The 144,179-nt window shown below is 37.4% G+C and overlaps 2 protein-coding genes and 1 pseudogene across 5 annotated transcripts; all 3 read right to left on the reverse strand.

Annotated features, from left to right (window-relative positions):
* Positions 1–16,445: 16,445 nt before the first annotated feature.
* PSPC1 (paraspeckle component 1) lies at positions 16,446–86,321 on the reverse strand. Its single transcript, XM_037037075.1, has 9 exons — positions 85,773–86,321; positions 77,319–77,620; positions 69,155–69,250; positions 64,764–64,960; positions 53,297–53,381; positions 42,134–42,239; positions 22,709–22,766; positions 19,178–19,347; positions 16,446–17,249 (listed from the first exon to the last, which is right to left on the reverse strand). The coding sequence occupies exons 1-9, from the start codon at positions 86,136–86,138 to the stop codon at positions 17,064–17,066; spliced, it is 1,566 nt and encodes a 521-aa protein (XP_036892970.1). The 5' UTR covers positions 86,139–86,321; the 3' UTR covers positions 16,446–17,063.
* Positions 86,322–103,162: 16,841 nt separating this feature from the next.
* On the reverse strand, positions 103,163–129,693 carry ZMYM5 (zinc finger MYM-type containing 5). Of its 4 annotated transcripts, none has more exons than XM_037037101.1 (9): positions 129,568–129,693; positions 128,577–128,645; positions 125,929–127,245; positions 119,297–119,792; positions 118,966–119,059; positions 112,755–113,040; positions 112,056–112,218; positions 110,911–111,123; positions 103,163–104,697 (listed from the first exon to the last, which is right to left on the reverse strand). In XM_037037101.1, exons 3-9 carry the CDS (start codon positions 126,885–126,887, stop codon positions 103,942–103,944), a joined length of 2,967 nt encoding a protein of 988 aa, XP_036892996.1. In that variant the 5' UTR covers positions 126,888–127,245; positions 128,577–128,645; positions 129,568–129,693; the 3' UTR covers positions 103,163–103,941. The 4 variants fall into 4 exon arrangements, with proteins under 4 accessions (XP_036892996.1, XP_036892997.1, XP_036892999.1 ...); XM_037037102.1 differs by having other exon boundaries at positions 129,518–129,569; XM_037037104.1 differs by lacking the exon at positions 129,568–129,693 and adding an exon at positions 129,344–129,503.
* Positions 120,861–123,571, reverse strand: LOC118980426 (voltage-dependent anion-selective channel protein 2-like; annotated as a pseudogene).
* Positions 129,694–144,179: the final 14,486 nt, after the last annotated feature.

Here is a 144,179-nt window from a genome sequence, read left to right on the forward strand (position 1 = left end):
CAAAATCAGTGATACTAGCAATTCATATATGCCAAACAGAAGCCATAAAGTGCTTACTTTTTCAATTTTTTAAAATCTTCACTCAGGGATGTTTATTTTTTAGAGAAAGGGAGAGAAACATCCATGTGAGAAACACTGACTGGCTGCCTCCCATATGCACCCCAACCAGGGACCAAACCCACAATCTTTCAGTTACAGGATGAGCCATACTGGCCAGAGTATACTGTGCCTAATTTCTAAGTTTAACTTTATCACAGGAATACGTGTTTAGGAAAAAACATTGTGTATATAGGGTTCAGAACTATCCACAGTTTCAAGCTTCCACTGAGGAGTAGCTATGTAATCACAGCAATGTTAATAATGCCCATTTCCCACTGCTGGAGAAGTGTAGAATATTCTTAAAAGAAAAATTTCTGAATTTGAGTCTAATGTCCCCTTCTCAATCACAAAATTAAAATTAAGCTATTATTAAATTCAGTGTTAATATTAAATTAAACTCATAAAGCAAATTGTTAATGTTCATCAAGACATTTAAAAACCTTAAACGTAAAAGTTTCTGGCATATTAACATTTACTTACTAAAACAGGCATCACCTAATATAATTTAATATTGAAGCACAAGACTTTAGGTCTCTAATTCCTGGAATTCTCATTGGCAACTTTAGACTTCAAAGATCTCCCAAGTACAATCATATAATTTCTATTCCTAATCTTTACCTGTTAACAATGTTTTTTTATCAGTATCTTGATTTATTTTATTGACTTCATGCATTTAGTTGAGGAATACAAGGAACAAAGTTAAGATCACATTGTCCAGAGTTAGGATAAGCAGCATCTTAAATTTCATCTAATAAATACAATCACACACTAACTCCGTAACACAAGTCCTAAAACATACTACAGAGATATAAAAGCGGGGGTCAGGGGACTATTTAAACACTGGCCCAAAAAGATCTGGTACATACCTAACAGGATGTAAAAAGGACTCCCTCACATAGTTATTTGAAACAACCTCCCAGATACAGTAAGAAAATAAGCAAATGGTCACTGTGCACAGTGTACTTGCATATGTATTAAGAATATAAATCTGCCTGTGAGTCAAACTTCTGAAAGGATACACAATAAACTTAATCACGATGGTTGTCCAAGGACAGAGAAGATGGGTGACTGGCAAAAACACGGGAAATTTGCTACGTACCGATTTTTATCTCCTTGTGTACCAGACCCCTTATTCGAAAACTTCAACTCTATTTAGTTTATGCACTAACAGCATTTGAAGGATAATTAATGTACAATGGTGTGATAGATTCCTAGATCTCAAAGAACATTCTGAATGATGACAAAATAGGGGCTATTTAGGTAACTTTACATTTGAGGAGTAAGAGAGGAACTGTCTTTGGTAACTTTATGTTTGAGGAATAAGAGATGAGAGGTTAGCCCTGGCTGGTGTAGCTCAGTGGATTGAGCACAGGCCTGCGAACCACATGATCGCGGTTTGATTCCCAGTCAGGGAATCGTACATGCCTGGGTTGCAGGCCAGTTCCCAGCAGGGGACTCATGAGAGGCAACCATACATTGATATTTCTCTCCTTCTCTCCTTCCTTTCCCCTCTAAAGATAAATAAATAAAATCTTTAAAAAAGAGATAAGAGGTTTATCTACCTGTGTTTTCCACATTTATTCTTGTTGTCTTTGACTGAGTACGAATCAAATAACCAACCTTCAATAAATGCCATTTCTTTAACATGGCATTTGTTTCCATAGCCAATGAATGTGACCACAGTACTCTACTGAGGCTAAAAGGGTTAGGTGTATTCCAGCATGAGACCCAAGTCCATCACCAGACTCTTCCAACTCCACCTCATCTTGTCTGTAGATGTTTAGGGGCTATCTCTGCCCCCTAACCTGTATTAAGTTTGCACTGGTGAACTATTTGTCTCATACTTTCACTTGTCCATTATTACCCACTTTGTTGATGACAATCAAAATTCTTGAGCCAAGGCCTCTTCCTAAGCACCACTTCCTATGCTCAACCCTCTTTATAGATGTCACAAGGACCTAATGCCTCCCATCTAGACCTTGCTGCTGTAATTATTTCTGGAAGGTGGTAGAACCAAAAGTACCTGCCATTTCATTGAACACCAATCACCCCTGCCTTCTGTCACATATCCCTCCCCATTTTAATAATTAAACAATGTATCTTGATTTATACTGTTCTCCAATCCTGCCACCCTGTATCAAATGTTTCCTTTCTCCACAGTCTGAGTCATTACAAGTGCATTTTCCCACAATCTAGTTAGGGTTTTTTTTCCCCTAGGCAAATGTTCTGAAACACAGATCTGACTACCACCTCTCTCCTGCCAAAAAACTCCTGGTGGCTCCTTACCATGGAATATCTAATACCTTTTTCCAGTTTCATTTCAGAGAACTACCAGCTTCATGTACATGTTATCAGCACCCAGCCTTCATTCATATATGCTCCCCACTCTGATAATGCATGGTACCAAGACAAGCTAGAACTCATGCTGAGGATAATACACAAACTAAGATAATTCTGACCCTAATGTTCTAAATGGCCCTCTAAACCTCCCCACCCTCAGCAAAAACATCCTTGCTCATTCTAGGTAAATGTTTCCCAATTAGTTTATCCTAGACTCCCTTTACCCTTTGTCTTAACTCCCTCTAACACTCAATTTTGGACAAGAAGTTTCATGTGTAAAGTCACTGAGCATACCCATTATTGTTAACAAGCTGTACACTGTGCAGGTGAATTTTTTTCAAATGGGTTATGGGTACTTGACAACCAACTGCATGGTGCTCTAATAAGCCAATCACACAAAATGCATTTGTAATAGCAAGATTCCAAGATTTGTTTTCTAGTCCTGTGTACTTTAACTTTTCCTTTCTTCTGCCTGCTTCAATCCATGCAAATGTAGCGCAAGTCTCAAACTGATTATTAAAAGGTGCTACCCCTATTTGTGCTGTTGTTCGGATTTTCCTTTGGACGTTATTGTAAATAATGTGCTGTATTCTCACCTCTAAGTGTGGTGTTACTCAAGAACAAAAACACCTTGTACTTAACCCACAACAGCTGCCTTACTCCTAAATGAAGCAAATACTTTCTGAATGAAGCTGACATTCCATGTCACCCATACCTACATAGAAATAGTCATTTATAATATATGACCACTTCTGGTGTACACTAACCTACGCTATTTCCAAATAGAATAACAATACAATCCCTTATACTTCATTTCCAGGCCCTTTATATTTTCTTTTTAAAATGTTTTGTTGACCAAATTACAATGTTAATACATATCCAAGTAATACCTGACAGAAACAAAGCATGTACATTAAATTAGCATTTTAATAACTTAAGTTATTTTTACCAATGTGATTGAGCGCTGGCCTGTGAGCCAAAGACTCCCTGTGATTTGATCCACAGGCCTGGGCTGCAGGCCAGGTCCCTAATTCGGGACACACATGAGGCAACCAGACATTGATGTTTTTCTCCCTTTCTCCTTCCCTTCCCCTTTCTCTAAAAATAAATTTAGAAAAAACAATTTTTTTAATTAAAGCAACTCATTGTAGTACTGGCACCCAGGTTACTGTGTGTGCATGCACTTATGTACCATGCTGAAGAAAATAACTATTAAAGAACACATAAAAATATTAGTTAAATGTCAAAATGAATTATCAATGTTCACTTAATGATAATCCAGCTGAGAGCACAGAGTCTAGAAGAACACTGCAGTCCTAAGAGGCTGGTTTTTGATGCTGTTATCTAGGCAATGAGAGCTCACGTTAGAGCACAGAAAGGCTCTTTCCTTTCCCTCCAGAGGAAAAGGAAGTCTGGGATGAGGACAGGGGACTCAATAGAGATGGGATGATAAAGACCATGGAAAATTAAGGAAACAGCAGCAGTATTAAATGCTAGGCAAAAACTTTCTAGAAAACTTACATGAATGAGTTCAACCTGCTAATTGTCTTAAAAACCAATTCTCTTCACACCAATTAAAGATAGAAATTTCACCATGATTTGAGTAAATAAGTACTAAAACATTTACATTTCACACTCTTATATGAGCTATATAGAAATGAACTACATTAAAACTTTGGCTAACTTAATTCCATTTGTCCTCCAAAAGAAGTTAGACAACATAAACACCATTGTTAACATGTTGATTACTAACCAAAATTGTACCATAGTTGAAAAAACTTTAAATCTTGTTTAAATATTGCATTATACACTCACCTCCCAACTTTTCACCAGGTCAACAAGAGAAAAAAAAATTGGCAAAATGGGATAGTTTCTGGGAGGTCCTCAAATATGGTGGCAATGCCATTCTTCCTGACCTGCACATACTGCCTTGCATAACTGAAAAACTGTAAGAACTTTGAAAGTGTCTACTGTATCACTAAAAAATGTTCCTCTGTCTTCTAGAAACATTTCAACTTTAAAGGAAATCCTGAAAAGCAAACAATTTCTACTTCAGAGGTAATTTTTTAAATCTCTACAATCCACCCAATTAAACAGTAATAAATGTAAACTTAAAGACCAAGATAAAAGAATAACAGGTCAGGGCCTGCAATCCACACGATCGCAGTTCGATTCCCAATCAGCGCACATGCTTGGGTTGCAGGCTGGTTCCCTGCAGGCTAATTCGCAGCAGGGGACGCACAAGAGGCAACCATACATTGATATTTCTCTCCTTCTTCCCTTCCCTTCCCCCCTAAATATAGATAGATAGATAGATAGATAGATAGATAAATAAATAAAATCTTTAAAAAAAAAAGAGTAACAGGTCAGGGAACCAGTCACCTTTAAGAAATTCTTAGTGTATTCAAATAATTACCCACTCTCAAATTGAAACAAAAATAACAAAAGAAATGTTTCTTCAAACTATATATCGAAAATTATTTTTCAGTCATTTTGGTGCAATATCCAACACACTGACCGAAGCCGCTGATGGGGTATCTCTGCCCTTCATAACAGCCAAGTTCTACTGAATTATTTCTGTTGGACACCTTAATCACTTTGGCATTTCAATTACTAGGAGAATTAGCATCATTAGATTTTCATTGTCTGTAGACATAGATATGATGGATCCCATAAGTGTGTGCAGATAGCCACATCAACGAGAAGTTGCTGCACTTTCATAGTAAACCCTTACGAACACTTCCTTATGAGTTGCTCTTAACTGCCAACTTGTCCCACTTTTGCTGCTTCTAATTGTCCCTTTAATGTACAAGATGCAAGAGGAAAATAAATATGTAACTTCTAAACCAGCAGCCTTCATGTTACATTCAATTAGAAAAAAAACTTTTCTCCTGGCTGAACAGTTCAGGTGGATAGAGCATCACCCTACTAAATCCAGGGTTGCAAGTTCAATCCCAGCTAGCGGTGCATGTAAGAATCAACTGATGGATGCATGGGTGCAAGGAACAACAGGTATGTTCCTCTCTCCTTCCTCACCCCTAAAAATCAACAAAAAATGTTCCCATAACTTTCTTAGAAAACTATGAGTATGAAATGATGCTCAAAGGCACATTGGCTACGGTGGCTGTTAATTTTTTTTTTAAGAATCCATTAGACTGATGCTCCAATTGTTAATAATCTTCTTCTACCATACCACCAACCTATCCAATTTCCAGCCTCAGAAAGATAGCTAGACTCCCACCCATTGTCCCTAATTACTTGTTTAACATATTCTCTCCCTTTGTCTAAGTACTTTCTTTTTAGACATACTTCTATTTAGTCCTAGGTAGGAAGGAGTACACATTCTCCCAATTCTATTAAAACAGGAGTACTCATTCTTTGCTGGCTGTTGTTCTGACACAAAGATGCTATTGTCTGAGAATTCACTGCTTCCCATTTCTTTAGCCACCTGCCAGAGCCCAAGCTCAAGACAGGGAACCCTGGTTATTGAGATAAAAAAGCTCAGTAACTATTTTTAAAATACTTTATTTATTTTAAAAAAGGGGAAGGGAGGGATAAAGAGAAACACCAGTGTGTGGTTGCCTCTTGCGCACCCCCTACTGGGGATAGGAGACCTGGTCCACGACCCAGGCATGTGCCCTAGGCTAGGAATCAAACCCATAACCCTTTGGTTTGCAGGCTGGTGATCAATTCAGTGAGCCACACCAATCAGGGCTTCAGTAACTATTTACTGAATGAACAAGACATCTGTGATTCTCACACTTCATCTGGTAGTAATAAACTGGAGACTTAAATCTGTGCCATCACTCCATATTTTTCTGCTGGATTTTCCTTCAAACTGATTTTAAAAATACTGTGTGCCAAACACTGAGAACAATAATAGGTGAATAAAATGTAGGCACAACAAACATCACATTCTGAACAAAGTGATAGCAATGACAAGAAGTGATGTGTCCTACTTGGAAAAAGCTCCTCCTTTAGAGAACTACAAAAATACCTGGGGAGACAGAGAAAGTAACATCAAAGTATTTAGGGAGCTGAGGGTGGAGGGTGGGTGAAGCTGGAAAGGTCGAGTGAGAGCAGATCAAATGAAACTGTGCCCTACAATGCAGCTGGAATGGGATTCCAATGGAAAAGGACTACATTTGAAGGACAGGAAATGTGATCTAATTCACGTTTCAAAAGGATGCAGCAGGTATTAAATGGAGAATTGCAAAAGGAAAAGGAGCACCAGTCAGGGTACCACAGTCACCTTCAGGAATACATGGTAGTGCCCTGAAAGGGAACACATCTTCCAGATAGACAGATTGTCTAGTTATTAAAATCCCAACAAGCCACTGTAACTCAAAACCAAAATATGTAAAATCCAATATATTCTATCTTCCTCACTCTCAGGCATCCACTCATTGCACCCCAATCTTGACTTACCTCCTTGTCTTTTAATGGTATCATCATCACTCCACCTTCCAAACCAGAAACTCCCAGATTACTGCATCTCCCTCAATCCCACTGATCCAACCAATGTGTTAAATTCACTCTACCTCTAAGTTATTTCTGTCTGGAATCTGAGATCCATTCAGGTATTATGAAGGGGTGGAGGAGTGGACTGATTTTCTATGTGATCCCTCTGCTTTCTATTTCTGATCCAGTTATTCTTGTATAATACTTAAAATAACTGTCCTGATTCAAAGTCACCTAAAAGGTAAAGCTCAAAATTCTTTTAAGATTACTAGTAATCAGTTTTATCTAAACTTCTTGCCTTCTCCACTCTTACCTTCCTTCCCTTGGACAGCTCCCTTCCCCTAAACTGCTCCAGACCCTGTCTCACTGACATTCTCATTATCCTTTTGACCACATGCTCCCTAACCTCTTCCAGAAAACAAAATATGGTAACTGGCAAGTACATACTCACCTTTAAGATCTGCTCAAAAGTTATCACCTGAGTGAAGTCCTCCCAAAAGAGGTGGGTATTTGCTTCTAGGTTTACAGCGCATTTGCAATTCCATCCATTACTATACCAGCTAGCCTAAGAGTTTGCTTATAGCACTACCAACACCCAATAAACTACAAATCCCAGGAATGCAGGGACCGCATTTTGTTCATTTTTGTAATCTCATTAAGAAACACCATTTGTCCTACAGTTGGTAAGATTCACTCACTGAACAAACACTTAATAAAGACTTTCTAGAAAATGAGAATAAATTATTCAATGATAAATAAGATCCCTACTCTGTCAGAGCTGACATCCTGGAATGAAGTAAACATAAAAATTTCACACGAAGGTTTTAAGACAAATCATGAATAACAAAATTTATTTTATGGAGTATCAAGTAATAATAATAAACACAAAAAGAGTAATAAAGGTGAAATGAATAAAATATAAGCTTAATGTGTACAATTGATTTCCTGAGAACTGGGTGCTCCAATGCCCCTTGTGCGTTCCCACACAAGCACCAATTGATTCCGCCACAGGAAATGGGTCTCACCCTGGCACCTAATGGTGAGTATGCACTTATACTTTCAACTTCAACCTTAGATTATTTATTTAAAAAGAAAATAAATAAATTACATAATTACAGACCATGTAATATAAAGATAAAAATGTGACAAAGTTACTACTGTAAACCAGCACTGCACAAAAGAAAAATGCAAACATAAGAAATTTTAGATTTCTTACAAGCTTTGTTAAAGTGGAAAAAAGCAACAAATGAAATCAGCTTAATAGTATATTTTAATTAACCCAATATATCATTTCAGTATGTATCCATGTAAAAATTATAGGTATTTTACATTCATTTCTTCATACCAAAGTCTGTGCAATTCTGTGTGATTTCATACATCTAATTGGTAAATTTTCTTCAATACTTGTATGTATTTAGAGCTCATTAATTTTAGATGCAAAATTAGATGCACATATTCACATTATTCCAAGTATGCTAATACTTGATAGCTGAATTAAACTTAATCACAGTCGCACTGGTCCTATTCCTAAACCTTGATAGCCACAATGGCTGACACAATGGCCACCACATAGGACAGCAAGTTCCCACAGTACTCTTGCTGCATCCACTTTCTTCATTATCCCACAACCATTTAGCCAGCAGACACCAAATCAAACTGGATGCTCTTCGTCTGTCTCCTAACAAAAACATTTTTCTTTTTTCTTGTTTAAGGTGATTTTTTTATTTATTTTTAGAGAGACAAAAAGGAAGGGGGGGGAGAAACATCAATGTGATAAACACCAATAAGCTGTCTCTCATAAGCGCCCCAACCAGAGACTGAACCTGCAACCCAATTATGTGCCCTGACTGGGAATCAAACTGGCAACTTTTTCGCTTGCAGAACAACGACCAACTGAGGCATACTGGTCAGTAACTGACCAAGGCATTTTCTAGTTCCCATATCTAAAACAGTAGCTGTCATTTTCTCTACCCTGGTGATATGAAGTTATTTCAACTGTTTGTCACTCTCTGTCCCTCTAGGTTAGGAATATATGTACAGGAGCTGAGGGTTGGTCTACTTTGCCCGCAGCCATATCTCAAGAGCCCAAACTGGAAGAACCTGTCAATAAAGCAACTGTAGAAACCCAGTACTGAGTATTCCAAATGTTGCCAAATTACATGAGTGAGCAAAAGTAGGTTTACTGTTGTATGTGAAAGCTCATTCATGTAATATTACTGTATGATGTTGTAACTGTAAACCTACTTTTGTCCACCCCTGTATTTAACATGTATATAATATTTAAATGACCTATAAGAAAATAACTAGGAACTGATTGTGACAGGTCAAGTGCAAAACAACCCCAATTATGAGATCAGCATTTTCAACCAATCTTCAGAACACTTCATTCATACAGAAGTCTAAAGATCACAGAAGCCACTATACCTTAGTTTTCCTTATCTCTAACACTTGTAGCACAAATACTAGGATGTAAATTAAACTTACTCATCCTAAAATAAAAGCTCATTACCATATTTTGCCAGGCATAATACACACTTTTGCCCAAATTTTTGGGAGAAAAATAGGGGTGCGCATTATACATGAGTATAATGATGACATGCCATGGGTATAATAATGAACATAACCCTGTGGATATTATATGCACAACAAAATCTTTACAGGAGCACATTATAGTTGGCAAAATATGGTATATAGTTCAATTATACATGGAAATTAGTACCACCCATGTATAATGTGCACCCTCTTTTTCCCCTCAATAATTTGGGCAAGAAAGTACACATTATACACAGCAATATACAGCAATTTAGAGGTGAAAGAATGTGAATACACCTTTCCTATATTACCCTTCCCACTCCCCAAATTTGGAGCACATCATTTTCAATAAACTTATGGTCTTCCTTTAAATGATATTTTAAAAGATTTAATGGTTCCAGATATATAGATATATGAAACAAAAAAAAGTCTTTTTAGTTTTCCTAGTTATAATATTCAAGCATAAATGTAAACAGTGGCGATAGTTCATGTTTTAATCTAAAACTTTTTTTCTAGTACGATAAAAGTGGAGCTGTGAAAATATGGAAGGGGAAAGCAGGAACCATAGAAAAAACTATAATCTGAATTAGAAAACATTAGTAATGTATAAATTGGGAAACAAACTCACGACAGTTTCCTTTGTCAAAATTTTTATTTTTCTGTATTCATGTACCAAAAATTAAAGTTAAGCACTGACTTCTGTAGAGATGTAACTAACTGTAGTCAAAGGAGTTGAAATAATTTCCTGATTTCAGAAAATTAGTAATCAACTGAACAGAAAAAAACCTGAAATCTATCAGGGCACATATCCACATATATTTTTTTAGTAAACAGTTTTACTCTGATTAGCTGGCATGAGAATTCCTCCATTAAAAAATAGGTTAATTAAGTCTCCTTTAGGCTACAGCCAGGTGGCCCAGTTATTTGGAACATCGTCCCATATACCAAAATATTGTGGGTTTGATTCCCAGTCAAGGCACATACCTAGGATGCAGGTTCAATCCCAGCTTAGGCAAGTTCAGGAGGCAACCAACCTATGTTTCTCACTCATATTGATATTTCCCTTTCCCTTATTCTCCCTAAAATCATCAAGAAAAATAATGTTGGGGGAGGATTAAAAAATAAGAAAAAAAAGGGCAAAGACAAGCTCACACAAATAAAGGTCAGGCTGTAATTTAATCCATTAAAATGGAGTCCGTCTACTCATTTTCGAGGATGGTAAGCAAAGACAATGACAGTTTTCTAGCACCTTCACCCAGCAGGCATAATAAGCATGTTCAAATATACCAATACAAATATAGATTAGTACATCATTTCATTTCTCATACTGGAATGAGTAACGGAAAATTGGTTAAGTAAAAAACACTGTACAAAATTTTCAAAATGTACTTTTCTACCACCTCCTCACTTGAATTAACTAGGCTTGTGAACACAAAATTTTAGTTCAAAAAAGCTTACAAATACATACTATGTATAAGATTTACCACTCAATGGCAGTGACACTGCTTAGTCAAAAATAATGAAGTTTGTAGAGTACTTCTCAGGCGGCGGTAGCTGGAAGAGTCTGGTGAGGTTTGGATTGAGCAGGGATCCTAGACAACACAAAGTGTACCAAGACAGACATTGTGCCACCAACAACCAACCAACCAACCAACCAAGAACACTACTGTGCCTCTTTCGAGGAACACTTTAGAACAAGAGGTTCTCAAAGTAAGGTCCCCAAACCCAACATCAGTATCACCTGGGAACTTATTAGAAAAGCATATATATTATTTACTAGCCTCTTGGGACCCACTAAGTGGGACACTCTGGGGTGCAGCCCAGAAGTCTTGTTTGAATGAGCTCTCCAGGGGATTCTGACTCAGCAAGAACCAACAAACCAGAGATGTCCAAGGCCTTTTACCTTATAGCAGGGATTTTATTCTCCCACTGCTGTTACACCAGCCCTAGTAAAGGGTCCAGTACACATCAGGACACTTTGATATATATTGGTACAGTGAATAAATTGAGTGTCTCCCCCATAAATTCTATATGGCTAAGAAAGTATCACTTTGTAGACAATTACTCCAATTACTATGCTCAGTTTGCTCAACTGTTGGCTCCATAATGATCCTAAAGTTTAAAACATTCTAACCAAGTCCTTGAACATACAAATATTCTAACCAACTCAAACAATTAGGATTATAGACTAAGTAATTATTCAGCAAGTCACTACTATGTCCAAAACTAAAAAGATCAGAAATTACTATGAAGAGAATCATGATATGTGCGATTTACTTTCTTCTGACATTAAAGATTTGTAAACTAAGCAATGTTTAATACATATTGACATTATCTAATGATCTGCAAATACCGGTAAAAAAATTAACTGAAATTATTCTAGCAAACTACTCAATAAGAGGTTTTCTTTTTTTCACGTAACATGAATAATTTAAATAAATTTAATTAAGCATACAGAAAGAAAAATGTAGATAATTCATAGTAATAGTATATTTACACAGCTCTTCTAAAACCCAAAAATATACCTAAAACTTCACATTCACTAAAGGGCACCTACGTGACAATTTGCATAAAAGACAGAACAAGGAAGATTATGTCTTAAAAATCCAGTCAAAGATGTACCATAATAAACCGCTGTGGTTACTCATTTAAGAGTTTGATACTACCTCACATTGAGATGTATAATATATAAAAGAAATGTGAAGTAGAATCTATGATGAAAATTTCCAAGCTAGAAACAACTGTTAGATATTAACATCAATTCAAAGTCTTCAACACTACCAATGGTACCCTTGCTTATACAGACCATTTAAAAAATATAAAGTCCATTTACATTACTATTGATGTGATGCAGGGCCCTTGTGTTTAATGAACACAAAAGACATTTATTATTAATTACAATATTTTGAAAATAAGAAAGATTCAACACACGAAGTCATATTCAAACTAAGTTTACTTTAAGAGATTTTTACTGTATTTTCCCATTACCATTTATTCCCCTTATACCCACTTCCACTTCCACCCAACCCCCTACCACCTAAAAATACTTCTTAATTCTACCTAAACCTAAAATTTTGAGTCTTAATTGAGACAGAAGTACCTCAAATGAAATTTAGGTGACTATAGTCTATAAAAAGAACTAAAATTTTTATTTACATGTATAAGCAGAATAACATCCCTTCTAAAATTCAATGTTTTATCTCAGAGAGAAAAATATGGTAACAAGAATTTTTAAGTAAATAAGTCAACAAAATACACTACTGCAGAAGAAGCAGTTGGTAGAGATAACAGTAATTTGAGCGCAACAAAGCAATACACTTGAAAAGAAATGTTCAAACTGGAAATTATGAACTTAGCTAGCTAGCTAAGTTACTTTAAGGGCTTCAGTATCTTACATCTAGAAAAATACAGGTTTCTCTTACTGAAAAGGAAAGTTAAATATCACAAAACAAAGAAAGTACAGACTACCAGGTAAATAAAAGTATTATTGAGAAAGAAATTTCAATAAAAAAAACCCTTACATATTTATAATCTAAACATGGTTTTAAAGAAAAAGAAAAGTCTTTAAAAAATACTCCTAAAATAACAACACAGCACTCTCAGTGGGCCTTTAAATATTCAGTCTTGTAAGATTCAAACTTCAATCATTAATACCATTATAATGAAAGAAACCAAAATTAAAAAGTATTTTTCTTACATTTAAAAGGCAGTGCTATTGACAGAAAAAAAATAAGAGCTAATACAATATATAATGCATAAATCCTGATTTTAAAGATCAGGTACTGTAAAATAGCGAAACTGTTTTCTATTTCCCCAAAGTGACATTCCATAAATTACTTGACTATATTCAACTGGGAAACCATAAGCCTACTTATTTTACACAACTTGGAAAAGCAATATATAAAGTGAGTATATTGAAATTGTTTTCTAATTTTAAATTAGAATGAAAGATGGTAGAAATTTTGTTCTTGTTAAATACAAAAGTACTCTATTCATTTAATCATGATTTGTTTAACATGAAATAAACCCATACTGGATTATACCACTGGAAACTTAAAGAAGTTTCTCTGCCCTCAACCCACCAAAATTAGCCCTTATCTAAAAATATCTGTCTATGAAGTAAACACAGGAAAACATTTACAACAACATCTAGGAGTTAGGTGTGTGGGTGTTCACCAGTTTATTCTTGAAAATAAGAAGTCTGACTTTCTAAATCATCATCATCCTCTCAAATTTCAAAATTATATTTTAACATATTATAAGCTATTGTAACAAAACTCTTCACACATACACACAAAACATTTAAACACCAAAGAACTCCCCAAGAAATTTCCTGTTATTAAAAAAATTTTCCTTCTATTTCTGACTAGTCCCATTTAACACTAAATTTCAAATCTTTTCAAGATTTAAACAAACACCTCTTGCTGCTGCTATGGCTCAGGGGACTGAGTGCAGGCCTGTAAACCAAAGGGTTGCCGATTCAATTCCCAGTCAGGGAACGTGCCCGGGTTGCAGGCCAGGTTCACGGTACAGGGCACGTGAGAGGCAACCACACATTGATGTTTCTCTCCCCCGTCTCCTCTGTCTAAAAATACATAAAATCTTTAAAGAAAGATAAATAAAGGTTTAATTAAACACACAGTCCACCACATTCTTTCATAAAACATTTCCTTTCAACCACACATACAGGTTTTTTCCCTCATTCAGAATCTAGACTGTAATTATCAACCTAACCCCCACTTTTTAATTTGTGACTGTTAATCATTAATACTGACATATAGCAATTATTGCAGATTTTACACATAAACACCAAGTTACTGAAATATTCAAGTATAATTAAAACATAAAAGTATAATTTCAATTAGTAATTGAGCAAGATACATTTTAGTTACTGTCCTTACTGATAATTTCTACTTCTTTTAAACTGCCATTCCAACTAAAATTATTTCTTCCCTAACATTACAGATACTGTAAGTAGAATTAACAAACAAATATTTAATATCTTCAGCTGAATGGTCAGCACTGATCCAACAGAAAAATCCAAAAACTCAAGGAAGAATAACAAATTAAGCTTTACAAAATACAAGTGAAAAAAATCCTTCAAAGAAAAACTGGATCTATCAAGAAAATGCATTTATTTTTAAAATAAACAAAAAAACAGGGCAATTCTGACATAATACACTGCTAAAATAAAAATAATTGGAAAAAGAAGGTTCCTTTATTTTATGCATGTTAATTACATATTAATAGCATATGAAACCTAAATCCTGTAGACTTTCAACTCAGTGTTTCAAATCACGACACAATAAGAAACATAATATTGCAGTGTTATACTAAAATTGTTTCATTACCTTTTCATGGCAAGAACTATGGTAGCACATATGACACACTTATATAGAAAAGCTAAATTTTTTATTTTTGTATCTATCACTTTTAAGCAAATGACATTCAAATATATTCCTTAGTATACTAATTCACAAGAAAAAAATATCAACTGAACCAGCCACAGAGGTGTTTAGTGCTACATGAACACTAAAAACTGAATAGCTATAAGTTCACAGATGCTCCATTTGACTGTCTCCCAGAAGCTGACTGTTCCCAGGGTAAACTTGGTAAGTACTGGAACAAAGATTTTCTTGATGCAGGGGAAAAGCTGTGTAGAACTCTTTTCCTGGAGCCAGAGCTGAGTCGAACACTAGAATGTTCAGCAGATTAGCACATCTTTGTGCACTGGCTTGCAAATGTTCTTGAATGAATCTTAACAGAATTCCATACATAGCCTTGGCCAAACATAGCTTGGTATTGACATTAAAGGAAAGTTCCTCCCAATTTCAATCCAGCTCTGAAGCAAAACACAAAGCTAAAAATTACTTAAGAATTATGTGAACAAAAATATAGGTGATGGCGAAGGTATATTTAGGTGCAGTAGATAGTACTTAAAAAGTATAGCTAATATTAAAATTCCTTGTACTGTAATGAAAGTCCAAATTAAAACAAACCCCACTCTCTGCTAACTCATACTCATGAAAAATTCAATAAGAAAGTCTTTGACTACTATTTTACAATCTCCATGACTGCCAAAAACAAAAGCCTGTGAATGATGTAAATTTTAGAAAATAATTCCACCCATACTGTGATATCTTAAAAAAAAAAATGAAATAATATGTAAGGAAAATTAAACTGGTACAAAAGAAGTCATCCCAATTACACTTTACACACAACTGGTTTTATGCAAGATTTTAAATTATTAAACAAATTAATTTCTTACCAAAGTATGCCTTTCAGCAAAAATAGAAGCCATGCACAAATAACGGTATTTCCATACTGTTCATTTTAAAATAGCACATTATTCTTCAAAAAAAAATGCTAAAAGCATGATATAGTAACACTGAAACATTCTATGAGCAGTAACTACAGTGTGATCAATGTCTAATGTTAGATTTATAATTTAAAGATTTAATTCCTTTAAATGTAATTTTAAGTTAAACATGGCTAAAAACCAAAATTTTAAATACAACAAGGACTTTGTTTTGGAATAAAATTTATAATGTCATAAAATCAGTTTCTTCCCAGTACTGAAAGTCACATTTCAAATACATAATCAATAGTAGAGGGATATTATATGATTCCAATGACCCTAGCCATTCTCAAGTTAATTCCATTTTTTGAAATCACCTCTTGAACTTATAATCCTTGGAGACAAACACAGCTAGCCTGTCAGACAAGTTTTACTAGAGACTTACCAACTATTGGAAAATATTCACAACACTGCAGAGTCAAGCCATCTTTAATACTTCTAGAAACCAACCTTCTCAAGAAATGTCTAATTTCTTCTAAATCACAGAGCAAATTCTCACTTAACACCCAATCTAACAGTATTGTTTGATTTTTAAAGAAACTTAAAAGTTAAGATTTAGATATTGACACCAAATAAATGGCAGATAAGATTAAAAATAGACACTATTTCATGAGCAAGAGATTTGCCTTCAAACAGTTTGTTTTTTCCAAGATTGAAAGATTTATTTGAAAAAAAATCAGCACAGGACACAGATATCCTTAATATTCCTCTCGGAATATCTGAATATGCAGAATCTATATGAAATTTGACAACAACTCTCATTTCACAGAACATCAATGGTTTACATAGATGTAAACTCCAGGCCCAAGCCTTACGGACATTAGCTTTCACTAAGCTATCTTCAGTGCTACTTGGACAAACTAAAAAGCAGAAAGCCTATTTTCATTTTTAAATGGCTGGGATTAGTTAAAACAACTCAAGTACTACTGTTACAGCAAAGTTTATTAAAACTGTAAGAGAATACCACTAGTAACATTTGTAAATTATTCAAAATTATTTCTTTATTGAAGTTAACTACATAGATTTCACAGTACTATGGCATATTTATTTATCTAAGGTCACAAACACATTTTAACATTCACAATGAGCATAAGCATTCCCATTCTAATCTACAAAGCTCATGAATAAAGAAAAATACAAAAACCTTAGCTTTTACAAAAGAAATACTTTAAATTCTACATACATTAACAATAAAACCATTTCTTCCAAGGTAACAGGTTAAAGTGTAAAGGCATACCACTGAATTTTTTCTCTAGTTATGATTTAGAAATGCTCAATATCTACGACGCTTATTAGGGCCTTCAAAGTTGCCCCCTTGGCTTCCTCTACCAAAACCACCAGGACCACCACTAACAGGACCTACACCACTAATGGGTGCTTGAGGGGTTTCAGAACCTGTTCTACTACCCATTGGTGATCCCATCTGAGATGGTGGTCCTTGCGGAAATCTATCATTGGGCTAGAATACAACACAATAAATATGAAGTCCATTTGGAACACGCCAAATATAAGTGACAAGAAAAATTGGCAAAATCCCAAGTGGTGATGTCATGAAGTTCAGCAGAAAGTCCAGCAGAATCAGGATCATACATAGAAGGAAGAAAGGAGCAATTTAATTAGTTACTGTTTTTTAAAAAAGCATCTGAAGAGTTACATATTGCTACTATGTCCCAATTTCATAAAGAATGAACTAACTTTTTTTTAAAGCAAGTACGCCATCTTAAACCTAATCAATATTATAGCACTATTCTGGTATCTTTTTATAAAAGTTTGCATTAACTGTGGTGTATTAAAAGATACTTTTTAAAAATCAGAGTTAAAACTGGGGAACAGCACTACACTCAGAAAGTAAACAGTCATTACAAAATCTTTTGAGATATTGTGCAGAAAAACTATTATTCAGAAAAGAATAGTTTTTTCAAATTGACAGTTTATTAACATGTATTACTATACTAACAGCATAATTAAACATCTGAATCTTCATACTTGGAAAGATTTCATAGTAATAACCACATATACTAATCTCAAAAACTGAATAGACTCCCTTAGTATAGTAGTAAAATACTATTGTGAAAAAGACCAAAGACAGTACTTAAATAAAGTTCACAATTTCGAAGGTAGGGGTGGAAAAATGGGCCATTTAATAGTACTTCAAAATTACCAATGATTATATTGCTAAACAAAACTTTAACCAAAGTTGTTTAAGTTTTTACTAGCTTCCAGACATTTTACTATAAAATTAAGCCTCCATTAAAGGAAACAGTACACTATATATATATATATAATGCGCCATCTGTCACAATAGATATGACAGCACTGCCCCTTTTATCTCTCTGTACACTCATTCTCTGTACACTCATTAAAATAAAAAGTTAGTATGTCTAATTTTTCCAAATTCATAAAATATAGCATTTAAATTAAGTAAATTTAAAAATGCTAAAATACTGCATCCGTCAATTCTAAGAAACACATTCACTTTTTAACATCTCTGAGACCAGGAAGGAGTTACAGCTAATGGCATGACTGAGTTTTATTTGCAGTGCTTTTTCTTTCTTAGCAACAATGGCGCCTTAAGACTTCTGTAGTAGTTCCAAAACTTAACCCTTTCCAAAACATATAATCAACCAATCTTCCTTTTTTAAAATGGTATTTAGAACAACCATTAACAAAAGCCAAATTAGAAAATGTTTTACCAATACAAAGCTTCACTTAAACAGCCACAGTTTTCAAGGAAATGAATCAGGTATCAGATCTTGCTACTGAAATTCAAATATAAACATTACTACTGAAAAGCATTTTTTATAATATTTAATGCACACAAAGATATCTTCACACTCTGAAACCAAGACATAAAATTGTCAATTTTTACTTAGTAATAAATGTAATTAGTAATTCTACAAATATAAGAATGAAAATTTTAAACTATAATGTAAATTATTTTACAGTTAAAATAAATTCTCTGAAATTATCAAGTGATCATTTCCTTAAGAAATGTTTACTAACCATTGTTTTTCACATATATTGGAGTTTTGTCCCCTACCAAAGATAAGGAGTCCACACAGAAATGGAACACAATCAGAAAACAATTGAATGCTACTAAGAAAGAGGTGGATAAAAATTTAAAGCAGTATAAAAATAACTGTAATTAACATGTGTTTGCTACACACTTAAGTATAAAGCATTATATGGATGGTAATTATAACTCTTGAGATACTTAAAAATTGCCTCTCATATCAACATATAACATCACGAAATTACTTTTTACTCATTTCACATTGAACTTTACTGCCAAAACAAATGATGCCAAGTTATATTAAGTGTGAAGTTACCTTTGGGGCAGAGTAAATATTATTTAATATAATCAAAATAATGTTTATGATACATTACCACTGCTCCATTATCTGGCATCATTGGAGTTCCCATATTTGCTGCTCCTTCTGGTCCCATGGCAGGACCAGGACCCATTGGTGGGCCAGGTATAGTTCCTCTGTTGTTCATATTCATACCCATCATTGGAGGAGGACCTTGGTTACCAGCAGGTGCTGGGCTAAACGCATCTACGCAAAACAATCTATACTTAGAGCTGTCCTATCTTAGTTCAGTAAGCATTAAAAATGTAACAACACTTATGCAATGTATACAAACCACATCAAAATAATTTTCCTTCCGTGAAAATGGGACACTCAATTATCTGCTCTGTTAACAAACTGTTACCTACACTAATATAATTTTCACTCCAAAAACTAAAGTATATAAAACAAATGAGATAACTAATTTGAGGACATTGAAGATTATAAAAGCTTTAGAATTTTTTAAAAATCTGTATTATTTGCTACATCAGCTTTTTAACAAAACACTCCCTTTACAATGGTGATTAAACTCTACCAGTTAACAAAAGATTTTCTTAAAGTTATGAGTAAAAATATTAGCATGTAAATTGCATTGTGTTGTGAGAGGAGAATCCATTCCCTCTAATATATAAAGTTCATTGTAGCTTTTATAGTTATAGAACTTCTCCCATAATTATAGAAGGTACTTTATGTAGAAATATGTAATTTAAACCAAAAAAATTTGAAATGGACTCAACATGAGAAAACTTATTTTTAAAAACAACTGCAACCAAATACAAATAAGTATTAATACACTTGATTTTTAGATTTTTCACCATGCTGAAATTCTGCAAACGGTAACAAGCAGGTATACTTCCAATTTTTTCATCAGAAGACATTATCAATTGCAATAGTGTTTGAGCTATAATATAATACTACACTTATAATGGCCTCAAACATGGCATTTTTAGGTACCTTCCTCAAATTTTTCATTTTTAAACTCTTCGTAAACTTGTTTAGCATTAAAAATTTATAACAAAAATTGACTTCAACTTTGAGTTCCCTTCTAGTATTTCATTATGTAGGTAAATTTTATGAGTCTGAACTCAATTTCTCAAAAACACATTATAACAGGAGTTGAAGTTTTCACTGAAACACACAATTCTACATAGTACCTTACGCAGCTGAACTTCATACATGGGTAAGTCTAGGGAGTAGCTGAGAAGAGGAAAATTCTTACTCCCTGTCAGTATTCAGCAAAACACCACTCTTTCTGAGCCCATTCGCTAGTACCCTGACAACCTCATAGGGAAGAAATTATTTCCTAAGTCCCTAAATGTTCTTGCTAATAAATCCATAACTTTTAACTATTCAAGAACATTTATGTTCCCCTAGTATAACTATAAATATAAATGTTAATAGACTTCCAGAACATCTCTCACAATGGAAATGAGAAAGAGTGAAGACACTACCTAAGAAGAATCAATCTTACCTCAACTTTCCTAAAAACAGATCAAGGACTATGTTTTTCATTTTCTTTAGGTTTTTTTTTTTTAGTAGAACGTAACTGTCAACATCTAACTTGTGAGATTCTATGGGTATAGTAAAATAACAAAAATATTTCCCACTATCAAAACCTGAAATACAGTCTTATTTCTAGGAATTATATCTTCTACCACACAGTTATAATTAAATTTAAAGATCTATTCTAAAGAATGTTAGAATTATCTGTCCCTAAAAAGAAAAAAAAAACAGTTTTATAACCTATGTTTCACTTGGCATGCACATTGGCAATACACCAGAAAATCTAATGATACATTCTATCAATGTAACTTGACAGGATTTGACAATTTACTGAATCACCAGCACCACTCAACTGCTTAAAGATACATAACAGCAGTAAACCACTAGGATAAAGTCTCAGGATGAATAAAGGATAAAGAGAAGAAAATAACATGAATTAGACTTCAGGGAATTAAGTAAATGCTTGAATGTAAATATGGTTCTCTGGTGAACAAAATGCCATGAAACTTTTAATTGTCTTAAATTCCTTACTAAAACTAAGTAATCTAAAGGCATATAGTCTCATATTTCTTCTGGTAAAATTCCTAATCAAGCAGTCAGCCAGAATGTTTTTGGGTCTCCTGCAACATCAGAAATATATGAAGTTTAGTTCTGATGTTAATGGCAATCTAATAATTATAATAGCATTTCAAATGCCTATGATCCATAATGACTTCACACATCTTTAAAACTTCATGGACCATCCCAAAATTTACTTTGAAAAAGACATACTGAACTACTTGTATTTATTATATATATCAATGTGTTTCATAATTTATAATTTTTATAACTTATTTACTCACATGATTATTTCATGTACCCATTACATTAATAACAATGAAGTTGTTTATGACTAAGGGCCATGTTTCCTGTTTATTGTGCATACCCGAGATGCTTAACTACTACTTTGGTAGATAACTGAAAGAAAAGTGACCACATGAATCAATAATTTATTTTAGACCATTTAACTGACAGTGGCAAAGAAACTGTCATAGAAGAGAAAAGGAAGCTGATCATGGAAAATACTCATTCTACACATCAGATGCTTTTAAGATTTTTTATTCCATACACTATGTATCCTAAGTACTATCTGGATTATCTTAATTGGCATGCATGTTAATATGCATATGGAAATGTTAAGGTAGTGTATTCTTTACAATATTTACATTTCAGTTATGTAAAGATTTTAAAGTCCTGACAACTTCAGTGGGACAATGTAAAAGGAATATATAAAATTTAGTTATTTATCTAACTTTTTAAAGTGTATGACATTTCAAATTTAATAAAACAAAAAACTCCCACACTTATTTTTCCCTAGTTTATTTACTTGGTGCTGTTTCCCTGACAATCTGATTATAAACCAATCAATATTACCAGATGTTAATAATATAGGTACTTTCTTAAAAAAAAAAAAAAAAACACCTTTGTATCGATCCTAAAGATATGCATTAACCTAAATGTACAAAGCACATCTCATTTCCTTGACAAGTCATAAATGTCTCCAAACAGCACATTTCTGTGCACAACACTATAGGTTAGGCAAAATGTTAGACACTTAGTAAAATAAATAAAATTAGCTACACAAAGTTACACAAAAAGTCACCTTAAAATAGAAATTTATAAAATATTCCCCAAAACTTTAGAAACACTATAACCCCAAAAGTACTAAATCTCCAAGCTAAAAAAGCCAATTTGAAGGTGTGAAATTTAATTTTTAAGTATTACATGACACAATTACTAAACAAGTTCAATATTTTATCAAAACCTGGTTACAGGTTTCTTTCATTAAATCTATTAAAAGTTAGTACATCTTTTAGCCTTCAGTTAAACACAATGAGAAAGTTCTTCCTAGCTGTATCTTTTTATATACTTGTATTTTTCAATTTAATAAATGCAAGAAATTTTACCATTAAAATGTTGATTCCAAATTGTTTTTGTTACTGACATGTAGATACCACAAACAGCATGTACAGTTCCCCAAAGAATTACAAGTAAGTTATAGAAGCCTTTTGCTTCCAATCCCTACCTCCCATGTTTATTGCTCCACGGGGACCCATATCACCCATTCTCATTTCCTGTTCTCTCTGTAAGTAAACATAGTTGTCACAGTCAACCTATCGATCTTATCACATTTCCCATCTAAAATCAAAAAGAAAAGAGTAAATTCGGACATCACTTTCCATTAAAAAGCTTTAATTTTCCAACACCTTTTACTTAATAAGAACACTAAAAAGAAACTTGAGTTTCCCAGGTTTAATGTACTAGTACAATGTTCAAAGCACCCGGTTTATAATGCTAGATTATAAATGAATCAGATTACATAAAATTAGCCACAGAATTATTTTAAATGTTTTATTCCAATATATCGAAGACAGAGGATTGGATTTTTAAAAAAAAAACACCTAATAACCACAAAGGCCAATGATTTTTTTCCTCCCAGGTCACTGACCTCTTAAAACAGAAATGACTGTTACCACTTTAATATTCAAATGCATTCAAACACAGCACAAACAGCTGTGAAGCACTAAGCTAAAAAGTTACAGATTCTTTTCACTTTTGAAATATTGTAATTCATGCTTGCATTTTTACTCAAGTGCTGAAGCATTATTTACCAAGGACCTATAGGTCTACCATAAACATCTCCACTATGCACAAGAAATCATTAAACATCCCTTCTCTTACACAGTTGACAAGTTCTGAAACAAAATGCTCCTTGAGGTTTTAACTACAACACAAAAAGTCACACAAATGTAAAAAAGATCTTAATTTCAGTACAGAAACTGCTTCCTAAGAAACTCTGAATTCGGTTAACACCAACCATAGAAAATTAACTTAAATGAATTCTCTTGGTGAAATGACTCAACATATAATAGCTGCAATTTGCATTATTATTTCATCATCTTTCCCAATATCAAACAAGTGTGTTAAATGTAGTGATCCTAAAAGACATTCTCAGACAAAAGTAGCAATGCCTGAATTTAAAGAAGGCATGTTTCTATTGTTAAAAGCCATTTTATTAGTTTGTTTAAAATACCAGTTAATAATACAAAATACCAGTGAAAAGCACCTATAAAGCTATAAATAAAGGAAATACAAGTATGTGACACATAAATGGCACTAAGCAACAAATAACTCCTACATAACCTAATGGAGATGCTTCAAAAGGAAACCTTTAAGCACAGAACACGAAAAACACCAACTTGCACAGTACCTTGAAAAAATGCTACATTATTTAGAAAACTTAAAAGCCAAAACTTTTTCAAAGCTATTTTCTAACTTTTCTAAAAATAAATGTCCATAAAACTTTTGATGATTAGCCTTGGTTGGTGTGGCTCAGTGAACTGGGCACGGGCCTGCAAACCAAACAGTTTCCAGGTGGATTCCCAGTAAGGGTATATGCCTGGGTTGTAGGCCAGATCTCCAGTAGGGGACGAGCAAGAGGCAGCCACACATTGCTGCTTCTCTCTCTCTCCCCGCTTCCACTCCCTCTAAAAGTAAATAAAATCTTTAAAAATAAAACTTTTGGTTATTAATGGATACTAATACTGACCAGCAAAAATAGAGTATTTTATAAAATTATTATATAATTTTCCAATTATACGAAAATACTATTGCCCTGGCTGGTGTAGCTCAGTGAATTGAGCACGGGCCTGCGAACCACACAATCGCGGTTCGATTCCCAGTCAGGGCACATGCCTGGGTTGCAAGCCAATTCCCAGCAGGGGACTCACAGGAAGCAACCATACATTATTATTTCTCTCTTTCTCCCTTTCCTTCCCCTCTAAAGATAAACAAATAAAATTTAAAAAAAATAAAATAAAAAAGAGAAAATACTATTATACAATCACACTTAGCACCATTATCAATAAATCAAACAAGCTGACATGTCCAAACATACTGATAGAATGTGGACAGTATCGGTATACCCAAAATCTTCCAGGTATTACTTAAAAAATATATTTAATATATGGATTTTATAATAATGACATCCTGGGGAAAAAACAGGGTTTAAGTTATATTTTTACTTTTGTATTTGCCTTAAGTATGAAAGATTAGAAATGCAATACCTAACAGTTAACAGGAGGTAATTACTATAGTCTCACTGCTTGGAACTTCAATTTTCAAATCTCCCTTATATAACTAACCTAATACCTAACTGAATGCCCGCTTCACTTGTGGCGGACTACCATTTCTACTGTCTTTTTATAACTTTAGCTTTACCTATACCTACGACTTTCTGAACAATGTTTAGCTTTATCATTCATAAGTCTAAGCACTTCTTAAATATTGTTTTTAAATTATTCTATTACTCCATTTTCTTCATTAACAGAATTTTGTGGAAAACATTAACATACTGAACAGATCTATAGTTTTAAGTCAATTATTCAACAGCTGCCACAATATTTTACCTTCCAGATACTGTTATAAACTAGTTCCAGTTCTAAAATATATTTCTTTAAATGAAATAATCAGAATGCCTTACAATTATCCATGCTAATGTAGACTATCACTATATTAAAGTAACAATTTATATGGCATAGTATAGCATGTTTCACTGAATATACATATTCATTTAATTTATTAATGCTGCCATTTCCTTAAAGAACATCATTATTTTACACAACTTTACTCATAATTTTAAAAAGAATAATAATTAGCCCTGGCTGGTGTGGCTCAGTGGATTGTGTGCAGATCTGCAAACCAAAGGGTCACTAGTTCAATTCCCAGTAAGGGCACATGAATGGGTTATGGGCCAGGTTCCAAGTAGGGGATGCACAAGAGGCAACCACACACTGATGTTTCTCTCCCTACCTTTCTCCCTCCTTTCCCCTCTAAAAATAAATAAACAAAATCTTTAAAAAAGAATAATTAGATAACATCATTTTAAAATTATTTTAGAAGGAGCAAAAGAAATTTTCACCTAATTAGTCATGCCTTAAGGTTACTGTTTCTTTCCATAAATCCAATACTATATACTTTTAGTAAAATAAAACACACAGAGCTTTTACTTAAGGGTAGTATTATCAATGGAAATTAACATACCACTTATTACTGTAACTTGATATATCAAATACCAATAAATAGAATTACTTGAAGAATTTCACTATAGCTGAATACAAAAGGCCTTCACTTCTATTACTAATAATTTTAAATCAGAAGTAGCACATAATATGTATATGATAATTTTATAATACAAATTTTAGTAATTAGCAAAAATTAAGACTTGTTTAACATGAAATAACCTATACATAAACAAAATCTCCAAAGACTACAATGCAATAAAACAATAAAAGTTATAATGAAAACTTTTTAACTCAATCAATCCTCATAGCAAGCCTGTAAGTAGATTTATTGTCATTTTATTTTAGGATCATAATATTGAGGCACAGAGCTGTTTAAGAACTTACTCAAGGTCATACATATAGAAAGTGGTTGAGTTGACCTATAAATTCTGCCAAAATAAAACTTTGTGAAATTTTCACATTCGTAAGGTACTTTCATGTTTTAGAAATTCCAACAAAAACAAAAGACAAGATTTTAAAACTTAATCTTACAATATTTATAAGATGTGACTTTCTATTATAAGTTATGCATTGGTCTTCTTGACAGATTGTCACTAAAGAAAGCTTAAATTCACAGTAGCCAACAAAGTAAGCAAAGTGTAACTGAATTTTCAGAAGTACATATCAAAGCACCACTCCAATCAAAGAGCAGTTCTTGGAAGTGTGTATCATGGAGTACGCTTGAGTCCCCAACAACCTTTCATGGAATCTACATATTTAGAATTATTTCATGTCTTATTACCAACAGAACAGTCATATTATAATCTAATGACTTTTCACTCACTTGACATTGGTGGATGGTGCAGAAGCAGTAATGTGGGCAAAAATCCTGGTGCTTTGACACAAATCAAAAGCACTTGCATTCAGAACCATGGCTGCTGCGGCTCAGTGGATTGAGCACCAATCTGCGAACCAAAGGGTCGCCAGTTCAATTCCCAGTCAGGGCACATGCTTGGGTTGCAAGCCAAGTTGTGCCCCTAAGAGGGGGTGCGTGAGAGGCAACCACATATTGATGTTTTTCTCTCTCTTTCTCCTTCCCTTCCCCTCTAATAAATAAATAAATAAATAAAATATTGGGGGGGGGGACCACAGCAAAAGCATTTGCATTCAATTCCTACTAGAAATCACTGTATTCTTCGCATGCAATTATGAATATCTCAAAGAAGATGTAAAAAATATCAATGTTATTAAATCACTATCCTTGGGTTCATCTTTTTAAATACTCTATTCAACAACATAGAATATATACATAAAGTATGTCCGCTGCATTCTGAAGTAGAGTGGTTATTTCAAGAAAAACAGTTCTTGTAACCGTGCTGCAAACAGAAATGAGACACTTTTTCTTGGAATATGAACTTTTCTTGAAATAGCAGAGGACAGGTGAATGGTCCCAGACATTTTCTAATGAGATCAGCAACTGGTATTAAGATGTGGTTTTTAGCCCTGGCTGGCGTAGTTCAGTGGATTGAGCACGCTCCTGCGAACCAGATGATCGAGGTTCAATTCCCAGTCAGGGCACATGCCTGGGTTGCAGGCCAGTTCCCAGCAGGGGACGAACAAGAGGCAACCATACATTGATATTTCTCTCCCTCTATCTTTCCCTTCAAGTCTAAAGGTAAATAAATAAAATCTTTTAAAAAAAGATGTGGTTTTTAATTTTGTATAATAAAATGCATTAAAATTTAAAGTATTTGTGTAACTGGATAAATCAGTATTTTCTAAAGTTAGGTACATCGCATTACAAAATTACGCCAGGGTTCAAGTTCAAAGTAGACCAATAGGTTGTAATGCAAAAGAGTACTTCCAAGAAACCACTGCTTATCAAGTTTTACTGTAGTATCAAACGAGAATATCCACGATTATGGGAAAAGGTTAAAACACATCTCCAGTGTCAGGTTAGATTTCTTTCATGTACTTTAACCAAGAGCATTTTCCAATAAATGGAATGCAGAAGTATGGAGAACCAGCCTTTCTCCATAAAGCCAAACATTAAGCAAATTTACGAAACAGTAAAACATTATCACTCTTCCTACTACATTACAGTTGAACATTAAAGAAATGAGTAAAACAAATAGTGTATAATAAGCCCTGGCTGGTATCTTTCAGTGGGTTGGGCACTGGCTTAGGATCCAATTTCCAGCCAAGGAATCTGTCTAGGTTGCAGGCCATCCCAGGTTGGGGCAAGTGAGAGGCAACCCATCAATATTTCTCTCCCTCTCTTTCTGCATCCCTTTCTCTCAAATAAATAAATAAGTCTTTTATAAAAATTTTAAGTGTAAAAAAAGAAAAAAGCAAAAAAAATTTTAAGTGTAAAATAAGGTCACTCTTCCCAATAAAACCCATTTTCTTTCAAAATTCTTTTAAATTTCTAATATGGCAAAATACTGATATAATCTAAAGAAAAGCTCATTGGAGTCTCATCAGTAATTTTTAAGCCTATAATTTCAAAACTAAAATGTTTGAGTAACATAAAGTAGCAATTTGTAATAATATAAATTAACTAAAGCCGTATACACCAAAAATGCAGAATTTGAAGCTGCTTAGTGTAATGTACAGATTTCTTTTCTTTATTACTTAGGATATCAATCTGTGATTTTAAACAGTGTCTTTATTCTTCTAGGTAACCAAATGTAAAGGTTGTACACAGTACATAAACCAGGCTAAAATAATGTGTAATATGAATGCCAAAGGTTTAGGAAACAATGAAGACATAATTCATATATATCAATTGGGACATTTTGCATTCAGAAACAAAGTATGTTAATCTAACACTGTGATCAATCTAAATTCTTGTTTGAGTTAACTCAGTTAATAACCATCTTCATTACCATTCTTTAATTCATACAGATATCTCATGAATGTCTCTAAAAAGAATCTAAATATTGTCTGGGGATCACCATGAGCTATTTAGGTTCCATGTCTTAATAAAGAAAATGCTAAAAACTTTGATGTAAATATACAGAAAATTTACATCTATTAAAGAAAATATAATTTTAGAAAAATGTATTAATTCTGGCAGGTAACAAGATTCAATTGTTTTATCATCCAAACATTTCCCTAAATAGAAATTACATTTACCACTTGGAAATGTATCTTTTATTTTTTTTATTTTTTTTGGAAATGTATCTTTTATTTTCATTAGAGAATTAAGAAGATAATATGGTTATTAGAGAGCCAAACTGTCAAGGTAGAAATTAAACAGTATTAGTATCCAGAAATAATAGGTAACAAACACAATGAATTTTAAAATAAAGACTGGAATAAAATTCAAGTACATGAAATATTTAAATAGGTATAAAGAAAAAAATCTGAAAATGAAAATAGGCCTCTTTGCCAAAAAAATTACTCATCTAAAAGGTGTTGATAAAGGGTATGCAGAACAATCATAAAAGACACATGGACAATAACAAAGAGAGGGGTGGAAACAGAGGAAGGAGGTAGGGAGGGCTCAGGTGTTGGGGAGTGTAAGGGGAAAAGGCAGAAAACTGTACTTAAAGAATAAAAAAATGTTTTAAAAAAGGGTGTCGAGATATTAAAAAGTATGCAACAAAGCTATCTCTTCCTTTAAAACGTAAATAAGCCCCGGGTGGTGTAGCTCAGTGGATTGAATAAGGGCCTGCGAACCACATGATCGTAGTTCAATTCCCAGTTAGGGCACATGCCTGGGTTGTAGGCCGGTTCCCAGCAGGAGACACACAAGAGGCAACCGTACATTGATATTTCTCTCCCTCTCTCTTTCCCTTCCCCTCTAAAGATAAATAAATAAAATCTTTAAAAAAAGATTTAGTTACACTCATCCTTCCTTTAAAAAAAAAGTAAATAAAATAATTTTAAACTAAAAAGGGAAAGAAGACATGTTCCCATTGATATAACTCAATATCATGCAAACCTTCTAACATAACCAACATAGAATGTTTGGAAAACTTAACATTTTTAATTGAAGCAATAAAAACAATTTCCAAAACTTTTTGCGCGCGCGCGCGTGCACACACACACACACACACACAGAGCTGGACAGGGATAGGGCAACAGACTTTCAATAACATCAGACAATCTTTTAATGTATAAAATCTATAGTTTTTTCCCCTTAATTTGCATGCATGCCAAAATATCTGCACCTGTCAATATTGAGGAAATGGCCCTCAGTTTTATCTTTGTTGAAATAAAACTTTACATCACATATCATCAGGAAATTGTAAATTAAAACAATGACATACCCACAACACCAATTAGAACGGCCAATATCTTGAACACTAACAACAGAAAATGCTGACAACGATGTGGAGCAACAGGAACTCTCATTCATGCTAGTAGAAATTCAAAATGGTATACCGACTTTGTAAGACAGTTTCTTACAAAACTAAACATGCCCTTACAATAAGAATCCAGCAATCACTCTCCTAGGTATATAATAAAAGCTGAAAATTAATGTCTATGTAAAAACCTGCACATGGACGTTGACAGGTACCTTACTTATAATGGCCAAAACTTACAGGCAGCGAATCTGTGGTACATTCAGACAATAAAATATTATTCCACACTAATAATAAATGAGCTATCAAGCCATGAAAACACAGAGGAACCTTAAATGAATATTACTTAGAAGCCAGTATCAGCCCTAACTCATGTGGCTGAGTTAGCTGGGCATCATCCCACAAAGTGAAAGGTCATAAGTTCAATTCCATCAGGGCACATTCCTGGGTTGTGGGTTAAGTCCCTGGTCAGGGCACATACGAGAGGCAACCAATCAATGTTTCTTCCAAGTTTTTCTCCCTCCCTTTCTTTCTCCCTCCCTTTCTATCTCCCTAAAAATAAACAAACTCTTTTTAAAAGAGAAAACAGACACTATCAAACGGCATATATGATTCCAACTACATGACATTCTGGAAAAGACAAAACTGTGGAGACACTACAAGAATCAGTGGCCCTGGCCAGGTAGATCAGTTGGTTGGATTGTTTGGATACACCAAGGCTGTGGTTTCACTACCAATAAGGACACATACAAGAATCAACCAATGAATGGGTAAATAAGTGGAACAGATCAATATTTCTGTCTCTCTCTCAACCTTCCCTCTCTAAAAATCAATAAATATTTTTAAAAAGAAAGGAAATACCTCCTTCCGTCCCTAAAATCAATCAATCAATTAAGAAACAGTGGTTAGAGAGAAACAGGCTGAACACAGAAAATTTTAGGGCAGTGAAACTACTCTGTGTGCCACTAAAACGGGGTATCCAAAGCATTGTACATTCGTATGAACCCAGAGAATGTTGTGAATCCTAATATAAACAATAAACTCTAGGTGATGAGGATTATGTGAATTACAATAAATGTACCACTCTGTGGTGTAAGAATCTGATAGTGGAGTCTGTGTATGTGGGGGAAAGAGGCACATGAAAATTTTCTGTACCTTCTGCTCAATTTTATAACGCATGTAAAAGTATTTTTTAAAAGTCTACCTAAAAAAAAAACCTTTAAAATGTTTTGCACAATTATCTGACTTTGTATCACAAGTGTTACTCAGAAAATAATATTGGTTAAATTTCAGATCAGAAACAGAACAAAGTGGGGGGGGGGACAGGTTTAGCTCACTGTATTCACTAATCTAAAGATATATACCTCAAACTAGATTCACTCAATACTGTTTTTTTTAAGACTTTATTTTTTAGAGAGAGGGGAAGGGAGGAAGATAGGGATACATTAATGTGCAGTTGCCTCTCACATGTCCCCCTTACTGGGGACCTGGCCCACAACCCAGGGATGCAGTCTTGACTGGTGTGGCTCAGCAAGTCAAGCATCGGCCTGCAAACTAAAGGGTTNTAAAGATACATACCTCAAACTAGATTCACTCAATAATGTTTTTTTTAAGACTTTATTTATTTTTTAGAAAGAGGGGAAGGGAGGAAGATAGGGATACATTAATGTGCAGTTGCCTCTCACATGTCCCCCTTACTGGGGACCTGGCCCACAACCCAGGGATGCAGTCTTGACTGGTGTGGCTCAGCAAGTCAAGCATCGGCCTGCAAACTAAAGGGTTGCCAGTTCGATTCCCAGCCTAGGGCACATGCCTGGGTTGTGGTCCAGGTACTCAGTTAGGGAGCACATGAGAGACAACCATACACTGATGTTTCTCTCCTTCTCTAAAAATAGATAAATAAATTCTTTTAAAAAAATTGTAGCTGCAGAGTGCGCTGAGTGGATTGAATGCTAGCTTGCAAAGCAGAGTTGCTGGTTCAATTCCCAGTCCAGGACACATGCCTGGGTTGCAGGCCAGGTCCCCAGTAGTGGAAGTGTGAGAGGCAACCACACCCTGATGTTTCTCTTTCTCTTTCTCCCTCCCTTCCCCCTCTCTAAAAAATAAATAAATAAAATCTTTTTAAAAACTTCTGTAACTGCAAATACTATATAATCTCACTTATAAGAAGAATCTAATGAACAAAAGTAGGAGCCAAAGAGAACCACAGGCATAGAATTGTGGAATAAATTGACATCAGTATAAGAGGAGAGGAGAGTGGGGGACTATTTAAAAGAAAGTGAGGATTAGTCAAGGAGCATATATGAAGGACCAATGGAAAATGGACAGTGGTATGGGGACTGATAATGGAAGTGGAAGGCAGGCTGGGCAGAGATGGGCAAAGGGGGAAAAATGGGGACAACTAACAGCATAAACAATAAAACATTGTTTTAAAAAATGATACTGATTAGGAATTATTTATTCTTCAAATTTAGTTATTTTATCCCAAACTCAAAAGACTTTTAAATAGAAATTATAAATCAGCAACAATGGTATCGATAATAGTATCACAGCTATAATAAGAACACAGCACTTTAAAATATAGTATCAAACCAAAGCTCATATAATACTAGAGACTGGTTTGCACTTTTTTACCAACCCCTTACCAATACATTTTCTCATCAAAGTCAAAACTACTATCATGACTGGCCAGATTAAGGTATGAAAGATGAAGCCAAAGAATAAATATAAACAGCATAAGAAACTATTCCAACTTAGTCCCACAAACAGAAGTAAACAGTGGAAGAAGCAAACAACATATCCCAATGTCTGGAAAATTAAATACATATTTAATAGAGAATATCTTCTTCTGTTTGTGATACTAGATATTAAGCAAACTATCTTAATGAACTTAATGTATTTCAAACTCTGTTCTAGTATATATTTTCCTATATAGATAACTCAAAGCAACAGATTCAATATATATATAGTAATTTTTAAATAATACTGAAGTGGTAATAAAATTCAAAGTTGTTTACAAGAGAAACTATTATAACAAGCATATTAATTTTTTAAAAAGAGGATTTAGAAAAAGCAAATATGCCAAATCAAGAAAATATCTTGTGAGAAACACAATAAACTTACAACCGGAAAGGATTTGAAACATGAAACACAATATAGTGAAGTATTTCGTAAGACAAAGAAAGGGACAAACTTATCCGTATATTTTTAATTATTTGAAATTTGAAGCAGAAACACATACATTTCATCAGCAGAGCATGCTTACAAACTCAAGTCCCTACCCCCTACATCACTAGTAGTTTAATTAATAGCTACATGGAAACTGACATTTACATCTATCCTGTGTGATCTGGTATAAAATTCTGCCATTTCAGGTGAAACTACCAGAGCTTATTGTCCTTGTCCTCAAGTACAGAAGATTAACTAGATATTGATTGGCCTACAAAAGATTTTTAAAACTATAATCACTATGCTCTGGTCCAGGTGGCTCACTTGGTTGGAGGGTCATCCAGTACTCCAAAAGGTTGCAGGTTCGATTCCCAATCAGAGTACATACCTCGGTTGTGGGATCAATCCCACAACCAATATGTTTCTCTCACACTGGTGTGTCATCCATCTGTCTGTCCATTTCTCCCTACCCCCTTTGCTCTCTGAAGTAGACAACCAACCTTTGGGTAAGGATTTAAAAATACATAAATAAAATCATGTTACACTGTAGGACAGGTTCTGTAAAAGGGCTCTAAATATTAAGAAGTCACAGAGCAGAAGTAACAAGTTAAATCAATTTGTTTGCTATTAATTCTTATTATTTAGTAATTAAACAAAATTCTCATTATTCATATACTGGACAATTCAAAACCTTGTTTACTTCAGATGAACACTTCTATTCACCAATGCTGGCTCTCTTCAAACTCCTCAAACAAGATAAATATTAGCTAAAACATCGTACCATTCTGAACCAAGTTAAGATTAGAAAAACTTAGCATTTCAAATGAAAAGACATGAGGTATACCTACAACACTGGAATAATAAACCAATCATATCCTTTAAGAAAAAAATCAGTTGCACAACAGGGCTGAGAACGTTCAACGATAACCCTGATTCTAAGAGAGAATCTCTAAATTCTCTGAACTTTTTAGCTCTCTCTCTTTCATACTCTGCAGAGGTATTTGTACCCAAAATACTCTGAAATCCTCAGACAGGACCCTGGGCTTAATTCACCTCTATCTTCTACAGTAAACAGAAACCTCCAAGTTTTCCTGTAAGTGTAACACTCCAAAAGAATATTCAAGTGGGATCTACATACTGAAAAATTAAACCCTGACTGTGGCTCAGTGGATTGAGCACTGCCCTGTGAACCAATGTATTGCTAGTTTGATTCCCAGTCGGGGCACATGCCCAGGTGCAGACCAGGTCCCCAGGAGAGGGCACATGAAAGACAACCACACACTGATGTTTCTCTCCCTCCCTTTCCCTCTAAATAAATAAGTAAGTAAGTAAGTAAGTAAGTAAAATCTTTTTAAAAGAAAGAAAGAAAACTTAGGTGTGAAAACCAACCACAAAAAATTGTGGGTTACTTAACTCTTTAAAATTCACTCTTCGTTATGGATTCCCTCATGAACTCTACAAAAATAGTTGTGACTCAATACCACATATCTTTTGAAAACTACTGTTGTTAACATGAGATATTGGTATTCAATCAATGCTGAGGTACAGTGGCCCTATAAAGAACACTGAAAACCACATGACTGAAGTCCACTGGTATTTAAAAAATCAGACATCAACCAACCATTTAATCCTCTCAGCTCATATCTATGTGACTACAACACGACATAGATTTCCAACCTGAAAAAATGCAGAGCTCAATTAGTGGACAGCAAAGTCAGAACCATATTAAAAGTGGTACAGGATCACAGCTGGGGTGAGTAGTCAGAGAAGGTAATGTACACACTGAATGTACACACACTGAAGGTAATGTCCATACACTGAATATATGAATCCCAGCTTACTTCAGGAGAGAAACAGATATGAAAATTTTTCTTGATTATGAGCCTCTCTGAAACCCTAGTGGAAGGTAACACAATGAGACAGAATCATCTAATATGACACATAAATAAATAACTCTAACAGAATGTCCTCTGATAGTGTGTATTCAGGGCGTAAGGGACTCAGTAAACATTTCCATCTAGACTCATTCAGGGACTGTTAAATAGAAGTAACTAAACAGAGGGGAAGAAAACCACTATAGTCATAACATACAATTACGAAGATCATTTATCCTAGTTTGCCTGAGACATGGTATGCCTGCTGTAAAAAAATAATTTTATATAATACTCATATTCACTTCTTCCAGTTTGAATGAAACTTTGTTTTCCCTATGTATTAGTGGATTTTATTAAAACTGTTAAATAATCCTTTTGAGAAGTGATCAAAGATTTCAACAGCTGGTTTAAATTGACATATATCTTCAACCTGATTTGTAAAAATCCTATAGGTCACTTCCAAGAGTATATGTAAACACTGTAACCATCTATCTTGCTTTGTTTTCATGACTATAAAAGTTTGTCAAGTTCCAATTTTGCCAAATATTCAATTATTTTAATGAATTTTTTAAACATATTAACAATATAAAAATGGTCACAACTATAGCATTGTATTTCAGACCACTACAATATTAATTATTACCCATTTTGATTTTCACCATCATGTTCAAACCATTGGAACTGGGCTGCCACTATACCAGTAATACACAATAACCTGCTTAGAGTAGGTCACATCTAAATCTAACAAACTCTACATCAAAAATTCTTCAGTGATTTACAGAGAATGATGAACAGGCTTATTAAAATCCTTATGAAACATTCCTCTGTTCAAATGTTTCAGGTGTTTAGACTTCAAAAGAATCTTCTACTGAAATACAATCATATCTCTTGTTAAAGCTAAGTAATTCATAGAAAAAAAGGAATGACAGACATGCAGAAACCACAAAATGGCAACTTCTCAAAATTCACACACCATTTCAGGAAATATATTTTGCACCTACTCATTAATAATCAGGATCAGCTATATCTGCCAGCATCTACTGAGATCATCTTATTGGTGAAAGTGTCTGTTTTGAGTTTTGTACATGGCACATCAGTGCAAGTTAGGTTAGCATTAAATCAAGGGTAAATGATAAGAGACATGATAACCTACTACTCAAGAGGAAAAAAAGAGACTGACATAAAGAAGTAGCTGACTAAACAGCAGGCTAAATTTGGCAATACTGATCAAGAGGAGGTAACATCTGATCAAGAACAATGTTTTATGTCTCTACTGACTAAAACAAAAGATTTAAAAAGTCCAATTATCAGCTGTGGGCAGAGATGCTTTATCAATCTTCCCGTAACTTTGCTCTTATCCATAACCATGACTATCAATGAAACTTCTGGCACTAATTTGGATTCTTCAGGAACCTTGGGTCTAGGACATGAGTTGCTCTGCTCAATAAACCTTCTAAAAACACTGGAAAAGAACATATAAATTAATAAATTTGCATTTTAATGCACAAACTCCTTACGAGTTTGGTTAACATGAGCCATTTTATATAGATTCCCCCCAACTCCCAGATTAGCCTTAGATCAGGGGTCTGCAAACTTTTCTGATTTAGGACCAGACAGTAAATATTTAATGTTTTGAAAGTCACAAAGTCTTGATATCATTTCACACTGTGTGTCACAACTAGTCAACTATGTCATTTTGAGGTAAAGCAGCCATAAGTAAAATATCGACATGGCTATACTCCAATAGAACTATTCTGAAAACAGTGTTCAGATTTGACCTGGCCTACCCTAGTCTGTGGACCCCTGGTCTAGGTGAAATATTTAAAAAACTAAAAATTAACACATCATTTGAGACAATACTCTACCCCCATATATAGGCTGAAAGCCCAATTAAGTTTTCACACCAAACTCATACAGAGAACTATTCATACAGAATGTGGTGCTATTTACACTGTTAACTGTATGAATCCCACCCCCCGAGTAGAATGACTCTTGAGCCCATAAAAAATTCACCTACTCCTATTCTCATTTCTATACATGGCTGGTGGTGTTCCATCTTTGCTAATGAAAATAAGTAAGCTGAACTTCTGAATATGCAAGTCCCATGGCTCCAACCCAGATCCACGGTATCAAATTATTTGCTGAATTTGATGTTGGGCATTTTCTTAAGCTCCATGTGATGCAAGGGTTGTCAGCTACTGGATTTAGCCAAAAAAGCAATCAATAAAACAATGCATCAGAATCTACTGAAACCACAACACAAATCAATTTGTATGTTGGAGACCTAAGAACCCATATCTTTAAAAAGCTCCCCAACTGTTTATGCATTGTTTGAAAAACACTACCAGGGACGAGACAATAAACCCTTAGCCTCTTGGTCCCATCTCCTTAATGCCCTGGAGCTTTAATGGGACAGACACTGACAGAAACAAACATAACTGGGTAGATTACAGCCTTAGTATATAATACACATATCTTTGGGGGTTTATTATGCATATGTGTTGAAATAAACAAGGCTATTCCCACCTATTCAAATAGGAATAAAAACTCTGCAATATCAATTCAGGTATGTATTTGAAAGAAATATGAAGGTCTACTCTTTTCTTCACTGAAAACCAAACTAACATTTATCACACCAGAAAAAGACACTTCTAACAAATAGCACACAATCTAAACACAGCCCCAATTTTACTAAACAAAGTATTTTATAACTAATATAGCTAGAATGACATTTAGGTATTTTTATGACATTACCATTTTCCCAAGAAAAGTTTCCTGTAGAAATGGCATTGTGTTAAAAAATCTAATTAAAGTCTCCCCGTTCCCTAGCCCGGTAGCTCAGTCTGTTGGAGCGTTATCCAGATGCACCCAGGTTGTGGGTTCAATCCCCAGTCAGGGCACATACAAGATTGAACAAATGAATGCATAGATAAGTGTAACAATAAACTGATGTTTTTCTCTTTCCCCCTCCCAAAAAAGCAACTAAAAATAAAAATCTCCCCTTTACTCCAACCCACACTGCATCTACAAATAAATAAAGGCTGGGGCACTGTAGTACTTCAATGTTTAGACCACTCTGATCAACAGTAAGTGGAGCAAACTAACATGAACACACAATCGTAAGACAATCTCGTAAATTCTTACTGTTATCAGAATAAACACCCAATAAGCTTAATAAAATTTATAAAATAGAATAACCTCTTGTGACATGTCCAAAAGCTATAAAACTATGGTAAGTAGAAAATTTCAACCTAGTAAATACTACCTAGAAAATGGTTCAAATACACTTTACACTCTAGTAAATATAAACCTCAATGTAATGAAGGCACAGAATAAAAATAAACTATTTTTGACTACCATTGCTATGTTAGTCAAAAATACATTATGCTACAGGAATGAAAAATAACATGTAATTAATTTACATGTTATTTAAATAGCTAATAATTAATTTAAATAGCTAATAATAACTAATTTAAATTATTAATTTATAATTACTAGTGCCATTGTCAAAAAACTTGATAGTCTTTAAGGAGAAATAAAGTCCTTTAGGTACTTTATACCTAAAGTAAAAATGACAACTTCTAAGTGAGGAAGAGATGACATATACTTGAAACTTTTAAAAAATATATTCACATGTATGTCATAATATTATGATAAAGTTCCAGGCTAACAAAGAAAGCATGACCACACATGATGTGTGCTTTCCCTTTTGTCACATTTTTTAAAGAGTACTATTCAAATACACAAAATATGAAAATCAGTATTTATTTTATACTTCAAAGCACATACTATTAGTTGTACTGGAACATTTCTAACAGAAATATTAGAAAGAAATGAGAGGTGACTTATAAAAACAAACCAAGTAAATCTACTTTACTCTCATTATGTGGGGAGCTGAACACTTACCATTTGATTCCTCCCTTTAAATTGAACAGAGGAAAAGAGAAAGCATATAAGAGGGCCTAATTTCAAAGCTTTTAAGATAAAAATAAACATAAAAAATTTTTAATAATCTTTTCCAAAGCCAGTTTTCAAAGTAAATATAAAATAACTAAAACTGTCTCAATGTTGTCTCCATTAACATAAAAATATTCAAGTCCTATAAAGAAGTTTTCTTAATGTTTGTTTACTAATTCATTACTGTAAATTAACAAGCATCATGAAGCTAGAAACCACATAAAATTGACAGGAAAATGATGAAAAACTTATAACCACTCATAATTTCTAATCTCAAAAAGATCTAAAAACAGAACAAGAACTATTCTGCACCCCCCCAAGATTTAATTTCATTGTTACACACTATTTTAAAGATGGTTCTGCTTCAACACAGTAACTTTGTAGCCTTACATGAGTATTAATTTATTTTTAAAAAGTCACCAACACTCCAGCCCAGGCTTCAGCAAACTTTTTCTGTAAAGGTCCAAATAATAAGTATTTTAGGTTTTATGGGTCACAAATATCTCTAATATTTCTTTTTTTCCATCACCCATTAACCCTTTAAAAATATAATACCATTCTTATTTCTGTAGCAGGGTGGATCAATAATCTATTTTTAAAATGCCAATAAATCCAACATGAGTATTTAAATATCAAATTTATTTAATTGCAAAATTCATTCAGTATTTGTAAACGTTTGCCCACCATTAAAATGCACTTTAAACAAACATACAAGTATTTTTAAATTAAAACAATATGCAGTATTTCAATTTTAAATTCCAGCAACATTTCTAAATCAGTTTTTAATAGAAAAGTAAAAAAATTAAAACGATCTGTTCAGTAATTATACTCATATTAAATGCCATTGAGCATATTAAAACACTGGTATATGTTCTTAAAAACTGAAATGACTTCAAAGGACAGTCTGCAAACAAATTTGTGATAAGTCAACTTAATCAAGTTGAACAGTAAGGTACATTTTAATCATTTCCTTCTAGACCCCTAAAACACTTATGTATATGACATTATCGCAAACAGCTACACATATGCTCCAAGAATGTAAAGTTTGTGACAGAAAAGTGTTAAGAAAGTTAATTCTACCCATTGTACTAAAAGCAAAGCATTTTAGTAAAAGGTATGTTCACATACACATACATAAAGACTCAGATTGCCTAATCCTTAATAGAACAAAATTAAGTTTCTGTAAGAAATAGAACACATGTAGTATATATCTTGACTATATTTGAAAAGAAAAACACTAGCAACTAGTTTTCAAAATACGAGCCTGAAAATTTTAATTCTTTTGTAGCAACAGAAAATTTCCTCACATTAATAAATCTAACAGATTTATATTCATGTAACAGCCAAAAACCTAAAACCATGGTTTCAAATATGTCATTGAGCAAGTCCTATGCACTCAAGGAGAAAAATTCAAAATGTTAGAAATTAATGAAAAAAACTTTAACAATGGTTTAAAAACCTACTTAATTAATTTGGCGATGAATTTAAAAATCACCAAATGAAATTCTTCATATGACTTATAAGTAAAAATTTCTCTAACTGAATTAAATGCTACAATTTTCATTCAATGGATATTTACTTGATAGGAAGATAATTTCTTGTTGCTATGCACGTAACAACTTCTTTTATTGTGAAGAATAGTGTGGGAAATGGAGAAACCAAAGAACCTATATGTATGACCATGGACATAAACTAAAGTGGAGAAATGCTAGTGGGAGGAGGGGTTGCAGGGCGGAAGGGAATAAAGGGGAGAGAAAAATGGAACAACTATAATAACACAATCAATAAAATATACTTCTTAAAAAAACTTATTTTACTGTGTACGTATTCTTTCAAATAAGAAAGTTTATGTTCTAGGGAAAGAGGAACTAAAACAAAAGGACACCAATGACCTGAATACTTCTAGCATCACAAACATTGTAGATGTTTATGGTTTTTAAACATCTACAGAAAAGAATACTAGTAAATATTTTTTAGAATGAGTTAAGAACTGGCATTCACCTAAGGTAAACAATGACTATGTTGGTTATCATTAAGAACTTGCAAATTTTAACATTTGAAGAATTCTTGTTTGCCTTAACAAAAACTCAAGTCAGATCGAGTCTTTGGAACTAACTTTAGTTTACAAGAAATTCAGGAATGGAGAAACTTAACCGCAAGAATACAATCAACGAATTTCAAAATGTAAGATACTGTGTGCAATGAGACTTTGTTTATTTAAAAAAAGAAAAAGAAAAAATTAAAAAGAAGAGGAAAACCTATGGACTAAAAAGATTGGATCAAACAATTTGAAGAAAACAACTGTTTAAAAAAAAAGCCCCAGTGTATGGCTCAGTGGATTGAGTACCACCTGTGAGCAGAAAGGTCACTGGTTCAACTCCCAGTCAGGACACATGGCCAGAGTGCCCAACAGGTCCCCTGTTGTGAGCGTGGGAGAGGCAAGCAATCAATGTTTCTCTTCCTCTTTATCTCCCTCCCTACCCCTCTCTCTAAAAATAAACTAATTCTTTATAAAATATAAAAATAAAAAAAACATTTAAGACATGAGAAAGTTTGTGCTTTAATTGAAATTAAAGAATTGATAGTTTTAAGATATAAAGATATTTTTAAAATAAAATCCTTATCATTTAGGAATATATATTAAAATACTGATGAATAAAATCATATGAAGGGATTTCATACAAAATAGTTCAGAAAAGTAGGTACACTAAAAGATTAAAAAGATCACCCATGTGTTGATAACTGTTATGGTTGGGTGATAAACACATAATACTAATCTACTTTTATAATGTCTAAAATCTTCCAAAATAAAGAATTTTTAATCTCAGTAAATGGTGAAAATCAGTCAAATGGAGATGAATTTATAAAGATTTCTAATTTAGTACCATATATTTTTCAAAAATAAAATAAAAATGAAGAAAAATTTAACATCCATTTCATAAAACATGAGAATTACCTTCAGAAACTAATTCTAATTTACTACCTGAAAGAGGTTTTTATAAATTAGTTTAACATAAAAAACAAATTCAGAAAGATTAGAAAATACACTAATATATAAAGTAATATCTAAAGAATTCTAAACATACAATGTCAACCTAACAGAAAATAATTTTCGTTAAACTGGTATTTTACTTACATTTTCCATATAATTTGGCTTAAAGCCTTCTTGCTGTCGCCTCAGTTCCTCCTGTTCTCTGTGTCGTATCATTTCTTCTTCACGACGACGATGCTCTTCTTCATGTCTAAAAGGTATTTAAATAAAATTTTAGCACGATAGCTTAGTAAGCCATAATCAGGCATTTTATTTTAGGTTAAATAAAGTAATTTATGTAAGTCGCATTATGTTAAATCTGTCGATAATGACTGGCTTAGTAGATTTCCCTTCCTGTTTTGCTCTAAAACTTTAATAAATCAAATAAATGAAAAAACTAAAGTAGCTTAACTAGGATAAATCCAAAAAAGTATCAACATACAACCAGGGTACTTAAATGCTTAAGAGTAATAAAATTCAGAGTCCAAAGCTCAAACGTATACTCTTGCTATTTAAAGAGGAAAGCCTGGGATCCATCACTGGTATAGCAGAGTACAAAGACACTCAGAATCTATCCCTATGTAAGCCAGTGCAAAAAACTGTAATGCCTAAACAAAAATTCTATTATGTGTAGAAAGAGGTCTTAACAAAGCCTCTTACCCCCATTTCAACAACCAAATGAAACAAGGGTCAGCCTATACCCTATTTGTGTACAGTTTTAGCAGAACTATAAAATATTACATTTTATACACTAAATGTAAAATTTAGTTTTTACAGAACAAGTGTTTACTTATTGCTGTGACCACCTGTGGTGTAGAGCAGTATTGATTAAGTTGAGATAAACCATATGACCTGCAAAGCCTAAAATAGTATTTACTATCTAGCCTTTCCCCAAAAATGTTTGTCCACCTCTGTCCTAAAGGTATATTCATGCATTAAGGAAAAAAAAACTGTATTTGCAGGATTACTATTAAATCAGTAGTTATTATACAATTAAGAAGGAAAATCTACAAAATAATATTGAAGTAATTGACGTAATATTGGTATTAAAATCAAATTCACATATACATGCCCTCCACCCTAAAGAAAAAAAGCAATTTAAATAGTAAAGACTACATAATGCTGATACCCGTTAGTAGGTCTCATTTTCCAGGTTACTCTTATACGCACTGTTCTACACTAAGCATTAATATTCAAAATTCAAGAAACTTTGTTGTTCTTTGTTGTACAATAGTCCCCCACAATACAAGTCGCTGAACTAAAAGACATGGTGATATCTCCCACAGACAGCACAACAAAAAGGCTGTTAGGACTTCATGTCAGACCACATGCAAGTAACAAAACAATGTTCCTAAGAAATTCCAAGCAAAATCTGGACTATTTTGAGAAGTCTAAGTTCTCAACATAAAACTCTACTCATGTAAACTGGTTAACCCACTTCTTTGACATTAACACACATAAATTTTACTGTTAAGAAAATACTTTCAGACAAATACCGTATGATTTCACAACAAAATAAAACAAACATTCATAAATATAGAGAACAACAGACTGAGCAAAGGGGATTTCGGGGGCTAGATAAAGAAGATGAAGGGATTAAAAAGTACAAATTGGTACTTACATAAGAGTCACAGGGATAAAAAGTACAGCACAGTTACTATAATAACTATGTTTGGTGCCAGGTGGGTAAAATATCAGGGACCACTGTGTGACGTGTATGACTGTCTAACCACTGTATTACAACTGAAACTAATATAAAATAGTGTTGAATCTAAACTATCATTGAAAAATAAAATTTTTTAAAAAGAAAATAGTTTCAGCCCTGGTCAGGTATCTCAGCTGATTAGAGCATTGGCCCCACAGGCCAAGGTTGAGAGTTCGATCCCTGCAAAGCACATGCAAGAATCAACCAATGAATGCATAAATAAGTGGAACAACAAATTGATATTTCTGTATTTTTCTCCTTTCCTTACTTCTCACACTCTAAAATTAATAAACAAAATGTTTTAAAATAGTTTTATATTCATACACTGCTAACAATACACAGAACAGGTAAAAATTCCCTTATTCAAAACATGTTAAGGCCACATGTGTTTTCAAATTGAGTGCTTATTTAAAAACAAGCCAATATACTATTATTATATCTCCAGTGAGCTCTCAGACAAAACCCAATAATCAACCACATTAATTATTTCTGCAGTAAAATGAATATTCACATTGGGTGAACACAGCTGAGGAAGAAAAAGGGGCCACACACTAAACCAGTCAAGCTCAGGGGAGCCCTACTACTTGTCAGCCTTACAAACTCTGAGATCTAAATTAACCACAAAGGATGATATGAAAAAAATTTATTAAGTAAAAGCAGTTCACAGCAGGTAGTCATGTCCTAGGCCAGTATTTTCCCTAACAAAGGTCAACTTTTACCTTAACTGAGCTGGTCTGTTGTCTTTTTGCATCTACAATACCATACCTGTGTAATGTCAAATTCCCTCCCTCTCACACCCTTCAAAGCACAGGTAAGACACCAGTGGGAGACCACAAATCCCGTTATTGTTAACTGTTAACTATCCTATATACCCACCTGAGCAACACTGTGTGTCTATCATTTTATCTTTTATCTAATCACAGAGGTTTTTCCACTTTGTTGTCTCTTGCCTCCTTATCCATCTCCAAAGGACTCTATGAAACCCCATTATAACTTCTCCTTTGATTCTGATGTACACAATAAGGTGCTAAACTGCAATTCTCTGGGGATTTTCTCAGTTGGTTGAGATTTTGTTTTCCGGCAATTGTCATCAGCTTGGCTCAAATAAAGTTGTAAAATTCTTACAACTTGGGACTTTTCTTACACTGGCATACATAGTAAAGGTTTGACATGACCACAACGTAAGGGCAGGTCAGGTCTCTTTATCAAATAGACTCATATCTGATCATACCACATAATTTTGCACATGAGAAGGCTTTTGGTTTTTAAAGCTTTTTGTTCTTCAGAATTGCAACAATGACCTTGCTGAGGGCCAACTTATAATACACAAGATAATTTTAAATATGCAAGTCTATTTCAACTAAACAGAAATATCTGCACACATATGCAAGGGTGTCTATGCACAAATATACACTGTGGAAAAGGTTGAAGACACAATTAAGTATACATGGTATACAATTATGCTCTACAATAATTGTATACAATGGTATACAATTAGGAACACAATAAAACTGTTACAAAGAGGTAATTTGCATACACAGACATAAAACAATGTGGTACTGCTGTCAGAAAAAAAGGCAAGTACAAGAACAGTACTCCTATAGCTGCTTTTAAAAATTATTTGTATGACCCTAGCTGGTGTAGTTCAGTATATTCAATGTAGGCTGTGAACCAAATGGTTGCTGGTTCGATTCCCAGGCAGGGCACATGGCTGGGTTGTGGGCTGGGTGCCCAGCAGGGGACACGCAAGAGGCAGCCACACATTGATGATTCTCTCCCTCTCTTCCTCCTTCCCTTTCCTTTCTCTAAAAATAAATATATAAAAATATTTTAAACAAAATCATTTGTATGTCTCTGTCCCAAGGTGGTTCTGTTGTGTGGAACATCATTCCAAAAACCAAAGGGTCACACGTTTGATTCCCTGTCAGAGCACATGCCTAGGTTGAGGATTTGGTCCATGGTCGTCGGGGCATGTGTCAGAGGCAGCGCATCCAAGTATCTCTCGCACATTGTTGTTTCTCTCCCTCTCTTTCTCCCTCCCTTCCCCTCTCTCTAAAATGAAAAAGCATATCCTCTGCTGAGGATAAAACTTAAAAATTAAAAATAAATACAATTTGTATGAACACAGAAGTATGAAAATTTTATGCCACACTGGAAATATCTAGAAAATGGAAACACTGCCCTTTTTATTTTTACACACAAATGTAGCATGTAAATTTTGTAACACGTAACATTCTGAAACAAAAAACACATAAAATATTTTTTTAGTCCTCATCCAAGGATACGTTTACTGATTTTTAGACAGAGGAAAGGAGAGAGAGGAGGAGGAGGAGAAAGGAAGCAGAAAGAGAGAAAAACAATTATTGATTTCCTCTTTTGTGCACCCCAACCAAAGATCAAACCCACAATGTAGGTGATGTGCCCTAACCAGGATTTCTAATTGCAATCTTTTGGTGTAGCGCTGATGCTCCAACCAACTGACCAACCTGACCAGGCCAGATAAAGTATTTTATTTTTTCTAAATATATTTTATTGATTATGCCATTATAGTTGTCCCATTTCCCCTGCTTCATTCCCTTTGACCCTGCACATCCCCTCCCCCACCATTCCCCCCCTTTAGTTTATGTCCACATGTCTCAAGTTCTTTAGATTCTGTATTTCCTATACTATTCTTGCCCTCCCCCATCTATTTTCTACCTACTGTCTACACTACTTATTCTCTGTTACTTCTACCCCCTTCTCCTCCTCCCACTCCCCTGTTGCTAACCCTCCATGTGTTCTTCATTTCTATGGTTCCACTCCTCATCTAGCTGTCCTCTTGGTTTGCTTTTTTTAGGTGTGGTTGTTAATAACTGTGTGTTTGCTGTCCTTTCACTGTTCATATTTTTCACCTTCTTTTTCTTATATAAGTCCCTTTAGCATTTCATATAATAAGGGCTTGGTGATGATGAACTCCTTGAACTTGACCTTCTCTGAGAAGCACTTTATCTGCCCTACCATTCTAAATGAAAGCTTTGCTAGATAGAGCAATCTTGGCTGTAGGTCTTTGGATTTCATGACTTGGAATATTTCTTTCCAGCCCCTTCTTGCCTGTAAGGTCTCTTTTGAGAAATCCGCTGACAGTCTGATGGGTACTCCTGTGTAGGTGACTTTCCCTTATCTCTTGCTGCTTCTAGGATTCTCTCCTTCATTTTAATCTTGGCTAATGTAATTATGATGTGCCTTGGTGTGTTCCTTCTTGGGTTCATCTGCTTTAGGACTCTCTGACCTTCCTGGATTTCCTGGAAGTCTATTTCCTTTACCAGACTGGGGAAGTTCTCCTTTATTATTTGTTCAAATAAGTGTTCCACTTGTCACTCTTCCTCTTCCCCTTCTGGTACCACTATTATTTGGATGTTGGAGCGTTTAAAGATGTCCTGGAGGTTTCTAAGCCTCTCCTCATTTTTTGTTTCTTCATTCTTTTCTGTCTGGTCATTTTTTTTCCTCCTTCTGGTCCACTCGATTGATTTGAGTCCCAGTTTCCTTTCTATCACTATTGGTTTCCTGTGCATTTTCCTTCATTTCAATAATTTTAGCCTTCATTTGTTCCTCTAATTTGGGACTAAAATCAACCAGTTCTGTGAGAATCCTGATCACCAGTGTTTTGAACCGTGCCTCCGAGAGGTTGGCTATTTCTTGGTCGCTTAGAGTTATTGGCTCTGGGGCTTTGAGTTGTTCTTGAGCCATAATGTTTTGGCCTGTTACATATGAGGGGCAGAGCCCTAGGTGTTCACCAGGGTAGGGCAACTCAGTTGCTGGGTTGTGACGCTGTATGTGGGGGCGGGGTCAAAGAGGGACAATGGCAGTCCCCTCTGCTCCTTCCCACCTCTGGGGCCTGTGTGGTCCATAACACTGCTTGCTCCTTCCCCTGGTTTATCTGTGCACAAATGTGTGACCATGGTCAGCCAGATGCCTTGCACCCTCACCAGGATCTCCCATTGCTACCTCTCGCCTGGGATCCACCAACAGCTGGCTGCCGGCCTTGGTCAGTTAGGCAGATCTTTCTAGCCCGACCCACTCTGCCACTAGCTCTGCCCCTCTTACTGGTCTGACTAACGGTTCATTGTTGTCGGACTTCTGTACAGTTCAATTTTCTGTGTTTTGGTTGCATTTTTTTTTACTAAAACTTTCTTGCCTTCAAACTTGGTTGTGTGAGGAGTCACAGTGTTTCCACCTACACCTCCATCTTGGCCGGCAGTCCATTAGAAGTCAAGATTATCCTGATACCAAAAATCAGACAATGATACTAGCAGATTCTAATGCAGGTGCCTTCTTCACACAAAGGATTCCACTTCCAGATAAAGTATTTTAAACAAAATTTACAATGTACTTCTCCCACTACTAGAGCAACTTTTTCTAATAACATAAGAACAGATTTATAAATCAGGAGAAAAATATAATAAAAAGGCAAATTCACTTTAAACATTTTCTGTTTTTCCTTCCTTTCTTTTCTCCATAAATTCCAGTTTCTCTTTTACTTTGAACTAAGCTGTATTATACAACACTGACAAGTCAATAATCTAAATTCAAGGATTGTACACAGGAACATTCCCTTATTGTACATGTTTCCTTTGCATATTGTCTTTTCCCCCTTTTTTCTTTTTTAAGATTTTATTTATCTTTACAGAGAGGGGAAGGTCTGCTCCTCCTCTTTCTAGAGAATAAGAGAGAGTAGAGAAAGAAATGTATCAATGTGTGGTTGCCTCTTGTGTTCCTTGCACCGGGGAACCTGCTCTGAAACCCAGACATGTGCCCTGACCGGGAATTGAACCAGTGACCCTCTGCTTCACAGTCAGTTGCTCAATCCACTGAGCCACAGCAGCCAGAGCTGCTTTGCATTTTTTCTAATCCACTAATGCTTTAATGGTCATCTATGGCCATATATGGAAATAATAAGACACTGTGATAAATATTAACATCCTTCCTGTTATACATAATTGATTGAAACTGATAAAAAAAACTAAATTTCAAGATTTAACTTGTAGCCAACTAATTGTTTTCAGGTCTTATACATTTTTGTAGGACTCTGAAAAATGAGAGGCTCTAGGCACTAAGCTGCAATATGACTAGTGAGAAAAGTCCTGGTGCTCTTTGTTCCTGTTCAACACTAAGCCCTGGACACCTTTCACAGGATATTTATGTCAAATCACATAAATGAGAAAGAATAGTGGATGATTAGGTAGGTGGGTAGGAGGGCAGAGAAAGAATGAAGGAATACATGAACAAACAACAGATGAACAACTAAGTGAACTAACACACATCTTACTTCTTTGTACTAGCCTTTCTTCTTCACTACAACAGCCTCTGAAGAATGAAGTGACCCATGAAAACTAAATTAATTTCTAGCACTGTAAAGAAAAGTACACATATATACTGCAAATAAATCATATAATTTCTCTCAAAATATACTTTCTTAAAGTAGATTTTTCAATCTCCAACTAATTTAAAACAAAAAGACACAGTTCCAACTATCTGGCTTATTAACAATTCACAATTCTTATGTGGTAGCAGCCCAGTCAGATAAATCTCTGGCATTTTACTACTAGAGTTTTATTGACTTACAAGTATTATTATGAAATTATGAAATTTCATAAAATTCATAATTTCATATGAAATTAAATTCCCAGACACAGCCATTTTTCCCTTCCCTTGACACATGCTGCAAAAACTACTGATTTTAAGATAAGTTGTTCACATAATTAAAATTCTCACAGGAATTTCAAAAGTAACTCCCACCACCAGGCACAAGGTAAGCTGGTTAACAAATCTGTCACCGCCTACATCTGCTACAATATAAAGAAGCATAAAGATTTCCCATTAGCCCTGTCTGGTGTGGCTCAGTGGATTGAGTGCCGGCCTGCAAACTAAAGGGTCGCTGGTTCAATTCCCAATTAGGGCTTATGCATGGGTTGCTGGCCAGGTCAGGTCCCCAGGTGGGGGCACAAGAGAGGCAACCACATGTTAATGTTTATCTCCCTCTCTTCCTCCCTTCCCTTTTATCTAAAATAAATAAAATCATTTTAAAAAAGTGATGCGTAAAAAAAAAAAGATTTTCCATCAAATTATTACCCAATCTTTTTACTGTTAGTACATAGTTATCTGAATTTCAAACTGAATCTGACATAACCACGCACATTAAATAAAATTAACGAAAGTCCATTCAATAAAAAACTACCATACACAAAGAATGCTTACCAAGTCAAGCAACCAATATCTCACCTTCATGACATTACATCGTAGCCCATTAAAAATTCAAATAAGTGCCCTGGCTGGTGTAGCTCAGTGGATTGAGCGCGGGCCTGCGAACCACATGATCACGGTTCGATTCCCAGTTAGGGCACATGCCTGGGTTGCAGGCCAGTTCCTGGCAGGGGACACACCAGAGGCAACCATACATTGATATTTCTCTCCTTCTTTCCTTCCCTTCCCCTCTAAAGATAAATAAAATCTTTTTTAAAAAATTTCAAATAAGTACTTCACACTAGTTCTGTGCACTTTACTTGCTTTTTAATCATCTGATTATTCCAGTTTGTATCTGCTTCCCCCCATAAACTGTAGGTTCCATAGTGGGAGCACCTGTGTTTTGTTCCCCAATGTACCCCCAATAACTAAGGTACTGTTTCTTTTTTCCCGTTACTGGTAACTAATTTTAACCCTACAGAAAAGTTGTAAAAATGGTATAGAGTTCCTACATATCCCCATGCAGCATTCTGTAATACCAACATCTTATATAACCATGGTACAATTATGAAAACCAGGAATTAACACTAATATAATGCTACAGATAAACTACAGATCTTATTCCAATTTCACCCACTTTCCCCAACTAATGTCCTTCTTCTGTACCAGGACTCTATCCAGAATCCCACACTGCATTTAATTACTATCTCCTCCAGTCTGTTAGTTCAGTTTCTCTTAATCTTTCATAAACTTGGCACTTCTAAAGAGATTTTATATAATGTCTTCAATCTGAGTATGTCTTAAGTTTCCTCATTAACAAACATGAGGCTATAAACTTTTGACAAGAAAACCACAAAAACAACACTATCCTTCTAAGTCATATTAAGGGGGCCCTGGTGTCAATGTCTTATTACAGGTGACATAAACCTAAATACTTGGAAATGGTGGTGTCTGCTGGGTTTCTCCACTTTAAGTTTACTGTTTTTCCCTATGTACCTAATTCAAATTTGAGACTGTGTACGTAAATCGTTTCTCAAGTTTGGCCTAACAACTTTAGCACCCATCAGTAGTAGACCAATGTGTAACAATCATCACTGTAGTGTTTGTCCACTAGTGACTCTCTCTCCCCCCCTAGCATTCCTTCCTCATTTATTTATCTACTTATTTATTTTTAAGACTTTATTTCTTTTCAGAGAGAGGGAAAAGGAGGGAGAAAGAGAGGGAAACATTGATGTGCAAGAGAAACATCGATCAGTTGCTTCTCACATGCCAGGTGGGACCCAGCCTAATACCCAGATATGTGCCTAGACAGGGAATCAAATTGGCAATCTTTCAGTTTACAGGCCAGAGCTTAACGCACAGAATCACACCAGCCAGGGCCAGCATTTATTAATTGGAATTCTATATTAAGTATGAGCCACCATTCTCTTCCATTTATTTATTTATTTATTCATTCATTCATTTACTTACTATTATCATATGGACTCATGGATATTTACTCTACAATTAAAAAATCCAACACTATTGGCCCTGGCTGGGAAGCTCAGTTGGTTAGACTATCATCCCAATACACCAAGACTGCAAGCCAAATCTCCATTCAGGGCACATGCAACAAGCCATCACTGAATGTATAAGTAGGCAAAACAGGCCCTGGCTGGTTTGGCTCAGGGGATTGAGTGCTGTCCTAATAAAGGGTCACCAGTTCAATTCCCAGTCAGGGCACATGCCTGGGTTGCAGGCCAGTTCCCAGCAGGGGATGCATGAGAGGCAACCATACATTGATATTTCTCTCCCTCTCTCCTTCCCTTCCCCTCTAAAGATAAATAAACAAAATATATTTTTTAAAAAGGTCCCTAGCCCTGAGCAGTGTGACTCATTGGATTGGGCGTCATCAGGCAAACTGAAAGGTCATCGGTTCATTCCTGCTGAGGTCCGTAGTTGGGAGCGGTGCCAGAGGCAATAAACCTCTTATTCCTCTTGCACATTGACATTTTTCTTTTTCAGAAGTATTCTTCTCTGTCTCCTTCTCAACTCTCTCTTTAAAAAAATGAATAAAATATTTTTAAAAAGGTTCCTTATGCAAGGAGTTAATGTGGGAAGCTGTATACAATAGTGACTCCGGAACATTAGTGTGTACCAGAATTACCTGGATAATTTATTCAAGCAATAAATAATTTAATTTATATAACTTACATAGTTATTTATACTTTATAGGGAGAAGTTGGAGACTTTCTAACAATTATCCAGGTTAGAACGTTGGTGCAGCTTTGTCTAAGTAGGTCAGAGTAAAATCAGAGTAGTTCCAAGACAGAAACATGTATACAAACAGAAACAAATACACTGTCGAAAAAAGTAAACTAAAATATACTGAATACTACCTATCCCCAGATTATGAAGACACTTAAAACTGATTCACGCGGTCCTGCAAACTAGACAATTGCAGTTCGATTCCCGGTCAGGGCACATGCCTGGGTTGCAGGCCAGTTTCCAGCAGGGGACACAAGAGAGGCAACCCTACATTGATATTTCTCTCCCTATCTCCTTCCTTTCCCCTTTAAAGATAAATAAAATCTTAATTAAAAAAAAGGACACATGGACAACAGGACAATAACTAAGGTGGGGAGTGGAAATGGGAGGGAGGTGGGGAGCACTGGGCGGGGGCAGGGCTGGGAATATAAGACAGAAAACTGTACTTGAACAAGAATTAAATTAAAAAATAAAAAAGAAAATTAAAATAAAAAAAAACTGATTCACGGTTTTGCACTTTCTGCTTTATCTTTTATTTCCTATGTGCACCTTACTTGCTACACAAGCATTTACTACTTTTATAGCACTTTCAAAAACAAATTTTAAGTTTGCTTTAATCATAGCTTTGATCATAACATTTCCTAATTATTATATTTGAAACTTTTAAAAGTAACATTTACCTAAGTATAGTTCACAATTAAATATTACAGGTACATGGAAAGCTGTTAATTTGTTTATACATAAAGTCATTCATAGCAATGCTATACACAGGAAAACAAAAAGAGAAACTGAAATAAACACTGCTGCATTATTATAGTAAATTATACACATTAATGCCTAGGCCTCCTACATAAGGTCATAGTGTATGCAACCAAAGTGTCAATAACCAGCTAAAAAAATTCTTAAGAATAACAAAGACTTATGCTAGTCTGTGGAATAATTGCCCAAGTATAGTCAAAAAGTAAATAGTTTTATTTGTATTTTCCAACCTGTACAATCTGTTCCCAATGGAAGAGTGAGGTTTTATTAGTAACACACAAGAACTATGTGTATTCACATCTATGTTACACTGTTATTTTTGTTTGTTTGTTCTTTACCTCAGTTGTATTTGCTTTCGTTTTTGCAGCTCTTGGTTCCTGAGTTCTTCCAGGCGTCTGAGTTCTTCTTGACGCCTCATGAGATCTATAAAATATTAATATTTTAGCTGCACTTGTATATTTTTATAACCATGAACATACAAACTCTCTATTGCTAGCAATACATAGAGTAATTTATTCATATTCATGCACCCAGTATCTACTGTATCACCTCATAACAAAAGATCGTAAGCTGTGTAATTAATTAATCAAATTAATATCCTTTCTGGGACTGTTTCTTCGTATGTATGAAGAGAAGAATAAAATTCATCCTTCTGCTTATAAATTAAAACAGACAAGATTTTTTTAAACATAGAAATTAAAATATACTAAAAACAGAATAAAATGATACATGAATTTTCACTTACATATTTTAATCATATTAAAAATTTTCAGCAGCATTGCAAAGCCCAAAGAGATGTCTTGGGAGATATCAGCAGGTCAGAACCAGACCAGACCAGACAAATAGTAGGAATAGCAGTAAGACACTGCATAAAGCCCAGAGATCATCCCTCCCAACACAATTAGTGTTAAGATTCTTCCTACACCAAGTCAATGTTTTAGGAAAAAAGGCAAGAAGAATTCCTGAAAGAGGAAAAAGGCTGAAGAATGAGATAAACAAGATCATTTTAAACAAGATAAGCATTCCCACTGACACCATATTTCCTGTATCAAGAACAGGGTCTCCACAGTAGTAAAAGATAATTAAAAAGTACATTTTTTCTGCACATCTGAGAAGTAGTACATTAACTTTCCAAGTGCTAAAAATCGTTGTAATATCTTACCAAATTATGTCTGATTACATGCATATTGAAAAATACAAAACCATTAAAATACTCTGAAAAGCATAATTATTGGTTACTTTTATTTCTCCTTGTCTCTTCAGGTTACCTGATTTTCTAAAATGAACACAAATTACCTAAATGTTTTTTAATAAATTGCTAAATTAAGAACTTAGATAACACTAATACTTGGTTTCAGTTAACTTTCTATGTAGCAATGACCCTAACCATCATAACCATATCACTGACAACACAGCCCTAACAAGGTGAATATTATCCTCCACTTTTATACATTGGAAACAGACTGAACAGTGTATTATGCCAAAGTAAACAAAAAATCAGATAGATTATAAATGTGCTTTAGCCATCCACCTATTGCTCAGCCAAATCTATCCTCATTCCAGACTCCTTCAAACTTTCTAGTACCCCAAACCTATATAATCAAAGGCAACTGAGAAACTTAAAAAATAAAAATTAAAAAACAGATTTAGAGACTCAGCTAAGGAAAGTCAGTTTTGGTGCATGGGGTAGGGACCAGATATTATGTCAGTTGAGATAACACTTAGCTATAATAAAGGACATCAAATATGATTACAATGATTTCAAACATTTATACCAATAGTTGTCAGCTATAACTGCTTATTAGAATAACTTAAATACCTTTTAACCACACATCAGTTAAATCAAAATATCCTGAGATTTGGACCAGACATCAGTATTTTTATTTGAAACCCCCTAGATGATTCCACTGTGCAACCAACATTGAGAGCCACGCAACTATCATACAATTAATTTAGTGGGAAAAACCAAGTAGAGACCAAAAATGTAATGTATTTATATTCCTAAAAGGAAATTATTCAATAAGTCAAAGAACAAAAACTCTCCCACTATCGCCTGTAACAATTTCAACATAGTTTTGGAGGTTGCTGTAGATTAGCTCCTCTTAAAATTAGAGACTATCTACCATATATAATTATAAAAGTGAAAATAGGGAATACATTTTCGCCCATGAAAAGGAGTAAGAAAAGAAAAATGTTTCTTTTCAGACAACTGGAACTTCTCCTTTTAAGCTGTGCCAGTTGAGAAAACTGCTTTAACCTCTTGGATCACACCTCCTTACCTGTAACAGTGGTATAATAGTTAGCTCAAAGCCCTGACCACATATCATTCTGATACTCCTGATGCCAAGGTTGCAGGTTCAATCTCCAGTCAAGGCACATACAACAATCAACCAAGGAATGGATAAATAAGTACAAAAACAAATCTATGTTTTTGTTTCTCTATCTCTCTTTCAAAATCATTCAATAATGTTTTGAAAATTATTTTTAATTAGCTGAAACAACTGGACAATATAATTATCAGGTAAGCATGTATCTGATACTAAAAAGGGGCAATATCAACTTGAAACTAACATTTTACATTTAATAAATTATTTCTTTTATTTTGTTAATATCCTAAGTTCCTAAATTTTCACTAAGGTGTATACACTGCCAAAAAATATCCTTCTGGGGAAAAAAACTACCAAAAAAATGTATAATTAGATATTTTTTTGTCCTTTGATCCATTAAATAACAAACTAATAGGAATATTACTTAAAAATATAACACAAAGGAATTCATACACATGAAGACACTTGTCGTAGTATACTACTGATTACCAGAGCAAGTTAACATTTTTACTTTTTTTTAAAGATTTTATTTAATTTTGATAGAAAGAAGAGGTGGGGAGAAAGAGAGGGAGAAAAATATTGATGTGAGAAACATTATCCGTTGCCTCTCACACACCCCTCCTACCAGGGACCTAGCCTGCAACCCAGGCATGTGCCCTGACAAGGAATCGCACTGGTGACCTTTCTGTCCACTGGACAATACCCACTGAGGCACACCATCAAGGCTAGATCAAATAACATTTATAAATGCTTACCCTAACAAATTTAATGATAAAAGAACATAAAATTATATGAACACTATAATTTCAATATATCATAAATATAGGTACACAGCAAAAGTGAACAGAGAAAACTATAGATAAATTTAAAGGTTGATTTACTAGACTGTAAGAAACTGTTTCCCTTATTAAAAAGCCTTCAAGTAATGAAAACTGAATGTACATTCTCTGACCTAACAAGTTCACTTTCTAAAAATACAAGAATTGAAATTACAGATTGAAAGGATATATCTACTTCTAAGGAAAGGTTGAAATATTATGGTGTACAATAAAATATATCTTGAATACAAGAAAGGAAAAATGGAAATATGTAATAAAGCAAATATGGTAAAATGAATTTAATGAATATGGTTAAGTAGAATCTAAATCTAAGAACGAATATAAAGAGAACACATTGATATTCATTCAAGTTATTTTGTTTATAACTTCTCATAAGGAGATTTCCCGCCAAGATGAAGACATAGGTACAAACCATACCTCCACAGACAACCAAAAGAAGAATAAAATTTAAAAACAAAAAAGAGTAACAACTGTCAGAAAATCTAACTGTACAGAAGTATTAACAACCAAGGAGGTAAAGAAGAAACATTCATCTAGACCAGGAGGGGCAGAGATGGGGAGCTAGGGTGGAGAGGACTCACAGCAAGGCAGTGGCTGGCAGACCAGGTGACCCCACATTTGCACACAGACCAACCGGGAGTAACAACTGGGGAGTGAGACAGACTGAGCAACCCAGGGTTCCAGTGCAGGGAAACAAAGCCTTGAAACCTCTGACTGAAAAAACCTGTGGGGGTTGCGGCAGCAGGAGAAAACAGCCTCATAGGAGAGTCCGTTGGATAGACCCACAAGTACAAGAACATACATAAAACCACCCTCCTGGAAATCAGCACCAGAGGGTCCAATTTGCTTGTGGGTAGCAGGGAAAATGAATGGATGCCAGCCAGAGAGTTCAGTGCCATTGTTACCTCTCAGAACCTTCCCCCATATACAGCACCACAACTAAGTGAATACCTAAGGCTCAGCCCCTTTCAATGTAACAGGCACACGAAGACAAAAAATATGGCCCAAATGAAAGAACATATCAAAACTCCAGAAAAAGAATGAAGTGATGAAGAAATAGCCAACCTACTAGATGCAGAGTTCAAAACACTGGTAATCAGGATGTTTACAGAAATGGTTGTGTATGGTTGCAAAACAGAGGAAACAGTGAAGGCTATGAAAAGTGAAATAAACAAAAATATACAGGAAACTAACAGTGAAGGGAAGTGGAACTCAGATCGACAATTCTGAACCAAAGGAAGAAATAAACATCCAACCAGAACAGAATGAAGAAACAAGAATTCAAAAAAAAAAAGTGAGGAGAGGCTTAGGAATCTTCAGGATACCTTTACACGTCCCAACATCCAAATCATAAGGATGCCAGAAGGAGAACAAGAGCAAGAAATTGAAAACTTATTTGAAACAATAACGAGGAGAACTTCCCTCACCTGGCAAAGGAAATAGACTTCTAAGAAGTCCAGAAAGCTCAGAGAGTCCCAAAGAAGTTGGACCCAAGGAAGCACACGCCAAGGCACATCATCATTACATTACCCAAGATTAAAGATAACTAGAGAATCTGAAAAGCTGCAAGAGTAAATGAGAGTTACCTACCAAGGAGTGCCCATGAGACTATCAGCTAATTTCTCAGAAGACACCTTGCAGGCAAGAAGGAGCTGGAAAGTATTTGAAGTCATGAAAGGCTTCATGACTTCACCCAAGATTACTCTATCCAGCAAAGCTATTGTCTAGAATTGAAGGGCAGTTAAAGTCCTTCCCAGATATGGTCAAGTTAAAGGAGGTCATCACCACCAATCCCTTATTATATAAAATGTTGAAGGAATTTATCTAAGGAAAAGAAGAAAATTAAAAACAGGAAAAGTAAAATGGCAACAAACTCACAACTATCAACAACTGAACCTAAAACACAAAAACAAAATCAAACTAAGCAAACAACTAGAATAGGAACAGAATCACAGAAATGGAGACCACATGGAAGGCTATCAGTGGGGAGGGGGAGAAAGGGGGAAACGTATAGGGAATAAGAAGCATAAATGGTAGGTACAAAACAGACAGGGAGGTTAAGAACAGTATAGGAAATGTAGAAGCCAAAGAACTTATATGTATGTCCCATGGACATGAACTGGAGGGGTGGGGGGGATGCTGCTCGGGGGGGGGGGGTGCAGAGGAGAGGGAAATAAAGGGGGGAAATGGGACAACTGTAATAACATAATTAATAAAATATATTTTGAAAATTTTGAAAGAAATTTCTCACAACAAAATCTTGCAGGGGAAACATCATGGGTAAGTTATTAGCCTTTAAAGAGAAAAATTTCATATGGAAGCCTGAAAAAAAGATCAACTCACTTTCAAGAGAGGAAAAAACTCAGGCTTATTTCCAATTTCCCCACAGAAGCATTCAATGCAAGCAAACAATGAAAAATGCTGTCAAGTACTTTAGAAATAAGGGGGGGAGCAAAATTCTATGAATTTTAACCATTCAAGCATCAGTTTAAATACAAGGTTCACACAGTACTTCAGAACATGCAAGAACTCCAGTAATGTTTCCATTAACTCTTCTTAAAGAAATTAAGATAAACATCAGACAATCAAGTGATGAACAGAAACGTCATTCGGTAAAGAACATGTTGAAATGAAAACATAATATTGAAAAGATAGCCCTGGCTGGTTCTTAGTGGACTGAGTGTCAGGCTGCAAACCCGAGGGTTGTTGGTTTGATTTTCAGTCAGGAAACCTGCCTGAGTTGCAGGCCCGGTCCCCAGTGGGGAGTGTGAGAGACGATCACACTTGGATGTTTCTCTCCCTCTCTTGCTTCCTCCCTTCCCCCCTCTCTAAAAATTAATAAATAAAATCTTTAAAAAATATATATTGAATATCCTACAATCATTGCAACATTATTCACACTAGACAGCATGTGCGGAAACCTAAGTGTCCATCAACAGATGACTGAATCATGAAAGTGTGTAGTAGTAAAGATAAACAGTGATGGAAGGAGACTTGTCTTGGGGTGGTGCACACAATACAATATACAGATGAGGTAGGACAGAACTGTACCCCTGAAACCTTATTTTATCAACCAGTGTCACCCTAATAAAGTCAATAAAATCTGTATGTAAAATATGTGGCATACACGACACACAAAGCAGTAATATACAAACACATGCTCACATATATACACAACATATTTACAAAAACATATATATACACAATGGAATATTATTCAGCCATGAGAAATACAAGTGTGTTAGCAAATTTTTGTAAATTCTGATATCCTGCCATTTAAAATAATATGCATGAACTCTTAGGGCGTTGTGCTCAGTGAAATAAGCCAGAGAAAAACAAATACTGCATGGTATAACTTACACCTGGAATAAAAAAAAAGTCAAACCCGTAGAAATATGGCTGCCAGGGGCTGAGAGGGGGAAACAGGAAGTGGTTGGTGAAAAGGCACCAGTTAAAGATGAATGAAGTCTGCAGAACCAATGTATAACATGGTGACAACTATAGTTGACAACACTGTACTATATAACTGAAAGTTACAGAGATTAGAACCTAAATGTTCTCACCAAAAAATAAGTAAAACTAGCTTTATACTTTAAAAATTAAGTCAGTGTCATAAATTCAGACAAACTGGAAGCAGAATTAATAAATGCTCAAGGGATCAAGAGAAAGGAGCAGCTGAATATGCCTATTTCCTTGTTCTTTTTTCTTTGGTAACCAAGAATCAAAAGGTATCATTTAGAGGAAATAAATATATTTCTATTACTTGATCTATCAGTACAAAGGCACTCATAAAGAAGAATAATGTTATTAAAAAATCAGTGATGCAAGAGTGGAGAGTAACAGTAAAATTAATGTCAGAGTTAGTATTATCCACTCAGAGTTTAATAATTACTCAACAAAGGGAACACAAAAATAACAGGAAAATTCAGGAACTGCCTACTAATGACCAAACATACACGCAGAAAGAAAACATAATTTGTAATGAGTAAATGGGATTTGGATCTAGAAAAAACTAAACATTATAAATGAAACAATTACTAAAAGTGCTGGTGTGTCCAACAAGAATCAACATTTACAAAAATTTGCCAAGACATATATATAAATATTCATTGCAGCATTGCTTTCTCTAACAAACTAGAAACAGAATTGATATTAGATATCAATCAGGGGAGGATGAGTCAAATTAATTACAGCTACTTCACAGAATATAGTGCAGCTACCTAAAAACTGAGTCAGATTTACACAGGGTCTAGCAGAAGTAATGCCTACTTCAGTGTGGTTGGTAGGATAATAAATATGTGTTGTTTAATATTATTAAACAATAATTTATAGTTTTGATTTGAACACTTCACCTAAAATGTCACATGGCGTGCTTGAGTGTGATTTTGTTATGTTACAGAATTATAAACTTACGATTTTGTAATAAAATAAATGGGCATTATTTGTGCTGGACCCTGTATCTATGTACCTATGTAGAAACTAAAATAAGCAAGATGCAGAAAAAGATCAAAAAGGGTTTTTTTTTTGTTATAAATATATACATCTACCAAGATATGCAAACATTTTTTTCCACTAAAAGATACAAAAGCCTTGAATGGTCTGGCTGAGTTGGTTGGGCATTGTCCCACAAAGCAAAAGGTTACCGTTTTATTTTAGTCAGGGCACATGCCTATGTTGCTGGTTTGGTACCTCGAAGGGGCACTTACCTAAGAGAGGCAACAGGTCAATGTTTCTCTCCCTGTTTTTCTCCCTCCCTTTCCCTGTCTCTAAAAATAAGTAAATAAAATCTTTAAAAAAATACACGAGAGGCCACTGCTGGGTGGTCCAGTTGACTGGACCATCAGCCAATACACCAAAAGGCTGCAGGTCTGATTCCTGGTCAGGGCACATACATAGGTTGCAGGTTCAAACACAGGTGAGGGCACATGCTGGAGGCAACCAATGGATGTTTCTCTCTCACATCAATGTTCTCCCTCCCACCCTTCCCCTCTCTTTCTCTGCCCCAACCCTCCACCTTCTTCTCTCTCTAAAGTCAATAAACATATCCTCTGGTGAGAATTAAAGAAACACACAAAAAAAGATATAAAAGAGACCCTGGTCAGGTAGCTAGCTCACTTGGTCACAGAGTAGTCCAGATACTCCAAGGTAGAGGATTCCATCCTCAGTAAGGGCACATACAAGAATCAACCAATGAATGCATAGATAAGTGAAACAACAAATCCATGTTTCTCTTCCCCTTCCTTTACACCCCGCCGTCTCTTTAAAAAAAAAAAAGGAAAACAAATTCAAATACAGAAGAAATAGTGACTCCCACAGAAAACAGGTGAGGAAGGAGGAATTTTTTTTGTACTGTCTGATGAATTTTCTCCTGTAATAGGTCAAGTGGAGAGCCCTGTGTTTCTGTAGACCCACGAAACTAAAACTATCTAAAGTCCTTTACTCATCTGAGTACATCCTTAGAATTTTTAAATACATAATTTTAAGATAAAAAAAGAAAAAACTGTAATTTTTTACACTAACAATAAAAGAATTTATCACCTGCATCGTCTGCTGAAATACAAGTTGTGCTTCATTAGAAGAAAACCCAGAAGCACAGGGTGGGATGCATTAAGCAATGTGCTTTTCTAATATTATAAACCAAAATATCATCAGGGGTTATAAGCAAACACCAAATAAAGCAATAAAATAAAAGCTCATGGGAAGTAATTGCAAAATTACTATCCTTCAGAAGTCAAAATACTCTTAGGGGTGAGTCAAAGTTTTCTAAGAGCTCACAAGAGCTCTTTAAGGCAAAAAAGAAATACTGTTCTCAGTAAACCCCCAAGTACCTCAAAACAGCACCTCCTACAACTAAGATTAAGTACATGCTGAAATAATGACTTATACCATCGTCAGTAGCAGCAACAAGATATTTTCAATGCTTTCAACTTGTTATTTCCTAGCCATGTCATAACTGTAGACAGTGGGAAAATAACGAGGCAAAGGGTCTAGCAGAGAACAATCCTTATCAAACCAAACTGCTAGGGCAATCAAGGGACCTAGGAAACAAAAGGTTTTTGTTTTGTTTTGTTTTAAAGGCTTTTTTTAAAGATTTTATTTATTTATCTTTAGAGAGGAAGGGAAGGAGAGAAGGAGAGAAATATCAATGTATGGTTGCCTCTCGTGAGTCCCCTGCTGGGACCTGGCCTGCAACCCAGGCATGTGCCCTGACTGGGAATCGAACTGCAATCCTTTGCTTCGCAGGCCCGTGCTCAATCCACTGAGCTACACCAGCCAGGGCTGCTCTTAAGTTTTTTGTTTTTGTTTTTTAATCCTCACCCTAGGACATGCTTACAGAGTTTAGAGGGAAGGGAAGGGAAGGGAGAGAGGGAGACAAACATTGCTGTGAGAGAAACATCGATTGGTTGCCTTTTGCCTGTGGTCCAGCTGGGGAACGAACCCACAGTCCAGGCATGTGCCCTGACAGGGAGTCAGACCTGTGACCTTCTGATTTATAGGAGAGTGCTCTAACAAACTGAACCATGCTGGCCAGGGCTGTTTTTGTTTTCGTTTTTGTTTTTTAAGTTAGCATTTCAGTAAATGTTTATCTAATATCAGTTGGCTACCCCCAGAGATTAAGGCCCCATAGATGCCTGCCTGGATTTCTGCAGCAGTTTTGTTACTGGATTTTTTGCCACCGTTCTCTAAACCATTTTTTAAATACTGGAGCCCATATTTCTTTGCAAGGTGGAAATTTGATCACCACTCAATCTCTGAATCTGTTTGGTAGATTCTCATTTCCTTTAGGATAAAAATCTGGAGGTTTCCCCTTTCCCTGTTCAGTAAATGTTTATTGAACACTTATGGTCACATCACTGAATAACTATGCTGATGCCATAAAGTTAAAACAAAATCTTGCTCAACAAACAGTAGAAACTAGTCAGATATTTCTTTTAATTTGGACTCTAAACTTAGCAGTTCAGTAAGTTTTCTAGTAAGACTGAACTTATTAATATCATGTATTATGTTTAAAGATAAACAAAGTCCTTTGCAGAAAATTTGAAAATTGTTACCTAAGGTAAAATCAGGAATCATTGGCTGGTTAGAGCTGAAAGAGAGAGCTTCAAGTTCACTTAGTCTGGTGGTTTTGTGGTTTTAAAATTTTGTTACATTTTTCCCAGAATTAACTGGGAAATTAAAAAAAAGAAAAAAGCTTTAGCCCTGGCTGGTGTAGCTCAGTGGATTGAGTGTGGGCCTGTGAACCACACGATTGAGGTTCAATTCCCAGTCAGGGCACATGCCTGGGTTGCAGGCCAGGTCCCAGCAGGGGACTCACGAGAGGCAACCATACACTGATATTTCTCTCCTTCCCTTCCCCTCTAAAGATAAATAAAATCTTTAAAAAAAATCTTAGCCCTGTCTGGTGTAGCTCAATGGATTGAGCACGGGCCTGCGAACCATACAACCGCGGTTCGATTCCCAGTCAGGGCACATGCCTGGGTTGCAGGCCAGTTCCCAGCAGGGGACTCACAAGAGGCAACCATACATTGATATTTCTCTCCTTCTCTCTTTCCCTTCCCCTCTAAAGATAAATAAATAAAATCTTTAAAAAAAAAATCTTAAAGAGCAAAATAACACAAATAAACTAAGTGCTTATTTTAAGAAATACAAACTATTACAGATAGTACAAAAGATGAGTGATAGGAAGAACCAGAAAAGATGATTTGGAGAATTAAAGAACAAAAACAGAGAGGGGAGAAATAACAAGGACAGGCATAGAAAGAAACCTAGAAAGGGGAAAAGTGAACAAGAAGTGAGCTTTTGGTATATATGTAAATAGTTTATCATGCTCTGACTGGTGTGGCTCAGTGGATTGGGCACTGTCCTTCTAACTGAAAGGTTGCCAGTTTGATTCCCAGTCAGGGCACACAGCTGGGTTGCGGGTCCCTGGCTGGGGGCACGGGAGAGGCAACTGGTTGCTGTTTCTCATACATCAATGTTTTTCACCCTTTCTTCCTCCCTTCCCCCTCTTTAAGATAAATAAAATAAAATCTCTTTTAAAAAGAAAATTATAAAAAAAACAGCTTATCTGTTGTTAGGTATTTGACTAGTAATAATGATAGTAAACTATTATGTTATTAGCTCTTGGAAAATATTAGCTCAGTCTCAAGTGTTTAAAATGTTAGATCTAGTGTTCTGGAATCCATATATCCACCAGCATACATGAATCTTTTCTTTATCTCTGCCAAAGAATATCTATTTGTAATCTTTTGGCACATGGTAATCTTAAATACACAGCATTTGTTTTCCTTCTTCCCACCAAAAAACATCTTGACTTGTGACTATAAGCCATTATCTACACACCAAGAATTACCTACTGTGCTTTCCTTTTTTTTTTTTTTTTGCTATCAGAATCATGTATTAGCTACTGGAAAAATTTACTCTTAATTACCTCCAACAACACTACTTATGTAGGGGAAATTTAGTGTTGTTTTTTAAAGGACGTTCTCTCAAAGAAGAGAGAGATTTTTTTCTAATGTGTTGAGTTCCAACTCTCTCTGAACTCCTAACTTGCAACTGGAATATAATACATGTCTGTAGAACTATAAATGAACCCCAGGAAAAAGAAATCTTAACCTATCTACATGAACCCACCTTACCTTGCCTCATCAGCATTAACTGGTGCTCATGCCTGGCGGCTTCCATTTCTGCCTCCAGCTTCTCTTTGGCTTCTCTGATGTTTCTGTCAACCTGCTCTCGCTGCTGCTTCTCCATTTCATCAAGAGCCTTCCACCGAGATGCATACTCAAATTCAAACGTACCGGGCTGAGCAAAACGTGGTGGCTGTTCTCGTTCCCTAAGTTTATTTTTAAAAACAAAGAAAAATGTATATTTAAATGGTAAAACAACAACTAAAAATAAATACCATTTACTGAGCCCTTATGATGTTCATCAATATTCTGCATAAATTGCCTCATGGCAATACTGGGATGCCAACTTTAACAAGTCTGGGTTTAAGAAACTGTCCAAGGATGTGCAGCAAATACACAATGGAACCAGGACTCAAAACTAGGCACTGGATGCTACAACCTGTACTCCCCTAATTATCACCTTCAATAAGGCCTTTCTGGTATTCATTTAACAAATAATGTTAACAAGGCAATCTGCGACATATGAATCCAACGTGCCCTGTCTAGAATAATTTTTTCCCCTGTAAGTTCCCCTGGTAACTTGTAGGCATAGTAGTAAAGGCAGAGAATTTATTAAATTTTATGTACCAAGTACACTGGCTAGGACCAAAAATAAAGTACTAACTTACTATAATTGTAGTTATTTGTTCAATACTTGTTTCCCTTGCTATATTGTAAAACTCAATAAAGACATAAAATGTCTGTTAACGGCTGTACCTCAAGTACCCACCACAGTGCCTAGCACACTGTATACATTTAATATTTCTTAAATAAATGATGAGCAAACAAATAACCTAAAGTCCTTTAAAAATAAAATCATATGGAAATATCTAAAATTCAAAGAAATTCTTCAATTATATTTCCCTATCATAGCTTCAATTAGAAAGTACTGATAAGAACACAATCCTCACCCCACCAATAAAAGTATACATGCCTTGCATTCATAAATTTAACTTCTATTTGGGGGTTAGGAGGAAAAGATGGGTGGGTGAATGGGACAAAGTTCAGCAATAATCAGGGAGGATGTCACAGAGGGTAAGATGCAATAACAAAAACAGCTTCAAGGATTAGAGGTATATAAGGAAAATCAAAATTAACCATGAGCTAGGTAGTGTGACCCTAAAAAACCAGATTTGGATTTTGTTCCTTATAAAACACTGACTAGGAAAGTGAAAGAAATAGGGGGATCTACCACCCACTAATTTTATGAAAGAATTATTAGTCAGTAGTTCCTAAGAAACACTGATAATATAACAATAAGTATTAAAAATACTTTCTTCTCCCAAGAGAAATACTTTTGAAAACAATATGGATTTGGGGAGTTAGAAATGAATTTGAATGGTTGTTCTTATGCTTTGTGAACATTTCCTTTTGAATGTAACTTTTGAGTAGTAAAATTGGGACTATAACAAGATCTCGCAGGTTTGCTGGGATAACTGACTCACTATATAAAAAAACATTGTCTATAAATTCCACTTCTTACCACTACTTATAATTCCATTTCTTGTAACCCTTATCATTCCAGTTTTCTATTTCCTAAATTCAAAGGTATACTCTATTTCAAATTTATAATGACAGGAAATAACCAGGAAAAAAAGGTCAAGAGAACAGGATATCATAGTTAAGTCTTCAAAAAATAGCATGAAAGAAAGATTTAAATGGTTATGAATTACAACTGATTACTGCTACTCCTGCTTCCCTAGAATAATTTCCTTCCTTGCTTCTAGGACACACACCCTATTAGCTGTCCACTCTACTATAATGACTGCTTTCACTCAGTCTTTGCTGATTCCTTCTGATCTTCCCAAGCTCTATGACCTGGAATATTCCAGGGTTCAGTCCTTTAACATAGTTGTCTACCATATGAGATAACTCTGGCCGAGAAAGTTTATCTAAAATCAGCCCTGGCTGGTGTAGCTCAGTGGATTGAGCGCGGGCCTGCGAACCAGAGGATCGTGGTTGATTCCCAGTCAGGACACATGCCTGGGTTGCAGGCCAGTTCCTTGCAGGCTAACTACCAGCAGGGGATGCACGAAAGGCAACCATACACTGATGTTTCTCTCCCTCTCTCCTTCCCCTCTAAATATAAATAAATAAATAAAATCTTTAAAAAAATAAAATCAGATGAAAATGCAACTACTGACTTGACATTCCACCTGAACGTTCAAAAGTCATCCCAAACTTAACATGTCCAAAACCGAGTTCCTGATCTTCCTCATCCAATCTGCTCCGCCTACAGGAGTTTTCAAATCATTAGTAATTTCCATACTTTAAAACTATATCCAGAATCTGATCACTTCTCACTATTACCACTGTGACTACCACTCCATGTCCACAGGCTCCTGAACTTATCTCCCTGACTCCATGCTAGGCTCTTTATAATCTACTCTAAAAACAAAGCCAGCAAGCTCCTGCTAAACTTAAGTCACTGATCTGTTAATTTCTTCTAAAATACAAGTGCCAAAATTAGCCTGACAGTGTGCAAGGACTAACAACCTGTACTCCTCCGAATATGTCACTTACTCTACCTCATCTCTACTATTTCCCCCTTACTCACCATACTCCAGCTGAACCAGCCTCTACACTGTTCCTGGATGCCAGAGTCCTCCACACCTCTGCAAGCTATAGAGCCAGCTTCTCTCCCAACCTTGGAGCTGTCATCTTCAAGTATTACTGTCTCAGGTAGGCTTTCCTAACCCGATGTAAAAGAAACATATTCCTCTGCTCCCCAGCACCCACTTTTCCCTGCCTTTTCACCAACCCCCTTACCACCCACATAGCATGACTTCCTACTCTACTGTGTTCCCTGAGACATCTTCAGCACTAGGCATATATAACAAACACTCCTACTTGTTATCTGAATTACTGAAGGGAAAAATTCAACTACACTAAAATCAAAGAATGCTACTTAAAATAACATGCATAAAATTCCATTTTGAACACAGACTATTAAGTCTTAAAATCCTAACATCCTAAATAAATAAAATATTTAAAAAAAAAAAAAAAAGCCCTGGCTGGTGTAGCTCAGTGGATTGAGTGCAGGCCTGCGAAGCAAAGGATCACGGTTCGATTCCCAGTCAGGGCACATGCCTGGGTTGCAGGCCAATTCCCAGTGGGGGACACATGACAGGCAACCACACACTGATATTTCTCTCCCTCTCTCCTTCCCTTCCCCTCTTTCTGAAAATAAATAAATAAAATATTTCAAAAAAAATATCCTAACATCCGTTTGTCAGAGTAAAAGAAAATACTTCTATGTATACACCAAGAGTATAACTGGTATAATACTTCTAGAGAACCATTTGTCATTCTCAGTCAACTCTAAATATGCATGCTTTTCGATCTAAGCCTTTATACCTCAATTTAGTGTCTCTCTAAACAGTATTTCTCACTACTTAATAGGTGTTTTAGAATCTTCGGTTCATTATTTTGTTTTTTTTCTTTTTGTTCTTATATTCCATTCTATGGTTCATTATTTATCATATATTCCCACCACCAGAAATGTAACCATCATGAGAGTAAAAACAATGCCAAGTTGCACTGGTAACACCTAGAACAGAGCCTGGCAAAAGGCATTCCAATATTTGTTCAATTCATGTTACAATTTATTATAATAAGTGGTTAAAATTTATACATACAGGCAGCTTAACATTAAAAGTTGCATCACACTGAGTGAAAAGCATTTGGTAAAATAACATATAACATTGTGAAAATAGGATACTTTTCCTTTTTATCTCTAAGAGATAAAACTGTGCCAAGTTATTTCTATAGCTGACCTCCCCTACTCAACCTCCCAAAAGTCTCCTTTTTAATATCTACCTGAACATAACAGTTAAACACTTTCATGATATCTAGCTTTCGTTGTTACTCCAGCATAAATATTACTGCCAGTGTTCTCCTACCTATCCACCCCTGCTAGTTATAAAAGTAGAGACCTTTCTAAGTATTCTGTTGATGTTTTAGCCATATACAAAGAAAACTAGCATTCCATGTAGACCAGGCTACTCTTAAGAACCATATTATATGAATAAACAGAACACTTTATAATCCAACAATACTGGAAACCAAATGTGATATAATAAATATCCTTGATGGCACATATCTAAATATCTTTATCGTCCTGGCCAGTGTGGCTCACTTGGTTGGAACGTCATCCTGTAACTGAAAGGTTGTGGGTTGGATTCCTAGTCAGGGCACATGCCTAGGTTATAGTTTCAGTGCCCGCTCCACGTGAGTACAGGATGGAACCAATTGATGCCGCTCTTTCACACTGACATGTCTCTCTACCTTCTTCTCTAAAAAAGCAATGAAAATAAATATCCTCAGATGAGAATAAAATATCTTTATTAATAAAATCTTACTTATGATATTGTTGAGTTTTCTGCATTAGTTTCTCTGGCAAGCCATCTTCATCATCAAATTGCTCCATTGGCTCCACAATGACTGGCCGTGGGGTCCTGAATAGGTAGAAAACATCAGTAAGAATGGAGTCTGGAATTAACATTCTCCTAGCAATTTTTTGTAATTCCAAAAAACGTATTTGGAAAATGTCCCTCAATAAAAAGTTCTCAAAGGTCATCATCATACATACTCATAAAATTGGTCAATTAGCATGTGCTGTGCCACAGATGAACAGTCAAGTCAGACTAAGATGAATCCTTGTTTCTAGAGCAGTCTATTCAAGATGACAGAAAAGTAAACCAACTATGAGCCTTTGTAATCACTGTAGTTAACCTTTACAAAGTACAAAGGATGAGTGAGTACCTAACTCATGTTTTATGTATGTGGTATCATATCCTTGTGTCCCAAGACCTCAAACTCCCATCTCCACCCACTTCCTAGCCTCTTTCTGTCTAACCAGTCTTGTTCAGAAACGTCTTTCTAAAACCTAAAATGAGACCTAAAAGATATCAGTTAGGCAAAAGGGAAAGAGAGGGAGTCAGAAGACACAACACATTCAAGGAGCAAGTTGAGGGGAGGAGGAAGTCAAGAATAGAAAAAAAGGTATATAGTTTATTGAAAAAAAATTTAATTAAAAAAATGGAAGATAAAAGATATGGTTTAAAAACCCTTTGTTTACCATTTTCCTAAGGAAACTCCAAAACTGACAATTCACCCTCCACCCCAAATCCCCTTGCGGTGGATGAACTCCTCTTAGTAGTTTTTACATTTTATTTTTGTTCTCTCAACTACCTGCTGGAGGAGGCAAGCCTGTCATAAATGACTAGACTCCAGGAAGCTTACACCTGGTTTCCTCCAGACTTCATCCCACATGTATTTTTCCTGGGCTGAATGTGCTCTATATTCTTTCACTGTAACAAATCTTAGTCAGGAAACTATATGCTGAGGCCTGAGTCCTTCTACTGAACTACCAAACCTTGAGATGATCTTGGAACCACCCCTCCCTGTTTCACCCCCAATATACCTGAAAGTACACAAATCAAATACAACTTGACATATTCGTATTTTTATTTTCCTTTTTTTTTATTTTTTTAAGATTTTTATTTATTTATCTTTAAGGGGAAGGGAAGGAGAGAAGTACAGAAATATCAATGTATGGTTGCCTCTGTGGGTTCCCTGCTGGGACCTGGCCTGCAACCCAGGCATATGCCCTGACTGGGAATCGAACCTCGATCATGTGGTTCACAGGCCGGTGCTCAATCCACTGAGCTACACCAGCCAGGGCCTCGTATTTTTATTTTCAATCAGTTTATTAACACAAATTTGGATCAAAGCATACTAGTTTCATGTTCTTTATTTGGTAAATAAATGTCTTTAAAAAAAGTTTTAGAACACATAGCTGAATGTTCTGCCATAAACAAATGTGGTGCATAATTTTAGTTTTGGTTGTATTTTTATTGATATAATTCACATACCATAAAATTGCCCCCTTAAAGTATACATTTCAGTGGTTTTTAGTATATACAACCACAGTGTAATCCCAAAATATCTTTTAACTGATCCTAGAGAGAGGCAGAGGGAGAGAAATATCAACCTGTTGTTTCATGTTTTCATGCATTCAAGTTGATTCTTGTATGTGCCCTGACTGGGGATCAAGTCTGCAATCTTCATATCTGGACAATGCTATAACCAACTAAAATACCCAGCCAAGGCCAAAACATTTTCATCACCCTAAAAAAAAAAGCCAAAATCATTAGCCACCAACTCCCCATTCCCTTTCCCCTGGGCCTCTGGCAACTAGTACTCTAGCATATCCTACCTTTAAAAATTTTATTTTCATGAGTGTTACATTTTCTGGTATCATAAAATATTCTTACAAAAATTAACTAGCTACTAATCCACTGTATTACCAACTTGACCAATTCTCTATCAAGAAATTCAGATGTTTCCAATATTTTATTATTATAGTGATAAACCAGATATAATAGACTGATCTTTTTAGTTAAAATATTTACTTCAAGAATACCTCTATTATATCAGTGAGTCAAATAATCTTAAGATTTTTATACCTAATATCCAAATCCCTTCCAAAAACAAAATGACCAATTTTTCTTACAGGAGTTATAAAAACACTCATGTGGCTTCATTTCATTCACTGGATATTCTATTTATTAAACTTTTTTCTTTTTTACATTAACAGAAATTTACTTTCTAACAACTCTGGAGTCTGGAAGTCCAAAATCAAGTCAGCAACACTGGTCTCTCCTAAGACCTGGGCTCTTCTCCCTGTGTCCTCACATTCACTGGGTATTTTTATATCTTTACCAATAGATTAAAAAAGAAAAAAAAAAGAGCCCTGGTTGATGTGGCTCAGTGAATTGAGCACTGGACTGCGAAGCAAAGGGTCCCTTGGTTCGATTCCCAGCCAGGGCACATGCCTGGGTTGCAGGCTACGTTCGCAGTAGGGGGCATGCAAGAGGCAACCACACATTGATGTTTATCTCTCTCCCTTCCCCTCTCTCTAAAAAATAAATAAATAAAATCTTTCTTAAAAAGAAATAAAGGTCCCTGGTTGGGTGGCTTATTTAGTTGAAACATCATCCTGTGTACACCAGAAGGCTGCCAGTTCAATTCCCAGTCAGGACTCGTACCTAGGTTGTGAGTCTAAGCCCTAGTTGGGGTGTGTACAAAGGCAAACAACAGATGTCTCTCTCTACTTCTCACCCCTGCCCCTTCCCCTCTCTCTAAAATCAATAAAAAACAGGTTTTCATAGCTCTGGCTGGTATAGCTCAGTGGATTGAGCACAGGTCTGCAAACCAAAAGATACTGGTTCGATTCCCAGTCAGGGCACATGCCTGGGTTGCAGGCCTGTTTCCAGTGGGGGAGGCACAAGAGGCAACCATACATTGATATTTTTCTGCCTCTCCTTCCCTTCCCCTCTAAAGATAAATAAAATCTTTTAAAAAAATTTTTTAAAAGCAGGTCTTCAGGTGAGTACTTGATACACAAGTTTATTCTTATTTCTTTTTTTTAATTTTATTTATTTATCTTTAAGGGGAAGGGAAGGAGAGAAGGAGAGAAATATCAATGTACGGTTGCCTCTCATGCATCCCCTGCTGGGAACTGGCCTGCAACCCAGGCATGTGCCCTGACTGGGAATTGAACCTCAATCGTGTGGTTCGCAGGCCCACACTCAATCTACTGAGCTACACCAGCCAGGGCTTATTCTTGTTATTTCTTTCTTAATTACCATATTTTCCATATGAACAACTATAAACCTACTTTTGTCCCACCCTGTATTTTCATTTGACTTAACCTGCGATATCTTTAAAAACAAAAAAAGCTACAGCAAGAGGAACTGAACTACTGAGCGCCTACCATGCCTGTGCAGATCTAGGGCATGAACACCTCTAATGGTCTAGTTGTAATTCTAATGCTCAACAATGTGGATGCACCATTATCATCAGAGATAAAAGTTTTTAACCCTCCCATTTTCTACCTCTTGTAATTTCAAAACTGTATTAATACATAATTTACATGTACTTTTGCAATATGTTAATAATTATATATACTGCACGAGTATATAATCCGCATGTAATATACAGTATTTTAGGACAATTTAAAAGTTTTAAAGAGAAATCTTGATTACACAAGATCTACACTTAGAAACTAAATCCCTATGATACCAAACCTATAAATCACTTGAATTATCACAGATTTCTTGAGGTTCAGTCAGTTCATCAATAAATATTTGATTACTTATAAGTATAAACACTGTATTTGAGGTCAGGAATACAAGAGTAAACAAAATGATTATTTTACAAAACATCAGCCCTGGCTGGTGTAGCTCCGTGGATTGAGTACAGGCCTGTGAAGCAAAGGTTCACTGGTTTGATTCCCAGTCAGGGCACATGCCTGGGTTGCAGGCCAGGTCCCCAGTAGGGGAAGCATGAGAGGCAACCACACAATGATGTTTCTCTCCCTCTGTTTCTCCTTCCCTTCCTCTCTCTCTAAAAATAACATGGCAACAGGTTTAATGACTTTTAATTACATAGTTTTTAATTAAATGGATATAGTTAGTAGTTAGTTGGTGGCTAATGATTTCATGGATTGATAAAAGTCAATATTGTGAAGATGTCAGTTCCCCCCAAATGAGCTGCAGACTCAATGTAATTCCAATCAAAAGCCTAGCAGAATGTTTTTTTTTAAATGACAAACTGATTTTATTTTTTTTATTATTTTATTTATTTTTTAGGGGAAGGGGAAGGGAGGGAGAAAGAGAGAGAAAGAAACATCGATCTGAGAAACATTCTGTTGCCTCTTGCATGCCCCCAAACTGGGAACCTGGTCTGCAACCCAGGCAACCTTTTAGTTCTCAGGCCGAAGCTCAATCCACTGGGCCGTATCAGCCAGGGAAACTAATTTTAAAATCAGTAAAGTTTGCTATGGCTGGTGTGGCTCAGTGCATTGAGCACGGGCCCGCAAACCAAAGGGTCACAGGCTCAATTCCCAGTCAGGGCAAGTGCCTGGGTTTCAGTTTAGGTCCCCAGTTGGGGGAACACAAGAGGTAACCACACATGGATATTTCTCTCCCTCTCTTTCTCCCTCCCTTCCCGTCTTCCTAAAATAAATAAAATATTTTTTTAAAAATAAAAAATTGCCCTGGCTGATGATGTAGCTCAATGAATTGAGTGCTGGTATGGATCCCAGTCAAGACACATGCCTGTGTTGTGGGCCGTCCCAGGCTGGAGGGCAGGAGAGGGAGTGTGAAAGGCAGCCAATCCACGTTTCACACACATTGATGTTTCCCTCTCTCCCCCCCACAAAGAAATAAATGAAACTTTTAAAAAAACGAAAAATTACCAGAACAATTTGAAAACAATAAAGTGGGATGATACCACCCAATTTCAAAGCTCAGGCTAAAGAAAGTACAATACAGGTATAAAAATATACTGATCAATGAAACAGGAAACAGTGCAGATGTTTTACCCAGATGTTTATTAAAGATAAAAAGTAAGCCCTGGCTGGTGTAGCTCAGGGGATTGAGTGCAGGCCTGAGAACCACACGATCGAGGTTCAATTCCCAGTCAGGGCACATGCCTGGGTTGCAGGCCAGGTCCCAGCAAGGGGACTCACTAGAGGCAACCATACCTTGATATTTCTCTCCTCCTCTCCTTCCCTTCCCCTCTAAAGATAAATAAATAAAATCTTTTTAAAAAAGGATAAAAAGTAACAAAGGAGAAGGTTTTTTTTCAATTACTGGTGTTAAAACAACTTGATACCTAAATGGAAAAAAAACTGAATTATTACCTTATATCATACTCAACATGGGATCACAGGTACAAATTTAAAAGCTATAAAATTTCTCAAGAACCCTGGCCAGTGTGGCTCATTTGGTTGGGCATCATACTACAAAGGTCACAGATTCAATTCTGGGTCAGGGCAACATGCATGGAATCAATCTCCGGTTGGGACACGTGCAGCAGGCAACTTATCAATGTTTCTCTCTCCTATCAATGTTTTTGTCTCTTTCTCCCTCTCTTATCCTCTCTCTAGAATCTATAAAAACAATTTTTTAAAATTTTCTCAACTAAACATGAGAAGTGATTTACTACCTTAGGAATGGTAATGATTTCATACAAGGATACAAAAAGCACAAATCATAAAACAAAAAAATTGATTATTAGACTTCATAAAACATAAAAATGTGTTCTTTATAGTACACTAATAAAGAAAATTAAAAAGCCACAGACTAGGAGAAATAGTCCTAATATACACCTATACTCGTTGTTGGTTAATGCAGTAAGACAAACCACCTAATGAAAAAATAAAGAAAAACTGTCAACGCACTTTACAAAAATAGCTAAAAAGCACATGAAGAAATGTTCATTATTAGTTGCTAGGAATTTAAAATGTGTTTAATGTGTCTTTTTATTTTACCCCTCACCCAAGGATGTTTATGGGTTTCAGGGGAGGGGGCAGGGAAAAAGGAAAGAAGGGAGGGAGAGAGAGAAAGATAAACAGACATTGATGTGAGAAGGAAACAATGATCAGTTGCCTCTGTACATAACCCCACTAGGAATCAAAACTGCCATCTGAGTATGTACCCTGACCAGGGATCAATCCTAGAACCTTTTGGTACACAGGACAATGCTCCAACCAATAGAGTCACCCAGCCAGGGTAGGAATATAAAATTTAAACCACAATAGACACATCTATACTCAGAATACATAAAAGATAGACTCCTTTTCTGTCACAAAAAAAAAAAAAAAGATGAAGACTTTTTTGGTAAGGATATGGAGCAACTAGAACTTTCTCATTCAGTGCTGGTGGGAATGTTAAATGGTATAACTATTTTGGAAGAGCTTGGCAGTTTCTTATAAAATTGAATATACAGCCATTTATTTCCACATATTATTCAAGACCCATGAAAGCATAATGTTCACAGGAAGACTTCTACACAATGGTTAGTAGCTGGAATCACCTCAGATGTCCGCCCAAAGGTCACTGGACAGACTGTGGTTATGATCTATGATGAAATACAACTCAGCCATAAAAAAGGAACAAAACTGAGCCTGGGTAGTGATGCTCAGATGGTTGGGCATTAGCTCATGAACCAAAAGGTCACCAGCTCAATATCCAGTCAGGGCATACATTTCTTCAGTGGCGACATGAATGTTTCTCTCCCTTTCTTTATCCTTCCCTTCCCCTCTCTCTAAAATCAAAATTAAAAATATTTTTTTAGAAAAAGAAAGTATGAATATAATGATATGCTAAGCAAAATAAATCAGACACAAAAGAGTATATACTATACAATTTCATTTATATAAAATGTTAGAAAATACATGCCCTGGCTGGTGTAACTCAGTGACTTGAGTACCAGCCTATAAACCGAAAGATTGCTGGTTCAATTCCCAGTCATGGAACATCCCTGGGTTGCAGGCCAGGTCCCTGGTTGGGAGTGTGCAAGAGACAACCAATCGATGTGTCTCTAGCACATCAATGTTTCTCTCCCTCCCTTCCCTTCTCTCTAAAAATAAAAATTAAAAACTTTAAAAAATCTTTTTAAAAATAAAATATTAAAAAAGACAAAACTAATTTATAGCAACAGAAAAATCAGTAACTGCATAGGACACGAATAATGGGGAATAAACACAAAAAGGCACAAAGGAACTTTTGTTGGATGATGAAACTATTCTTTATCTTAATTGTGGTGATAGGTTGTATGAATATACATACATCTGTTAAAACTCATTGATTTAAAATTTGGTACATTTTAATATGTGGAAATTATCACCCTGGCTGGCCTAGCTCAGTGGACTGAGTGCGGGCTGTGAACCAATGGGTTGCCAGTTCCATTCCCAGACAGGCCACAGGCCTAGGTTGCAGGCCAGGTCTCCACTGTGGGCCACCTGAGAGGCAACCACAGATTGTCCCTCTCTTTCTTTCTCTCTTTCCCTCTCTCTAAAAGTAAATAAAATATTTGAAAATATACATTAATAAAGTTAATTAAAATATCACTTATTCATTATTTAAATAAAGACATACCTTGTTTTATTGTACTTCACAGATACAGTATTTTTTACAAATTGAAAGTTGGTAGCAACCCTATATTGGGTACTATATTTGCACCATTTCCCCAAAGCAAGAAAGTATTTTTTAATAAGTACATTTTATAGACATAATGCTACTGTACACTTAATAGACTACAATATAGTATAAACATAATTTTTACATGCACTAGAAAACCAATATATTTCATGTGACTTGCTTTATCACCACATTTGCTTTATTGTAGTGGTCTGGAATTTAACCCACAATATCTCCTGTATTCCTATATAAAACTTTGCTTTGCATATACAAGTTCAGTAAGTTAAATTAAAATCATAATATGAAACATTCCTGAGATACAAGTATACATCAACAAACTCCTGTTGGAAGAAAATATGACCCCGATTCCTAAGAGGTAGACAAAAATTCCTTATTTATATTCACTGAGTATTTACTCAACATCTACTTACCATATGATATGACAGTATGAACTACAAGGAAAGACAAGTTCAGAACAGAGAGAAACCAGTATGTGACTGCCTAGGAAACTGACAAAATGTTTACAACTTACGTTGTTAGCAAGAACGCTCCATCACCACATCTTTCCAGAGCCTTTCGTGCAGGAGGTTTCGCCGCAAATTCTACAAAACCTTTTCCTGTAGCTCTACCGCGATCATCCACAACCACAACAGCTTTCTCTACCGGACCAAATTGGGAAAATGCTTGCTCTAGAAGCTCATTGGAAACAACTGGAGAAAGGTTCTTGACAGTCAGGGCTGCTCCATGTGTAGCAAAACGAATTCGGAGAGGTCTGCTCTTCAAAATGGTGCCATCAAGCTCTGCTTTTGCAATTTCAGCCAGCGTTCTGGATTCCTTTTTAGGAGGAAAAAATTACTTTTTAAAGATAGAAATAGAAAAATTGTAAATAGTAGTTTATTTCTAGGGAGACTAGCTAGTGAGCTGGGTAACTTTAGGAAGTGACTGATAGTATCAATTTGTTTTTGTGTCTTTCAATTTTAGCATAACATGCATTTTATTAATTATTTGATATAATCTTAAACATTCTGAGTACAAAGTCCCAACACCAATGTCCTATTAAAAGCCATCACTTTGCCCTGGCCAGATGACTCAGTTGGAGAGCTGGCTGATGTACCACATTGCAGGTTCAATCCCAAACCCAAGCAAAAAACTAGGCTGCAGGTTCTGTGTCCTGTCAGGGTTCTTACAGGAGGCAAAGGATTGATGTTTCTCTCTCTCTCTGAAAAACAATAATAATAAAAAAAACCCTCTGACTGGTGTGGCTCAGTGGATTGAGTGCCAGCCTGCGAAGCAAAGGATCATCAGTTAGATTCCCAACCAGGGCACATGCCTGAATTACAGGCCAGGTCCCCAGTTGGGGCAATCACAAGAGTGACCATTTTTAATATCTTTCTACAAAATATTACAAAGAAAAATGAATCTAACTTTTTTACAGATATTCAAAATGGTCACTGTTTTTTACTCTTAATAGCAGTAGTCCTAGCAAATTTTAATGAGTATCCAACTGGGAATATAGGTACTATATGCCTAGTATGTAATAATCCAACAACTGAGACATAGATTTTAGGAATGGAGTCTTGAATTAAAATGCTGTCAGGTATTATTGGGAATGGGAAGGGACATAAGCAAATTTTATGGAATGATAATAGTGTTCTGTACCTTGGTAAGAGTTTGAGTTAAACAGACTGATGTAATTGTCTAAAATCACCAAATCACAGGCTTAAAAGTTGAAAAATTCACTGTATGTAGATTTCAAATACCTCAAAAAATAATACTAGACTTTAGGTAATAAACATGCCAGAGTTTTTGTTTAAGAGTCATAAACTGATGAATGATGGAGAGTCGAACAGATATGTGAAAAAAAACATATACAGCAACATTTAACTACAGAAACAAGGGGGTAGGTTATGCATATATACATATATGATATGCAACAAAATGGGGACAGGAAGAAAGAGCTTAGTGAGGACGTGGTAAAACTGTAGTGTTGCTAGCACAAATCACATTGTCAAATTCAAACACATCCACAATGCCATTTTTTTCCCCAGGGAAAGCAAGGAACCTCAATGTTTGTTAAATCGAGTTAATTTTTTACTGTTAGAAATGAGTTCAATTTTTAATACTTTTTGGCCCAAGGAATGTGTTTACACTGTCAGAAATTTTCAGTGTCATAATCCTTTTATTTAAAAGTTTAGCCCAGCCATGGCTGGCGTAGCTCAGTGGATTGAGTGCGGGCCTGCGAACCAGACAATCGCGGTTCGATTCCCAGTCAGGGCACATGCCTGGGTTGCAGGCCGGTTCCTTGCAGGCTAACTACCAGCAGGGGATGCACAAAAAAAAAAGGCAACCATACATTGATGTTTCTCTGCCTCTCTCCTTCCCCTCTAAAGATAAATAAATAAAATCTTAAAAAAAAAAAAAACTTAAAAAAAAACCCAAAAAATAAAAGTTTAGCCCAGGCTAGTGTGGCTAAGTGGACTGAGCACCAGCCTGCAAACCAAAGGGTCACCACTTCAATTTCCAGTCAGGGCACATGCCTGGGTTTCAGGCAAGGTCCCGAGTGTGGGGTCCACAAGAGTCAATCACACACTGACGTTTCTTTCCCTCTCTCCCTCCCTCCCTTCTCTTCTAAAAATAAATAAAGTCTTTTTAAAAAAAGTTTATATTGTTCATGATTTTAAATGGTTCTAACATCACAGTTTTTTTTAGCCTGAGCACCACTGACATCACAGGCAAGATAATTCTTGTTGTATGGGCACTGTCCTGTGCATCGTAGGATGCTTATGTTGGTAGAACCAAACCCATTTTTACTACCAAATGTCTCTTGACACTGCTGAATGTCCCATGGGAAGCATAACTACCCCATTTGGGAACCACTGCTCTAAATGTGTACTGAAGCATGTGTAATCAATTAAAAATATATGTAACCAAGTAGTTACTATATGCCAGCCACTCATTACAACACACACATATATTCTCTTTCATTATCCTTGCCACCAGTCTTATGAAGTAAGTTGTTTCACACACTGCAAATGCTGATTGAATCTATACACAAGTCACAATCACCACCAATATACCACAGATTCCACCTTTCAGCTGGTGTCCCCGCATCACTCTAAATAAAAAGTAAAACTACAGGTTCTTAACTGAAAGCAATAGAAAAAAAAACAAAATAAAAACAAGAAACTAAGTGACTACCCAAGACAGAGACTGCTTAAACCAGGGCAAAGGGTGTCCAATCCACAGCCCACAAAGGCTATGTATGTGTCCCAACACAAAAATCATAAATTTACTTAAGACACTACTTACTTTTATTACCTAGAAATGTACATTTTTCCACATTAGTGACCACAAACTTGGGACCTGCTCAACAATTTTAGGTTCACAGGATGAGTCCCTAACCCACTGGGCCACATTAGTCAGGTTCACAATGATCAAAGGGGCTACTGTATAATCAGGGTTACTATGCAAGGACTCTTTTGCTTATCTGTGGTGACAGATATCAAAAAAAATTATGCACAGACCTTTTCTTTGCTCATCAGTTTTCATTAGTGTTTGTGTGTTTACTGTGTGGCCCAAGATAACAATTCTTCCTGTGTGGCCCAGAGACACCAAAAGGTTGGACACCCCCTGAACTAGGGTCTAAGTATTACCACAAGACCCTTTCTGAAGGCTCTTTCCGAAGCACATGATCTTTTCTCTCACTGTTTATTAGTGGTTAAAATTCGCCACTGCAAAAGTACTAATAACTATAAGGAAATCTACTGATGCAAAATGGAAACAGCCTTTAAACTGATCAATAGAAAGCTGAAATAACTTGCAGTATGTTCATACTGTGAAATATTGTCATTAAAAAGAATCTAATGATGCCCTGGCTGGTGTGGCTTGAACTAAAGCGTCACTAATTCCATTCCCAGTCAGGGCACAGGCCTGGGTTGCTGGCCAGGTCAGGTCTCCAGTAGGGAGCACATGAGAAGCAATCACACATTGATGTTTCGCTCCCTTTTTCTCCCTCCCTTCAACCCGTGACCCATCTAAAAGAAATAAAATATTTTTTAAAATCTAGTGAAACAAAAAGATGTCAAAGATATTATAAATGAAAAACTCAAAATCACTCCCTGGCTGGTGTAGCTCAGTAAATGAGCACGGGCCTGCAAATAAAAGGATCGTGGTTCAATTCCCAGTCAGGGAACATGCCTGGGTTGCAGGCCAGGTCCCAGCAGGGGATGCATGAGAGGCAACCATACATTGATATTCCTCTCCCTCTCTCCTTCCCTTCCCCTATTAAGATAAATAAATAAAATCTTTTAAAAAATAATTTAAAAAAAAGAGCCCTGGCTGGTGTAGCTCCGTGGATTGAGCGTGGGCCTGTGAACCACACGATCACAGTTCGATTCCCAGTCAGGGCACATGCCTGGGTTGCAGGCCAGTTCCCAGGAGGGGACTCAAAGAGGCAACCATACTTTGATATTTCTCTCCTTCTCTCCTCCCCTTCCCCTCTAAAGATAAATAAAAAAATTTAAAAAAAGAAAAACTCAAAATCACAATACAATGTATATAGTATGGCTTTATTTTTATGAAAAAATATACAAAGGTCCTGTGAACCAGACAATCACGGTTCGATTCCCAGTCAGGGCACATTCCTGGGTTGCAGGCCAGTTCCCAGCAGGGGATGCACAAGAAGCAACCATACACTGATGTTTCTCTTCCTCTCTCCTTCCCTTCTCCTCTAAAGATAAATGAATAAAATATTTTTAAAAATAAATAAATAAATAAATAAATATACAAAGGTTAACAGTGATCATGTTTAGTAAGTGCATTTGGAAAGGGAAGATCTTTCTTTCGCTAGTATAAACGGTAATTAAGAGAATTTCCCTGAAATAAAAGATGACTTGAAATCATATGCTGAACACTCCCACTAAGTACCTTTTGCACTGTCTTCTCTAATGAATATCTGAACATTCTGCTAGAAGCATACATTATTTCACAACCAAAACTAAGCCCTGGCTGGTGTGGTTCAGTGGATTGGGCACCAGCCTGTAGACTCAAAGGTCACTGGTTTGCAGGTATAAGGCTGGAGGTGTGCAAGGGGCCATCCACCAATGTTTCCTTGGGGGACATGCCAACCAACCAAGGTTTCTCTCCCTCTTTCCCTTTGCTTTCCTTCTCTCTGAAATAAATACAATCTTTTAAAAAAAAATGTGAAGCACGAGGGGGGGGGTTAAGTCCCCTATAAATAAGTAAAAGTAAATCCAGTTGATTTCTAATTCTTTAATTAGAAAAATGGTTCTCAAACTTTACCATCAGAATAACACCAGAAATTGCTGGACCCCAAGCCCAAAATTTTGACTCAGGAAATCTACAAAGGGGCCCTAGAATTTGCATTTCTAACAAATTTCCAGTTAACTGATTGCTGAGGTGACACAATTTTTGCTGAGGTAAGCATTGCTAGCATGAACAGTAGGAGAAATAAATTAAGTGGCCTTATGCTTACACTAGGAAGAGATCTGAAGCAACTGGGCAGGGCCAACAGTTCTGTGAATCACAGCTCCAGAAATCTAGATTACTAAAGATAAAAACAGGAGATGGGGTAATAAAAGCAGAAATCAAGTCAAGGTAAAATACCATCTTTAACTACATTAAACTACCTTTAAAATGCACTACAACTTTTGAGTTAATTTATCCAATCTAAATTGGCAGTAACTGGTCAAAACATAAAAAGAAGCTATTGGGTCTAAAATTCCACAAAAATGTGTCCAAAATACAAATACAGTCTATTTCATCCCTAATGTACCAGAGCCTCACACTATGGATTAGGACGTCACCACAAGGAAATGCCACTTAAATTCCTTTCCCTCCCTACCTGCCCTGTCCAGTAGTTCAGTTGGTTAGACCATCATCACAATACACCAAGGTTGCAAACCCTGGTCACAGAACAAACAAGTAGCAACCAATGAATGCACAAACAAATGGAACAAACTGATGTTTCTTTACTTCTTTCCCTCCCTCCCTATCATAAATCAATAAATACACTTTTTAATTCTTTTCCCTACCATTACATACCTGTAATAAGCTGACCCTATAGCACCTCAAAAATGTGTCTGACTTCATCAATTAACTGCAAAACTATAACTACCATTCCAAGAAAACTTATTTGCACTTAAAATTAATAAATGAGTAAAAAGTATTTCTTTCTTTGTAAAGATTTCATTTATTTATTTTTAGAGAGCGGGGAAAGGAGAAAGAAAGGGAGAGAAACATCAATGTGTGGTTGCTCCTCCCGTACCCCCTACTGGGGACCTGGCCTGCACCCCAGGCATGCGCCCTGACTAGGAATTGAATCTGCTACCCTTTGGTTCACAGGCCAGCACTCAATCCAGAGCTACACCAGCCAGGGCATAAAAAGTACTTCTAGAAACACAAATCAGATAAAACTACCATTATTTTAGAGCTACTACACCACCACTACAACCAATATGCCATTATTTAAATGTGAATAAGGCATATACTCTATGATTTTCCTAAACAGAAAAAAATACATAATAGCTCAAATACATATAAACCTTGTAAATTTACCTATGCATCACAGAGCTCAGGTTAAACAGTAAAATTAATCCCAAAAGTCAAATTTTGTACAACAAACTGCAATTTTCAGCTGAAAAAAATTTTAACATTTTTACACAAAAATTTAGGGTCATAGGTTTGGAGGCGCATATGCAAAAGACACAAGATAGCAGCAGCCCTTCTCACCTCATTTCATAATCCCATAATTTTTTTTTTTTTTAAGAAAGGAAAGCAATGAGCTCTCCTATCCAATGTAGTAGCCACTGGCCACATGTGTCTATTTAAGTATAAAATTTAGCACTGACTGTGGTTCAAGTGGTTGGGCATAATTCCATGAAGGGAAAGGGCACTAGACTCCAGGTCAGAGCACCTGCCTGGATGTGGGTTCAGTCTAAATTGGGGAAGCATACAAAAAGCAACGGATCAATGTTTTCTCTCACACTGAGCTTTCTCTCCCTCCCTCCTCATTCTCCCTCCCCTCCTCTCTCTTCAAAAATAAGTAAACAATAATTTTTAAAATGTAGAAAATAATAAAGAAAGGTAAATAAAATATTAAATAAAATCTAAAATTCAACCCCTCAGTCACAATAGCCTTATTTTAATTAGTCAACAATCACATGTCTAGTGGCTACTACATTACACAGGCAGATACACAGCATTCCTATCACTGCAGACAGTTCTGTTGCACAGCTTTAATAAAGGAGGATTATTAAAGAGAAGAAAGAGAAAGATTTTCCCATGTCAATAAAATGTTTACTGGCTTATTTTCAAGTGTGAGGACTTCCAAAAGAGGGGAATGCAGCCCTACCAGTCTTCCAGAATGTCGACTTCAGCATAGACTAAGACGATTCCAGAGGCTAAAATATCTTTCTTGGAGGGAGGCTTTTTTAAATCTAAGTACCATTTTTTGGAAGGTTAATAAAAGTTGTCAATGATATTTTATGTAGAAACCTAACTTCCTTTATTTTAAGAAAACTTCCGAACACATACCTTTATTTTAAGACAACTTCTGAACACATATATATTAAAAACAATGTTTACCAAGTGACAGGCAGCTTCTGATGTCCAAAACATAAGTGAGGGGAAGGAGGGGGGGAGCACTGGAGGGGTGGAGGATAAGGCAGAAAACTGCCCCTGAACAATAAGTGTTATTTTTTAAAAACACAACTAAGTATTAATAATTTTATGTTGAAAATGCACCAGTGAAGAAAATTTCCATGTCTCATTATACCCTATTAAGATTTCCCCTTCTCTTAAGGCCGTTTAGATGTTCAAATGTCCTCCCTAAAAAGTAGTGTAATTTAATTGCAATCAACTTTCTCTACATAATAAAATTTTGTCTTCATCATGCACTGAGAGAACGCAGCATTAAAAGGTCCACTCTGGCTGGTGTGGCTCAGTGGACTGAGTGCCGACCTGTAAACCAAAGGGTTGCTGGTACAATTCTCAGTCAGGGCACAGGCCTGGGTTGCTGGCCAGATGCCCACTGGGGTCACGTGAGGCAACCACACATTTATGTTTCTCTCCCTTTCTTTCTCCCTCCCTTCCCCTCTCTCTAAATATAAATAAAATCTTAAAAATTATAAAATAAAATAAATGCTAAAGTTCCAATAGGAAAGCTTCCACAAACTACCATGACGGTAAAATCTGAGTGTCAAACAAGAAGACATCATATATATTTACTTGTGTAAAAAAGTCTCCCTCCAAGAAAGATATTTTTGGGGGGAAAACACAGCATCTAAATACGAATTACAACAGTGCTATAAAACTGGCACTGATGGAATTCACCAGAAAGCACTTAGGAACACCAAGTAGATAGATGATACTGGGTCCTTAAGTGTAAATCCTCACCGCTCAGACTCTTTAAAATATATAGAGAGAAGGCATATACTGTGTATCACATTGAATAACTAAGATTTAAATTAAAAATGAGTAAAGATATATAAATATTAAAATAGTATGTAACTCCAAAATATGGAAACTTCCCAAATGTTGGTGGGGACACATTATACTAGGTAATAAATTCAGCAGAGTCTCAACACAGCGGAATGTAGGATAAATGCGGATTGCACTAAGGTGAGGCACGGTGAGGAACAACGGGGTTTACCGTTAAATATTTGAAGGTCTGGTGGAAGCCAAAGTGACGATTTGGGTAATTTTTTAAGAAGCAAGAATGCCAGGTAGGCCTTTGTGCCCCTTGAAACTTCCGGTAAGGCCGCAGTTCCCGTTCCCGATTCCTTTTCCATTCATTCTCCTTTCAAATCCATTTTACCTGGACTCGGGGCTGCCACTCCGCTGGTTCCCGGCATCGGTGGCCACAACCAGCAGGGCAGGGCTAAATGCCAGCAAGGCAGGCTGCTCGGAACCTCCGGCGACCTGCTGGCCGGGAGAGGACAATGACCCGCTTCCGCCCCACACTCACCAGGCGGATGAAGCCAAAGCCACGGTCGCGGTTGATGAAGACCTCGCTAGGCTCGCCATAACGCTCGAATAGCCGCTTGAAGTCCTCCTCCGTGATATCGGTAGGCAGGTTGCCCACGAAGAGGCGGCAGCGCTGCGTGTACGTCTTCTCACCCGGCTTGAGGAAGCTCTTGATGTCGATGGTGAAGCCCACCTCCTCGTCTGGGCGCTCCTCTGCGGGAGCAGGAGTGGGTGGCGCGGTCTCCCCAGCCAGCACGAGCGCCATGGCGGCCGCCGGCTCACTCTCCCCGGCTGCCGATTCAAGAGCGCGCAGGCGGGCTGGGTTTTTCTCAATTCGGACTTGCTTCAGGTTTCCCCTCAACATCATCGGAGGGCTTCACCTCAGGACCGCAGCCAACCCTAAAGATATGTCTGCGGCTCCGTGCCTCTGTATGGAGATGGTACTGGAAAGCAGAAAGCCAAACAAAACCACGAAATGGCCAAGCCAGCAGCACTACCCGAACCTCGCCAAGCCCGCAGCCACTGCACGTTCAAAATGGCGCTGCCTTCAGCCGCAGTTGAAAGAGACGCAGACGGAAAGCCCCGCCCCTACGCTAACGCCGGTGCGCCTGCGCAGTCTTGGCGCCAACGCACCTGAGGTAGTGCTTCTGTGCACAGCGTTACCTGTGTTCCCGTTATAGGATTCCACAAAGCTCGGACAAAAAGTTCCCCAACTCCCTAGAATAGCAGGAATTCTTGGTACATACAGGGAAAATTGTGCGATGTGTGCAGCAGTGTGTATTCTATGTAAATATCCAATTCAATTTTCAGAGACCACTGGAAAATGGAAAATATTAGGAAAATATTTCCTAATAAGACACTCCAATTCTATGAAATAACTGTGCCTATGAAAGTAACACAACCAGTCCCAGAACTCCTATGGCACTACCTTGTGACCAGAGTCTACAAACCTAAGAGTCCTGAAGGCAAGTATTTTAAGATAAGAGAGCCATACCAAACTATTCAGTTCAGTACAGTACTGCTCCTGGTAGATGGTAAGTCTTCAGTGAATGTTAAGAAATGAATTCACAGTCATTACAAAACAGTTCAACAGTTTTTCATGAAGTTACATATACGAAGACTTTAAAACAGAAACCTCATTCCTATTTAGCTATAAGTGAAGTAAAAACTTGTGTTCACACAAAAACCTATATGCAAATGTTTAAAGGGGCTTTTGTGTTATCTGCAAGAAAAAAAACCTGAGGGGCTTTTGTTGTGATCAGCAAAAAAAAAATGAAATAACCCAAATATCCAACTGGTAAATGTATAAACAGTGGTAGAGCCACATAATAGAATATACTACACAATAAAAAATAACTACTGCTGCCCTGGCTGTGTAGCTCAGTAGATTGAGCGTGGGCTGTGAACCAAAGGGTCGCTGGTTCGATTCCCAATCAGGGCACATGCCTAGGTTGCAGGTCAGGTCCCCAGTGGGGGCCACATGAGATGCAACCATACATTGATACTTCTCTAACCCTCTTTCTCCTTCCCTTCCCCTCTTTCTAAAAATAAATAAATAAAGTCTTTTAAAAATTAACTACTACCAATACAGCCCTGACCAGATAGCTCAGTTGGTTAGAGCATTATCCCACTACACCATGGCTGTGGGTTCCATCCCTGGTCAAGGCACATACAAGAATCACCCAATGAATGCATCAATAATTGAATCAACAAATCAATGTTTCTCTTTCTCTGTCTCTAAAAATCAACAAATAAAATTTTAAAAAATAAACTGATAATAGCAACAATGTGAGTCAGAAGGCTACATTTTCTATATATAACTCTGGAAAAGACAAAAGTGTAACTTCAGAAAACAGATCAGTTGTTGCCAGGAGATGGGAGACAGGGAGGGGTTGACTACATAGGGATACCAGAAAATTTTTGGAAAAAATGGAACTATATATTGATTATAGTGTATGTATTTGTCTAAACTCATTAGACGTGGGCACTAAAAGGGCCAATGTTACAATATTTAAATTATATCTTAAACAAAATAAATTGTCAAAAGAAATAAAAATAAAACACCGCAGGACTAATTCCATCTACCTCAGTTACCACCAAAATTCTAATCGCTCAGGCTCTGTAGACAGTTTGACAAGTTTCTCAAACTCACTCATTTCTCCCATCCTGCTCAGTCACTCCAAAGTCCTTAGAAACTAACTCTCTGTCATCAGCAAAATCCCTCCTCTAATCATGTCTTCCCCTTCTGCTTTAACTGGAATATGGCTTTCCTCTAAAGACTGCTTTCCCTGTAGCTATCGCTAGAAGTGGCTATGTTTTTTTCCTATGTCCCAGATGTCACTGGACATTCTCCTTGATCTCTTGCAACTTGGATATCATTACCCCTCTCTCCTTAAACAAAAATCCCAGATCCAAAAAGCTCATGCCAAAATAAACTCCCTCTCTCCCCTCCCCCCTCTTCTTCATTCCCTTCTTTCCCCCACTTTAGTAAATTTCTGACCACTCTTTTAACTTATGGCTATAGATATGGACCTCAGCCCCAAGTTATTTCTCTTGACTTCCTATGCAACAATTTCACACATTTTCTCTCCCCTCTGACCAACACTTCTCACCTCACTCATACCTGATATTGCCAACTTTTATTAATTTCACTGAAGAAAAACACAAAATAAAATTACCTCATTCTCTAAGCACCAAATCTACCAACCTAACTCCATATGTAGCCATATACACTGCCTTCCCTCTTGTTACATTGAATGAATTGCCATTGATCTTCTCTAATATCAACCCACTGGGTAGCATCTTTATTTTTCTATTCAAAATCTATTTTTAAACATATTGATTTGACAGAGAGATAGGAAGAAAAAGAGGGTGCTCAAAAGAAAAATATCAATTTTGTTGCTCCAACCATTTATGCATTCATTGGTTGATTCCTGTATGTTCCCTAACTGGGGATTGAAGCTGCAACCTTGGTATATCCGGACAATGATCTAACCAACTGAGGTACCTAGCCAGAGCTGGACAGCATCTTCTTCCCAAGTACATTGCTTTTATCTAATCACCTTCCCAAATGATCAGTTATTTGATCAGTACTGAACTACTCCCAGCTGCAAAACAAACTACTGATAGAACTTTAATCCTTAAAAAAAAGGATTAAAAGCGGGGTGGGGGGGCTTTTTAGATCACATATCCTTTAGATACTATTTCTTTACGAAAGAAAGAAGAGAGTCATCTGTACTTTGTCTCCATTTGCTCAACTCTTGATTTCTCCTTAAGTCCCACTAATCAGATGTCTACCCTGACATTCCATTCCTCGGAAACCTTTCTCATTACAGTAGACAACAACCTCTACTTTACCAGATGCAAGTGTCAAACCTCAGATCATTCAGCAGCACTTCAATAGCAGATCTGTGCCTGAGTTTCATTATGTATAATATGGGGGAAAGACCTACTTTGTAAGCTTATCATAAATGTTAAATGAATTACAGTTTTTGGAAAATATTCTGGCACTATAAAATTATTATTGATCATTTCCCTCCTACCTTCTTGAAACAGCACTTTGTCTTCCATTCTACCACGTTCTCTGGTGTTCTTATACCTCATTGTCCATTCCATAGTCTCAATGTCTTTCTTGAGAATCTTTACTTCATATGTTGGAAAGTCATATGTCTCAGTTCACCTTTCCTCTCTTTTCTAGCTACTTTTTCTCGGTCAAATACCAGTGTGCCTTAGAAGCATTACAGAAGGTTTTTTGAAATTTCAACACTAGTTGAAAGTTGGGACCAAATAATTATTTGTTGTGAAAGTACGTGTAGTGACATCACTGGCTCCCACCTGCAAATAGCACCCTACTCCAAGATGTGACAAACCAAAATATACCACACATTATTCTGATTGCTTTACTTAGACCTTTTTATAAAAAGCAGTTTTAGGTTCACAAAAATTTATGAGGAAGGTACAGGACTTCAAGCCAAGGTGGAGGTGGAGGTAGACACACTGTGCCTCCTCGCACAACCAATAGAAGGACAACAATTTAAAAACAAAGAAACAACCAGAACTGACAGAAAATCAAAATGTAAGGAAGTCTGACAAACAAGGAGTTAAAGAAGACACACTCATCCAGACCGGTAGGAGGGGTGGAAACGGGCAGAGAGGACTCACAGCAAGGCCATACCTTGAGGACCCGGGCCAGCAAGGTGGTGGCTGGTGGACCCAGCGAGGCAGTGGATTGTGGAGTGGAGCATGCAAAACTGCAGCTGGTCGGCAAGGCAGCAGTTGGCAGGCCCAGCAAGGCGGCGGCTGGTGGAGCAGAAGGTCCCACATTCACGCGCAGACAAACCAGGAGAAACAACTGGGGAGTGGGATGGTCTGCACAACCCAGGATCCCAGCATGGGGAAATAAAGCTTCAAACCACTGATTGAAAACACCTGTGGGAGTTAAAGCAGCAGTGGGAGAAACTCCCAGCCCCACAGGAAAGTTCTCCGCAGAGACCCACAGGGCCCTAGAATGTACACAAACCCACCCACATGGGAACCAGCACCAGAAAGGCCCAATTTGCTGGTAGGAACAGGAGTAAGCGACAGAAATCCCGCAGAAAGAAGAGCAAGTGTCATTGTTTCTGCTCAGACCCCTCCCCCACAAACAGTGTCAGAACTCTGCAACGAAGCAATGTAGCAGTAGCAACGTGGGTTACCCTGCCCTGGTGAATACCTAACGCTCCACCCCTCACTACTTAACAAGCACATCAAGACCAGAAAAAAAAAGCCCAAACAAAAGAACAGATCAAAGCTCCAAAAAAATATACAACTAAGCGATGAAGAGATAGCCAACCTATGGAATGCACAGTTCAAAACACTGGTAATCAAGATGCTCACAGAATTGGTTGAGTTTGGTTGCAAATTAGATTAAAAAATGAAGGCTAAACTAATTCATATTTTTAATCATCTTCTATTTCTTAGATATGTCCCTTTAACATTTCATACAATAAGGGCTTGGTGATGATGAACCCCTTTAACTTGAACTTATCTGGGAAGCACTGTATCTGCCCTTCCATTCTAAATGAAAACTTTGTTGGATAGAGTAATCTTGGATGGAGGCCCTTGCTTTTCATGACTTGGAATACTTTTTTCCAGTCCCTTCTTGCCTATAAGGTATTTTCTGAGAAATCATCTGATAGCCTATGGGAACTCCTTTGTAGGTAACTGTCTCCTTTTCTCTTGCTGCTTTTCAGATTCTCTCCTTATCTTTAATCGTGAATAACTTATGTATGGTGTGCCTTGGTGTGTTCCTCCTTGGGTTCAACTTCTTTGGGCCTCTCTGAGCTTCCTGGACTTCCTGGAAGTCTATTTCCTTCGCCAGATTGGGGAAGTTTTCCTTCATTATTTGTTCAAATAAGTTTTCAATTTCTTGTTCTTGTTCTTCTCTTTCTGACACCCCTATGATTCTGATGTTGGAACGTTTAAAGTTGTCCTAGAGCTTTCTCAGCCTCTCATTTGTTTTGAAATCTCGTTTCTTCATTCTGTTCCACTTGGATGTTTATTTCTTCCTTTTGTTTCAAATCCTTGGTTTGAGTTCTAGTTTCCTTCCCTTCACTTTTGGTTCCCTGAATATTTTTCTTTATCTCACTTTGTATAGCCTTCATTTCTTCCTTCATTTTGTGATGAATCTCAATAATTTCTTTGAGCATCCTGATTACCAGTGTTTTGAACTCTGCATCAATAGGTTGCCTATCTCCTCACTGTTGCTTAATTCTTTTCTGGAGTTTTGATCTGTTCTTTCATTTGGGGCATATTTTTTGTCTTGGAGCACCTGTTATGTTGTAAGAGATGGAGCTTTAGTTATCTCCCAGAGTGGGGCAACCCTCTTTGCCATGTTGTGACACTGTCTGTCAGGGTGGGGTCAGAGAGAGAACAATGCCTCTTGCTGGTTTTGCTCTAGCCCTGCTTTCCGTCACTTCCCTCACTTCCCACAGGTGGATTGTGGCCTTTCAGGTGCTGAGTTGTAGGCAGATGGGTTTGTCTGTTCTAGGACTCTGTGGGCCTCTCCCACAGATTCTCCTGTGATACCGAGAGTTTTTCCCATTGCCACAACTCCCACAGATTTTTACATCCAGAGGTATTGAGTCTTTAGTTTCCCATGCTGAAATCCTGGGTTCTGCAGTCTGTCTTGCTTCCTAGTTGTTTTTCCAAGCTTTTCAGCCCACAAATGTGAGACTGACAGATCCATCAGCCAGCTCTTTGACTGTGGCATCCTCTCTGCTCCGGTTTCCTGTCTCTACCCCTCCTACCAGTCTGGATGAATGTTTCTTTAACTCCTTGGTTGTCAGACTTCCATGAAGTTTGAATTTCTGGCAGTTCTGGTTATTTTTTGTTTTTAAATTTGTTGTTGTCATTCTTTTGGTTGTGCAAGAAAGTGAAGCATTTGTACCTGTGCCTCCATCTTCGCTGGAACTCCTGGGCTGCTTTCTCCAAATCTTTGGCATATCAATACATGAGCAGATCCATTGTTTATTGATTTTAGAGAGAGGAAGGGGGAGAGAAGGAGAGAGACTGAGAGGAACATCAATCGGTTGACTCCCATGTGCACCCCAACAGGGGATCTAATGTGCAACCTAGGTATATGCTTTGACCAAGAATTGAACCCAAAGCCTTTTGGTGTATGGGACAACACTCTAACCGAGTCATCTATCCAGGGCAATTACTGACCTTTTTATTTTCTCCACAGATTTTTTTTCAGAATGTCATATAGTTGGAATTGTATAGTATGTAGCCTCTTCAGACTGAATTCTTTCTCCTAGTAACATGCATTTAAGTTTCCTTGAATTCTTTTCATGGCTCAGTCAGTCAGTTTTTAGAAATTTATTGATGTGAGAGAGAGCATCATTGATTTCTTGTTCCACTTATTTATGCATTCATTTGTTGCTTCTCATATGTGCCCTGACTGGAGATCAAACCTGCAAACTTGGTGTAGTGGGATGATGCTCTAACCAACTGAGCTACCAGGCTTCATTTCTTATTAATTCTGACTAATATTCCATTGTCTGAATGTACCACAGTATCTATCCATTCATCTACTGGAGGACATCTTGGTTGTTTCCAAGTTTGCCTGTATGCAGATTTTTGTGTGGACCTAAGTTTTTAATTCCTAAGAGTTCAAAACCATAAGATGAAGTACATACTAAGTGTTTAGTGTTTGAAAAAACTGCCAAACTATCTTCCAAAGTGTTTGCCCCATTTAGCATTCCAACCAGTAACGAATGAGGGTTACTGTTGCTCCACATCCCTGCTAGCATTTGGTGTTGTCAGTGTTCTGGATTATGGCCTTTCTCATAGGTATGTAGTCATAGTAAAGCAGGACCACACATATGCAGAATTCATTTGTAAGGAATCAGTTCTTCTGAGACAGTGTTTCTCAAAGTGTAACCCTAATAACAGCATCAGAATTCCCTAGAGTATGTGAAAAGTACATATTCTAGGACCACACACTGAAAATCTGTAGTTTATTAGAAAAGCTCCCCGGGTCTTCTAAGGTAGAAAAACACTTCTCCAAACCTTTGAAAACAGCAATTATCTTTCTGAGAAAGTCACAGGAAATATTTCTAATAACAACAAATTAAGGATCAAAAGCCACAAGGAACTGATATTTGAATGTTCTGAGATTATAAAGTCTAAAATAAAGTCATTACATTTTTTATTTTAGTATTTTGGGCTTTAAGGAAGAATACTGCCCTGGCTGGCGTGGCTCAGTGGATTGAACACTGGCCTGTGACTGAAATGTCTCTGCTTTGACTCCCAGCCAGGGCATATGCCTGGGTTGCGGTCCAAGTCCCCAGTGGGGGGTGTGAGATGATCAGTCAATGTTTCTCTCCCACATCGATGTTTCTTTGTCCCTCCCTTTCCTTCTCTCTAAAAATATTTTTTTAAAGGAAGGAACACTAGAGATTTAAATTCACTTATTACATAGTAGAGAAAATGTCTTTCCTGGAAAGAAATAGTTCTTTTCATCAAAACATGTAAGAAAAGAGCCCAAGATATAACAAATTCATTTCTTGTTCTAGTATTTCTTTCCTAAATGAAAACAATTTCTTCACAGGCATGTTCTAAGGAAGTGTGGAATGAAGGTGGGAATAATGAACACCTGTAGATGCTGTTGCTTTTTTAAAGGAAGATATTTATATTTTCCAATTTTAAAACATTTTATGTTTTTGAATTACAGTTGACATATCCTATTATATTTGATTCGGGAAACCTACCTGTCAGCTGCTGAAGAAATCCTTCATCAATACGTGTCTCATCAATACTGAGATAGAAGGTAAGGTTGCCCTCTAGACATGGAGTAACCCTACACGACCATCCCCAGGAGACACCTTGGACACAGAATACAGTGAGTCAGAAAATGATCACCCCTGCCACCCAAAGGGAATCCATTTCTTTCCCTTTCTCTGGTTCTCTGGTAATTGGTAAGGCCACTCTCAGGGCATGGGGTAAACACACCCATAGGTCAAACTGGCTCTCTCTTTCTCTCTCTTAGACATGCTTTCTCTCCACTGCCAGGTGGCTCTCTCAAATGGGCTTTCTATTGAGTCCTCTGAGTGGGTTAAATCCATTCCCAGACCATCTGGCTGGTGTTTTCATCATTGGTAGGGTCACCCCTCAGGCATGGCTAAACTCATCCATCTCTTTGTATTTCACTGCGGTATGGACTTCACTTGAGGTCCCCTTTCTGGAACATTTATCTTATTATCTTCTGTCAACAGGTGTCTGACCTTCCAGGGGGTCAAAGCAGCACTGCCCAGGCTGTTCCCTTGCTGTTAGATTCCTTGAAGCCAAGACTCTCTTTACTTCCACCACTCATTTACAGTCCTTGAAACTTTCATTGAGAGTCTCAACAGGCCTTTCTGTTTGTTATTTAGGATCTTCCATCTTCCTTCCCTAGTAATCTTAAAAGTTGTCAAAAGCAAATGAGAAAATTATTGTGCTTTCTTTGCAAAAAGAAATAATAATTCAAATTATGTGTGTGGTCTTCATGTGTTCAGTCTTTATGTGTGTGGTCTTTATGTGACATATGTTCATGTGGTTCACTTTCTGCCCCCTTATGGCATAACTAGTAATATTCTATTGGCCTAAAGAAATTAAATACTTATATAAATTAAGCAGGATCCTATGATCTGGACAAAATATTTGATATTAAAGGCAGTTTTATATCTGATTAGTGTCTTTTAGGGTTATAACCAAAAAAGTATTGTTTTACAAAAACTTTGTTATAAACTTTTGGTTAAATATATTTGATAACCTTCCCAAAGTGTAAATTTTAAAAACTGAAAAAATGACTTTGAGTTATCCCAATAGGCCACCAGAATACCTCAAATATTTGTTCACTCTCCTTACAAAATAGAAGATTTTTAACTAATTAGGCCTATTTAATTTGTTCAAAAATTACACGGGGAGCTTTGCCAAACAAAATAATGATAACTATATTCTACTTACATACATGTATTTTACCAAAATAGATATTCTAAAAATTTCAACCTGTCCTAGGAAGAAACATGCAAAGATTCAAAATCAAGTTCAAGCATGAAGCTTTCAGGGGTAGCAGGTGTCCTGTGAGTGACACTGAATGTGGGGGCAACTTTTCCTGCAAGTCCCCCCATCCACCACGGATGAAAGTAACACTACCAAGACATGATCTGCTTGTGGAGGAAAGGTGGCCAATCCCTCAAAGGGGAGGGGCCCAAAGCCACTTCCTCAATGGCTTTTATTGGGTTGTAATACACAGGAATACAGGTGGTAAGGATCAAACAGTAGATAACATTTCAAAGAAATCTGAGGGCTTAGTCTGGGTCAGTGTCTGTCAGGTAAGGGGATTGCAGAAACTTTGGGAGACAGGCTCATTTCCTGCTTGGACCCTTATCATACAACTAAAAGCATTCTTAGCAAAGCAGGCTTCACAGCATTTTTACATAGAAAGATCTCAGGCCTAATCACCCAGGGAGCCCGCCCTTTCCAGCACAGGGCTGCACCATACTCCGCCACCTGATCATGCCTGCCTTAGGTGATTTCTCCCTTGGGGAATCTTACTCGTCATTGGCTAACTGATCAAGCATTGGGGTCCAGTTACAGAAAAAGGAACAGAAGTGGCACTCCTGCCAGGGAGATAAGCTTTGTCTCCTTAGTGGCTTATGGTCCAAAGGTCGCTCACTCAGCCTTAGCCATGGGGAGTTTCAACTCCTGAAACCAGGCAGGGTGGTCCCCAACAACTGAACAAGCTGAGTGAGGTTCCCTGTGGGGACATCAAGCAGTGGTACTCTGGCTGGGTATTTGTAACCCTCACACTGGGGATGTATGAATTGTTTCCAACACTCAATACACACTTCCAGTAAGTCCTGTACAGTATTTTAAAACTTTGCATACTGTTTGGTCTTGATATATATTGAGATTGTTTGTTAAATCTAAAAATATGGGCTTTGTATTACTATTTTATGTCATTTTATAGTAATTATTACATAACAATACATTGTTATCTTGGAATGTTGTATCTTACAGAAAATCCAAATTCTTTATCAATTACATTACAATCAAATCTATAACCTCACTATTTTAAACTTGGTCATTTATAAACAGTCACTCTTTTACTCTAATGCATTTGCAAATGTATCTTTGGATAGGCTCATGAAAAGGACTCTCTCTGACTTAATCTAAATTACAGGTATCTAAATATGTCATATCCTTGAAGTAAGTGAAGTTTTATACAACCCTAAGGTATAACTAGATTTATGGCAATACTGGTAAATAATCAAAACACAAACAAAATTGGTTACATGGGATTAAATGAACTAAAGATAATTGTTATTCTTTAGGCTTTGTTAAAAATTTTGCTAATTTTAGATCTTTTTTGTTTTCCAGATATAAGGAAAGTTGTTTTATTCTCCAGAGGAATTTAACAATTTATATCCTCATAAACAATATTGAAACATTCATATTTTTCTCCCAACCTAATTCCTACAGGATTTGGAAACTGTTAATAAGTACTATTTTCCTTGCAATATGTTTGTTTGCATAAGCCCAATAAGAATCTCTTTTCTTTGTATTAGCACCAGTTTTCAAATGTGGTTTTACTAACCGAGTCTTTGTCTGGAGTGCCATAATGGAGAGAATCATGCCTGGACTCTGAATGTCACCAGAAAGCCTTAAGGAATTAAGATTGATTTTTGAAACCAGTAAGAATTCCTTGGAGAAATGGCCTGGTACCTTGCTTGGTCATGTGGTTCATGGCAGTCTCTTTCCAGGTAGGAAATGAAGGTTGCTTTCCTGAAAATGGCAAGGGAGGGATCTGAAGGCATTTTGGGGACCTTAAGAATTTGAGGAATCCATCCAAACCTGTAAGTATTGCAGACAAATCCAGATGGTAACTTTATGGCTTGGCTTCTGTGCCTTCAAGGACTGACTAAAGCTCAATCTGAAGGTTCCTTCTTAAATTCCAGTAAAGCAGATTTGAAAGACCCTATGTAATCAATGACTCTTTGTATTGTGTTCATGCAAGTAATCAAGCCAAATTGAAACTTGACTTAATGCAGTCTCTTTGATAAAATTAGGGTGATTTTAGGGTCAGAAATTGTATTTCAATGGAAATCACAATTTATATGTGATGTCCAATTGTCACCCACAAACTGAATTAAATCCCAATTTTTGTAGTTTTCTACCAAGCTAATGTTTCTTTCTTTTCTTTTCTTTTTTTTTTTTTGTTCCCTTTGACTTGGAATTATTGAGAAATACTGATGCAGTGTCAGTTGTACAGAAATTGCGTACTACTGTGCCTCTCCCTTTTGGGGATTTTTAAGACCAATACTTGTTCCTGGTTTTCCTGGCTAACTCCCTTAATAGGACCTATAGCAGCCTTTTTAAATTCTTGCTTTTGGGCTATGTCTCCTCAAATATGGAGATGAAGGAGAAGGACCCTCCTTCCTTCAATGGAGCATCCAGGTTCTGAGAGATTCCCTCCCCACAGCCTCTAGCCACAGTTCACACTTTTTGTGCTGTCCAAGTCCACCCTCTTCCCCTCACCTGGATCCACAGGCAGGGACAGCCCTATACCCCTAACCTGCCTGAAGCAGTTACAGAAAAAGAGAACTTCATCCCTACTCCCCAGAACCAGAACCTGGCCACTTCATTAAGGAAAAAAGTACTTTTAAAATGAGAAGGGGAAATGAAAGGATAAAGCCGGCGCCATTTGCTATCTGGTGCCATTTGTCAAGAAGGCCTATGACTGACATTTTACTCTTCTGAGCTTGTGTTCCAGGACTGGAAATTACTGGCAAACAAGAACAGAATGTGACTAACCACATCCTCTACCCCCACAGCTGCAGGCAAAAGAAAATGCAGTAAAAACTCAAAGTCCCTACATGTCACTGCTGGTGCCTCTTTCCACAGCATGACCTTTTCTTCTCCTGGAATGTGAATAAAACTTTGCTCTCTACCTTTTCTTCTGTGAATTCTTTCATAGCCCACATCACTGACCACAACACACCTGACTCTATAGTTACTAGAATGTTATTGACTATATTCCCTATGCTGTACTTTTTTACAACACCATGACTATTGTTACTACTTTTTACTTCTTAATCCCATCCCCATTTTCACCTATCCCCCAAACCCACCCCCACATGACAACCATCAAAATGTTCTCTTTATCTATTCTACTTAGTCTATTCTGCTTGTTTACTTTGCAGTTGGTTTTATTTTTAAGGTTTTATGTATTTATTTTTAGAGAGAGGGGAAGGAAGAAAGGGAGAGACACATCAGTTGGTGTCTGACATGCCCCCAACTGGGTACCTGCCATGCAACCCAGGTATGTGCCCTGAATGAGATCTGAACCAGCAACCTTGTGGTTCCTAGGCCAGCGTTCAATCCACTGAGACACACCAGCAGGGGCTGCACTGTTGCTTCTTAACTTGTCTCTTGCCATGTTCTTGGCCCTCCAAACATAGGCTACATTTCACCGGCTCTTATAGGTTCTTTTAACCTAAAAACAAAGTCTTTCAAAGGGAGTAGCCACACACATTTATTTTTTTTAGAGAGAGGGGAAGGGAGGAAGAGAGTGAGAGAGATACTGATGTGAAAGAGAAACATCAATTGGCTGCCTCCTACGTGTCCCCAGCCAGGAACCTGGCCCACAACCCAGGCATGTGCCCTGACCAGCAATCAAGCTGTGACCTTTCAGTTTGCAGGCCAGTGTTCAATCCAGAGTCACACCAGCCAGGGCAACTTACATTTACTTGAAGATCAAAGAATAGCTTATTCAGGACACACTGATTCAGGCAGGAGCCCAGTGTTCCGATTAGGAGACAAAGAGGAGGAGAGGAGGGGGGACAATTACATCAATAGAAGGCAGGCATTTCTATTGCTGCAGGGAAGCTAACATAGTGATGTTAGTTCTAAACAATGTTTTTAAGTTTCAGCCTTATAGCCATCTTCCAGAAGTCATGAGAGGTGTTTGTTATCTTTGTTAACATTTTTTGGAACATAATATTGCTTTAGGCTCAGTTCAAAGGTTATTTTGCCAACTCTGTTTGAACATTCCAAGGTTTGAGGCATAAGACATGCAAGACAGTTCTCTGGCATGTCAACCCAGGGTCCATTTTATTTTATTTTTTCATTGTTAATATTTTTTTAAGATTTTATTTATCTTTAGAGGGGAAGAGGAGAGAAATATTAATGTGCGGTTGCCTCTCGTGTGTCCCCTGCTGGGAACTGGTCTGCAACCCAGGCATGTGCCCTGACTGGGAATCGAACCACGATACTCTGGTTCGCAGGCCCGTGCTCAATCCACTGAGCTACACCAGCCAGGGCCACAGGGTCCATTTTAATGTGGCTCTATCATTCATCTATCTATCATCTTTCTGTCTCTCTACATAGACTGGTTGATGCTGCTGGGTCCTTATACTCTGCAGTGTCTGCTGATCACCCATTCCAAGGCACTTGACCATCCTTTTTCTTTTTTAAAGATTTTATTTATTTACTTATTTATTTATAGAGAGGGGGGGAGAAAAAGAGGGAGATAGATATCAATGTGTGTTGGGGACCACCCTGCCCAGTTTCAGGACTTGTAAACTGTCTCCCATGTCTAAGACTGTGAGTGACCTCCAGAATGGGAGCCACTGAGGAGACAAGGCTTGTCTCTGGCAGCAGATGCTGCCCCTGCTTTATCTCCCTGCCCCCAAAGTATGGTCGGATGGTCAAAGACAGGTGAGACCCCTCAGAGGAGGGGCAACCTAGGCCAGACACCATCACTTGGAAGGACTGGGGGGGTGGGGGGGGTGGAGGGGCTGCAACAAAGAGGGAGTGATGAACCCTCGCATGCCCCCACCCCTACTTCCCCACCCCCTCTGCTTTGACGAAGACCAAGTCCCCATTTCTGTCTGGGAGAAACACTTCCTGGCTCTAATCCACCTAAGGCTAAAAACCTATGATGAAGACAGTGCAAGCCTTGTCCTGGGAATGCTGGTCTCCCAGGGTAATTAGGCCTGAGAAGGAATATGTGAAACCCTGTGAGACCAGCTTTGTTTAAGAATACTTGTAGTTAGATAAGGGCCTGAGCAGAAAACAAGTTTATGTTCCCAAAGTTCTGTGGCCTTTCAGCTGACAGGCTCTGATTTAGAAGAAACCCTAATGGTTCTTTGTATACTATCTACTGTTTACTGCTTGACAGTGATTAATAAGCTGTACCTAAAGTCCTGTGCAAAAATCCCAATAAAAGCCTGACTAGGTCAGTGCCCTCTCTCCCTTGGTGAGAGAGTTGTCTGGCAGCTCCAAGCCACTGTCCTCTTGAGGGTGGTGAGGCCGCTCTGGGGCTCTCCCCGTCGAGGGAGTAGTCTTGCTGGCCCTTTTCCTCCACAGGACCCAGTAGTCTGTGTGAATTTGTCTCATGTCTCATCCATGACACCACGGGCACTGCTTGTCAGTGCACAAGTCAAATGAGTGGTTGCCACTCATGAGTTCCTAACTGGGAACCTGGCCAACAACCCAGGCAACTGCCCTGACTGGGAATTCAACCAGCAACCCTTCCCTTCTTAGGCCCGGCAATCAGTCCGCTGAGCTACATCAGCCAGGGTAACCATCCTTTATATTGGATGATTTAGTGCTTGTCCTTAAACTTCGTAAAATACCATTGGCTAATTCTTTTCACAGTAATGATAGCTACAAGCTTTTGAAAATCATCTCTAGTCATCAATATTATGCTCACTCCTCCAACTCCTTATTTTCTCATATGTAGGTGTATCTGGCTCAGCTTTTCCTTTCAGTCCAATTAAAATGTCAACTTTCTAATTTCATCCTGGTATGTTCACACTACAACTCAGCACTATAGAGGACTATTCCATTTCTAAAATTGTGTATTTCATGTTCTGTCTACAACTTTCCCTATTACCTGCTATTGATGACTGTAGCAACCTATCTTTATCTTCTGTTAAGATGGAGTTTCAAACTAGCAGCAGTGGGAATCTTCAAAGCTTTGAAATAGGTGAACGATATGACCTAAATAGGTATAGCACTATTCTTTCTACCAAATTGCTTGAGCTCTTCAGCCTCTTACTCATTTTTATATCTATGTAGCAAATTGTAAACATAAACAAATTGTAGACGCTATTAACAACTCTCACTAGCTTATAGCACTAAGCAAGGGTGGGTCAGGGGATCATAGGAAGAAAACGGCTAAGAATATTTTTTTCCACTAAGAATTTTTAAGATGGTAATTTTAAAATTGTGAGGTATATGAAATATTCACTTGTACTTTGTGAGAAAAGCAATAAATTGTCATTTCTGAAGAACTGTTATTCTGAATTGTCCTTCCTAATTCTGAGTATAAATTAGTGGTAGGAGATACTTTTTTCTAATGCCTTTTCTGAGTGCAACTAAAAGAATGGGAAACAAACCCTGGGTATATCACATCACAAGAAACAGAACTTGCACTTTGCATTCCGTGTTGTCCCTTCCTTCTTTATAGCAAACACATTCTAATTTTACAATGAAAAAAAAAGTTATTCTTCTGCCTAGAGATAATTTTATCTCCTGAATTTAGTTAATTTTTCCCTCAACACTTCATTATGAAAAACATCACATAAAGCAGTTGAAATTTACAGTGAACACGGATAAACCCAGTATCCACATCTTTCAAAATTCTTAAAAATATATATATATTTACTTATTTGTGTCTGGAGAGAAGAAAGGAGGGAGAGAGGAAAACACCAATGTGTGGTTGCCTCTCCAGTACCCACAACTGGGGACCTGGCCCCCAACCCAGACATGTGCCCTGACTGGGAATTGAACTGGCAACCCCTTGGTTTGCAGTCTGGCACTCAATCCACTGAGCCACACCAGTCAGGACTGTCTTTTGAATTTTTTACATTTAACTTATTACTGCATGAAGGGTTTATGGTGCCTGAATAGGTGTGCAGTAAGAACAAAAGGATTTTAAGGTGAGGATCTAATTTTGTTTTCTCAATGAATAAATTTGACAACCTTACTAATTTAAGTGGCTCCTGCCTGATTTCATTACTTTGCTCAGCCAATCAACAGTTTATCTAATATAATCACAGGACAAAAACACTGTCATTGAATTAACTCTAAGCTTTAATGAATTAACGAGTATATTAACCATTTGCAAAGGAACTTCAGAACAACTTGTTATATTTTCTAGGATATCATCACGGACCTCTGAGAGCAAAGTGGATTTTTGGTAGCATCCCCAAAATCTAAATGAGCCCATTCAGATACAAGTCTGAAAGACTCGTATGGTCACTGCAAAAAAAAAAAAAAAAAAAAAAAAGTTATAGCCCTGGCTGGTGTAGCTCAGTGGATTGAGCGCAGGCCTGCGAACCACACAATTGAGGTTTGATTCCCAGTCAGGGCACATGCCTGGGTTGCAGGCCGGTTCCCTGCAGGGGACTCATGAGAGGCAACCATACATTGATATTTCTCTCCTTCTCTCTTTCCCTTCTTCTCTAAAGATAAATAAATAAAAATCTTTTAAAAAGTTTAAAAAAATAAATTTAAAAAAAAGTTATAAATTAATGATTTCCCTGGGTGTTCCAGCACAGGCCTCAGTGACATTCAACAAGTACTCTAAGTGTCGGCCCCTTCAAGAATGCATCTTGCTCTGTTCATATGCCACTCTGTTTGCTGGGAAAAGCCTTGAGACAGGTTCAAGTACATGGAAGAACTTAATATATGATAAAATTGGTATCAGAAACCAGAAATAATGGGAGACACTACATATACAATCATGGGAACAGTGACTGATCACCTCAGAAAAAAGAGATTCTTAATTTTCATCAGTACTTCTCACATTTCAAGCATGAAATCTCCTCCAGAAAAAGAAAATGTCACAATACCTAAAGGTTAACTTAATATATTTTTATTTTCATATTTCTTGTATTTGTACCAACATAAAAATAGGTATACACTTTATGTTTATAGTTCTCACTTAACAATAAAAGCTATAACCTTTACCAATTAAAACAGAGCCAATAAAATGCAAATTAACCACCTTAAAATTTTATTTAACAAATGATGCTATTTTGCTCAAATAAAAGAAATAAACCACAAGTATTTGGTTTAACAGTAAAGAGCTGCAGTTTCATATACCATTCTGTTTTTAAGTGGCTTCTGGATGTTTTAAATTATTAGCTGCCTCTTGTACACACCCAGACATGTGCCCTGACCAGGAATCAAACTGAGGACCCTTTGCTTTGCAGGATGACACACAACCAACTGAGCCACTCAGGTCAGGGCTGAATACTTTTATTTTAACAATAATGATGAAAACACTTGTTCACACAAGTATTTTGTTCAAAATGGTATTGAAAAATTGAAATCTTTTTCTCCCTCTTTCAAGGGAATCAGAACAGAAAATTAACCAAACCTATCAAATGCCATTTTAAAAAGGTGTTAATTGAATGCCTGAAAAAATTAACAACTCCTTTATTGAAACCTGCATCAATCACTATTGAACGAACTAGTTTTAGAATTTGGAAAGAAACATTCTTTACTATTTATTTGCTATTATGCTTATTGCTATCGAACACTTGAGTTACTCTGTGTAGGAGCCTCACAACACAATGGTACTAGACTGTTAGGTACAGATATCCTGAGTTGAATGTAAGATCCTGTCAGGTATATCATGTGTACAGCAACAGTACACCCTCACTGTTCTCATTCTCATGTACTCTGTGATTTGCAGCTTCAACAGTTTGGTTTTTTTTCAAATCACATTTTAATTTTGAATACTTAACACTGTTGTTGATGTGCATTTCACTTTCTTCATGTTTGCTAAGAATATGTGATAAATGCTGCCAATCTCTGCACCCATTCTCATTCCTCAGTTGATTTTTTCCTTCTCCAAAAAGTTTGCAATATAGACAAAACACAGAATCTTTTGAGGTTGAATAAAGTAACCAGGATCTGGTGGTTTTTTCGCCATTTGGAAGAATTCGTGTATAGTAAGTTTCTGAAAACTTCCTTCCTGTATTGTCTTTTGGAAAGTTAAAATTTCTTACTTGAGGTGGATCATTTTCAACAAGAATATTCCGTTGTTTAATATTCAAAACTCGGGGCCATGTGCCTGGATCTGTAGAAAGCACAAATGGTCGGGTGGAATCTTCTGATTTTCTCTCTTCCAGTTGCGCTTGAAATGTATCAGCTACAGTGGACACAGAAGCAGGTAAATTCACATCCTGTCTGGTTAGTGATGCATCTGTGCTGCACTCTGCTGATACCTGTGACTCTGAAGTCTTTTCCTTTCTTTCTGGTATTCCCTTTACTTTTTCCAAAAGTATATTAAATGACCCATCTAATTTTCTTTCATTTTCTTCTCTAACGGTGTTCCTTTTTCTGTTTTCTGATATGGCCAATTTTTTTGATTTTGTTTCTAGCATCTAGAAAGAAAGAAATTAGAATTTTATCTTAAAAATGGTAACACTAAAAAAAATTAGTATGTGTAAAAATGCCTAGTAAGCAATGAAAAGATGTTCATCATTAGTCATGACAGAAATACAAATCAAAACGAACGCCTTCCACTTCATATCCTCTAGGATGGCTATGATATCAAGACTGGTATTGGCAAAGATATAGAAAAACAGGAATCTTCCTAAGGTGATGGTGCAAATTTAAAATGGTGTATCTGCTCAGAAAAGTTATGAAATTCCTCACAAGTCAGAGTTACCATATGACCCAGCAATGACAAATGAAAACATATGTCCACACAAAGATGTGCATAAAATGTTTCCAGCAGTATTATTCACGATAGCCAAAAAAGTAGAAACAAGTAAAAAATCCATTATGGTGGATACATTAAAATGTGGTATTATGCATACTATGGAATATTGAGAATAAAAAGAGTAGCAAAGATATATCTATAACATAGATGGACCGTGTCAACAGAATGATATATGAAAACCAGTCACAATGTACCACATATTATATGATTCTATTTAATAAAATGATTACATTATCTATTTTGGAGTTGATAAAATAAAAATACGAAATAAAGACAAAGAGAACAAAGATGTATACAATGTGACTGGCAGCTTGGTAGCTGTATATAACACAACTTGAACAACATATACAATGGAGCTTAAGAAACAAAGAGCTGGCACACTCTCCCTCCAGGAACACACCTGTGCTTTGCCTTTCTCCCTCCTCTCTCACAGGCATGCATCTCCTGAACTATAAGAAATCCCATCTGAAATTATAAGAGAAGCAAAGGGGAGCTGCAACGCAACCAGGGCTAATCCCCTGTACCTGTCTCCAAGATACCCTTTCCTCGGACTTTATGTTAGCTCAGAAACGAGCTAACAGCAACCCTGCCCATGCTCTCTCCTGTTGCTTCTTCTGTCCTAAGCCCTTCCTTGTTCCAGTGTTCCCAACTTTCATAAACATATTCTCAAAATAAAACAACCACCTGAAGAGCATTATCTTGATTTAATTTTGAAAGCAATGTAGGGTACCAGGGAAGTATTAAAAAAAGAAGTGACATGACCAAATCTGTACTTTATATATAAAGAACACTCTTGATTATAATATGTATATCCAACTGTAAGAAAGACCAAACTGTACAGGGACAGTCAGGAAGCTGGGGTTACGCTGGCAAGAGGATGGAGGCTATGTCTGGGATGATAGTAGAGATAGGGTAGATTTCAGAGACATTTTTGAAGTAGAATGTGGATTACTTGATAGCCAAGTGACTTTGGAGGCTGAATGGGAGGGAGATGCAGAGAATGATCCTAATATGCTCAAAGCAGATGACTCCTTGGCATGATCTCAAAGAACTTCTGACCAAAGAGGATCATAGATACAGAATACTTCTCATAGCGATCCCATCATCTCCACCCCAGCTCAGGCATGTGACTGGATGATGGAATCATTTACTAACAAGGGAAACATATAAGGAAAGCAGGTTTAGAGTTTCAGTTTTAGATGAAGTTCGAGGTATGTGTGAAACATTCAAATGAAGATTACAAATGGCCTGAAAATTTAGAAATGTGCTCTTCAGATATTTTTTGAAGTCATCAATATATATTAACTGAAACTGTGGAAGTAGAGAAGACTATACTAAAAGAACACACAGAAAAAGAAACAGAAAACTGTTGGGAACCGCCCTGTCTGGTTTCAAAAGCAGTAACCCTCCTTGGCTAAGGCTGAGTAAAAATGCCTTAAGGGCATAAGCCAGTAAAGAGGCAAAACTTATCCTCTCCTGCAGCTCAGCCTCTGCCCTTTTATTTCACCCTGCTTGGCCCCTGGAGGATGGCTGGATAGTCAATGATGGGTAAGATTGCTCAAGGGAGGAACAGTCAGGCAGTTGCATAGGGGCCATCAGGGAAGGGTTTAGGGGCTTGTGGAGGAGAGACAAAAGACCCTCACTCCTCAGCTTCGTTATAGCCTAAATCTTCATTCTATCTGTAAGTGTCCCCTATCTCTTGGCTGTCTTACTTCCCCCACCTGACTTAAGCCTAAAACAATGCAGGAGGACAGTGCAGCCCTATGCTGAAACAGGCAGTTTGAAGGCAGGATGGATCAGGCCTAAGAAGGAATGCATAAAATCCTGTGAAACCTGTTTTGCTAAGAATGCCCTCAATTTAAATGTTAAGCATAAAGTGAGTTGTTTCCCAAAGTTTTTATGGCCCTTTGGCTTCATTCTATTTATCTGACCCAGACTCAGAATAAGCCCTTATAGTTCTTTGAATGTTATCTATTCCTTGACCATTACTGCCTGACAATGGCTAATGAGCTTTACATATAAGCCCTGTATTCCTATGCAAACTAAACCCAATAAAAGCCCACTGAGAAAGAGGCTGAAGGCCCTTCTCCTTTGGGAGGCTGGGTACCTTTCCTCCCCAAGCAGATCAGGTCTTAGTAGATTTATTCTCATCTGCAGCGGCTAGGAGGACTCTGCAGGATGGAGCTCCTTCACAGAAAACCAGGGACTGAAGTGTTATTTTTACACAACCCAAGCCAAGGTCTGGTCTTACCTCTTTCCTTCCTGAGTTTCTCATGTTATAATCCTCAATGGGTGGGCCACTTCCCAGCTAGATAATCTTGGGCAAGCCAGTTACTTAATTGTCTAAGCTTTAGTTTCCTCTCACTAAAATGAGGGCATTAACTGCACTCAACTAGGGAAAACTTAAGATGACTAAATGTGAAAATACATGAAAAGCTGTATCTGGCACCACAGTAAACTTATGTTAGCTGTCCTTACTGGCATATACTCCTCACATAAGGATACTCGTAATTAGGTGACAATTACTTAATAAGGTCTAATAGAGAAAGACTGATGATAAAAAAATATAAAGGTGGCTAATTTAGCTACTCATTGGTACAGGTTCATGAATTTTGTGCTGTATACTCTAGGCTGAAGGTCAAAATGTCTTTCCCCATCCATGTCATTCAGGTTCTCTCTCCAGGGGCACACATCTGAGATTCCTTGAAAATCGAGTTCAAAATTACTTCTGTGCTATACTACATTATTCTGTCAAATGAATATTTTTACTAATGATCTAGATGAAAACTGAAGCCAAATAAAAGACAGGTGATAGGCACCAATTAATTAAATCCTCTAAAAATAATAGTGGGGAAAATCAATGGAAAGAAAGATACCAAGATGGAGAGAACTACATTTAACAGAAGACCATTTCACTCTCAAGTGTCCCAGGGAGATGGCTTAGTCATCTCACATATAAAGCTGGTTATGCTGAGACTTCTGAATTCAATCACATATAGATCCTGCCTCAGGGGACTTATAACTTATTTTGGGGGGATGAGGCACACATATAATCAAATGTTTATATCATGCACTAATTAAGGTTTCCAATGTGAGGTCAAATCTAGCTATGATTATGGCTAAGATGTTTTCTCTGAACTTCATATTGTACAGTTTTATTTACGTAATCAAAATTGAGTATATGTTTAGTAAAAAGCATCAACTAGTTAAACAACAAATAGTCTCCTTTTCCTCCTTTCCCCCTTCCCAAAAGTTAGCCACTTTGAAAACATTTAACTGATTCCTGGGTGTTTATTTCCAAATATCAAAGTAACATGTCTGCATATCTATCTACTAGTTTTTCCTCCTAGTTTTAGGTATCATCAGTTGAATCCTCAATGAGGATGACAGGAATTTAGATCTTCTTCTTAAACTATGCTTATTACTGCACACTCACCTTCCTACACCTACTTATCCTTTGGTCACAAGACTTCAATGGTCGCACTACTGATGACTTGGGCCAGTTAATTCTGTTGTGGGGACTGTCCTGGCATTACAAGATGTTTAACAGAATCCCTGGCCCCATCTACCCCACGGTTGTAGCATGAGCAACCCCACAGTTGTAGTAAAAAATGTTTAAGATGTCCTGGCTGGTGTGGCTCAAACCAAAAGGTTGCTGGCTCAATTCTCAGTCAGGGTATGTGCAAGAGGCAACCATTCAATGTTTCTCCCCCTTTTCCCTTCCCTTCTCTAGAATCAATTTAAAAATGTTTAAGACATTGCCAAATATTCCCACGGGGACAAATCACCCTTGATTAGACCACTGGGTAAGGTCAAGATTAAGTCCACTCATTTCATGACTAAAATTTCAGTTTTTCCTTAACATTTTTTTAAAAAATTAAAAAAAGATTTTATTTTTATTTTAAAAATTAAATTTATTTTTTAGAGAAGGGGAGAGAGGGAGAGAATCAACGTGTGGTTGCCTCTTGCGCACCCCCTACTGGGGATCTGGCCAGCAACCCAGGAATGTGTCCTGATTGAAAATTGAACCTGGGCCCTGGCTGGTGTGGCTCAGTGGATTGAGCACGGGCCTGCAAACCACACAATCTCGGTTCGATTCCCAGTCGGGGCACATGCCCAGGTTACAGGCCAGTTCCCTGGGCCAGTTCCCAGTGGGGGACTCATGAGAGGCAACCATACATTGGTGTTTCTCTCCTCTCCTTCCCTTCCCCACTAAAGATAAGTAAATAAAATCTTAAAAAAAAGAAAAGAAAGAAAATTGAACCTGGGACCCTTTGGTTCACAGGCTGGAACTTGAGCCACTGAGCCACACCACACTAGGCAGGGCAGAAAAATGGTAACTTTTTAACCTTTACTTTATTACATACACAAAATTAACTTGAGATAGACCACAGACCTAAACATAAAAGCTAAAACTACAATGCTTCTAGATGAAAGTAAAGGTAAGCATCTTCATAACCTTGGTAGGCATAGATTCCTTAAAATAAGACACAAAAAGTATTAATCAGAGAGGGAAATAGTAAATTGCAGTTTGTCAAAATTAAAAATTTGGACTCTTCATAAACATTAAGAAAATGAAAAGATGTAACGCTGCCCACAAGAACATCTTCCCAATAAATTGATTTTATTTATTTTTTAAGGAGAAGGGAAGAGAGGGAGAAAGAGAGGGGCAGAAACATCGATGTGATCAGTTGCCTCTCATCTGCCTCCAGTGGGGACCTGGCCCACAATGCTGGCATGTGCTCTGACTGGAAATCAAACTGGCAATCTCTCAGTTCATAGGTCACTGCTCAAACCACTGAGCCACCCTCAGAAGGGCTCAATACATTTATTTCATAAAAGATATGCATCCAGAACATATAAAGAATTTCTGTAAGTCAGTAATACAAAAGCAACCCAATTTAAAAAATGCCTGAAGACTTCTGGTAAAGACAGTGGCGTAGGTAAATATGCCTTTCCACACTGAACAACCACCTCAAAATTACAGCTAAACCCTCAGAAATTAAGCTTAATGGAAGTCCTACAACTATGGAATTAAAGAAGAAATCAACTACTGAATTAAAGCAGAAACCACATCAAGACTGGTAGGAGAGGCAGAGACGTGGAACGGGCTGGTCCCACACCTATGTGCAGTGAAAATATCAGGAGAGATATCCTAGCAGCAGAGCAAGGGGGATCCCAACCTGCCACTAGGGTCCCCTGCAGAGGGTTCCAGTACCAGGAATATAAATCCCCGTAATTTCTGGCTGTAAATCCAGCAGGGATTGAGGCTGTGGAAGACAGAAATTGGAGTCTCAGGCAAGTCCACATACAGACTTACTTGCATTCACTCCCTCTGAGCTCCAGCACGGTGGAAGCAGGTTGAAAGGTATCAAAGACATACAAGGAGAAATTGAATTGTTTGGCATCAGGGTAAGAGGTAGACACAGCTTTCTCCCAGACAGAAGAGACAGCAGAGACCATCATTCTTTTTCTAAACCCTCCCCCAGTGGGTTGATTTCTTAGTTTTCTAATCCAAGTTGGTTGCATGTCATCCTGTAAACTGAAAGGTCACTGGTTTAATTCTCAGTCAGGCACATGCCTGTGTTGTGGGCCAGGTCCATGTTTGGGGCATGGTGAGAAGCAACCAATCAATGTTTCTTTCCCTCTCTACCTCCTTTCCCCTCTTTAAAATAAATCAATAAACTCTTAAAAAAAAAAACAAGCTTGCTTAGAACAATCTATTTCAATACTCACTTGACACGGGACAGCTCAATGGCTGACTGACAAAAAGTGAGACTAAATGAGATTCTAAGATCAATCTGCATAAGGTAAGCTAACAGGTAGAAAACTATTGTATATCTGATCATCTAAAACTTATTAAAAGAATTACCTGTTTATATTCATTAGCACAACTTTGGCAGCAGAATCTCATCTGCTGGCCATCAACCACCCGAACACTGTTTCCAGATTCTCTAGTGGGCAGGTACTCTCCACACTGTTCACAGCAATTCATTATCAGACCATTAGCCAACCTGTACTTATTAAAGCAGTGGTTACTGCATAGTTTATGTGTCACATTATTAACGCTGACTTCATGGCGAATCTAAAAGAAAAATGAGAACTTATCAAATAAACGAGCCACATTAGCAAAGTAAGCAATGAGATAAGTAGTTTCTTCAATAGGAACAAAGAATATCTCAGAGGAAAAAATATTCAAGGAAAAGAATAAAAAGACCATTTCCCCAGTCTTTCACTTTCATCTTTGATTTCTTTGTAAAATCATTCACAAAACAAAAAGCAGTAAAATCAGTAATAATTTCCCCAAAGACACTTAAGCATTCTAAAAATCAAAGAGGCTTAGAAAATGTTGATACCACCTGTTTAAAACAAATGGATTTGTAATTCTTAGTATTATAAGCTTCACTGCCCTAGAAAATTTGTGGAAGGGACTAATGGGATCATTATTTCATATTCAGACGGTGTCTATATATATAAGACTGCTTCTTGCTTTGCTCATCTCTGTGGTAACTGAGATAAAATTGTGTCCTGGACTTGCATGGCTCTGGGACAACCAACACCAAACTCAGTTACTAAGGACTGTGTTAAGTGAGGAAAGCCTACATGCATATTTCTTCTTTTAGCAACTAGAAGGATGGAAATGCCATTTAAGGAATGCAAAGTTATCATTATACTTCCAGTCCACACGTTCTATGTTCTTGCACCAGGACTGGTTGCTTACTCCATGTCCTGAATAATACATTTTTATTTAGTGTTTCTTGTAAGAAAATTCACCATATAACTATTGCTCTGTGGACAAATACAAACAACTCCATAAAAACAGATGTATATTTTTCATACTATACAAATAGGACATTTGTTTATAACATAGTTCTCACATATCCTTATTCCTTCCTTTAACTTCACTGTCCAGATTCAGGACATGTGGATTATGTATGTAGATGGCACAGCATAAAATAGCACTTGAAGAGTTAAAGTTATCCTAGACAATAACCTAAATAAGATAAGAATTCAGACCTCTGTTAGTTTACTACAGATTGTACATCTTGACTTGTTCAGAATTCTTTTTCTGAGACTCTGGTTTTCTTCGTAGGGAGACACACAGTGTGCACTACAGAAATCCCGGAAGGGCTGGCTTGTCTGCACTTGAGGAACATTAGCCCTTTTTGCAGGTGCATCTCTGAAACAGGGATAAGCACAATTTAAGAATGTTGTATTTTATTTTCAAATATAAAACAATTAAAGGACATTCTTCATTTTCTCATAATCTAATCACTAGGAATCAAGTATAATTTTTGGATTTAGCAAAATCCACTGGTTGCATCACTAAGAGTTTCTAAATAAAGTGGGAAGAGATTTGGAGGTAAAAAATATTTTGCATCAGAATAACCTTGCTGACTCTGATGATTTTTAGCAGCAATTAAAAAGGGTGGTAGCAACTAGGCAGAACTGAGGTAGAAGATGGGAGAGGGTTTGAGGTAGAGTCAGTGGTGGGGAGTGGGTCCATTTATTTCCATATCTACACTCCATTTTCCTGTCAAGAGTAAGGACAGCACAAACGAGCCCAGAGCTCTGACAAACTCTTAAGATAACTCAAGCTCAATAAACTTGTAGACACTTCTACCCACGAATTTATGCAGCTCTCCAGTTACATTCAGAACACATATTACCCTGTCATCATCAAACACATGGAGCATGCTGGAAAGCATAGCTTACTTTTTACACGTTACATTGCGTGTCTTTGGAGTACGCTTATGAGAGAAGGAGGAAAGGCAGATGGTAGAACAAAAGAGGTTAGCCGATCCTTTCCGTTGATAAGCTGTCTGTCCTTTCTGTAAAGGATTTTTGCAGTGTGCACAGGTGATTTTAACTGGTTTAATAAGTTGCTGCTGGGCTGAAGGCTGGCAAATCTGTTTAGGAAACGAGGCCACTGGTGCTAAAGAATCCACCCTTGGCTGTTTCTGATTACGCGGAAATGATGCTGACTGGGAAATCCAAGAATCTTAAAAATAAAACAGAAAAAAATGTCATGAAACAATTCAAAATTCACATCAGAAATTTTTTATATTTAAAATGTTTAAATATAAAATTTTTCATATTTAACATTTCATTTTGTACAAGTCTAAGAGAATAGTGAAGCAGCCATAGAAGCAAGTGGTTAAGGCCAGAAAGCCTTGTTATCCAACCCCAGGGGAACTATTCACTTTGTATTCTAACCATTTGATACTCTACTGTGCTAAGGATATAAATGGTGAGCCTGGAATTATGCTATGTGGCAGACATCTCTCAAGTCAGTATTGCCAGATTTAAAAGGTATGTCCTGAGCTTACTACGTTGTGCAGGTAGTGTATTAAACTGTGTCTGTGTTAAAGTAAAGCCTTATGTTTGGTACTAGAGCACTTGCAAAAAATATTAGCCATTTTTCCTTCTCTCAGGACAAAGTATCAATGCATTACAAAATTAAACAAATATGCAAATACAAAGATAACCAGAGTGTGGTATATGATACCCATTTTTATAACAGCATTCCCCTCTAATACTTTATTATGAAAAATTCAAAGAACATACAGAAGCTGAAAGAAGTTTACAGTGAACTCCTTCCCATATGCTCACCAAGTAGATTCTAATGTATTTTACAATTTTTCCAATTAAATTTTCTGAGGGTAACATTGGTTATTAACATTATATATGTTTCAGGCATACAAGTTTATAATACATCTGTATATTGCATGTGTACTCACAACCCAAAGTCTAGTCTCTTTGTGTCAACCTGTATTTGACACTGTTTACCCTCCCTCTACACTATTTTACTTTTTGCTTTATCACATCCTTCTATATATTCATCCCTCTAAATAACCAATCCATCTTCTATTATGTATTTCTTTAAAAATGTTTATTTATTTTTAAAGAGAGGGGAAGAGAGGGAGAAAGACAGGGATAGAAATATCAATGTGTGGTTGCCTCTCACATGCCCCCTACTGAAGACCTGGCCTGCAACCCAGGCATGTGCCCTGACTGGGAATCGAACCGGTGACACTTTGGTTACCAGCCCACGGTCAATCCACTGAGCTACATCAGCCAGGGCCAGGCTTCTTTTTGGAATTATCAACTTATGCTATGCTTCAAAATTGATAAGCATCTTATTTATCCACATCAACATTAAACATGTAACTTTAATTCAGTCCAGGTGAAAAATGGGGACACTGAAACATAACAGAAATACATGGTAAGACTTCTGGTTTTAACCTATCAGCATGTATAGGAGACAACAGATAAATATTTCTCTTATGTCAATGTTTCGCTCTTTATCTCCCTTCCTCTCTCTCTATTAACCAATGTACATAAGATGAAGTTTGTGCTTATACAAACACATCTAAAATTTAAGAAATAATTACAAATAAAAAAGAAAAACAATCTAAGAAATAAATATAAATATATCCAAAAAATGATTTTCAATGGACATGATTTTAAGTCTTCAACATGTTCAGTTACTTTTAACATATCTTTCAATTTAGAGATCCTGAATTTTTGCGATATTGTTTATTGGGCTCAGCTCTTAATCAATAAACAAAAGGTGTACATAATAGTAAACTGACAACAAACATGAGTGAACAAATTCATAAAACGTTTGCAAATATATTTTTACAAGTTCAATGATATATAAATTAATCAAGATACCACAGTTTAGTGATCAGTTTAGCAAACATTAAATGCCATTCCTACCCCAGGAAAGCTTATGGAAACAAAAATTCTTATGTTGTACGGAAAGTAATACAATTCTTTGGTGGGGGAAATTAACCATCAAAAATTTTTAAAATGTTGACATTTTGACTTAGCAATTCTACCTACAGAAACTTTTCTCAAGAAAAAAAGTGTCCTGCCTTCCAGCCAAGATGGAGGCATAGGTAGAAACACTGTGCCTCCTGGCGCAACCAAGTTTAAAGACAACAAAGTTTTAGTAATAAAAACGCAACCAAAACACAGAAAATTGAACTATATGGAAGTCCAACAACAACTAACTGTTCAGCCAGACAGGTAAGAGGGGCAAAGCCAGTGCTGGCGGAACTGGGTCAGAGTGGGGTCGCACAGGAAAACTCGGTCAGACCGACCCAGGTGCCCAGGCAGCAGCTGGCAGATCCAAGGCATGGGGTGGCAATGGGTGGATCCAGTGAGGGCACAAGGCAGCTGGCTGACCACAGTCACATATTCAAGCACAGATAAACCAGGTGAAGGAGTGAGCAGTGAGATGGTACGTGCAGGCCCCAGTGGCAAGAAGCAGCAGAGGGGACTGCCATTGCCCCTTTGACCCCGGCCCCCCATACAGCATCACAACCCAGCAGCTGAGTTGCCTCTCCCTGGTGAACACCTAGGGCTTTGCCCCTCATACCTAATAGGCGCGAACAGACCAAAACCTTATGGCTCAAGACAACTCAAAGCCCCAGAGCCAATAACTCTAAGCGACCAAGAAATAGCCAACCTCTCAGAGGCACAGTTCAAAACGCTGGTGATCAGGATGCTCACAAAATTGGTTGATTTTAGTCACAAATTAGAGGAATAAATGAAGGCTAAACTAATTGAAATGAAGGGAAATGCACAGGAAACCAATAGTGATGGAAAGGAAACTGGGACTCAAATCAAGGGAATGGACCAGAAGGAAGAAAAAAATGACCAAACAGAAAAGTATGAAGAAACAAGAATTCAACAAAATGAGGAGAGGCTTAGGAACCTCCAGGACATCTTTAAATGTTCCAACATCTGAATTATAGGGATACCAGAAGGGGAAGAGGAACAGCCACAAGTGGGAAACTTATTTGAACAAATAATAAAGGAGAACTTCCCCAGTCTGGTAAAGTAAATAGACTTCCAGGAAACCCAGGAAGCTCAGACAGTCCCAAAGAAGTTGGACCCATGAAGGAACACACCAAGGCACATCATCATTACATTAGCCAAGATTAAAATGAAGGAGAGAATCCTAGAAGCAGCAAGAGATAAGGGGACAGTCACCTACAAAGGAGTTCCCATCAGACTGTCAGAGGATTTCTCAAAAGAGACCTTACAGGCAAGAAGGGGCTGGAAAGATGTATTCCAAGTCATGAAATCCGAAGATCTACATCCAAGACTGCTCTATCCAGCAAAGCTTTCATTTAGAATGGAAGGGCAGATAAAGTGCTTCTCAGATAAGGTCAAATACAAGGAGTTCATCATCACCAAGCCCTTATTTTATGAAATGCTAAAGGGACTTATCCAAGAAAAAGAAGATGAAAAATATGAACAGTGAAAGGACAACAAACTCACAGGTATTAACAACCACACCTAAAACAAAAGCAAACTAAGAGGACTGCTAGATCAGGAGTGGAACCATAGAAATGGAGATCACATGGAGGGTTAGCAACAGGGGAGTGGGAGGAGGAGAAGGGGGGAGAAGGTACAGAGAATAAGTAGCAGAGACGCTAGGTAGAAAATAGGGGGGAGAGCAAGAATAGTATGGGAAATATAGAATCTAAAGAACCTGAGACACATGGACATAAACTAAAGGGGGAGGAATGGTGGGAGAGGGGGTGTGCAGGGTGGAGGGGAATGAAGGGGGGAAATAGGACAACTGTAATGGCATAATCAATAAAATATATTTAAAAAAAAACAAACTAAAAACATAGCTTCCTACCAGGAAAAGAAAAAAAGTGTGCCAAGTTTCAAATATTCTTGTGAACCCTGTTTACAATTAAAAAACTAGAAACTACCTCAAATAACAAGCTACTAAATAAAATATACAGATAAAGAGCTAGTTATATTTGAGAGGAGCTAATAATACACATAACAATGAAATGTCAAGTGCTTCTCCCTGTACACATCAAATCCAAGATCAAGACAACCACTTCTACTAAATATTGTGTTAGAAAAAGAACTAAACAGAGAATCTGGGAGGCCAATATATTTCCATAATAATACTAAAATTATCTGCTTTGTTCACTGTGTTGGTATTTGCACCAATGGTGAAAAACCAATGGTAGGTAAAACTGCTGAGTAGTTTTGTCCACTATCATGCACTTGCAGAAAAGAAAAACAATATCATCTTCACTTATGATTGTTATTCAAACACCAGCTGGTCAATACAGTTCTGAAGCTAACCACCTGGAGTTTCACAGAGTATGAAAATTTCATTATGTATATAGTTTAAAATTCTTCATTGTAAGAATGTTTTTGATGCCATGTCCAAAAAAACAAAAAACAAAAAAACAAAGCAAAACCAAAAAAAAATCCAAAAACAGAAACAAAACCCCCAAAAATCAGCAGTAAAAAACGGGAAACCATATAAATGCTGAAATAAAGTAGAGGAACAGGTATCTCAGACACAAAGGAATATTTTATAGTCCTGAAACTTCTATTTTAAAATGACATAACACACTAAAATTTAGCCTAAACAAATCAACAGAATATAAACCTATGTCATATGCTCTGAATTATATTTTCTACAACCACAGAAGTAAAGACTAAAAGCAAAGAAACCAAAATGTCTACAGTGCTTACTTTCTTGTTAGTGGGGTAAGATGACAGGTATTATGATTTCTTACAAATATTCTATAATAACCATGTAGTATTTGCATAACCAGAGAAAAAGATTAATTTGGAAAAAAAGAAAAAAACTACTAGTATGACATTAAAGTGGTAAGTAGCTAGGTTACAATAAGTAGTTTAAGTTACTTTCCAGTCCTCTCCCAAAAGTCTAAGTTGGTCAATAGCTAAAAAGCACTAAAAAGGCCCAAACCCAATACCAACACTCTCGTCTTAAATACAAAAAATTTCTCCCCAAATCACATATGTGTCATGAAAAAGTCACAAAAACGATTTGCTAAGTGACAAATAACTTTCATTGTATCTTAATCTTTTAAAAAATATATTTATTTATTTATCTTTAGAGGGAAAGGGAAGGAGAGAGGGAGAGAAATATCAATGTATGGTTGCCTCTCATGAGCCCCCTTCTGGGAACTAGCCTGCAACCCAGGCATGTGCCCTGACTGGGAATCAAATCGTGATCCTCTGGTTTGCAGGCCTGCGCTCAATTCACTGAGCTACAGCAGCCAGGGCCATTATACCTTAATCTTATCAGAACAAGGCTTTTTAAAACATAGGTCTCTGAATTAAAGGCAAGAAACTTAAAATTAAGTAATAAAATGCTGATTTAAAAATGAAAACCAGAGACAAGTAGTCCAACAGTCAACACTGGTAAAGCAAAAATTTGAAATTTCAAGTTACATAATTACAAATTAAACAACATTCAATCAAGTAATATTAACTTTATATTCTGTTTCACTTCAACCCTTTTTATTGGATGACTTTTTAAAAAGATTTTGTTTATTTATTCACGAAAGGGGGAAGGGATAGAGAAAGTAATGGAAACATCAATGTGTGATAGCCTCCTGTGTACCCCCAAGTGGGGACCTGGTCTGCAAGACAGGCATGTGCCCCAAATGGGAAATGAACCAACAACCCTTTGGTTCACAGGCCGGCACTCAATCTGCTGAGCCACACCAGACAGGAGTATTAGATGGTTTTTATTTAATTTTTTTCCCTCCCAGAGTGCGAAGTTTTTATTCATTTTCCAAAAAAGGATAAAAAAGGAAGCCTTAAGGGGTGGGGGCTTTGGGGGGGTGGTTTTTACATTAAAATAGATATTAGTAAACAAGGGTAGTGGTAGTGGTTATGGAGATTTTTAAATTAAAACACTTTAGATGTAAACCACAATGGGTAAAATACAGTAATTCCTGAAAATTCAGAGAACAAGTAGACCACACAGCTTTATTAACTAAAATATTCTATATTAACCTGAAAGTCAAGAGAAAGACAATATCCACACATAAAACATAAATAAAATGATATGGGTACTAAAGCCCAAAGTTTATTGACTTGAGGTAAATCACTTATGGCTTACCAGGACTATGATGAGTTGCAAATCCTCCATTCTGAAATTCGTCTCCTGCCACATTCATTCTACCAGGATTAAAAGGTCCTACTCCAGTCTTGGTCTGTGAAGTTAAAGATGGGGTGTATGTTTGTACATTAACCAAAGTTACTTGACTGAAGTCCTTTAGCGACATCTCCCAAGTTGGTATTCTATAGTGATGTTACATGTGTACTCATTAAGTTCTTATCTCGCCCAGCATTCACAGAGCTTACACCTTTATCTAAGGTTGTAAAATTAGCAATTTGAATTTCAGAGTCAATTCTGCACTGATAACACTATTACCCATTCCTGAATTTACCTTTCTTCTTGAAAGACTGGAAGTGGAGAAATCCACATCTTTGGTTCTGTTTTTAGTTTCTGGAAGTCCCCATCCAATAAAACTGGAAGTTTTCTTTTCCTCTCCATTTGTTTCTATGTCCTCTTCATCATCAATAACAATGGTCTCACTCATAGTTCCCTTCTGAGAAGCCAAATCTCTCAAGGAAGAAAGAATTATGGAATAATTTCCTTGTAGCTTTTCATTTCTTGATGAAGCAAATATAACATTTCTTTGATCAGCTATTGCTGAAGAAGTGGAAGGAGGTTGTACAGATTCAATAAACACAACATCATCATCATCATCATCATCTTCCACTGCTGAGTTTCTAGATCTATTAACTAAACTACTAGTTGGGTCATCAAATGAATTTCCTACTTCCATGAGACTAGTTGTCATGGCTTTACTCCCTATAAACACAGGTGTCTGTTCTCTGAAGTCTAATTCTCCTGCTGAACCTGTGTTCAAGCCAAAGAACCTAAAAGAGACAAAGAAAAGAAAAAAAAGTTATAGTATATTATGATTATTATAAGAACACAGAAGAAATTTTAAATTCTATTCTTCATGTGATTTTTCACCTTTTTAAAAAGATTTTAAAATTTACTTTTATAGAAAGGGAAAGGGAGAAAGAGAGGCAGAGAAACATGAATGTGTGAGAGATACATCCATTGGCTGCCTCCAACTGGGTACCTAGCCTGCAACCCAGACATGTGCCCTGACTGGAAATTGAACCAGCAACCTTTCAGCTCACAGGCTGGCACTCAACCCACTGAGCCGCACCAGCCAGGCTGATCAAACTTTTAAGATACCCATTCAGTTTTTCCTCTCCCATTAACCATACTATGCTTTATTTCTTCAGAGTTTGATGAAAATTAATTATTCAATTTTTGGTAGTCCTTAAAAAAATTTACTCAACTAACAGGATAGTCCTCACTTAACATCAATATCTTCTGTGACTTTATGCAAAATATTTAAGGAAACCAATCTTACCATAGGCTAATTGATATAAGTCCCTGTAACATTTCATCAACAGTGTAATAAAACATTACTTGAGAAACTGCTGTATTCAACTTAACTCACCTTTTATAGAAAAAAATATGCCTGTCTTCCTTTAAAATAGAAAACAAAATAACTTACCTAGCTATCAATAACGCAGAGCCCAAATATAATCAATATACTACCTATACGTCTATCTAATAAATTATCGTTACTGTCCAATTTCTAGTTCCAGTGTTTTGTCATTGTTTTCAAATTCTCTACTTCCAACATAACTATGTGATTAAATCTTTCCAAATCATTTTCTAAAAAGATTTTATTTATTTATTTATAGAGAGAGAAGATAGAAAGGGAGGGAGAGAATTATCAATGTATGGTTGCCCCTTGTACACCCCACACCAGGGACCTGGCCTGCAACCCAGGCATGTGACTGGGAATTGAACCAGTGACTATTTGGTTTTGCAGGTTGGTGCTCAATCCACTGAGCCACACTAGCCAGGGCCCAAATCATTTTGAATGTATACTTGTTTTACTCACAATTTGTCATGTTTTAGGCTACCAAAAGTGATTCTAATGGTTGCTACTTAACAAAAAAATTTTTAAACTCATCTTAAATCCACTAATCCATTTTATTCAATGGCAATATTCAATGTTAAAAAGAACATAAAAACAAACATGCATACAACTGCACAGTTATCACAAAGGTCTATTTCATTATTGGTGGGCAGTGTGTTTAACAAATACATTTAAATAATGTATAAGAACCTGCACAAAAGCTGCACCATTAAGTAAATAACCAATTCAACTAGAAACCAGTAAGTAACTGTCTAACTATTTGAAATACACCTCTTATTTAGCTCATCCTTTGTTTTGATAGCCTTCTTAGACAGAAAAAAAGCCTGATGGTCACAGTGGAAATATATTAAGACCAAATCTTCTGATATCCATTTGCAGAGCTTCCCCCCCCCTTTTGTTTTCCTTTTTTAATAGTTGTTGTTGGTGGTGGTGTGTTGATCCATTCTCAGAGCTTTGCTTCAGCTGAATTAAGCCTCCAACTCCAGGGCAAGCCCAAGTTTGTGGCCTCTAGCATTATAACGCTCTTCTCATCTACCACAGAAGTGTAAGCATCACACCAGGCCTGAGAGTCTGAGTTTAGCCCACTCCAATTAAATTAGAGTTGTTGATTTTTTTAAAAAAATATTTTATTTATTTTTAGAGAGGGAAAGGGAGGGAGGAAGAGAGGGAGAGAAACATCAGTGTGTGGTTGCCTCTCACATGACCCCAAATGGGGACCTGGCCCACAACCCAGGCTTGTGCGCTGACTGGGAAACCCCTTGGTTTGCAAGCCCACACTCAATCAACTGAGCTACACCAGCCAAGGTGAGTTGTTGATTTTTGAAGAAATGGAAGTGGGGAGACCCAAATGATAGCTGCAATGCCGAAGCAAGTGCCACTGGCACCTAATGTCCAAGGAATGTTTAGTGAAGTGTCAAGATCTTCACATACTTACTGATAAATTGAGCCTCGAAATTCTGTCCCATCACTGACATTAGTGCATAGCTGTAAGTCCCCAGTCCTATAGCCCACTGCAAAGTCATTTCTTGTCAGCTTTGATCTGGCACTCTCCAAGGTCATCTAGTATCTGGCAAGCTAGCCCTCATAACCAAAGACAGCTAAAAATGGACTGTAAGTCCAGCAAAAACAAAGTCAACATTGCAACCAGGAATTATACATTTCCTCTTGTAAGAAGACTTGATTTACCATTTTTCTTTCCTGTGTTTGGTGAAAATGTGATTTCAAATGTCAATTTCAAACCTTGACAAATCTGGTCTTCGATGGCAATTTCTGTTCCCGGAGTGATGTCAGTGTTCCATTTCTCTGTGTGTTCCATACTCACACTATTTATATTTGGTCTCCAAAGTCCCAGTAATTTTACCAGTGTCTGTATTAGATGAGCCAGATGTTGAGAATTCCATGTCACCGAATGACTGTTTTCACATCCAGTTTCACCATCCGAAAACCAAATCCTTTGTTGAAAATATCTCTGGCAGTTTTGCCAAAGCCAGCATATAATAGAGGAATATGCATTGGGTGAGTGCAGCTCTGTCCACAGGTTTCCCTGGCGAGGCTGCATGAAGAGGTAATTTAGTGGTCTCCTGAGGGGGGCCATTGCTGCCACTGGGCTCAAGGTAGGGCTGCAGCTGCAAAGAGGCACTGTTCTGCCAGCTGCAACCCTGTCCTTCCCCACCAAATCATTTTTGTCTTGTCCAGGAATTGTCAGAGATGATGCTACATTTTCTTTGTAAGGTTCTAAAAACAACACCATGACATAGATATAATTTAATTCATTTCACAGATCAGGAAAGAGAAGCTAACTGAATTATTCTGGGTAAGCCCAGATGGGGCTTAAACTCAGAGCTTTAATTGTGGGCCACAAATTCTTCACCACTCTGTTATATTCAATAAACACTTCTTTGAACCTACTATGCACTTGAGTATGAAAAAAAAAAAGGACCTAACAGAAGGATACAGCTGAAGAATCTGGAGAAGTGAATAATCAATAAAAAGAGGCTCCACCAGGCTCTTGCAAGTGAGAGATAAGGATACATGCACAGATGGTAGTTAAACTGATCTTGAATAGGAATCACTCCTATCTCAAAAAGGCCAGAGGGAGAAAGGCATGCATAACTGGAATGCATGTTAAGTACATAGAAACGACAGGTGGGAAGCTGTTAAGTTTATTCACGCTTGCCTCAATTTTCTTAGCTAGAAACTTGAGAGTGTAGGAGGCAGGAATTGTATGGGTATCCAATGTTTTTAAAAAACTTCATTTGGCAATCCTCATTCCATTGGAAATACCTCATACTGAAATATTCTAAGTAATAGTTCTATTATAAAATTTTCTACAAGTAATTTAACTGATGATAGTTATAGTCACATAACAGGTGACATTTATTCCTAATAGGTACTATGTCAATAATATGTTCATTCAGTGAATGCTCACAAGAGGTAGGAACTATTCTTTTTCCCACTCTTCCCATTAGGAAACTAAGACTCAAAAGGTAAAGAATCTGTGTCTGCCCACGTCCCCATTATTGGAAAGGATAGAGTCAATTGAAATCTAAGAAATTTGACTCCAGAATCTATTTCACAGCCACTATGTTAAATGCAATTAATGTATATAACAATTTTTAAAAGTCACTTATCTTTTATCACAATAAGCAAGTTCATTAAAACAAAATCAACATTCAACAAAGTCTATTTCAAGCCTAACCATTGTGCCTCAGTTGCTTGGGCATTGGTCCACAAAGCAAAAGGTCACTAGTTATATTCCCAGTCAGGGCACATACCTGGGTTGTAGGCCAGGTCCCCTGTAGTGGGCATATGAGAGGCAACCACACATTTATGTTTCTTTCCCTCTTTCTCCCTCCGTTTCCCTCTCTCTAAAAATAAAAATAAATAAAATCACCCCAGCTGGTGTGGCTCAATGGATTGCATGCTGGCCTGCAAACCAAAGGGTTGCCATTTTAATTTCCAGTTAAGGCACATGCCTGGGTTGTGGGCCAGGTCCCTAGTTGGGGTCATGTGAGATGCAATCGGTAGATGTATCTCTCACACACTGATGTTTCTCTCACTCTCTTTCTCCCTCCCTTCCTGTCGCTAAAAGTAAATAAATAAATAAAATCTTTAAAAATAAATAAAAATCTTAAAAAAAACCACACACACCCAAATCCTCTATTTCAAAGATGTAGAAATAATGAATCTAAGGGACCAGTATAAACGGAATATAAAATAAACAAAAAAATTAAGATCAGGGTTAACACTCCTTCAGTAACTTATTATGTGGTTGATTTTCAAAGGCGAGATACAGTAATTTACCCCCAACTGAGTTATGAAATATAGGAACTGTTATACATAAACTCTCTTTTAGTCCTTTTTATAAATGCAAAACAGACAAGACTAATGTGGCTCAGTGGGTTGGGCATCATCCTGAAAATAGAAAGGTTGCTGGTTTGATTTTGGGTCAGGCAACATGCCTGGGCTGTGGCTGGGTGCATGCAAGCAGCAACCGATCAATGTTTCTTTCACATATCGATGTTCCTCTCTCCCCCTGCCACTCCATTCCCATCTCTCTAAAAATAATAAAATCTTGAAAAGCCAGTGTGCATTTAACTTCAAAATCAAACACTTCCTTAAATCCAAAACACAAGACTATAGAAAAGTTTATATTATTTCTTTTTTTCCCCTTCAAATTATCTCTGGTACCCTGACTGGGAATAGAACTGGCAACCCTTCAGTGCACTAGACAACCCTCTAACCAACTAAGCCACTCAACCAGGGCAATTTTTATTATTTCTATAATATTATTCAAAAAGAGAAAAAACAGCCCTAGCTAATGTAGCTCAGTGGATTGAGTGCGGGCCTGTGAATTAAAGGATCGTGGCTCGATTCCCAGTCAAGGCACATGCCTGGGTTGCAGGCCAGTTCCCAGCAGGGGATGCACGAGAGGCAACCATGCATTGATATTTCTCTCCCTCTCTCCTTCCCTCTATAAATCAATCAATCAATCAATCTTTAAAAAAAGAGAGAGAAAACACCACAATTTATCTAACTAGCCATGTGCCAATGAGCAAATTACTTCATCCAAATAAGTTTTCATCTTCTAAACTGTAAATGGGGATCATATGACTGAGGTTTTTATTGATAGAGATTAAGTTGATTGATCACACACAAGTAACTTCAGACCCTTCTACAGTCTCCATAAACAACACACAGGAAAAAAGAGAAAAAAGCAACAAAATTTTATAAGCGGTAGAGCACCTAACTAACTCAGCCAACTCAAAAGCCAAACTTTGAAACAGTGATGGAAAAGCTGGGAATCACTATGATTTGGGCTGCAGAATCCACAAAGGGCTTCAGATACTCTTGGAATAGGGGTGGGTGGCTAAACTAAGAAGTCCGGGAAATCCTCGATCCCTTTTCTTCCTCAAAGTTCACGTTGACAGGTCTTTCCCCACTCTGGCACAGGTTTTAGACTTTTATTCCCTGGAGAGGATAGCATGCAAGATCTTTTTTGGGGTTCATCAAGCAAGGTTAAATGCTTCAATACCACTAATCCCAGAGACTTGCATCCAAACTTCTATTTTCCAGGTAGCAAACTCTTTCCTGAAAGACTTCTTACTCAAAATTACTCTTCCCTGTGGAATTAGGAACCATGAAAAAAGAAAGACCTAAAGATAAACATTCAAGAGGTTCCCCACTAACGAGCAAAAGAGCATAAAAAATGAACATTTCTCATATAAAAAAGACCTTCCAGGAATTTTAGCAGATATGGAAAACTCAGTAAAAGGCTTGACAGATAAATCTAAGGAAGACAAACAAAAAAAGAGGATAATAATTATAGCTATCATTAACAATATACAGAGGCAATGTGACGAATGATGAATGAATTTTTCCCATATGAAATAACGTAATTAGAAATAAATCATGAGCATTCTCCAGAACTTTCACATTTTACTGGGCTAATATTAAGTAACGAGGGTGTTTGTAATATAAAACTTTAAAACTAAACAGATATGGATAAAAAAAGCAATTAATTATATAAAATTTAACTTTACCTGTACTGAGAGGAGTTCCTGACATAACGGGGTGGTGGTGAGGTAGAGGGAGTGGACTCCTCTTCCAAGATAATTTCAGATTTCTCAGGGGTTTCTTCTGTTTTCTGTCTCTTGGCTTCACTGAACACTGCTGGAGACTCAGATTTAGGGAGATCAACTAACAACCTATCAAGAGAAACTTGTTTCTGTCTATGTTTCAAAATGTTTCTAAAGTGTGACATTGTCTGTTCATTAATCAGGTCCACATTTCGGCTTGCTAGAGCTTTGTCTGGGTGATACGTTTCCACAAAGTTTTGAACTTCAACCCATTTACCACACATTTCTTTAATCAATGCAATTGATGCTTCCTCCCTTTCCTCTTTACCACCTGCAGAAATTTCCTCAGCCACTATCTGTAGCTGTTCCTTTTGAAGTTCCTGCAGTTCCTCAGTGCTGAGCTCTGTTCTCTGCTCCTCCACTAACTCTTCGACATCTCCATCATTGACTTCTCCATGCTTTACCACACTATGAATACCAGTTCTCTTTTTAAATTTATCAAACCATCCATGACTGGCTTTGAACACTTCAGTGCTCTCACCACTTGTTCCAGGCTTGTCTTTTAACAGATCAGCATGCAATTGCCTCGCTTTCTCACAAATTATTGCCTCAGAAATGCTGTCACCCGCTAACTCTTTTTCATTAATCCAGATGTAAAGCATTTTTTCAACTTCTTCCAATGTCTGTGAACGTTGCTTACTCACAGACTTTACACCTTTAGCAACACTTGCTGCTTTTATGGCTTCCTTATTTCTCACTATCGTTGAAATTGTTGTTCTTGGCATCTTGAACATAAGAGCAATATCAGTCACACCTATACCACTCTCATACTTAGCTACAATCTCTTTTTTCTTTTCGATTGTGGTTCTTATTAACTGCCTTTTAGGCTTAGTAGTATCACTCTTAGCCTTTTTGCGACCCATGTTTAGCCCTTAAATTGCACAAAAGTATAAAACAGTAATGATGAATATGTAGGGGTTCTGCAATGTTCATGCGCTACTGTGAGAACAACATGACCACCTGTGTTTCATTTCGAGAGAGGGGTACCAAATGGCGAGCAAGCGACGAGTGATGAAGCATTTTCTCTTGCAGGACAGCATTGTGACTCATACAAGTTCTAGCAAGGGCAACAAGTTCCAAGCAAGTGCCAACTGCTGACATTTTTTTCTGTTGTCAAAACAAGATGAATAAAGGGTTTGACTGTCTATGTGTGTGTGTCCCATAATTTATGGGCCAGGCGCTTTACCAATTTTTATACTCATTTCAATCTTCATAGCAATCCTGGGGAGAGAAACATAACTTACTCATTTATAAAATGTGCATACTAAAAAAAAAACATTCAACTGAGTAGGATGTGCATTTGTAAATGTGCACAACAAAGGTGCAAGTATTGACCCTTAGTTTACACTTGCCAAAGAAAGCAGTTGTGTACCCTACTCTGGCTGCCACTAAAACCTGATCCTTTGTTCCACACCATGATGAAATACCCTAAACACATTATGATGAGAAAAATGGCTTTTCTAAGTGATTATAACAGGGTCAGCGACTTGCCCTGTCAATGTCAGTCCCTGCTTGTTCCCTTTTGCTAAGGTGGCCCAGCAGAGCTCTACAATCATACATACATCCCATCATCTTCACAAACTACTGGAGAATGTGAAAGATCACCCCTGCAGGTTTTATAAGAAAATTACCCTGCTGAATAAATAATATTCAATCCTAAAAGCTAGACATAGCACTCTACATCCTGACACACTGTCCTGGGTCTTAACCAAAAAGGTGTACTGTGAAGCATGACAGAGTAAGTGCAAAGCTAACTTTGGCCAGGAGCAACAAGCGCAAAGGGAAGGCAGGAATACTACAATAGGAGAAAACCAACCACAAGTTTCTTTTTGATAACCAAAGGAAACTGTCTGATCAGCTCGAAAGGACAAAACAGGCAGAGTAAAGACAGTACTGCAGGGGTATCCAACCCTTTGGCATCTCTGGGCCATACTGGAAGAAGAAAAGTTTTCTTGGGCCACACATTAAATATACAAACACTAACAAAAACCGATGAGCAAAAAAAAAAAGGTTTTAAGTAAATTTACGATTTTGTGTTGGATGGCTGCATTCATAGCCATCCTGGGCCACATGCAACCTGTGGGCTGTGGGTTGCATGAATCCCAGACAATGAATGTAGAATCATTAAAGAAAAAAAAAATCATCATTTTAAGCCTCCTAATACAATTGAGTCAAGCAGGGGTTGGTGTTAAAACTGCTACCTGAATAGCTGACAGAGAACTGAGTGTTTTATTGTGCCAAAACAAACACCAAACAGATTACTTTCTGGTAAAATGGAAAAAACACATTCATGTCATAGTAGAAGGATCAGGCAGTCACTACTAATTGAATGTTCCATCTCAAAACCATGAATACTGAACCTGTGATAACTAGACTACCTATCTCCTGATATGATGTTGGCTGGAAATTTGCCCAGTGTGACTCTGGGAACAGGGTCCCCCCAAGCAATTAGCTCTTTTGACTTCAAGATAAAAGAGATGTAAGTCACACAGAACAACAATGTACTATTGCACTCAATGCATGAAACAGAAAAGCAAGGTAAAATTACTCACAAAGGGTATGTTTTCCTTCTTAATTTCTACCAAGGCGTCACCAAATTGGCCTGAAGGTGATTCCTGGTCCTAAAATTAAAGAAAAGATGAAAAACACTTTATCTGCAGCCAATCTGGATGTTGCACAATTCCTACCCTGCAGAGGGAAGAAGCAGAGGGACAAAGAATAAAGGAGTTCAGTGCTCTTTGGCCCTCCCCCACCCACCAATGCGGCGGGAAACCAGATTTAAAAGTCTATGGCGACAAAACCACTAGAGATGAATCTGTTCCTTCAAACTACAGAACGGGGGAGGCACCCGGCCGTCTTAAGGGTAAGGGGCGGGGGTGCAGGACAGCCGTTGCCTTGATGTCAGCAAGAGAATGGGATTCCCTCCTGAATGGCCCCACCGGCGTTACTCCAGTCACTCCAGACAGCAACTCAAAGGTAGGAGCAGCTCACATCCTGTTGGGTTGAAATCTCCCAGTTGTCCCAAGCGTTTTTCCTGGACCCAAGACTTTCCGACTCCTTACGCCTTAAAATCGCACCCTAATAAGGCCTGAAGGAGTGTGTGGAGCAAGATCCAGCATGGATTCGGAACCTCGCCCCCAAACTTGTGGACCACTCAATCCCGCCCAGCTCGAGGAAGAAGAGGAATGGGCGCCCCTCCCCCATAGAACCCATAGAGAAAGGAAAATGCCCGAGACGCCACTACCGGGCTTCCTCACTAGCTCCTCCCCACTTCGCTACAGCCCTGAGGCCTCACGCCATACCAGGAGCAAGTACAGACCAGTCCTCAGACCCAACATGCAATGGGAACGGCGCCCAAGCCTCAGAGGCTAGTCCTGGGCCAGTAGAAGGCTCCGGAAGCCGCCTTCGCTCATCTCCGCCTTCCGAAGCTGCACTGCACTCAGCCACACAGTCCGTGGATCCAGAATCCTAAGACCACTGAGAAAAGCCTCACGGGGTTCTGGCTGCAGCTCTGCTGTACGAACTTCCCCTACCCCGACCTACCCTCTTTGGCGAAGCACACAACCTACACGCGATCCACTCCCGAGTTTGGAGCTGTGAACTGGACGAGGCGAAGACTGAGAAGGCGAAGGAGGCGGCAGTGCTGGCAAAGGCAGACGCGCAGCTAAACCATAGCACACCCCTCCCTCCATGCCCCATTGGCTGGCGGGGAAGACTCCGGATGCTCAGGGAGAGTCCATTGGCTGCGTTTGCCTTCCTTCAGGGTCCCCTTGAAGTATCAGCTCCGAAGGCTGTCCGTCAGGCGCAGGCCACACCCCCGGCGTTTCCATTGCCGGGTTCCTCCGCCACCTGGGCTTGAGACTAGTCCCTCTCTTCTCGCCCCGCCCCCACCCCCACACTGTCCGTTAGGTCAGTGGACTGACTTTCGTTGCCGCTGCACCGGCCACTAAGTCAGTCCCTGAGAAACGGGAGTTTGAGGATGCTACCCATTTTGGGATGGCCGGAGACATTGAGGCCAGGTCTCCTGCCCTCAAGGTTTTTCCCAGTGGCCCCGCTTGAGGGATGGGGCTTCGATGTCCCCAAAGCACACGTGTCCGGTTCCTAGACACCCGGTGTTGGCCGCCGGGCAGCGGTTGCTGCAGGCTAGCAGGATTGGGCGGCGGGCAAAAGCGTTCTTGAGCAATCTGGGGTAGACGCATGTCCGCATGTCCGCCTGTGCCTTGTCTCGATGAGGGGTGGCCCCGACTCCCGTCAAGGCTGCGGGAGGAGACGGCCTCCTCCATCTTGCCGGGACCCACTTAGAAGAAGACCTGTGCAGCTGGACAACTTGTCCCTGGGAAGCCGTCGCTGTGACCCGCAATTTGGCCGCAGGACAGCCCGCTGTCAGCGTCAGCTTGGGGCCAGGGAACAGGAAACAGCGGGAACATCCTGAAACCGCTCTCTGCTGTAGTGACCAAGATGGAGTGCGCCTGACGCAGGGCCCACAGTGGGTCCACGCTGCACTCCTGCGTCTCCCCCTAGCGGATATTAGTGCTATTTCAACCATGAAGTTGGGTTTAATGGAAAGTTGGTGAAACAACACTTAGCCATAACATCTGGTAATACAAATAATATCATGAATGTAATGTTTTACAGGTTTATTGAGTTACAGATGCAAATAATCTAAGACAAAAGCATGTTTATGGATTGAGAAGTGTCCTGGGTTTCTTGTATATACAGTGTTGTATTTCATGGACATTCCTAATGTCACCAAGGATGTTTTTATTTTTAGACCTCAATTATTGGTTGGAAATAAATAACAAAACGTAATGCCAACATTTTCATAGCTGTTATTAATTATAGTCACCCTTCGTGGGTTAAGCACTTGTAAATGCAAAGCCAGAGGTATATTAAGTTGATAGGAAAAAGCTCTATGGCGATCATTTAAAGTAAAGTCTATCAGAGACTTTAAGTATTAGGTTCAGCAGCCATATGTCATGTATTTTCCGAAGCACTGAACTTGCTCATCGCTCTCTGGAATTTGATACTCTTCAGCATAAAAAACTGGTAACATTTTTTCCCCCCGGTAATGGCCAGAGTACCAAGTCCATTTTCCAATGAAAACTCTTACTGTAGTGTGCTGCCACAATTTCAGAGAATGTTGAAAATATAGGACAACAAAAGATCTTTATTGATGATATATACACATTAACAAATTTAATGTCATACAAAATTCATTTGCTAAATAAATTTTCTTTATTAAGATAAACACAATGGTTCTACACAGACCACAAGAAGAAACTAAAAGAAGGTAGCAGTAAGATGAGCTGAATGACATTGAGCTTCCCATGTCAAAAGATTTGAATTCAAATTTTTATTTGGTCCTTGGTTAATTACAAATCCTTGACCATATTTTATTCTTCCTCAGATTCACTTCCTATTTTATAATATAATAATAAAAGATGTTGTTAAGATCCAAATTTAAAAAGTATGAAACTGATAATAACAAGACAATGTTACTTGGGGAAGGTCTTTTGATAATTAATGATTCACTATTTGTTGAAAGGCAGAAGTGTTGAGACTAAGAGTACACTTTCTGGAGGCAGATTGCCTGCCTTTGAATCTTTACCATGAGCTAACAAGTTAAACTCTCACTAGTGGTAGCTGGCATGTTGGACAGCTCATATACAGAATATTTGCACCATCTTAAAGAACCGTGTAGGAAATCATTGCATTCATCTTAAACATTATTAAAAGAGGGGGAAGAAACATTAAAAATCAACTAGCCATCTTAAGCTTTTCAATGTTTGTTTCTTCTCTTCTAATAAGTGTTTTCCATTTTCTTGCTTAAAACACTTGTTTGGTTGTTGGTTTGTCTAAAATAAATATGAATTCCCTTAGTTTTTTAAAAAGATTTTATTATTTATTTATTTATAGAGAGAGGAGGGGAGGGAAAAAGAGAGGGAGAGAAACATCAATGTGTGGTTGCCCCTTGTGTGCCTGGTAGTGGTGACCTGGCCTGCAACCCAGGCATGTACCCCAGACTGGGAATTGAACCTGTGACCCTTGGAGTTCACAAACTGGCGTTCAATCCACTGAGCCACCTGAGCCAGGGCAAGTTTCTTTTCTCTTTAATCCTCCACTCTCACAAATATTTTAAGCCAAGTTTTTATAATTTATTGTGGCAGCCTTAAGAAACTACTAGAACAATATAGCCATAAAGAAAAACAAAGAAATGAAGAATTAGATAAATCAATAAACACTTTTATTTGAAGGTGTTAACATATCTACTCTCAGAAATTGATGGAACAAGGAAATTAAAAAAATAAGGACTAGATACATATATGTACATATAGAATTACACAATTACCAAGTAGACAGTTTTACATTAAAAATATTTACACATACCCTGGCTGGTGTGGCTCAGTGGATTGAGCACCAGCCTGTGACCCAAAGGGTCATGGGCCAGACTCCCAATTAGGGAACAGGCCTGGGTTGCAGATCAGGTCCCCAGTAGGAAGTTGCAAGAGGCAACCACACATTGATGTTTCTTTTCTTCTTTCTCCCTCCGTTCCCGTCACTAAAAATAAATCTTCAGAAAAAAAAAAATTTACACAGCATTGGCTGGTGTGGTTCAGTGATTGGAGCATCATCCAGTAATTTAAAGTTTGAGGATTTTATCCTGGTCAGGGCATAGATCTGGATTGTGGGTTTGATTCCTATTCAGGGAAAAATACCTGGGTTCTGGGTTCCATCCCATTTCAGAGGCATGTGATCTCCAGTCCCACTGCTTATCTCTAGTCTGGATGCTTGCTGGAAGCAACCAATTCATTCTTTTTCTCTCTTGCACCAGTTTTTTTTTCCTCTCTCTCTCCCTATCTAAAAGCAATGAAAAAAAATGTCATTGGGTGAGAAAAAAATAAAATAAGATAAAATAAAAAATATTTACAACAGTAGATCGGATTTAGCCATAATGTAATCCTCAATGAATTATAAAAATAGCATACAGATCATGTTCTCCAACCATAATCCAATAAGATATAAATAATAACAAAAGTAGTAAACCATTGATGTTTGAAAACTACATAACTGTTGGGGTAAAAGGAAATTGTAAAGGAAATGAAGAAATCTTTAAGAACACAGGGATAATGACACAAAATGTCAAAATATGTGGGAAAGACCCAAAACAGAATCAGAGGGAAGCTGTAACTTAAAATATGTTCATCAGGCCCCAGCTGGTGTAGCTCCATGGATTGAGCATGGGCCTGTGAAGCAAAGGGTCACTGGTTCGACTCCCAGTCAGGGCACATGCCTGGGTTGCAGGCCAAGTCCCCAGTGGGGACACATGAGAGGCAACCACACATTGATGTTTCTCTCCCACTCGTTCTCCTTCCCTTCCCCTCTCTCTAAAAATAAATAAATAAAATATTTTAAAAAATATGTTCATCAGGAAATTTTTCTCCTTTAACACCGTCCAGCCCCCACATGCTGTCGAGTTGCAAAACAACGTTCTCATTCTTAGGCATTTATGACAACAATACCCTCCTTCCAAGTGCCAAAACTCTGTTTCATGTTTTAATTCCTTGAAAGACACATTCTGCCAAAACTAAGACTAGAAGAAACAATCTGAATACTGCATACTACTAAAGTTAAAAAAATGTTAATAAAAAGTAAAAAAAGTACTCATCAGTCAACTATAAATGGCTCACACTACCAGTTGTACACTGAATAATGTCTCCCAAAGATATCAGTTCCTAATTCTTGAAATCTGTAAATGTTCATATGACAAAGATTTATAAATGATTTAGGGTTTTGAGTAAGGAAGAGTATGGGATAATCAGTGTGGACTCTAATTGCATTTAAATGTATTCTTATAATTCTTACAAGATCTGGCACACAAGACAAAAAAGCGATGTGACCATAGAGGTAAATATTGAAATGATGTGGCTGCCTCTTAAGGACTGCAGTAAATACTCAAAGCTGCAAATGGTGAGGAATGGATGTTTTTGCTAGAGCGTCCAAGAGGGGACCATAGCACTCCCAACCCCCTCCTTTTGGCCCCCTTAAACTGATTTTGGACTCTGTCCTCCAGAACTGTGAAAGAATACATTTCTTTCTTTCTTTATTTTTATTTCCTCTTTCTAAAACTCTTAACTTTTTAAAAAAGATTTTATTTATTTATCTTTAGAGGGGAAGGGAAGGAGAGAAGGAGAGAAATATCAATGTATGGTTGCCTCTTGTGCGTCCCCTGCTGGGAACTTGGCCTGCAACCCAGGCATGTGCCCTGACTGGGAATCGAACCGCGATCATGTGGTTCACAGGCCTGCGCTCAATCCACTGAGGTACACCAGTCAGGGCTTAACTTTTTAATATATTTTGAAATATACTTCATTGATTATGCTGTTACAGTAGTCCCATTTTCCCCCTTCACTCCCCTCCACCATGCACACACGCTTCTCTCCACATTTCCCCTGCCTTTAGTATGTCCATGGGTCATACATATGAGTTCTTTGGCTTCTATATTTTCCCACACTATTCTTAACATCCCCCTGTCTATTTTTTACCTACCATTTATGCTACTTATTCTGTGTACCTTTCCCCCCTCTCTCCCCCCTCCCACTTCCCCTCCATGTGATCTCCATTTCTCTGGTTCTGTTCCTGTTTTAGTGGTTTACTTAGTTTGCTTTTATTTTTGTTTAGGTTTGGTTGTCAATAAATGTGACTTTCTTGTCATTTTATCGTTCATATTTTTATCTTCTTTTTCTTAGATAAATCCCTTTAACATTTCATATAATAAGGAATTTGAGATGAAGAACTCCTTTAGCTTGATATTATCTGAGAAGCACTTTATCTGCCCTTCCATTCTGAATGAAAGCTTTACTGGATAGAGTAATCTTGGATGTAGGTCCTTGCCTTTCATGACTTGAAATACAACTTTCCAGCCCCTTCTTGCCTGTAAGGTCTCATTTAAGAAATCAGCTGAGAGCCTGATTGGACATCCTTTGTAGGTAACCATGTCCTTTTCCCTTGCTGCTTTTCAAGGATTCTCTCCTTCATTTTATTTTTTAAAATTTATTTAATTATTTTTCAAGTACAGTTTTCTATTATTCCCATCCCATCCCACCCCCCATCCTCCCCCCTCCCTCCCATTTCCCCCTTCTCAGTTATTGTCCATATATCCTTTATACTTGTTCCTCTAAATCCTTCCCCTATTTCCCCCGAAATTCCCTCCCCTCTTCCCTCTGGTCACTGTCAGCCTGTTCTCTATTTCAGTGTCTCTGGTTATATTTTGCTTGCTTGTTTGTTTTGTTGTTTAGCTTCCTGTTAAAGGTGAGATCATATGGTATTTGTTTTTCAACCCCTGGCTTATTTCACTCAGCACAATGCTTTCCAGTTCCATCCATGTTGTTGCAAAAAGTAGGAGCTCCTTCTTTCTTTCTGCGGCATAGAATTCCATTGTGTATATGTACCATAGTTTTTTGATCCATTCATTTACTGACGGGCACCTAGGTTGCTTCCAACTCTTGGCTATTGTAAATTGTGCTGCTATGAACATTGGGGTGCATAGGTTCTTTGGGATTGGTGTTTTAGGGTTCTTAGGATACAATCCTAGCAGTGGAACTGCTGGGTCAAAAGGCAGGTCAAATTTTAGTTTTCTGAGAAGATTCTATACTGTCTTCCATCCTCAACAAAATATTGGCAAATCGCATCCAACAATACATCAAAAAGATCATACACCACGACCAAGTGGGATTCATCCCAGGGATGCAAGGATGGTTCTCTCCTTCATTTTAATCTTGGCTAATGAAATTATGATGTGCCTTGGTGTGGTCCTAATTGGGTTCAATTTCTTTAGGACTCTCTGAGGTTCCTAAACCTCTCCTCATTTTTTTGAGTTCTTGTTTCTTCATTATTTTCTGGTTAAATGTTTCTTTCTTCCTTCTGGTCCACTCCATTGATTTGAATCCCAGTTTCCTTCCCATCACTATTGGTGCCATGTATATTTTCCTTTATTTCACTTAGCATAGCCTTCATATTTTCATCTAATTTGCAACCATACTCAACCAATTCTGTGAGCATCCTGATCACCAGTATTTTGAACTGTGCATCGGATAGGTTGGCTGTCTCATCATCGCTTAGTTGTATTTTTTCTGGAGCTTTGATCTGTCCTTTCATTTGGGCCATTTTTTTTGTCTTGATGCACCTGTAACATAGTGAGGCATGGAGCCTTAGGTGTTCCACCAGGCGGGGAACCCAGGTCTCTGGATTGTGATGCTGTATGTGAGAGAGGGGTCTGAGAGCAATCGATGGTACTTTCTGGCTCTCTGCTGGATTTCAGTACTTCCCCCTGCTTCCCAGAAGCAAATTGGACCCTTCTGGTTCTGATACCCAGGTGGGTGGGTCTCCACTGAACTCTCCTGTGAGGCTGGGAGTTTCTCCAGGCAGCTCAACCCCCACAGGTGTTTTCAATCAGTGATTTGAGGCTTTATTTCCCTGTGCTGGGACCCTGGGTTGCTCAGTCTGTCCCACTCCCTAGATTTGCCTGGTTTATCTGCATGCAATTGTGGGCCCACCTGGTCTGCTAGCCACCTTGTGAACCAGGCCCCACCTGCTCCACAATCTGCTACCTTGCTGGGTCAGGCAGCTGCAGCCTTGCTGCCCGGGGTCCCCTGGCTGCTGCTTTGCCACAAGCCCTCTCTGCCCTGGCTGCTAGAATCCACCACTCCTATTGGTCTGAATGAATGTGTCTTCTTTAACTTCTTGGTTGTCAGACTTCCATACAGTTCACTTTTCTGTCAGTTCTGGTTGTTTTTCTTTTTAAATTGTTGTCTTTATTTTGGTTGTGCAAGGAGGTGCAGTGTGTCTACCTAAGCTTCAATCTTGGCCAGAAGTCTCTTGCTAGTTTATTCTTAATATTTTTACTGAGTTATTCATCTCTAGAATTTCTGTTTGGTTATTTCTAACGTTTCAGGCTGTTTGGTAAAGTATTCATTTTGTCAAATGATTTCATTCCTGAGCTAACTTTAGTGCCTATCTGTATTTTCTTCCATCTCGCTGAGTTTTTTTAGAACTGCAATATTATATTTCCTGTAGTTTAAATTATATATTTTTGTGTTTTTAAGGTATTTTTCCAGAGATTTTTCAGTTTCTTTCCAAGCAGCCTGATTACATTGGTTTTTCATAGTATTTGATAAATTCCTTCTCTGACTAGGGATCTAGGTATGAAAGGCACTTATCTGGAAAATATGAAGAAGTCTTCCTTTTTAAAAAAATATATTTAATTGATTATGCCATTACAGTTGTCCCATTTCCCCCCTCATTCCCCTCCACCCTGCACACCCCTTCCCCAACCATTCCCCCTGCTTTAGTTCATGTCCACGTGTCTCAAATTCTTTAGACTCTATATTTCCCATACTATTCTTGCCCTCCCCCTATCTATTTTTTACCTAACGTCTATGCTATTTATTCTCTGTACCTTCTCCCCCCTTCTCCCCCTCCCACTCCCCTGTTGCTAACCCTCCAGGTGATCTCCATTTCTGTGGTTTTGCTCCCGATCTAGCTGTCTTTTTAGTTTGCTTTTGTTTTAGGTGTTGTTGGTAATAACTATGAGTTTGCTATCCTTTCACTGTTCATATATATTATCTTCTTTTTCTTAAATAAGTCCTGTTAACATTTCATATAGTAAGGGCTTGGTGATGATGAACTCCTTGTATTTGACCTTATCTGAGAAGCACTTCATCTGCCCTTCCATTCTAAATGAAAGTTTTGCTGGATAGAGCAGTCTTAGATGTAGGTCTTTGGATTTCATGACTTGGAGTACTTCTTTCCAGCTTCTTCTTGCCTGTAAGGTCTCTTTTGAGAAATCAGCTGACAGTCTGATGGGTACTCCTTTGTAGGTGACTGTCCCCTTATCCCTTGATGCTTCTAGGATTCTCTCCTTCATTTTAATCTTGGCTAATGTAATTATGATGTGCCTTCGTGTATTCCTTCTTGGGACCAACTTCGTTGGGACTCTCTGATCTTCCCAGATTTCCTGTTAGTCTATTTCCTTTGTCAGACTGGGGAAGTTCTCCTTTATTATTTGTTCAAATAAGTTTTACACCCGCAGCTGTTTCTTTTCCCCTCCTGGTACCCCTATAATTCAAATGTTGGAATGTTTAAAGATGTCCTGGAGGTTCCTAAGCCTCTCCTCATTTTTTGGAATTCTTGTAACTTCACTTTTTTCTGTTTGGTCATTTCTTCCTTCCTTCTGGTCCATCTCCTTGATTTGAGTCCCAGTTTCCTTTCCATCACTATTGGTTTCCTGTGCATTTCCCTTCATTTCAATTAGTTTAGCCTTCATTTGTTCCTCTAATTTGTGGCTAAAATCATCCAATTCTCTGAGCATCCTGATCACCAGTGTTTTGAACTGTGCATCTGATAGGTTGGCTGTCTTGGTTGCTTAGAACTATTGGCTCTGGGACTTTGAGCTGTTCTTCTTGACCCATAATGTTTTGGTCTGTTCCCACCTGTTCTGAATAAGGGGCGGAGCCTTAGCTGTTCACCAGGGTGGGGCAACTCACTGGCTGGATTGTGATGCTGTATGTGGGAGTTTGGTTAGAGAGGGTCAATGGCATTCTGTTCTCTCATGGATTTTGGTCCCCTCTGCCTGTTCCCGCAAGCAAATTGGGCCCTTCTGGTGCTGGTTCCCGGGTGTATGGGTTTATACACACTCTAGGACCCTATGGGTCTCTCCAACAAATTCTCTGTGAGCCTGGGAGCTTCTCCTGGCACCTTGACCCTGAAAGTTTTTCCAGGTGGTGCTTTTAGGCTTTAATTCCCAGCACTGGGGCCCTGGGTTGTGTGGTCTGTCTCACTGCTCCCTCCTGCTTGGGATAAGGTGCTTCTCAGATAAGGTGAAATTCAAGGAGTTCATCATCACCAAGCCCTTACTATATGAAACGTTAAAGGGACTTATCTAAGAGAAAGAAGATAAAAATATGAACAGTGAAGGGACAGGAAACTCACAGTTATTAATAAGCACACCTAAAACAAAAGCAACTTAAGAGAACAGCTAGGTCGGGAGCAAAACCACAGAAATGGAGATCATCTGGAGGGTTAGCAACAGGGGAGTGGGAGGAGGAGAAGGGGGGAGAAGGTACAGAGAATAAGTAGCATAGACGCTAGGTAGAAAATAGACAGGGGGAGGGCAAGAATAGTATGGGAAATATAGAATCTAAAGAACTTCTGACACATGGACATAAATGAAAGGGAGGGGAATGTTTGGGGAAGGGGTGTGCATGGTGGAGGGGGATGAAGGGGGGGAATAGGACAACTGTAATGGCATAATCAATAAGAAAAGTTTTTTTTAAAAAAAAAGAAAGTTAAAGATCCAGCCCTGACTGGTGTGGCTCAACTGTCTGGGTGCCATCCTGCAAAGCAAAAGGTCACTGGTTTGATTCTTGCCTACAGTATGCACCTTGGTTGCAGCCTGGACCCCAGTTGGGGCACATGTGAGAGGCAACCAATGCATATTACTTTTCCTCTCATTCTCCCTTCCCCTCTCTCTAAAAATGGCTATCATAAACAAAGCAATAAACAACAAATGTTGGAGAGGGTGTGGGGAAAAGGGGACTCTGGTCCACTGTTGGTGGGATTGCAGACTGGTGCAACCATTATGGAAAACAGTATGGAATTTTCTCAGAAAACTAAAATTAAACTTGCCTTTTGACCCAGCGATTCCACTGCTGGGATTGTATCCTAAGAACCCTAAAACACCAATCCCAAAGAACCTATGCACCCCAATGTTCATAGCAGCACAATTTACAATAGCCAAGAGTTGGAAGCAACCTAGGTGCCCGTCAGTAAATGAATGGATCAAAAAACTATGGTACATATACACAATGGAATTTTATGCTGCAGAAAGAAAGAAGGAGCTCCTACCTTTTGCAACAACATGGATGGAACTGGAAAGCATTATGCTGAGTGAAATAAGCCAGGTGTTGAAGGACAAATACCATATGATCTCACCTCTAACAGGAAGCTAAACAACAAAACAAACAAGCAAGCAAAATATAACTAAAGACACTGAAATAGAGAACAGGCTGACAGTGACCAGAGGGGAGAGGGGAGTGAATTTCAGGGGAAATAAGAGAGGGATTTAGCGGAACCTATATAAAGGATACATGGACAACAACTTAGAAGGGTGGAAATGGGAGGGAGGGGGGAGGATGGGGGGGTGGGATGGGAGTAATAGACAGAAAACTGTACTTGAAAAATAATTAAATAAAAAATTGGGAAAAAATTAAAAATAAATAAATAAATAAATAAAATCTAAAAAAAAAAAAAAAAACAATGGAAGGGTAGGTAAAGTGCCTCCCAGATAAGGCCAAGTTAAAGAAATTCATCATCACCAAGACCTTATTATATGAAATGTTAAAGGTACTTATCTAAGAAATAGAAGATAAAAATATGAACCATAAAATGACAAGAAACTCAGAGTTATTAACAACTGAACCTAAACAAACAAATGAACAAAGAAAAAAACAAACTAAGTAAACAACCAGAACAGAAAGGAAATCACAGAAATGGAGATCACATGTAGGGTTATCAGTAAGGGTGTGGGTGGGGAGAAAGGGAGAAATGACAGAGAATAAGTAGCATAAATGGTAGGTAGAAGGTAGGCAGGGGGAGGTTAAGAATAGTATAGGAAATGTAGAAACCAAAGAACTTATATGTATGACCCATGTACTTGAACTAAAGGGTGGAAATGCAGTGGGGTGGGGGTGCACAAGGTGGAGGAAAGTAAAGGAGTGAAAATGGGACAACTGTAATAGCATATTTAAAAAAGTATTGTACATAAAAAAACAGACTCAAAGTGAAATGGTAGAAAATAATTCTCCAAGCAAATAGCATTGACAGAAAAGCAGAAAAATAGATTTGAAGGAAACAAAGGTAACAAGAGACAAAGATGGGCATTTTATAATGATAAAGTAAATACTACATCAAGCAGCTATAACACCTTTCAATATGCAAGTAATCAGGGAACACAAAAATATATAAAACAATTACTAACAGAATTAGATGGAAAAACTGACAAAAACAAAATCATAGTTGGGGATCAAAATATTCCATTGGTAGCTCTAGAGAGATCATCCAAATAGGAAATGAATTAAGAAATATTGGGGAAGACTGAAGATGGTGGCATTACACTAGCTGATCTACAGAGGAACAGAGCAAATAGCCAACAGTACCCCAGCATATATGAAAATCGGAGACCAAAAATTGTAGCGTGCACTGAAAAAAACAGATGAGTAGGTGGAAGCTGTGGACAACAGTACACCTGCTGGAAGAGGAAACTCACCAACAAAGAAAACACCAACAGATGACAACAGAAGAAGGTGAAGGAGGGAGTAGAAGCCACACTAACTTCAATCCAGGGTCTATCTGGAGAAACAATCAAATACTGGAGAAATTGCACAGAACAAGCAAGAGCAAGAGCAAGAGAGAATCCCAAAAACCTTGTACACATGGAAGAACCAGCTTCAACACAACCTGCCCAAACCAGCACAACAAAATGCAAGTGGTGGTCGACAAAGTGACCCTCAGTTAACCAGCTGGTGGGAAGGACCCACGAAAGAAAGACCCAACAACAATCAAAACCCAAAGGCAAACAGAAAGCCAACATAAACAGCAGCCCAGACCAGTGAGCTCAGGAGATCAAGGAGAAAGCACCACTGAATCTCACAGGTATTCAACCCTAGAAGTTCACACCATAAACCCAAGGAGTCAGAACAGATGAATTTAAGAAGCAGAGGCTAACAAGAAGAGTCTCACAAACAATGGGAAGATAAAGAAACAATCCCAAAATGAAAGGAAAGAATGAAGCCTCAAAAAGAATACTAAATGAAATAGAGGCAACCCAACTATCAGATATAGAATTCAAAGCAATGGTTATTAAGGAGCTCAATGAGGTCACAAGGAATTACTGAAAACTACAGGGAAACTACAATGAACTCATTGCAAACTATATGAACATGAAAAAGGAAATAGAAACTATCAACAAGGGCCAAGAGAAAATGAAGAATACAATTCCTGCACTGCAGAACACAGTGGAAGGAATCAAAAGCAGGGTTGATAAAGCAGAAGATTGGATCAGTGAGCTGGAGGACATGATAGAAAAAAAAAACACCCAGAAAGAGGAAGAAAAGGAAAAAAGGCTCAGAAAGAATGAAGAGGAATTAAGGGAAATGGGGGATGATATGAATTGTAACAATTTCCCTATAATAGTGATACCAGAAAGAGAAGAAGAAGAGCAAGGGATAGAAAAATTATTTGAAAAAGTAATGATGGAAAACTTCCCTAATTTGATGAGAGAAAAAGTCACACAAATCCAGAAAACACAGTCCCAATCAAGAGGAACCCCAAGAAACCCACTTCAGGACACATCATAATTAAAATGGCAAAATTCCAAGACAAAGAGAGAATCTCAAAGGCAGCAAGGGAGAAACAGGAAGTAACATACAAGGGATTCCAAATAAGGTTAGCAGCTGACTTCTCAATGGAAATGCTGCAAGCCAGAAGAGAATGGCAAGAAATATTCCAAGTAATGAGAACTAGAGGCCTGCTGCCAAGTCTACTTTACCCAGCAAGGCTCTCAATCAAGAGTAAAGGGTAAATAAAGAACTTCTCAGACAAAAGAAGTCTAAAAAATACACCTCTACCAAACCAGCTCTGCAAGAGTTGCCAAAGGGACTGCTTTAAGAAAAGAAAGGAAAGGAGAGAGAGAGAGAGAGAGAGAGAAGAACACAGGTATGAAAATGTTGATGAATAAATATCTATCAATAATAACCTTAAATGTAAATGGATTAAATGCTCAAATCAAAAGACATAGAATAGGTGAATGGGTAAAAAAGCATGACCCACACATATGCTGCCTACAAGAGACCCACCTTAGGACAAAGACCTACACAGACTGAAAGTAAAGGGATGGAAACAAATTTTACAAGGAAATGGACAGGGAAAAATAGCCAGGGTGTTGTAGATCACTCTGCGTGGTTCTAGGAATTGTATCTCCACCCTTTGTGGGTAAGGGCAAGGGACGACCTCGGGAATGGGAGCCGCAGGAGACAAAGCTTGACTCTAGTAGCAAACTCTAAGACCCCTCACAGCGGGGGGCAACCTAAGCCAAACTTGATCACTTGGGAGGACTTCATAGAAGGACTCTGGGGGCTGCAACAAAGCAATGGACTCTCAGCCACACCCCCACTCTGACATAGCCCAAGTGCCCACATTCTCTGGGAGAAGCAATTCCTGGCTCTAATCCCCTTTAGCCTGAATACCTGATGGGGAGAGGTGCAGCTCCTTGCCTTGCTAGAGTATGTCCTAGAAAAAAATCTGGCATCACAAAGACTTGCTGATAAACCTGTGAAATCTCTGCTAAGAGTGCTTTCATTCATATGTTAAGGGTTCAAGCAGGATACCCTAAAACTCTGTTCCTGACAGACTTGGACTCATACTCAGCCCTCAGATTTCTCTGAAATGTTATCTACTGTTTGATACTTGCCACCCTGTATTCCTGTGTATTAGAACCCAATAAAAGCCCTGGAGGAGGGGGTTCTAGGCCTTTTTCTTTTGTGAAACTGGCCACTGCTCACTTCTCCTCCCTAAGTAGATCATGTCGTGTCTCAGTCATATTCACTTTCATCTGTGGCACATGGGGGAACTTTAGAGGAAAGTTGCCCCCACACAGGGTAGCAATACTCATATCAGACAAAATAGACTTCAAAACATGGCCATAAAAAGAGACCCAAAAGGTCACTACATAATACTCAAGGGAAGAATCCACCAAGAAGACATAAACATTATAAATATATATGCACCCAATATAGGAGCACCCAAATACATAAAAAAAATCTTGGAGGACTTCAAGAAAGATATTGACAGCAATACAAGTATAGTAGGGGATTTTAACACCCCACTGTCAAAAATGGACAGATCTTCCAAACAAAATATCAACAAAGATATTGTGGCATTGAACAATGCCTTGGATGAAATGGACTTAATTGATATATATAGAGAGAGCCCTCCATCCCAAAGAAGCTAAATAAACATTCGTTTCAAATGCACATGGAACATTTTCAAAGACAAACCACATGACATGTCACAAAAAAAGCCTCAACAAATTCAAGAAAACT

Source organism: Sturnira hondurensis, unplaced genomic scaffold (genome assembly GCF_014824575.4).
Source record: "Sturnira hondurensis isolate 20B ecotype Veracruz unplaced genomic scaffold, ASM1482457v3 Scaffold0022910, whole genome shotgun sequence".
NCBI lineage: Eukaryota > Metazoa > Chordata > Mammalia > Chiroptera > Phyllostomidae > Sturnira > Sturnira hondurensis.

Bases quoted from the DNA above. Each gene is read 5' to 3' on its own strand.
- PSPC1 (XM_037037075.1), bottom strand. From the start codon at position 86,138: ATGATGTTGAGGGGAAACCTGAAGCAAGTCCGAATTGAGAAAAACCCA. The intron at 53,382-64,763 runs GTAAGGTGGGTT...AATATTTTATAG, and splicing joins GTTAATGCTGATGAGGCAAG to ATCTCATGAGGCGTCAAGAA. The intron at 22,767-42,133 runs GTAAGTAAAATA...GTTTACTTACAG, and splicing joins AGCCAAATTATATGGAAAAT to AGAGAACAGGAAATGAGAAT.
- ZMYM5 (XM_037037101.1), bottom strand. From the start codon at position 126,887: ATGGGTCGCAAAAAGGCTAAGAGTGATACTACTAAGCCTAAAAGGCAG. The intron at 119,793-125,928 runs GTAAAGTTAAAT...TGTCTCTTTTAG, and splicing joins AGGAACTCCTCTCAGTACAG to GTTCTTTGGCTTGAACACAG. The intron at 104,698-110,910 runs GTAATTCTTTTA...CTTTCTTTCTAG, and splicing joins GTGCTAATGAATATAAACAG to ATGCTAGAAACAAAATCAAA.